Source organism: Gymnoscopelus braueri, assembly GCF_963280865.1.
Source record: "Gymnoscopelus braueri genome assembly, chromosome: 5".
In the NCBI taxonomy this organism is placed as follows: domain Eukaryota; kingdom Metazoa; phylum Chordata; class Actinopteri; order Myctophiformes; family Myctophidae; genus Gymnoscopelus; species Gymnoscopelus braueri.
In genome coordinates, this window is record NC_137606.1 from 1414685 (window position 1) to 1558863 (window position 144179).

At 41.3% G+C, this 144179-nt stretch overlaps 6 protein-coding genes across 8 annotated transcripts in view; 3 read left to right on the forward strand and 3 right to left on the reverse strand.

The window, feature by feature from the left end:
• ercc2 (excision repair cross-complementation group 2) overlaps positions 1-9224 on the forward strand; it is an 18076-nt gene extending 8852 nt beyond the window's left edge. The window contains exons 10-23 of the mRNA XM_080429032.1: positions 1-81; positions 619-787; positions 1058-1176; positions 1729-1798; positions 2016-2085; positions 2954-3055; positions 3754-3817; positions 4466-4587; positions 4698-4790; positions 5459-5531; positions 5674-5744; positions 5835-5978; positions 8481-8624; positions 8952-9224. The exon at positions 1-81 is cut by the window's left edge and continues 53 nt beyond it. Of these exons, the coding sequence (XP_080285158.1) occupies positions 1-81; positions 619-787; positions 1058-1176; positions 1729-1798; positions 2016-2085; positions 2954-3055; positions 3754-3817; positions 4466-4587; positions 4698-4790; positions 5459-5531; positions 5674-5744; positions 5835-5978; positions 8481-8624; positions 8952-9044 (1415 nt within the window). The 3' untranslated portion in view covers positions 9045-9224. The remainder of the gene's footprint in view (positions 82-618; positions 788-1057; positions 1177-1728; positions 1799-2015; positions 2086-2953; positions 3056-3753; positions 3818-4465; positions 4588-4697; positions 4791-5458; positions 5532-5673; positions 5745-5834; positions 5979-8480; positions 8625-8951) is intronic.
• Positions 9225-9508: 284 nt separating this feature from the next.
• Positions 9509-25378, reverse strand: klc3 (kinesin light chain 3). Its single transcript, XM_080429585.1, has 14 exons — positions 25108-25378; positions 21670-21909; positions 21152-21217; positions 19490-19654; positions 18539-18614; positions 17001-17146; positions 16557-16639; positions 15794-15881; positions 14668-14769; positions 14227-14400; positions 12687-12786; positions 12419-12581; positions 12236-12302; positions 9509-12112 (listed from the first exon to the last, which is right to left on the reverse strand). Exons 2-14 carry the CDS (start codon positions 21877-21879, stop codon positions 12029-12031), a joined length of 1524 nt encoding a protein of 507 aa, XP_080285711.1. The 5' UTR covers positions 21880-21909; positions 25108-25378; the 3' UTR covers positions 9509-12028.
• Positions 25379-44281: 18903 nt separating this feature from the next.
• Positions 44282-50004, forward strand: ckmb (creatine kinase, muscle b). The gene is made up of 9 exons (XM_080427851.1): positions 44282-44357; positions 46338-46450; positions 46942-47038; positions 47160-47314; positions 47440-47572; positions 47823-47994; positions 48114-48237; positions 48701-48890; positions 49417-50004. The coding sequence occupies exons 2-9, from the start codon at positions 46358-46360 to the stop codon at positions 49593-49595; spliced, it is 1143 nt and encodes a 380-aa protein (XP_080283977.1). The 5' UTR covers positions 44282-44357; positions 46338-46357; the 3' UTR covers positions 49596-50004.
• A 142-nt stretch (positions 50005-50146) lies between these two features.
• Positions 50147-116589, reverse strand: mark4b (MAP/microtubule affinity-regulating kinase 4b). Of its 3 annotated transcripts, none has more exons than XM_080429008.1 (17): positions 115504-116589; positions 94342-94539; positions 92817-92870; positions 75359-75407; positions 75050-75115; positions 73611-73681; positions 73257-73313; positions 71492-71728; positions 70603-70722; positions 70141-70240; positions 69593-69702; positions 68374-68566; positions 67768-67988; positions 66774-66877; positions 63109-63393; positions 56582-56626; positions 50147-54765 (listed from the first exon to the last, which is right to left on the reverse strand). In XM_080429008.1, exons 1-17 carry the CDS (start codon positions 115555-115557, stop codon positions 54429-54431), a joined length of 2301 nt encoding a protein of 766 aa, XP_080285134.1. In that variant the 5' UTR covers positions 115558-116589; the 3' UTR covers positions 50147-54428. The 3 variants fall into 3 exon arrangements, with proteins under 3 accessions (XP_080285134.1, XP_080285133.1, XP_080285135.1); XM_080429007.1 differs by having other exon boundaries at positions 67762-67988; XM_080429009.1 differs by having other exon boundaries at positions 54662-54765; positions 56582-56618; positions 67762-67988.
• A 6117-nt stretch (positions 116590-122706) lies between these two features.
• On the forward strand, positions 122707-125930 carry LOC308085057 (uncharacterized protein). The gene is made up of 3 exons (XM_080428084.1): positions 122707-122782; positions 123109-123333; positions 123617-125930. Exons 2-3 carry the CDS (start codon positions 123118-123120, stop codon positions 125510-125512), a joined length of 2112 nt encoding a protein of 703 aa, XP_080284210.1. The 5' UTR covers positions 122707-122782; positions 123109-123117; the 3' UTR covers positions 125513-125930.
• A 297-nt stretch (positions 125931-126227) lies between these two features.
• LOC308085021 (uncharacterized protein) lies at positions 126228-135726 on the reverse strand. The gene is made up of 8 exons (XM_080428037.1): positions 135451-135726; positions 133262-133360; positions 131609-131834; positions 131331-131398; positions 130635-130760; positions 130211-130463; positions 127643-128388; positions 126228-127357 (listed from the first exon to the last, which is right to left on the reverse strand). The coding sequence occupies exons 1-8, from the start codon at positions 135604-135606 to the stop codon at positions 127091-127093; spliced, it is 1941 nt and encodes a 646-aa protein (XP_080284163.1). The 5' UTR covers positions 135607-135726; the 3' UTR covers positions 126228-127090.
• Positions 135727-144179: the final 8453 nt, after the last annotated feature.

Sequence of the window (144179 nt, forward strand, 5' to 3'; positions counted from 1 at the left end):
AGGGCCTGCAGGAAGCCAACGTTGCCAGGGAAACGGACATCCACATGTCAAACCCAGTGCTGCCAGATGAAATCCTCCAAGGTAGGAAATAATCAGTTTTTTTTTTCTTGAGACTCAACTTAACATTAGATTTTTTTTAAATGTCTTAGGATAACATTTATTCTTAAAGCTACACTATAACTTCTTTAGTGAATAAATGTGCATTTTTCCAATCTGTATGGTAGAGTATATTATTACAATACACACATACAATTGCAGTGGTTGTATTTGTCTCCCTGCTCTTCTATTGAGACATTTACAGTATTATATCCTGGTTGACAATAAGGATGCCAAACTGATCAAAATCAAAACTGAATATTCTACTGCTCTGGTGAAGGTTTTTTGACTATTCACTAGCTGCCTGATGATCGAGTTATAACACATCGTCTTATTCTTAAAGCGCTCAAAGAAAGTTGATGAACACTGACAAAGGTTAGCGATTGGAGTTATGCTGTATATGATGGACTAGTTGATCAGACATCATAGTAGAAAGTGATTGCTGGGCTGGCTGATAGACTTGACACTACAGCATTCTAGTTTTCTCTCTCCATAATCTCTCATTATTCTCTCCTTTACCAGAGGCGATCCCTGGCAGTATCCGTACAGCAGAGCACTTCGTAGGTTTCCTGAAACGTTTTCTGGAGTACCTGAAATCCCGTCTGAGGGTCCACCATGTGGTCCAAGAGAGCACCCCCCAGTTCCTCAAAGACATCTTTGAAAAAGTCTGCATCGACCGCAAACCTCTCAGGTCAGTATGGGCGTTACCATGTCTCGGCTGGGGATAAAATACATTGTACGTTGTACTGCTATCAATCCACAGGTGCTTGTGTGTGTGTGTGTGTGTGTGTGTGCCTGCCAATTACCAAATGCATAGATAGCCTATTCTTAAAAGATAAAGTAAAATTGTGAAATTGATACCTGATCTGTAGAATAAGAAACACAACATTTACATGCTATATTATGTCAGGCATTTTACACACTACATTTTTGTATTTTTCTCATCTGTATGTGTCTTCAGGTTCTGTGCAGAGAGGTTACGGTCTTTATTGCGGACCCTGGAGATTGCTGATATCGCGGATTTCTCTCCTATTACTCTCATCTCTAACTTTGCTACCCTGGTCAGCACCTACAGCCAAGGTACTAAGACACAAGGCCTTTTTTCTTATGTGTCAGGACTGCGTGTAGTTCATTGCAAGCATAAGTTTAAAGTGATGAACTTTGGTAGAACCATGGGTTCTATAGCTACCTGGGCATGATATAAGTTCAGCTATTGTCTACCATCTGTATCTGTTGTTTCTGTGCTGTGTTTCTGTGCTACAGAAGTAGTGATTCAATTACTATCATTGTATGGCTGGTACTACCAGCCTGGTAGCTATACAGGCCAGGTAGCCATACAACCCAATGTCCTACCTGGTCAGGTAAAGTTTCTACCTGGTCAAGTAACTATACAATGTCGATCACAGTAACTATACAATGTCGATCACAGTACTAGTCACAATACTCTTACATTGGGTTTCACACTGATGATAATTACATTTCATATTGTAATAGCACTGTGAATCCACCATACTTACAATATAGATAATCTCATAACCTCAAAAACTATGTATGTCTTTAAATAAATACAAATCTTTATTTTATTTATATGACTACTGCTGACAAGCATTTCTCTATCCTTCCCACTTCAAGGGTTCACCATTATCATTGAGCCCTTTGAGGACAGAACTCCTACCATTGCTAACCCTGTGCTGCACCTCAGGTGAGTCTCAAACACATTGCCATCATCTCCGATTTGAGTGTATCTTTTAACTCTTGACTGTTTCCCCCCATTTATGCATGCAAACAAATCATAGATCTTAGAATTGTACTATGTTGGGTCAGGTGTTGTGCCCCCTTTGTGTGGCCTTTCTGTGTTTTTGTCACTTCCCTTCCCAATGAATGAAACTGTGTTTTCCCCTGTACCTTTAACGTCTCAGCTGTATGGACCCCTCCATCGCCATCAAGCCCGTCTTTGAAAGATTCCAGTCTGTTATCATCACTTCTGGAGTAAGAAACCATCTCCTCTTTGGTCAAATTCAGTTTGGTCAATAATAATATGAATCGCAAGTTCATCGTGAACATAATACCAATATAGGTGGATGTGCATGGCTGGGGATTTTCTTTGTCACCCGTAAACCTCTCTGTTCTTTCCACGACTGTTCTTTGGATATTTGCCATACTTAACAAGCTAGCTTGTTAGTTGCCCCCCCCAAACCCCCCTCTCCTCCAAATCCCAGCCGCCATCACTGTTATCTGTTATACGCCCCATATTCCCTCCTCCCATGTCCCCTCCTCCTTACATCCTTCTTAAATCACTAGTAATTATCTACTAATCAGTGATTACAAAGCAGACCACCTGGTGCTGGAAACACTAATGTCTGGGTGTCCTGTTGACTCAACCAGTTGGGGTGTGTTACTGTACCACATAGTATATGTAGAAACCTAATCATGATGCTGGTTTGAATCCGTGTCAAGGCCAGTGTTTTACGTCATCTTCTTGTCCTATACAACTCCTTTTTCCTGGCACTCTATATTGCATTAACCAACCACAGAAATTACCTTTGTATGTTATGTTATGTTTTATTTTATTTAGGCTACTATTTGCTTTCTTTTCAGACCTGAAGTTTATCATATTTGTTGTTCTATAATTAAAATGTAGACTCAATCAGAGACTAAACAAATCTTTAGACCATTGCCATTGATTAAAAAGAATATTACACACTTGCATGGAATTGCATTGGTTGATCAATACAAATTTTAGATTCATTGTCGCCCCATATACAATGTGCAGCTGCTAAATGACCATGATCACATATGAATGGGAATGTCTGAGCTGTTCTAATACCTTGTTATTTATTATGTAACCTCTCCTCAGACTCTCTCTCCTCTGGACATTTATCCCAAAATACTCGACTTCCGACCTGTCACCATCGCGTCTTTCACCATGACCCTAGCACGGACATGTCTCTGTCCTCTGGTGGGTAACGAGTAGTGGTGGAAAAAGTGCTAATTTTTTTTACTTAAGTAAAAGTATCAATACTGCAATGTAGAAACACTCTGTTACAAGTAAAAGTCCGGAATTCAAAATTGACTTTAGTAAAAGTACAAAAGTATTCGTATACAAATTTACTTAAAAGTACCAAAAGTAGAAGGTACTCATTATGCAGAATGTCCCATTTCACAAGTTTTCAAATGTATAAAATGTATAAAAATCTTTTGAAAATAGCAGATCTACAAGCTCACAATCCCGCATACGCGAAGCATTGTGAGTTTGTAGAGCTATTTTGCCATTTTCAAATGGCCAAAATTTATAGGGCTGAAGTGATGTTTTGTAATAATTATCAAAATCTAAGTAACTGGTAGTAGCTAAAGTTCTCAAATAATGTAGTATAGTATAATATAGTATGTAGAATCAAATAATGTACTGGAGTAAAAGTATAAAAAATTGGAAATACTCCAGTAAAGTAAAAAAAAATAGCTCAAAATCTTACTCAAGTACAGTACTTGAGTAAATGTACTTAGTCAAGTAACTATCACAAATTAACACACTTACACACTGGTGCACAGCCAAGAAGATTGTGAAAAAACTAAACCTTTCCAGATTATTCAAATGGTATTACTCATGCAATTCAAGTTGCTTTCTTTCTGTCTTACTCTTTTTCTCATCCTCTCTAGATTGTGGGCAGGGGAAATGACCAGGTGGCCTTGAGCTCTAAGTTTGAGACCAGAGAAGACTTTGGTTAGTACAGCTGGAAAATATTCCTTTCAAAAATGAGATCTCCTCCATTTGGAACAAATTATGTCGACTCACATGAAATGATTCCCAACTCAAGTTTTGAATAAAATGTCATTTTGTCCAATTTGTATGGTAGGGTATGTTAATACAATATAACTTGTGCAATTAGGGTGGTTGTATCTCCCTGCTCTTCTATTGAGACATTTAGATTGTGTCAAAGGTCATGTCTCACCTACACACAGGTCTGACATGAATTTTGAAGATTCAATTTATCCCCTGAGCAAAGCAGGCAGGCTCTTTTAGCTCAAAGGTAAAAAAAATTCAGCACTTGCGCCGGAAAACAGGTTCAAGCCGCGTAACAAAGTTGCATGGCTTTTTTTTCTTTTCTTTTTTTACTTTGTAGAAATAATAGTAGAATTCAAATTTCTATGGACTGAGTTGTTACTTTAAAAGTTCAAGACAAACAGTTTTTGTTTTTGTAGAAATCATAGTAGAAATGAAAGAAATGTAAAGTCATAATTTGTTTAATTAAACAAAAGTTATTATGTTTCACAAGTATATTTTTCACAATAACTGTTCCACATAAATTCTTTCTTCTGCTCTCTAATAGACCTTTTCACTTCCCTTTTATATTTATTTTTCTACTTCTAGCGGTGATCCGCAACTATGGATTGCTGCTCCTGGAGATGTCGGCCATCGTTCCCGATGGCATTGTGGCGTTTTTCACCAGCTACGTTTACATGGAGAATATAGTTGCATCGTGGTATGAACAGGTGTGTGCGTGAGAACCCTTTTGAAACTCATCGTGCATGTATGGAAAAATCTGTCTCTTTTTTTCTAATGCTGTGTGTTTTGTATTTGGATGTCCATGCATGTTTTGTAGGGTATCCTGGAGAATGTCCAGAGGAACAAGCTGATCTTCATTGAGACTCCAGATGCTGCAGAGACCAGCATGGCCCTGGAGTTATACCAGGAGGTCAGAACCACTACATCACACTTGCCCTGAATGTGGAACGAGCCATACAGTTAAACATCAGTTCATTTAAGTTTGAAGCCTTCGTTACGAGTTTGCTGTCACTGCACTAGCTACTCTTACAAGTTGGTCAGGGCACCTATTCAGCAGGTAGTGGAACTGGGAAGGATAGCGTGTTCCCTCCGCATGCGTTATGCCGTCCCAGGGAAACTCCTCACTGTCAGGTGGCTGTCTTCACCTTCCCCAGGACCTACAGTAGGGGTTAGCAGTGACTAAACTGGGGGAAGAGTTGTAAAAACAGCAACAAAAAAAAAGCTTTTTTATCTCACTGTCTCTCTTGCTTGCCATTAGGGATGGGACGATAATCGTTATCGTGATTAAAAAAACGCTTTATCGTGAAATTGCCCTCCATCATACACTAGGATGAATTAGTTTTTCTTGAGCTGCAAATTCAGTACCACTTAAACCCTCTACATGATAAAACGGACTATGGATACAGAATATGGATGCTGGGCGTTCAAGTGGTTAACAAAAGTGGCATTTTAAGTTTTAAGCATATTTTGATTATCGCGGCGACAATATCGTTAATCGCAATTATTCTTGCCACAATAATCGTGACATATAATTTTCATATCGTCCCATGTCTCTTCATCTCTTGCTCTTCTCTCCAGGCATGTAATAATGGTAGAGGAGCCATCCTTTTGTCTGTGGCGCGAGGAAAGGTGTCCGAAGGAATCGACTTTGGTAAATCATGTTTACTTATTCATATTGCTTCATCATACTTTGTTTTGATGAAGCAATAGTACAGGCTTAGTCACTCTAATAGAGAAATGAATGGTCCTTTTTTATTCAAGATGATGTGAAAACCTGATTTTGTTCCCCACAGTGCATCACTTTGGTCGAGCGGTGATAATGTTTGGAGTGCCATACGTTTACACACAGAGCCGTATTCTCAAGGTAGAGACTCTGTTCCCGCCGTCCTATGTTTATTCCCCTTGTTATCCATCACTGAGATCTGGGCAGTATTTGAACCTTTGTGTCCCTCAGGCTCGTCTGGAGTACCTCAGGGACCAGTTCCAGATCAGAGAGAACGACTTCCTGACCTTTGACGCCATGCGCCACGCCGCTCAGTGTGTGGGCCGAGTTATCAGGGGAAAGACTGATTACGGACTCATGATCTTCGCGGACAAGGTGTGTGTGTGTGTGTGTATGCTAATGTTTGTTTATGCTTACCTGTGTCCTTTGTGAGTCTTAAAGCTATGAATGTGTACGTGCGCCTGAGTGTGTTTGTACAGTTATTGAAACGAGGTAGCTACAACTGTACTTTTTAATAGGTTTGCAACTGTCAATCCTTTGTTAACACCTTTACCGCCGGGCCCGTAGTTCTACGGGCCGTTAAATCCAACGGTTAAGCGCCGAGCCCGTAGTCCTACGGGCTGCGGTCTTTTCGCGCATGCGCGGTCCGGGTGCACTTTCGGATTTTTTTTGATCCACTTCCGTTTCCGGTTTGATGACAGGAAATAGAATTATTTGGGATCCGGTTTCGACGATCACGCCCGCTCCCATTCTACAGACGAAACTGAAACTCAATTCTCTTCCTGTAGTTTTTTCTCCTCGCATTTCACTGTTTAACGTAATCCGCTCTAACTACAGTCATGGAAGTCCGTTTGACACGCGGTCTTCACTGGGAGATACAGGGAGATCTCGCGGATGTAAACAGACCGTTCACGGCTCAATCTTAAGGATTTTAACAAGATCTATGGCGACATGAAAAAAACAAAAAAACAACAAAAACACCTTGGCACTGGTGAGTACATTATGAGATTAACCTCTGGCGGTGGATGTGTTAATGATTATTCTATCGATTGTCTTTTCGATAGCTTTTCTGCATCAGTCTGTTTCACATTGATAAAGTTACACACACTAGACCATACCCGTAGGGGGATATGAGCACCCAAAGTGTGCAGTTTGGCTTATGCGCTGAGCACAGACAGTTTATCAGGGATCGAAAGTGAGTTTCTACTGTGTAGTGCAGTGGTTCTCAAACTTTTTCATGGCAAGGACCCCCAAATTGACACTTGTTAGCCCGCGGACCCCCATTTGAAAAGATATGCCAGGGACCCCCATAAGAGAAGATTTTTTTTACGGCTCTAGCAGTGAATGTCAACCATTTTAATTTCAAGGACCCCCAGTTTGACATGCATTAGGGCTACAGACCAGAGTCCTGCACGGTCCAATTTTGAGAACCCGCGCCCGCCCCGCCCGTCAATACTCAGATCCGTGGACCGACCCGTCACCCGTGATTATTTCAAAATACGAACCAGACCCGCCCCGCCCGTCAAATAAACGACCCGTTGTCCGCCCGTTTACCCGTGTAAAATGTAAATCCTATTGAAAAGTGTGTTGAAAAAGATAGCAGCCTTCAACAACAGCGCTACATTCAGTGGTCAGGTTTGTACAGAAATCAAGTGAAGACGGAGGAGCGAGCGACACGCGCGCGAACGCGCATCTACGCAGCACAAATGTGTCGTTGTTTACGTCATCTCAGATGGTTTTCATTTGAAGGTTTAACAGGATCCGTTAGAGTCCATTTGGTTCCATTTGTACACTCTCAGAGTTACAGACACATAAGGGTCCATTTGGTGCCTAATCTATCATTTAGCTGGGGACCCCCTGGAACTCCCTCAAGGACCCCTGGGAGTCCCCGGACCCCACTTTGAGAACCAATGGTGTAGTGTGTGTACACACACACGCACATCCCGTCGTGGAGGAACAGAACACACACAAACACCCGCGCATATAAAGATCTAACAGGCGGAGCCGTTCCCCGTCGGCCGTCGCCAACACACACACGCGCGCGCGAGCCGTCGCGAGCGCGCACAAACAAACACACACACACACACCACGGTACATCCTCATGCGGCCCGTGGCCCGTCGCGAACACACACACGGGCGTCGCGCAAACACAAATAATGTACATTGTGACACGTGCCTCCACAACGTGCATGCGCACGTGCGTGTCCACGCATACACGGCCGCGGACCCAAGTTGTGGTGCGATCATCTCCCCCCCACCGCGCGCACACACACGGCCGTCGCGCGAACACACAGGCGCGAGCCGTCGCGAGCGAGCGTGCGTGCGTGCACACAAACACACACACCACGGAGCTGCTACGCAGACGGCAACAGTGCGTGCACACACACACACCACGGAGCTGCTACGCAGACGGCAACAGTGCACACACACACAGAATGGGTGTTTGGATTGGATGCGACGCAGCACACACACGGCCGTCGCGCGAACACACAGGCGCGAGCCGTCGCGAGCGAGCGTGCGCAACAGTGCGCGCGAACACACACAAACACACAGAATGGGTGTTTGGATTGGATGCGACGCATGCGCAGTTTGATCTCCCAAGACACCAGAGGTTAGTCAAATTATAGGAGGATTCACACACCTGGCTCATATGATGAAAGTCTTATTATGGTGAGGTTTACTGCCTTGGTCATTTTACAGCACACCATAGTGAATGTTGACCATTTTAATCCAAATGTCACGCATCCCCATGCAGTCAGTGCTTAATTCTTTGTATGAATTTCATACCCAAATAACACATTCCTGGTTTTGGTTTGAATAAGTAGCTGTGAAGGGGCTGTTTCCCAGGTCAGTGATTCTTAATTCCTCTCTCCGTAGCGCTACGCCAGGGCTGACAAGCGTGGAAAGCTGCCCAGGTGGATCCAGGAGCACATCAGTGATGGCAGTCTGAACCTGACCGTGGACGAGACCGTCCAGCTCTCCAAACACTTCCTACGAGAGATGGCTCAGCCTTTCAGACAGGTGCCGTACAGCACTACATGTGAACATGCATGTAATACACACACATGCACAAATAACAAGATGTTGTTACATCACTCTGTATAACATATTCATATAGTGCAGTTTTGATATCTTTAACATATCATTGTCAACTGAAGAATTGTCCCATCCATTTCTGTGAAAGCTGACATTTTCCTTCTGAAGAGCCTAGAGCATGAGGCCAACTTTTGATTATTAATAAAGTACCCCACAGCACAACACGGGACGGACACAGATAATATGTATTACCCCCACACTAAACTATGTCTCTGTCTCTCTATTGTGCATATGTCCCTTTCCCCTGTCCAGGAGGACCAGCTGGGTCTGTCTCTGCTGACCCTAGAGCAGCTCCAGTCAGAGGAGATGCTGAAAAAGATCGCTCAGATCGCTCACCAGTCCTGAGGAAACTCAAACTATAATATCACCATAACAACGCCAGGCCTGATGATCTTCAGTATTGACTTAGTATGCTAAATTGACTTAAACTACTTTATAGGCACTGTGACTGTATATAGGACTACTGTTACTTTGTTTCTGATTGATCCTACTGTATCTGTACATCTTTTTTTGTATTGTCTTTTCCAAACAGGAATATAAACATTTTATATTTCATCATTTGACTTGTGGCTTTGATCAATTATAATTGATATAATTATTTAATTGAAGGGATAAAGTAGTTTTAAAAGGTCAGCACAGAAAACATGCTATGCACTGCAGTACATTACACAACTGTGTTCACATTCACAATTTACCATTTTACCACTTATCATTCAGTTATTGTTATAATTGAGTTAACGATAGAAGCTGACATTTGTAAATACAGACATAAATGGCATTGTGAATGTAAAAACGGAGCCGGCAAAGGCTTCAAGACTCAAAGTAACATACTTTATTTTACATATCCGTTTCCAGATACAAAATACAAAAAAAATAATAATAATCCCCATAAAACAGCACAGCATTGAGTTGAGTTGATGCACTCTCAACAGAGTACATAAATCAGGTATAAAGTGTACAGCATGTGCTCCTTTCTCAGTTTGCAACATTTCTTCTAGCAGATTTAGCTAGGCTGGTAACAGACTCTTTTACATAGATTAGTGCGGTTGTGCAAGTGCAGCCATCATAACAAACATTCTACCAAAGGAAATGTACAATCAGATTCAGTAGTTATTAATTGCATACAGAATTGTTGATCAGCTAGCAGGGTTACTGCTAGTGGGAGGACGGGTGGACTTTCAAGAGGCTACAAACCGGATGATGGGGCCTTCAGATCTGTTTATTCTTGGGTGTGATGAGAGCTGTTCTCTTATAGGAAGAGAGCTGTTCTCTTTATTATAGGAAGAGATCATTATGTAAATTCATACTGAAATCTGGCAGTTTAACCATATGAACCCTAGTGTCTATTCTGGGATGAACATTCTGCTATTTCGGTGAAGAGATTTGGTGTAGATAAAAAAAGAGCAGACCAAGTAAAGAGCCCTTGGGAACCCTGTCAACCTACGAACATATAGTGCATATTATAACCCTTACTTAACCAGTAAAAAGTACATTGAGACAGTCTCTTTAGTAAGTATGTACGAATCCTTTGGGTCTACTTTTAAATTCAGATCACATAATGGGCCACCAATAATTCTCCTTTCCCCATCAAAAGATACTGTGGGGGGGTAACCGGCATTAAACAAATATTTCATTGAAATAAAAGCTTGATAAAAAATAGTTGATCAAATACGGTGCCAAATTAACAACAAATGTCAACTATTCTGTTAAGAGCTTGGGTTACAGTCAAAAAAGGTTTGTATGCATATACAGCATTTTTAAACAACCCAGAAGTATTTGGTCAGCTAGGTCCTGTCAGTGTTTTAAAGTGACATGTATAGAAATGAATTGTTCACTCAGTCACACAACACTTAACTTTGAAGTATCAAGATAGCTCATAAAATGCTTACAAAATGATTGCATTGTCAAATACTGTATATTAAAACTTAACTAAACGTACCATATTCCATTTTTTTTTACAGCTCAAGATTGACATGGTAAATTCGGAATAAGCAAAAGGTGTTATTGTCCTGAAAACAATACACTTGTAATTTAAATACAGCAGTAAACATTTCTAGTAATTATACTTACAGAATTCATTCAATAATTAGAAAAGATTTAATTGAAATAAAAGCTGATGTTCTATAGTCTGAATCAACTTTGTTTTCGTTTGTTTATGTGCTGTTTTACCGTACAATGTAAGTCAATGAGGAGCATATTCCATTTGTTTTGACAGCTCAAGATTGCCATAGTAAATTCTGAATAAGCAAAAGGTGTTATTGTCCTGAAAACAATACACTCAAAATATAAATACAGCAGTAAACATTTCTAGTAATTATACTTTGAGAGATGTAAAACGTGTTTAACATTAGCTAGTAAACATGAAATGAGCTACAAATGGAATGTGCAACATTGTGGGAAATATATTTTCACATTCTTAAAATTAGCATGAAAAGTACAAATATACCAATATTTGTTATAATATTATAACAATATTCCTGCTGTAACACTGCATAGAATCATTCCAAGTGTATTCAGTGTTTCAATGTACATACCAATATACGGTATATATCAACTGCCACCTGAGAAAGTTAAGTCTACCTAAATATATCTTTGCTGTTGAGAGTGAATAAGGTTAGAAAAGTTGCCTTCAAAATATAATCTACTTGCATCAACTTGTTATTAGTAATGTGTTGGATTACATTAACAAAGTATCCTGAGAAGGTACTTTCAGTTTGTTCTGAATTACGGATTTGTATAAAGTATGAAGTTAAATGTATGATATAGTCCAGTTTAAAATCTGATTTGATCACTATTATCTAGTCATTATTTTAGAATATAAAATGTATCAAATAGAAACATTTCTCCTCAGAGAGGAATCCATTTCAAATTGTGAATCAGCAGTGCTAAGTTTTGTCAGCAATAGGTTCTGAATTCCTCCACTGCTCTGCCGCTCTGACTGGACAAAATTTGAGAATAAAGTACTTTATCATTCCAATATAGATGGACGAATTCTTTACAGTTCCTTTAAAAAAAAAGTGTCAATATTCTTAGAAAAGAAACGGCATTGTACTTCAATACCTCTTTTCTGATTAATTAAGCATTCACCTGCTCTTTGCATTGTCTAATCTGATCACTACAGGGCACCTTTTAGTATTTGTAATCAGATTATAGTACTCCCATAACTTGAAATCACCATTCTTTGCAAAGAATGATATTTTGTACGGTATGAAGATGGTGTGTATGTGTGTGTGTGTGTGTGTGTGTGTGTGTGTGTGTGTGTGTGTGTGTGTGTGTGTGTGTGTGTGTGTGTGTGTGTGTGTGTGTGTGTGTGTGTGTGTACGCCGTCGCTAGCTGGCCCCGCCAAGTGAGCCTCGTCTAGCCAGGCTCAGGGAGCTGTTACAGCTCTCCGAGTAGCTCAGGCCTATTGTCTGCTGAAGAAAAAAAAAGGATCATGATGGCACGAGACATATTTACGCTACATTAGCTTATGACTGGATGGATGGCAGGACAAATGTGTGGATAGAATTAACTAATGGATAGATCATTTTGCTCACCTGTGCACCCTCTTGACTCTCTCTGGTTCCAACATTCAACACATTCAGAGAGTTGGCCCTCTTCATTCTGGAGAGCAAATATAATCTGTATAAATAAATGTGAACAAAGCCAGAAGCAAAGCAACAGATGGTGCCATACAGCAATAACAGATCTGACCTTATACTCTCTAACTATATATTTACCCAGTATTCATTGGGCTTGTATCCTGTGTCCCAACTCCTTTGAGCTTGCGGACAAGCTTCTCGCTGCTGCGTCGTATGGATTCCCTGAGCTTAGTAAATGAGCCACTGCGCTTCAGGGTGCCCAGCCCATCCTCCGAACTGGACCAAGTAGGACGACCATCACCTACAGTAGGACAAATAGATGAAAGAGACAGACAGACACACAGAAATGCTACTCCAAATAGAAACCGATTAATGGGCAAAACAGAGAGATTGAAAGCATTTTTACCTTCAACAGATCCAAACTCCTTTTCATGTGCTCTTGTCAGAATTTCTTTGTAGAGAGCTTCAGCCTGCCTATACTTCCCTTGCTTTAGGTAGCATGATGCCTTGATGGAGAAAGATATATTTTTATTTAAATTCTTTGAGACACACATTTGGGGGAGTGGCCGAGTCTGCCGTTGTCTTGTAGGTGCAAACTACACGGGTATCAGCATAGTCTGTGAGACAGATCATATATATTGAGAGTTTTTTTCTGTCCAAGTGCAAAAATTATGGTTAAGTACTAGGGGTTCAACGGTACTAGGGGTACAACAACGGTTCACAAAATTCACGGTTCGGCTGGATATTTGGGTGCCACGGTAGATACTTTTCCAATAGGTTCTCAAAGTGGGGTCCGCAGACCCCCAGGCGTCCTTGAGGGGGTTCCAACTAAATTTGTTAATATAGCATAAAAATTTGTTTAACCACTTTAACCCTAAAAAAACAAACTCATTTCGGTTCATTCGGTACGGGCCGTTCGGTTCGGTACGGGGCCGTTGTTACGGGGTCGTAACAGTAGTGTAGGAACTTGCATCAACCACAATCTTATGAAAAATGATACAATAAGGAACAAAATCCATGGAAGAAGGACCTTTGTTTGCACCTCCAACACACTCATGTCGATTCCCTTCCCCTAGTTAGAGTGATGTCACCAGGGTGTGACATCACTGTAACTAAAATAATTAATCAAAACTGTAGAAGAGTTACTGGTTCATAACTCCAATTCCCATGAAACCATTTACACAACTTGCCATTTCACCAAACCTGATCATATTTAAATAGGCCGACTGACTCACTTTACCCTCACAGTGTGACTGCTACCTGTCCAAACTGTGTATTTCTTATTTGAGAGTGGATATTCAGCCATTGGCATTAATAAACTAAGGATACATTCTTGTGAGCAATCATTACAAATTTTTTTCAATGTCAGTTTGCTTACTTTTTTCCACTTGTCCTTACAATGTGGAAGGTGTATTGTTACAATACACTGGGTTATCCCTTGTAAATGTTAAGGAATGTCAAGTTCTTGAAATAAACAATAACCCTTAACATACATTTTTGAAAATACATATTTGACAACACCTGGGGCATATTTATATTTATCAATGGTTGTATCCTTTTTCTTTTAGCTGTTTTTCCGGGTGTGGCTGCATCTTAACTGGCTTTGAGCACTATTGAACATGATTTATAATTCATTACAATGACCTGTGCATTGTCCCATAGTGGTGAAGTCAACAGCTTAAAAGTCCTTTCCATACTAATTGTTTTCTTGGCAATGTATTTACTTGACCGCTTTCTTACTCTATAGTTGATTGTCAAAATGTCCACTACATTTCCACTCTGATCTGCTAAATGCCAAAATTGAACATTTACAAATACATCATATTGTATAGTGATTTTTATGTTTCAACTTTCCCTGTTAAATAATGGTTTATAACATGAATATGTGTACACAGTGAATTGTCCCTTTCAGTTTGCTTTAGTTCAGTCCGTTTGGTTCCACCCACCAGGTTGTTCTTGGTCTTGGCTACATTGGCGTCGTCGGGTCCCAGTCGGCTCTGGTAGATGTGTAGGGCCCGTTCATAGTACTGCTCCACCTCCTGGTACTTCCCTTGGTTCTGACACAGTAGGGCCAGGTTGTTTAGTTGCTTTGCAACATCTGGGTGGTCAGTGCCAAGGACCTAGGAACATTTCAGAGAGACCAAGTTAGTTGCGCTATGAACCATCGGGCAGAAACCTCTTATCTCCATATTTTAACTTTTTGCGTTTTTTTCCGTAAATTAATGTCCTACTTGATCATACTACAGCGTCACAAAAGCATCAAAAGTAGCAGATCCACAAGCTTGACGATCTGCTACTTTTGAATTTGAATACTGAAAAGTAACAGTTTTGGACATCTGAGGTTTCCACCCGACAGAGACGATATTTGTTTTGGATGGTTGTATCACCTTCTCTCGGATCTCCAGAGCTCTCTTGCAAAGTGGTTCTGCTTCCTTATATTTCCCCCTCTTCCCATAAAGCACTGCTAGGTTGTTCAGTGTTGCTGCCACCTGTAGACACATAAATGGATGCACACAATTATGAATGATCACTCTCGAATGACTGAGTATCACTCCGTTGATTTAAACCAGGGGTACTCAAAATCAATCTGAAAAGGTCCACAAAGAACATTTTCAATGAGACAAAGGTCCGTAAGACCAGTCATAAGGCACATAAGATCTACAAATGTATATACCGGTATGTAGAACTACAACTAACGTATTAGGGTCAGTGACAAAATGGGGTTGGCAAGATGACAAATAAAAAAAACTTTAAAAAGTCTTATTTTAAAGGCTTCATGTTGGTTTCATGTCATTTGAAAAGACATTTGAACCATGTTGTTTACTATGAAAATTACAGAATGTGCCTGAAAATGTCAACGTTTGGACCAAATCACAGTCACACATTGGGAGCACTGCGTGGAGTGGAGACGAGATCATTCTGACTCGTTGCATAACAATGGCATCTCGCAGATAATACAAATAATATATTAGGTGCTATAATTTGCCCATAGTCCGGAGATTGTTGCGGTTCGGTCCGGATCGGGGTCCACTATTTGAGGATCACTGATGTAAACGATTCGCCAAAAACCTTTACAGTTCATATAATACGTCTTTCTGAGCAGTATGTACTACAGTACAATATGTACAGTCGTCACTGCAGGGACAATATTTCTGCCAGTAAGTGAGCTACAGCAGTGGTTCTAAACCTGTGGGTCGGGACCCCCACATGATTTTGGGGGGGGGTCCCCCAGATGACAGTGAAGTGACAATTTAAGGACGTTTAAGATCTTTTTAATACCACAGAAAAAGACCTGTAGATCTGCTTTTTTCACAATATTTAACTGTGGAACCAAGTCAAACTAAATGTTATGCCTCAACTATGCCTATGCCTGAAAAGGTTGAGAACCACAGGTCAAAAAGAGCTTCCTGACAACAATGAGTTCCTATGTATTTAAAATGAACAATGCTAAGTCAACTCCTTAGTCATCATTGTCCATCCGAGTAGGTGTGAGTGTTGGGGTGGATGACCTACAGCTGGATGGTCCATTCCCAGAGTTTTCTCTCTGATCGCCAGAGCATCATTCAGTAGATTTGCTGCCTCTTTGTACTTGTTCTGGTCCCTGCAGAAAACAGAAACACCATGTAGTGCTTCAGTGCATGTTATCGTAATAAAACTGACACACACACAGTTTCAAAATACAATATAGTACTGAACTATTATGTTATTTTTAAATAGCACTCGAATTCTGATCAAAACGGATAAATAAGCTTGAGAGGTACAGTACAGTAGCAAGTTTACCGGCTACAGTAGCAGTTCCTCCCGACTTCATTCGGGCAGGTGTGTGTGTGTGTGTGTGTGTGTGTGTGTGTGCACGTGTGTGCGTGTGTACGTGTGTGTGTGTGTGTGTGTGTGTGTGTGTGTGTGTGTGTGTGTGTGTGTGTGTGTGTGTGTGTGTGTGTGTGTGTGTGTGTGTGTGCGTGTGTGTGTGTGTGTCAGCACAACGCTGATGATGGTTTCAAAATCAGTTTGTTTTTTCACATCACTGGTGGTGTAAACTCTTTGCATTACCACAAGGAAAATGGTGTTTCAACAGCCTGTGAGAGGGCCTTGTTTTTGTACTTCCTGTATAGTATAGGAAAAAAAAACATTCACATGCACGGGTGGAGCGTCCGTGCGCGGCCAGCGAGAACGGCTGCATTCATTAACATGGAGCAGAAGAAAACCAGCGTCCGTGCGCTTATGCGTGCATGCCTGGTGGGTTTCTAACGTTACTATTCTCACGTGCGAGCCTCACCTGTAAACCAGTGCTAGTATGTTTAGCATGGTGGCTACATCTGGGTGGCTGTGTCCTGAGGATTTTTCCAGGTCTTCCAGGGCCTGTTGAAGAGTGATGAAATGTTATCTTTAAAAGTAGGATATTTCTTTAATATATTGCCAAAATGTCTATCGTCTCTGTCGGGTGGAAACCTCATATGTCCAAAACTGTTACTTTTCAGGATTCAAAACACGTCCCTTCGCGCCACATTTTAAGCTTGCAGATCTGCAACTTTTTATACTTTTATATGACGCTGTTGTATGATCAAGTAGGGTGTTAATTTACAAAAAAAACGTTAGAAAATGGAGATAAGAGGTTTCTGCACGACAGCGACGATACGTTTCTATATATTGCCAAAATGTATATATTATTGAACTCAACTGACTTGAATCTGAACATACAGTATATAAACCCAGGACTCACCTGTTTGCAAAGTGGTACAGCGACCTCGTAGCGTCCCTGGGAAGCGTACTGGATGACCAGGTTGTGTAGGGTTCTGAGACGGGCCGGGATCTCATAACCGCCCTGCTGTGCTGCTGCCACGGCGCTGCTTTGGTGGGGCTGTGACACTGAACCAGGACAGAAGATGGAAGGTGACATAAACATGGACGCATACGACACTGTGCAAAGAAACCCCTGCACAAATGTGCAGGTATTTCCTACAAAACAGTTATTAAGCCAGGTGGCCGCTGCCTAGTCTGGCACAGGCCCAGTGCCAGACTGTAGGCTCACTGTGTGTGTGTGTGTGTGTGTGTGTGCGTGTGTGCGTGTGCGTGTGTGTGTGTGTGTGTCTGTCTATCCAAAAAGTAGACCAGGCAGGGAGACACATTAGCACAGGCCTGTTCTGTTCTAACACAGTGGTTCTCAACCGTTTCAGGTCGCGACCCCCCAAAATAATCACATTTGAACTGGGGACCCCCCCAACCTTAACAAGCACTTGGAATTGTAGGAGTTGAGGCATTACATTTTGTTTGACTCGTTCCCACAGATAACTATTGTGAAAATAGCAAATCTTCAAACTCACAGCGCCTCGCAACGCGAGACGTATCTTTGTGATCATGTAGATCGGCTATTTTGAAATTCGTTGCCTCTTATTATTGACAATAAGATGCATTTGGCATATGCATATGCATATGCCATATATAATATTTGACCAGTTTTTATATTACTTTTGATGCACTAATGGTATTTTACCCCCCGAGGTATTAAAAAGGTTTTAAAAGTCCTTCACTGTCATCTGGCGACGCCCCCAAAATCATGTTTCAACCCACAGGTTGAAAACCACTATTCTAACAGACACTATGCTGTTGGTTAAGCATTTAAGCTCAACTGAAAAGCAGGGCCTGCATAATGTGCAGTTTCACCCACAGAGTAAATGATTCCTCACCACATGAGTAACAGCAATGCTCAAAATGTGACATCATCACTACAGAAAGTGTCCCTAGGGTCTTGTGAAGAGCTGTTGCCTCAAATGTACCTTTCCATCATGAGAGCATTCATAAAGTATTGAGAGACTAAACGTTAAAAGTGTTCTACACACCAGATTTTACTGTGTAGAGCAGTGGTTCTCAAAGTGGGGTCCGGGGACCGCCAGGAGACCTTGAAGGGGTTCCAGGGGGTCCCCAACAATATGAGTTAATATAGCATCAAAATGTGTTTAACCACTTTAACCCAATATACATCGGATATGTGAAAATGATCGATTTTCAAGCTCACATGCCATTTTCAAAAATAAAATTTAAAATGTTTTAAGCATTTTAAGCATTTTGTGCTACGGGGTCCCTAGCACAAAATATTGTCAGATGGGGGTCCGTGGCCAATTAATTTGACATAAAAAAAAGTTTGAGAACCATTGGTGCAGAGAGTGGTAGTAGGATTACTGACCTACTGTACAGACACTGAGAAACACTGACAGACAGGACCAAACAACTTGAGACATCAAACAGCAATGTAGAACTCACTCTGTGACTGTTCCTCCTCCTCAGTAGGAAAGAGGTCATCTAGAGATTCCTTTGTGGATGAGGTGTCCTTATCATCCTGTTGGACAAGAAAAGAAACAAACTCCACTTCGTCATCAAAATTCAGTAACTGGTTATATAAACCAGCTGATTTTAGCATGCTTGTTTATGAAAGACTGGACGGACGTACGGACGGACAGACCGACAGATGATCTAGGCATATTTTTAGTATGGCTCATGTAGAGGTTGATGTTTGCATGTAATATTAGTAAACTCATGCTGGTGCAAACTAGGCTTGGGCCCATACTCGATAATATCCCATATGATATAGTGCAGGGGTGGGCAACTTGGATGATGGAGAGGGCCACTATCCCCGTATCTTAACGTTTTTCGTAAATTAATGCCGTACTTCGCCATTTTATGTCACACAAAAGTAGCAAAAGTAGCCGATATACAAGCTCAAAACGCGTCGCAGTGCGACGTGGTTTGAGCTTGTAGATCTGCTATTTTTTCTATTTTTTTATTGGAATCCTGATTTATAAATGTTTTGCTATTTTTGAATTGGAATCCTGAAAAGTAACATTTGTATTTAATTTCAAATGCAGTTAGTTATACTTATGTTAACTTTATGAACTTAAATACAAATACAAAGACAATAGACTTTCAATACTATAAGCTACTAATATAGACTGAAGTAATTAAAGCGGGTCATGTTTGCCTGTTTGGAATTGTAACAGCTGAAATCAATAATATATCAGTATTCTGATATTAACCTGTGGGCCGCATTAAGTGAAGGTGGGGGCCGCATGTGGCCCCCAGGCCGCCAGTTGCCCATGTATGATATAGTGTGTAGATAATCAAAACATTTTTAGATGTACATTTATTTCAAAGTACGTACTACATAATACTATAATTTAGGAAAAACTAATAATTTTGTAGTTTTGTCTTTCTCACCAGTGGTGGTTCGTCCTGGTCATATTTGCGAATGGAAGACATGAACTGGAGGTGTTTGTTGTTTTCCTCCAGAGTGACCAGCTCCTGTTCTCTGTCCTGTAGATGCTGCTGGGCTCCAGCCAGCTCGTCTCTCAGCCACTGGTTCTCCTGACAGAGCCGACGCACCTGAGGAGGAAGAGAATAAGAAAACTAGTTTTTAAAGCTTTACTTGCAGAGAATGCCCTGTTCTCGTGCACAGAGGAGCAGCAGGTGACAAAAATAGGCATTTTTATTAAAGGAGCTCATTAGTATTGCATGATATATTTACATATAGGAAATATATAGTCATTCACGCATGTGCATTTATTTATAAAACAATAAATCAAGTGTAACAGGTTTTCTTTCAAACAAACACAAAACTTTTTGACTGTGTGCTATTGTGTTGGAAATCAGTTAGTGTGGTTTTTGGTTAGAATGAAAACCTGCATTAACCACTTTCAACCTGGAGTCCCTATTTTGGGCATGGCAAATAAATAAAATAAATGTAATGGTGAAAATAGCAGATCTTTGCTATGTGTTATGTGCTTGTGGATCAGATATTTTCACTGCGTGACACCATCGTAGTAATTAGACGACAGGCCAAAACACAATCAATGGTTAATTTAGGAGCTGGAACATACAAAAAAACACCTCATAAGCAATAATAACTACATTGCTATAAAATAGTTAATAAACAAAGATGTGTGTAAAACTACTGACGTGCGTGTGTAATCAAATGTAACAGTGGCAGATAGAAATGCTTGAGTAATCATTTTGTGCATGCACCATCCTTGAATGTGATACTTTAGAGGATATTTAGTTAATCAAAAAGTTTAAAAAAACTAACATTTTATCTGGAGACAGACTCCTTTTCGAACAAGAGCTCTTTCAGGGTTCAAGGTCTCTTCTTAGAACAGAGAGAAGTGTATCGTTTAAGGCATGTGAAACATTGCCAAGTTTTGGTCTGTTTTTTAAACGTGAGAGAGGCTTTTCATCCAAAAGTCTAAAAGAGGAAAGTTGACAGTGAAAGGGCTACATTCAAAGAATGGAAAGAGAACTATGCGTTCATCTTAACAGATTTCATCAACGCAAAGCCATTGCCGTCGATATCCTACTTGCAGTTTACATACACTTGCCATGACAGAACTTTATGTCATGGCAGTCTTGACTTTCCAATAATTTCTACAACTCTTATTTTTCTGTGATAGAGTGATTGAAGCAAATACTTCTTTGTCACACAAAAAATCATGAGGTTAATTTTTTTTTAATGAATTTATTATGGATTTTCTAAAAATGTGACCAAATCTGCTGGGTCACAAATATACATACAGCAATGCTAATATTTGGTTACATGCACCGTGGCCATTTTCACCTCAATTTTGGTGATGTATAAAGTTGTGTCAATCAAATTAGCTTTGTGGCTAATGGCTTTCTTAAGCTCGTGTGAGTGTTCGTACTGTATGTAGGACTGCCAGCCAGATATTATTTATTTTCATAAATAATTTACAAAATAATTTACAAAATAATTTGGCAGGCCAGATATTATCGCTGGCGGGCCAGTTCCAGCGCTGGCGCCTGTTGCACTTGACTGGACACCACTGTATCAGCTTCTTCCATATCTATTTTTCTTCAGAGTCATCTCACCTGTGCACGTAGCTTCTGTTTCTCTGCCTCAAGAGAACTCAGGTGGGCTGACAGTGCCATCATGACCTGGAGGGAGGAGAGAATGCATGTAGTGAGGGCAAACAGCCTATAGAGAAATCTTTTTGTTTGGTCAAAAAGAAAAACCCCACCATGGATGGTGTGGACACTCAAAAGAGTTTAATCTGAAACTTGTTTGATATCAAGTCAACTTGTTTTTTAAAGGGCAATTATCTGAACCAGGTAGAGATTCTGTCTTCTGTTTAGTAACGTGTTATAGACTAGAGAGACTGGGCGGGAGGACAATAATATGGGAGCAGTGAAAGAGATGGGTACAGATCTATGACTATTCCATTTTCTTCTAAACTATTCATTCTAATCCATAACAAGAAAAGTATTCTACTGCAGTAAAGAGATCAATTCAGTTCAGTTCTGCTCTGCTCTGTCAGGCACTTGGCCTTTTTCCCGCTTTGTTGTAGTCTATTATTCAGCTGTGCTTTTCGATTCTGCTCCGTCTTTACCTGGGCCTCCCCCAGTCCCAGCTCTATCCTCTCCAGTGATTGGCTGATGATGCAGCTTTTCTCTTGTTCCACACTGCCGCTTTCTGCCGCTGATCTGCTCTCCATCGCATCCTGCAGTTTCTCCAGCAGAGTGCGGTTTTCTCCTCGCAGCGCCTCCAGCCCAGCAATCACCTGCTGTGTGCTGCAAAGGAGTTCCTCACCAGATAACATGGTTCAAACGTCTAGAGTTCCTCTTCTGACCTGGATATTGGTATGAAGTAGTAGCATTAGTACAAGTAGTACCAGTAGAAGCAGTTGTAATAACAGACTTTATCCCCCTTAAAATTAATAATGAATAATGGACCCTTTTCACAGCAGACATTTTGACAGCTGAAGGCAGGGATGCATTAAGACTCACGGAAGCCCCTGGGCCAATTAATTTTTAGGGGGCCCTCCACATGCCACCCAGAACGGTCCGTCGAATGGGCACCAAGCAGACTACTCGAGTTGTAAGGTGTGGGTCGAGAAAGCACATGTAGACCTTTTATCATACAGTATTTACAGACTATATCGTACAGTATTTACATGATATTTATTTGCATGTAAAAATTTATCCTAAAAAAACATTCGTCTTGTTAGTCAGATGGCCATATAGGAGGGGTCTTGTATGGTATAGGCTGAGGGGCCCAAATATTTGAGTGTTAACCTACATAATATGTATATGTACTAACTGTATATATATTTTAGTCAATTGTCGATCAGCCTCATAGTCAAGGGCTCATGGGCACTGGTCCTGTCCAAAATCTGTCCATGGCTGAAGGTAATAACTTTAATTGTGGGGTGTGCTTCATTTAGGCATTTCTGTATGTCAGCATAAAGTTAACACCACAGGAGTAGCCTAATACCTAAATTAAACACACCCATAAATTAAACTAAACTTCAGCTGTGTGTTTACCCATCCAAATGTCTGTCTGTCTGCTGTGAAAAGGGCCCAATGGCAAATGCAATGAACCCAAGTTTACATGCATCAACATCATGTTATATAATAATAACCCTGATACGACATAATGTAAAAATGATCATCTAAGCTGCATCAAAAAAAAAAATATGTAGAATTGTAAAGTGATGATGTGGGAAATAAAGGATGCCGATTTGGAGGAAGTGAGGAAGGGAAAAGGAGAAGCAAATTGTATCTGTCTACAAGCTCACAACACGTGTACAGTAGATTGACTAATTTGCTATTTTTTTAAAAGATTTTGAAGGTGAAAGTGAAACTGTGTCTGTGTGTGGGGTTTAAATATGACTGCACCAATGAAAAGTGTTAACGAGCGTGTGACTAAATAATAACTACATTTGGATCCATTGGAACATGGGTTCTTCTTTTCGGAAAAGTAACAGTTTTGGACATACAAGGTTTCCACCCGACAGCGACAAAATGTAAAAAAAAAAACACCCTGCCTGCAGTCAGTGCCGCAGGGTGTTCAACGTAAGGTTGATCTCATCCCCAGATAACAACATGGTTCCACTTCTCTGGTTTCTGTTCTCTAGTCTGACCTGAGGCGAGGACGGAGGATTGGACAGAGGAAGGAGAGATACTCTAGGAAGGGGCTAGGAAGGAAAAACACACACAGGCAGGACATACTCTTAAGCCCGATTTATACTTTGTCGACTCGTACGATGGCGTAGATCGCAGATCTACAAGCTCACAACACATTGTGATGTGTATGACCCATTGTGGGCTTGTAGATTTGGCTATTTTACTGTCATCTATTTTGTTTGCTCTCATATTGGGGTGTCAATTTACAGTACATAGGCCTACTTGCTGTTGCTGCTAAGACTGAAAAACAAAAAAAGGGAAGTGGACATAGAAGGGGAAGATGTTGCAGATAGATGGGGAAGTAAAACATAATACAGAACATAAGATTTACTCAGATTTAGACATACGTGAAAGCTTGGTGTCAGCCGTGCTGGGGACCAGGGGTTAATTACAAGCCTACTCATGTTACCTGTTAACATAATGCATGTAATAGGCCTACATTATTGACATCCCCAACTCTGGGAGCGATATCAATCATAAACCCTGAATAAGTCTTCAAAAAGACAGAAAATAAATAGGTCCAATGAAAGTGGCGATCACTTCATGAATCAAGACAAATAGCAGTCCTAGTGGGTTAGATTTGCATAATGGTTTTGTTGTTTGAAGCTGATATTCAATACTGTAGGTTAAGCCGCTGCCATAGTGCATATATAGGTGACCTCATCCTCATTCTTTCAATGTACAGCCCAACCCCATAGCCTCAGGTCAACTAACAGTGAACAAGTCTATAACTGTTGTCTTGAACATATCTGATGAATCATCATGAACTAAGGGACGTATTGGAGTGACACTCCTGAGTCCTGTCCACTGACAACGTGCTAACGACTCAGGGGTCATCAATGTGTCCGTACACAGACACATGCGTGGCAAGACATGGCCTTGTCTGTGGCAATTTTTTGTTTGTTAGTTGACATAACATTATATTGTTCTTATTTTCCCAAATACTGAATGTCAGTCTCCAGGTTTTCCTCAGAATATGTATTGATTTACTATGATACTATGGCACAGTAGGAGTCCACTAGGACAGTGATTGTCTAACTTTGCATTTTCAAGGACCCCCATAACTCTGAGACTGAGAGTGCACAAATGGGTCCATTTGGCTCTTTATGTGTTTTTGGCTCTTTATGTGTATTTGGCTCCTAAGGCTCTTTATGTATTTCAGGTAATATTATTATCCACTCATTTGTATGTCCATGGCAAAAATAGAATGTTGACAAAAATGTCCACCACAAGCCAGCATGGCGATGACCCCTGGTTAACGTCCATTGCCCTATAATCCCTAGTGGTGGTGGCCTGCTGCCACCCACAGTCACTTCCAAACGCTCAGTTTATCATCGTTCAAATCATAGAAGAGACAGAATTGAAGCTAGCAGTGAAACGGTCATGAAGAAGAGAAGTGCAGGACGAGGATGAGATGAGCATAAGATGAGAAGATGAGATCTCTATAACGGTCTCCCGATGGCGTTTAAAAGCCATCGATGTGAACAGAACAACAGAGTTGTTGTCATCTCGTCTCCATGCGTTTTGTTTACGATGGGCGGCGCAACAGGCCTGCGTGTTTCCATGTCTGTCCGACCGACGATGATGATGAATGATCACAGAGAATAATAAAGTGCAAAACAATGTGGCACGTAGGCTAAAAATACAATGACGAGCTAGTTCACATGATATGATGCGTTTTGTCCTGTAAACTGTAATGCATGTCGCCGTTAACAACAATGCAATAAGCTGCGCGTTATAGCATGATAATAAATATGTAATGATCACTGCAACAACGACGGGAAAAACGGTGTTATGATCACAGGATATATGTCAACACACACACACACAAACACACACACAAAAAGTTATTTATAGCTCACCTGTTATTAGTAGCATAAACTCCTGGCTTCGAGCCCTTGTTGTTGTATTCACTCCGCTTTGTTATATCTGAACACCATGGGGCCCACATTAAACATAGCGGCTCAGATCATCCGTTATTCCGTTGTGATGAGGTACTGTTGTGGTGTTAGAGGAGTGATGATGATGTGGGCCGGTGGTGAAGTAAGGATTGTAGATCATTCACCTGCTGCTTCTTCTTCCTCCAGAGGCTCAGACGGTTCTTCTGTCATTACAGCTTTACCTGATCCAAGCGTTTCCTTCCCACCATGCACCGCGCGGCATGTCATCCCGGGATAAGGCCATCTATCTGCCGCCCAGATGAACTGCTGCCACTTGGGCCCAGATCAACCACCAGGGATAAACGGAGTCCCGACTCCCAGGGGAAGTATTTGCCACCATCTAGCGTTCGCAAATTCGCATTTAATCAAAGGCTATCTATGTACAAGCTCACAACATGCCTGCCCTGAAATGATGCCTGACAGATTTTCTAGTAGGCTACAGCCCCCCTCAGTCAGCCCCTCCGGACTTAAGTGAGGAGAAGACGGTCTTTTCTGTGTTCGGATGCTCATAGAGTTATTATGCCCATAGAGTTAAAAAATAAGGTTATGCCGACTTGAGCTGAGCATCATCAAAACAATTACTATATTCCAAAAACGTCTAGTGCCAGCAGTTCACTTGTATCTATATACCACTAGAGGTGCCTAAAGTAAGCTAAAGAATCAGTAGTGAACCAGTCTTAATTACTTCTAGAACTAGACAGGGGCTGAACAGGTTCTTTGTACGACAGTCATGCTCTAGTCCAGAGGTCCTCAAACTTTTTCATGTCAAGGACCCCCAAATTAATGTTATTGGCCACGGAACCCCATTTGAAAATATTTTGTGCCAGGGACCCCCATACAAGATTCGTGTTGGTTGTTAAAGTCTCAAAAATATTCAAGAGTTATTTTTTTTGATTGAATAATTGATTGAATATTTTATTAGGCAAAAAAATGTAAAACAGCACAGTTACATTTAAAATACTTTGTCTAACAGGTCCGTTCATAAAAGTCCTTGCGGACTTGTTTCCAATGAGGGCCTTGGTATTCAATTCATAGACAAAATGATTGAAAATAGCCGATGTGGGGTTAAAGTGGTTAAACGTATTTCGATGCTATATAACACATTTGGCTGGGGACCCCCTGGAACCCCCTCAAGGACCCCTGGGGGTCCCCGGACCCCACTTTGAGAACCACTTCTGTTGTCTATAGCTGCAGCACCTCAACCATTGCAAACCGCTGAAGAACCACATTTCTTTCAGAATTCAGTGTATACTGTATGACATGGAGGAGGGAGGGAGGATGGAGGTGTGATGGGAAGAGGAAAATGAGAGAGGGAAAGAGTGCTGTTAGAGAAATAAGTGGCTGTGACAGGTTTGAGGTGTAAATGATGAAGAGTAGGCAGCATGACTGACATGTTTCCATGATGGAGAGGAGAAGGCAGCATGACTGACATGTTTGCATGATGGAGAAGCCAGGAACAGGTGCATCCTGCTGGCAAACAAAGAGCAACTGGACCTCAGTGTCAGTGTGAGTGGGTTTCACTCAGGATATATTCAAAGTAACATAGGTTTATGTCAAATTCTTATTAAATGAAAGGGAATTTGGGTAATCATATTAATTCTGTTGTAAAATGCAATATTGTCCTCATGCCCTATGTTTTTAAGCTCTAATGTTGCACACACGCCTAATAGATGCTGAGGATCAATTGTAAGTAATAGCCTTAGGAGCCAGCGGTTCTCGGGCCCATAGGGCAAGGAGCCTATCTCCTATTTCAAGTACATGACGCTATACTGTATGTCGCAAGGGGCCTTACCCCAATCCAACCCTTGATGCTGAGTGCAAAGCAGGGACGACTTTTATAGTCTTGTCTTTATGACCCAGATGGAACCCCAACCTCCCAATCTCTCTCACTCTACCACAAGGCCACTGGGCTGAGGATCGACTGAGTAATCATGAAACAGCCATGTACAAAAGTACACAAATACTGAGGTAAAAGGGAAATTATTCATCTTAAAAGTACAATTATAAATGCTAAAAGTATAAAAGTAGCCTATACATGCAATTGTAAATAAAAAGTATAGCCCTGTAAAAAAAGATTTTTTTTACAGGGCAGATTTGACTAAGCGTCAGACGTTTGATGTGACGGGAATCACGGGATGCCCTGTCGCTTTGCATGTTAGATGCAACGCAAGGGAAGAAGTGAAAGTGCTTTTGGAGGTGCACTCCATATGGGGGCCTTCAACACACAACAGATGTGGTTGATTCATTGGATGTTGTTTTAAAAAGAGGGACCGGAATAAGACTTTGCAGTACCCTGGGCTATGACCAGGCTTAAAGCCCACCTCACACCCCAGCAAGAAGGAAACCTGTAACAGTGTTTCAGCACCATAGACAGCGCCTTTATTTTACCCAGACAAGGAGCTATTTTATAAAAATCAACACCAGGATGCCACACAAAAATTGATCGTGTGATCATTTATAGTTAACTAATGTATGTAAACTTGCCACCATGGGAGCTTAACCGCTAACTGTATGTGTGCAGGCGTCATAGTTGTACAGGGTATGTTGTCACATTTATAAATGTATGATGTTGTTTATCAGACATGGGCTTTGCCTTGAACTGAATAGCCTCTCTCTCTCCCTCCACTCTCTGACTAATTGTAAAACAGATTATGGTGCTGTGATGTGGTGTCAGATATACGCAGACTGTGTGTCTCTGTCTCCTTCTCTCTCTATTGCTCTCTCTATCACTGTCTCCCTCCCTATCACTCCATCCCTCATCTCTTTAAATATTGCTCTCTCTCCCCCTCTAACTTTGCGTGTTGTGATTGGCATAATGTCATAATGTTCACCAATATGAACAACTATTTCACAAGAACAATGTTGGTGTGATTAGCTAAAATATATATATATTTTTTTTTGTTGGGGGGGGGGGGGGGGTAGAAGACATAATGATTTCCATTTTGTGGATCAGATTGTTCTCAACCTGTGATTCATTCTCAAAAGAGAACCCGTATACTCCTTACTGAAAGTGACTGTAGGAATCTTCATAGCTCTCAATCTCCATTTCCTGGCAGTGATTCTGAAATACTTGATAAATACAGACCTTGCACTTGTTCCTTAACATGACTCCTTGTTTCTGCACTATGATCCTAAGAAGAGAGTGGGAGAGGGAATAATTAGGAAGATGAAAAAGAGTATAGGCTTTTTTACTATCAGAAACAATGAGCGGAAAATTCAGAGAGAGGGAGACAGAGAGCAACTCAGCCAAGTGGGTCTGTTAAGGGATGGACAGAGACCCCTGTGTGTGTGTGTGTGTGTGTGTGTGTGTGTGTGTGTGTGTGTGTGTGTGTGTGTGTGTGTGTGTGTGTGTGTGTGTGTGTGTGTGTGTGTGTTGTGGGGTGTGTGTGTGTGTGTGTGTGTGTGTGTGTGTGTGTGTGTGTGTGTGTGTGTGTGTGTGTGTGTGTGTGTGTGTGCGCGCGTGCGTGTGTGTGTGTACTCGGCTCACACATATGGTTGTGCACACTTGTGCATGCACACTTGTGCATGCACAATTGCCAGTGCTCTTGCAGGCACATAGTGACAGTTATACGAGTAACTTGATAGATTGCCCAGCTGTCGGGAAGGTAGAGTAGCACCAGCAAATGACTGGGATCCACAGACTAGCGGGAACAAACCATATAAGGGAAGCTCTTTGAGATAGTACTAGTAGGCCTCAGTGGTCCATATCAGTGTCATATAGGGTCTACTGTTGTCCCCATATAGGGAGGAATTGGGGTCATGGGGTCAGATAGTAAGGTTCCTAGGACCATGTTTTGTATTGTGAGTGTGCAACTCTCAGAAGAACAGTGCAGTATTAGAGAAGGGGTGGGTTTTAGCATGCGTCAAAACTTGTATATTTCACATACATATAAGTGTACCAAGCGTTAGTTACTTACAACATATATGTACCTGTAGGATACATTTATCAGAGTGAGGGGTTGCCTGCAGTGCAGTGCACCTGGTGGTCAGTGACAAGCTCAATAGTCCTTTGGCAGAAACATTGTAAGTACTTAGCCTCCATAGTTGGCTCCAATGCAAACTATGAACTTGTACTTAGGATAACTGGTAACAATAAAGGAACTTTGAAGACAGACACAGAAATCTCCGTACACTGTTTATGGGCATAAAAGGGACACAGACAGACAGAGGGGTTCAACGGGTTCTATGGGTATTGCATAACCGGATGGGCCATGCATCTCCAACTCGCATTCATTTGACTTGCATCGTTTACGAGTAGGCCGGCACCGGTCTAGTGGTATTAACTTCACAAACCCAGCCTTTTTACTCAGCCTCGGTGAGGGGAGTACTATATATTCTCTAGGTATGATGCATTATTTGACTGGCTCATGATTCTTATGTTTCTTGTTAATTATTGTGTACTGCAGAAGAGCACACAGAAAATAGGGTCACTTCAATGTGTTATCCCCAGGACTATGTGTAACTATGTGTAAATATGTAGATAAAATGTTGTTTTATTGATCTCTTTCTCTTCCCCTTGCCCCCCCCCTTCTTCTTCCCTTTCTCTTTTTATGGAAATAACAAAAACGATGGAGCTTGTACAAAAATGAATTTTTACCCCTGTAAACGTGTAATGTGACAATAAAGTTGATTCTGTACATTGATTGTTTCTGTGAACCAGTCTCAATAAATGAATCAATAAATCAATGACATCGGAGTGACCAAATACCCGAATAGTTGGGGTGTGTGCCATGTGGGTTCTAGTGCCTGGCAGCAGGTCCCCGGTTTGACTCCTGGGCCGAGTGGACCATTTGCTGCATGTCACTCCTCTATGCTCTCTCCCAGTTTCCTGTTGCTCTGTCACTGACTATCAATAAAGGCAGAAAAAGACCCCCCCCCGCCTAAAAAAATCTAAATGAATTAATGACATGACTGACATGAAAATGTCCATATTTAAGTTATCCATCTGATGCACCCTTCCTTTCATCCATATGCAGAGATATGATCTGACATTCAAACCCTTACATATCAGTGACACCTTTATTACAACTGACCATGACCATGAAAACATGACACAGCAGTTTATTTACCTTCCACTTTGGTGCAAGAGTTATGACTGCAGCAGGCTCTAGTGACACTTTGAAGCCCCATTATACTGTACTTGGTTGTGCGCCGGTGTCGTGCACCAAAAATAACCAATCCAAGCTCACAACACGTCGCAGCACAATGCACTGTGAGCTTGTAGATCTGATATTTTCAGTGCTCGACAGACACTGGCACACAACCAAGTAAAAATCAAGCCTTACTCTCAACACAGTGTTGAAAATAACAGCATCATCGCAATATCTGTGTGTATAGTCACGCTCTTGTATTATCAGATTATCTATTGCACTGTATGTATACTGTACATAAGAGGCACATGACTGTCTGATTTAGAGTGTTTAGATTTTGTTTCCAGGTAACATGGACATTTTTCAATTTAGTTTGGTTTACTAGTTTAATTTCTGTTCAGTCAAATACTCATGAATAGACTGAAAACATTGTATTTATAAAATGTACTACAAGAGTGAATATTTGATCTCTGTGTTTATATTACTGTGTTTATAAGACAAACATTTAAGAGCAGGGAGATATATACATAAAACAAACAGAACCTTTAGGGAATGCAGAGCCCATGGTGCTGGGAGCAAACAAATGCATGCCCAATTGCCCATTGCCCACCCTCTGTGACGCCGATAGCAAGAAGAAGAACGATGAATGAGGTGAGCTTAAATAGACCGCCACATTGGTCAGCTGCTTGACGCGTCAGTGTTGCAGACACTACAATACCAGTAGACTGGTGGCCCAAAAATGTACACATCGGCCACATAGCTGGTGCGTGTGCGTGTAAATGTCTCGAGTGTATCTGACTGAACTACTAAGTGTAGCTCGCAAGTTACGCATAATTGTAATTTTAATTCGTTTTAGTGTTTGTTTTTAAGGGGAATTTGTCAGGGGCAAGATTCAAAAAGGTCAGAAAAAGTATTTTGTAAAAAAAAGACATACAGTCAAAAAAATCACTGTTAAAACTGGCACAGCAAAAAGAAAAAGAAAAAACAATCGGATGATAGATTTCATATGCGCCCAAAACATTAGTAGCCTATTAGATATTGATTAAAACTAAGGACAACTCTGGAACTCCCCCAAGGACCCTTAGGGATCCCAGGACCCCAGGTTGAGAACCAGTGGTCAATGGCCTATCAAAGGAAGGGGTGTGGCTTTTGGGGAGTGTGATGAGCAGGTGGTTAAAGCACAGGGAATGAGGGGAGGAGATCACACGGAATGAGATCAAAAAGCCTGTGACAGGAATGGTGGTAATGTTTTACACTGGCAACACCAGACTAATAATGACACCCAACATACAGCTGTCACTCGGAAGGAATGGGATGACGTGGGTGCACGCATGCGTGCCTGTATCCATTTGTCATGCTTTACCTGACAAATGGATGGGGGTGGGTTTAAAGAACACAGGAGTGCATAGTTGCCATTATCTCATGGGGCAGGAACATGCAGATACTGTACAGTACAGTATGCACACACGCACATGGTCAGAGGATTACGCAACAACATACAGAAGCTACACACAGACACACAGACACACACACACATGCCTACAGTATAATCTGTCAGGGTCACAGCCATGCATGTGTAGATTTAATTAGAATATGAAAGGAGTTGGCTAGTTGCTGGTATAACATTGAAAATGAATCGCAAAACAGTGATGATAAAAAAAAAAGAACCAGAATGAACCAGAGTGCTCATTGTCTATGGCTGAAAGGTCGTGGTTTGAACTTTTATGCAATAACACAACTGTATCCTACCCTGTCAATCTGCAGCCTGAGTAAAGACAAATATACGAGGATAACAGAGAGGCCATTCTCCCAAAACAAAACAAAAATAAAAACCTATCCACTTGTTACAGGTCACATGAAGGTGGATGAGCGGATGGTTGGAATGGAGGTAAGGAAGGAGGGTTGGACAGTCTGACAGCTGACTCCATGCAATTCAATCGGGCAAGCTGGCATTGGAGATTGGAGAACCTGGTGATGCTGAACTAAACATAGCAACCTGGGGTTCATACACCCCAACCCCTGGTCCCCCCATGTTACTCCAGTACTCCTTACTGCTGCAATATAAGCTCACCGGTTACTCTCAAATCCTATAAGTAAAATGTGTTAATGTGTGAACAGTTAGAAGTGTTAATTTATGCAGTTGTACCTCAGAGAGTGTATAAATGTAACCAGATAGCCGGGTTACATTTGTATACGCCCTCAGAGTTCAATTAACAATGAGGATTTAAGTGAAGTAAAATAACTCACATTTTGCAAAAGTATCAATACCCTGTTGTAGAAATAGTCTGTTAAAAGTAGAAGTAAAGTATTATATTTTTAATTGAGTAAAAGTACAAAAGTATTGGCATCAAAATCACTTAAAGTACCAACAGTAAAAGTACTTATCATTATGCAGAAGGTCCAATTTAAACGTTTTCAAATGTATCCTTTTGTAATCCTTTGTGAGCTCTTCCCATCCTGAAAGGTATAGTTACAAATAGGGGTTCCCACCCAAAATGGGTATAATCAAAATCTACAAAGTAACTAGTAACTAAAGTTTTCAAATAATTGTAGTGGAGTAAAAGTACAATATTTGCCTCTGAGGTAGTGGAGTAGAACTCTAACTCCAAAATTTCCATTTTTCAGGAAATGACAAAAACAAAACAAAAAGTGGAGTTAGGAGGTTTTGTTCATCATTGATAAGAACAGCTGAATGGACCTCGAAGCTCACAATGAGGTTGGAGGTCAAAGGGGGTGGAGCCTGGAGTCAGAAAAACCAGCTAACTCCACCCCCCTTTGGTGGAGTTAGCTGGTTTAGCAGAAAGTTTGAGGATCCAATGGAGTTAGATGCTTTTGTCAGAAGCACTTTAATACTTTTCATTGGTTCAAAATTTTTTTTACCAACACACAGACTGATTTATGGAAAAGAAAAAAATAGTTTGGTTTCTGCCGGACAGCAACAATGTATTTTTATTAGCAGAATAAAAGATCACTGTATCAACACATACAGGCCTGCATGACTTTTGCCTGTGTGAGTGTGCAACATATGTAACATGGCAGGGACACTGGTTGACAGAGTCATCTTACAGAATGCCCAGAGGGTCTATTTACGGGCTCTTCTCACTCCTAACATGTTTTTTTCCTGCTCTGGCTCTGGAGTTGTATGTCCGACAAAGCCAGACCAGGGTCCAGGTCATGTATGTGAGAACTCCAAAGAAGGTGTGAGAACCGCCTCCAACTTCCTGTGGTCATCTCCTGCTTGTCAGACATTTAAAGCACAGCTTTGGGATTTGAAAGTTGTGGAGCTTTATTAACAGGCCTTTAAAATGACTCAGACGAAGTTATCACTTCCGCCTTGCTAGGCTTTCCATGAATTACAAATGTGTTTTGACGGGGTGGTGTTTCACGTAACACCTCCATCCAGTTCCATTTAGAAGTATAACACAGTAGATGTGTTAAAAATGAACTCCTCATCTTGACACCTTTCATGGCTTTGTGTCAGTTCCTGCACAGACCACACTAGAGCTTGTGTTCTGTCTTCTCTAAATATGGGTTCTGAAAAAGGAAGCGTACCTATGTTCTCTCATCCCTACAGTAGGTTCCCTCAAAACTAACACTAACCCCAACCCCAAGCCTAATCCTAAACTGAGGGAACATAGGGTTGAGGGAAAATAGGCATGACCCACTGAAAACGACTGCAAAGAAAAGTTTCATTTAAGTGCTGCCGAGTGGGACTCAAGACATTGTGTTTGGAGCTATAGTACATATGAGGATGTAATGTTGCATGTCATTGTTGTTGGGCAGAAACCTTGTACTGTATGTCCAGAACTGTCACTTTTCAGGAAATGTAAAACAAAGAACCTGTGTTTCAATGGATCCAATGTTGTTGTAGTCACATGCTATTGTTAATATAATTCATTGGCTAAATATTTATAAAACCCAGACTGAACCACCTTCAAACCTAGTGTCCCTATTTTGGGCATGTTATTATAAGGGACATTTATGAAAAATTGTCAAGCATATGTATATAGCTAGATTGCCTATTTTTACTACTTTTTTCACTTTCATATGACAAAGTAGGGCATTAATTTATGTGAGGAAAAAACATTCAAAGTTGGAATATTGAGATGTCTGTCCGATAGCGATGATAAGTAGCAATGTGTGAATTTATGTACGTGCATGTACAGTACCTCACCCTCTCCTTGTACTTACTCTCCCAGCGAATGTGGTCAAACAAAAAATGTGGACACTTAAAAGACTTAAAATAATAAGACAAAATCCATAGTTTTTTGATGACTTGCCTTGTTTAATAATTATTAAAATAGGGGAATAATAAACTTTAAATGTGTAGATTAGATTGGATATGCATAAATACAGACAATTAATAGAAATAATAAGCAGCCATCTCAATAGCAGCAGCCAAAAACATCTACCACACGTACCTTGTGCACATAAACATTTGTGTACATAAATGTTTATGTATTTTTTTAGTGTAAATACAATTGCATCCAAGTCAATTTCCTCTACTTACTTACTTACTTACAACATCCTCTGTTAGGCTTTGTGACGCACACTTTTTGTGTTATCCTTTCAGCATCATTGTAAAATCGTACCACTGAACTATTTGAAAACTGTTAATAAAGTATTAAATCAATCAATCACAATAGTCTAGGACCTGGCTAAGATATGTATGCACTTCATTTAGGAGAGAATATCTCAACTGTTCTTGGCTAATATGACCCCAGGGAACAACTTAGGAACTGTGACTAATTCTCTATCCGAAACAAAATACCTGAAAATGACCACGCCCTTTTTAAAATGACCATAACCGGTGCATTACTTCCAACATGGCTCTATCTGCTAAACCGTTGGAGCTACAGATTTACTGAAGTGCTCAAAATGTTCAGAATACTTATGTTTAGGGAAACATAGTAAAGTGTAATATTTCTAATTTGATATTTTATGACAGAACAGCTAAAAAACGCAAAAGAAACAATTGACAATTGACAATTATCTTTATGACTGGGTGTGGCTGGACCTCCATTTAGCATATTTCAAAGAAAGAAATGGAGGATGGCGCAAGCTTTACTGGCATCTGCAAGATGGGTCCAGTACGGTTCCCAGGTTCTGACATGCTGAATCAGTGCAGCTTAGGTGGGAGGAAGGTTCTCAAGGGACCTGGTACCATTTGACCAACATCAGCCTTCCCTGACTATGGGAAAAGGAGTGCAGGTATCTCAAAGAAACTAGGGTGCCGTGACACCAGTCCAGGGGTGCCTCAGAATGTTTTGATAATATTTGGAATTGATCCATATCACTTTTGGACCTACACCAAATCTCTGTCAAAAATAGCAGATCTACAAGCTCACAACGCATCGCAACGCGATGCGTTGTGAGCTTGTAGATCTGCAATTTTCGACTGTTAAACGTAAAAGTATAGAATTATTTTCAACCTGCCCTAATGGAAATTGAAATTCTCTCAAGTTTTCCTCATGACATACTGTATCTTAGACGGAAATATTTACATTTTTAAGTACCGTAATATGACATAAATGGAGGGTCCTATAAGTAAGCAAGTAACAATGTAATTCAGGGGTGCCGTGGATGAAAAAGTTATTTACAGGGGTGACCTGAGCCAAAAAGGTTTGAGAACCACTGCTGTACGGCAAGAGCCGTGGTGGCCACAGCAGAGTAGATGAATCCTGACAGTGGCTTTTCTCAGTCCCTCAAGAACATTCCTCCACCCAAGCTGCACTGATTCAGCATGTAAAAACTGCTGCAGACCAGCTCCTATTGGAATCAGACAACCTCCGTCCAACAAAATATCCCAGATTTCAAATTGGGCTGGTACTGGGACTCCATGACTAGTGTGAACCTTACTGGACCTATCTTGCCAGTAAAGCTGTTGCTGTTGTAACACCAAGACCATAATGTGATATAAACATATTGTAAACAATTCTATACACCTTTGACTATAGTACTGTATGATATCATATTAGTCAATGGTGTATAGAATAGTAATACTATATAGTATTACATTTTATGCTGAGCATTGTTGAACATACTGTATTAGCTGTAGCTGTAGGCCTATCATCATAGGAATTAGTTCTACTGTTAAATCATTCTTGTTTCAATACAATTACATTGTAAGATAGATTGGTTGTTTCATAACATAGTGGCCATATTTGTGATAATCAAATTAGTGTCGTCTAGATGGATTAAATCATAAAGATAAACATTCAAACATGTTTCTAATTGTCAAAAAACATGATTTAGACACCAAGTTTGCATTCATAGCTCAAAATGTGGTTCAAACGTTATAGCCAAAAATGTTGTCAGGTGGCGGCCATATTGGATTTGGCCACTATGATGACCCTGAAGGTCGCTGGCTCGGGCGCCCTTGCTAAATCATTAGATGCCCTGGGTTAAATCTGTGACAAATGTGGTGCTCTTAGATTGATTTGCGCAAAAATATCCCTATGGCCCAGGACTGTAATACATTTTTAGCGGTTTCTTTTAGCTGTTCTGTCAAATATCAAATTAGAAATTTTACACTTTACTATGTTTCCCTAAACATAAGTATTCTGAACATTTTGAGCACCTCAGTAAATCTGTAGCTCCAACGGTTTAGCAGATAGAGCCATGTTGGAAGTAGTGCACCGGTTATGGTCATTTAAAAAAGGGCGTGGTCATTTTCGGGTATTTCGCCCCGGATAGAGAATTAGTCACAGTTCCTAAGTTGTTCCCTGGGGTCATATTAGCCAAGAACAGTTGAGATATTCTCTCCTAAATGAAGTGCATACATATCTTAGCCAGGTCCTACACTACAAACACACACACACCTTTTGAATAATGAAAGTAATTGCACTATGGACAAATGGATTGTCTTCATTTCTCCAGTTCAGCTCTGACTCTCACGAGGACAGGCATACTTTTACATGACAGTTGCTACAATCATATCTCCTTAGTCAGGCTAAAATTAGATTATCATTGTGCTTGTTAACACCCAATGAGTGTCACTGAACCCCACTGATCCCCTGATTTTGTCTGTCAGTAGGCGAAGGAGAATAAATAGTGAAGATGTAACTTGTTATAACTGAGTCAGACTTCGATTTAAGTCACTGCATAACAGGTGCATTTTAGCCACAAACACAAGCGCTGACTGCAGACATGCAATGCAAAATCGAATTGTCAAGATATCAAGGTATAATATTACATTAAAGGTTATCCCGCATGCGATCAAACTCACACACATGCAAACCTTACCAACTGCAGTCAAACCCTCAACAGCAACAGCTGCATCGGTGTGTACAGTAAAGTCTTCCTCCCCCCGAGACCCCTCTCATCCTTTCCCTGCCTCTCTTCTTCTGCCCCCACCATGGATCCCACCTTGGCATGGGGGAATCCCCTCATGGGAACCCCCTGCCTTCAAGACATAAAATAATGCACTGTGTATGTATACACACTTCCCACAGTGTGCATTATCTTAGAAATGAAGACGAGTTTGAGTTGATTAACTGCATGTTGTATTATTAATTGCTTGTAATGTTCACCATCTGCAGTAGGGATTAGACCAAATCTACAGTTGCACTTGTGGATAAGAATATCAGCATCTGTCAACAAAAGGAAAACGAATACCCACACACTGAATCTACCCTCAAGTAAATCTAACTAGTGCAATGTGAGCCTTTGCCTCGAAGCAAGTGTCACAGTGCAGGTATTCCCTTTTTTCGTTATTCATCCCTTGGGCATTTTGTAGATATCACCCTGACGGTGCATACTGCCAAAGTGCCCTTGAACACAGCCCTAAACCCTAAAACAGCTTCTGAGGTGCATTGGCAGGTGACTGTGTATGCTGACTCCCTTGGGGAAATGCATACTATATGTATGCATACTGTAAGTATGTAGTACATGTATGCATATCGCATGTATACAACATGTATGCATACTGTTTGTATGTAGTACATGTATGTGCTATAATATGTGTGCATATGCATAGGAAGCTATATAGTATGTGTGTGAATGATTCGTTTAGGTTTCATCATCACCCACTCTCCTCTCTTAGTTGACTTTTGAATCACTCATTTCCCTATTCTAATTTCCACTCACACACTCTTCTTACAACATTCTCACTCTCACCCTACCATCCGAGAGCAACGCATGGAGCCCTGGCTGTCACTGTAGTGACAGATAATAGAGATCAGAAGAATGTCGCACCTTGTCTCCCTTTCTATTGGTGCTGTGGATGTGACCACACCCTGTTCCTGTTTACATAAGTGTCCTTGCTGGGTGCTGCCTCTAGGGCAGCTATGGGAGTTCATGTGGCCCCATAGGGTGGATAGGGAGGGATAGAGTGACACTCTAAATCTGGGAGACTGGAGCTATGCCAGAGCATACGTACGATCGTATGACCCAGAGAGATAACTGGTTTGAATGGGCAGAGGAGACAAACACACACACACACACACACACACACACACACACACACACACACACACACACAGAACATGGTGCACAGAACATGGTGCACTTTAGTCAACAAGGTACAGCTAACGTACAATTATCAGTCATATATGACCCTCAATGGATGGATGAACTATAAAAAATCACCCCCTTCATGAATATATTAATTTGGTCGGGAGTTTGTGTGTGTGTGTGTGTGTGTGTGTGTGTGTGTGTGTGTGTGTGTGTGTGTGTGTGTGTGTGTGTGTGTGTGTGTGTGTGTGTGTGTGTGTGTGTGCGTGTGTGTCAGAGGTGTAGATAAAGGGGTGGAGGCATTTTAAAGAAGTCTTAGCCACTTGAACCCCAGCATGCCTATTCCAGGGGGAAACAGTCTCCAAAAATAGACGATCTACAAACTCACAACGCATCGCAATATTGTGTAGGCGGGAAAAAATTAAGATGAACCTGGGTCCGTTATAGTGGTTAAGACAATTAGAACATGGATTATGCAAAAGGGGTAGAATTAAGGGTAACACCTTTAACCCTTCCATTGTGTTAGGGTAATTTTTTACCCGTTTTGAAGTTTAAATAGGTCAAAAGTACCCTTTACATTTATTTATTGGAACAAGGCTTCATGATATCCTCAGAAACAGCTATTTTAACGCAACAAAATTAATTACCACCATTTTAGTTAATTCTTTTATTTAATTTAATTTTAATTTTATTTGTATTATTATTATTATTATTATTTTGTAACCCTTATTTTTCCCCCGGTGCCAATTTGCTAAGTGATCCTGGGCACTACACTCCCCTCACCAGCCTAGGGAGGCCAGGGCCGAGCTCATGCCTCCTTCAATGCATGAGAGCCAACTGACCTTCTTGTCACCTGACAGGGGGGAGTTTCCCTGGTTGGACGTAACGCGTGGAAGGAACACGTTATTCCAACCAGTTCCCTTCCCCTCCATCAGGCGCCCCGGCTGTCATGGGGGAGGCGTTATAGTGACCAGGATTACTACATGTTTTTGTGAGGGTATTAACTACCCGAGACACGGGGAGAACATGCAAACTCCACACAGAGTGGGCCCTTTCGCCAACCCCACCTAGAGTATGGGCGCTGATGACGCGGAGTCATCAGTCATGTTTACATGTTTGAGAGTGAGAGAAACTTGTCCTCAATTTGCATTTGCTATTAGGAGTAAAATAGAGTTGGGGTTTATTTGACCTTCTATGGTATATGGGTCAATTTTGACCCTTAACACCACAGATGTCACTATTTTTAATAATATTAACAATTTTAAAAAGTTAAAAAACAAAAACAAGTATTACATTTTTGGAAGTGTGTTCTAATATTAGTCTATTATAGCCAAATAACATCATTATCCATTGTCTTCATTGTAAGGAATGTATGAGTGATTTTTTTAATTTTTATAATTGAAAACGAGCTATATTGAAAGATGAAACCCTAACCCAAAATAATATTTTAAAAAGTGTTTACATGGATATGAATGTATAACAAGTCAGCTATGAGGTAGGGGGAAAAATAAATGAAAATGATTATTTAGTATTTTGGGCTGAGTTAAATCACGTGTCAAATTTGACCTGCTAACACCAAAAGTGTCAGCAGGTTTCTAACACAATGCAAGGGTTAAAGGTTGCGTCTATAATGCATTATAGTCACATTTATAATGCATTATAATGCGCTTATATGTTTATAATCATGTATGACAACTTATAACAACATTTATAACGTATTATGCTACATTGAAAATGAGGGCCTGCCCCTCAACTGCATTCCGAGTTGAAATAAAGGTTATGATGATGATTATAAGTGCTGGTCATAATGCATTACAAGCTCAGTGGAACAGAACATTATAACTACCATAACTTTATAAGTGCATTATAATGCATTATGATGCATTATAATGCATGTTAGACCCGACCTTTAAGTAAAGTGTTACCTAGTAGTTATAATGTGCTGTTCCGCTATTTTAGTTTATAATGCATTAAGACCAGTACTTATACATTATATTATTACAAGTTATAATACTTCATAAACCTTGTTATAAGTTGCATAATTCTAAACATTTATGTGTGTTATAATGCCTTATAATTAATTGCGTTATAATGCATTATAAAAGTGGTTATAACACATTATAGATCCGACCTTAATATAAAGTTCTTGTAGACACAAGAATTAACAGGGATCAAATTTGATCAAAGAAAATAAATGATCAAAGTGTGCGGTGCACCTGTCAGACTTAAATGTTCACACTCATATTAAGTTAATAATAAAATAATCCCTCCTGTTTTATATCATTATCACCTTACTGTTTATCTCATGCTCTTCACCTCTCCCCCCTCACATCCATAAAATCCCTTCCTCTTGTGCATGCATGCAAATGACAGTGTGTACTGTATGCATGTTTGTATACTGTGGGATGGGGACAAGTGGGGACATGGTCAGAGGCTAATTTGGTAAGTGAAGTTTGTGGACAGGCAGGTCACAGCTGTGAAACTGGACCCTGGGTATTGATTTAGAGTTACGGCACTAAGATAGAGTGTATGTTCTGACCACTCATTCCTCAACTCTTCTGCAGCTTTGTAGTTACCTAGGGCAGCTGATGAGAGTGGAGCCTGAATTGATCCTTGTATGTTTCGGCCTCCCCAAGCCATACAAAGATACCTACAGGGATTAGAGTATTGAATGGCATCAGTGGTTCTGATTCCTGTGTCACTCCCTGCTAATCGTAAAACAGACAGCAAAACACGAGAGAATCCCCTCCAAGGGTAGCTCAAACAAAGCACAAGCAACAGGTGGATGGGTGTGGGGCATAAACAATCTGCAATCACAGTAACAGCACCATCTGCAAGCTTAGCATTTCATTGGACAGCCCCGATCTGACAACACCTGACTCAGTAAGGAAGGGCTGCTTGAGTCTGCTTCAGGGTGCTCCTTGGCTTTATATATCCCTCCTTTGTGAAAACACTAATAATACAACTCTTGCCAGCTATACTTTAACAACCCAATAATTCTGGAAAATAATATATTTAAGTTGCTATCTTTTGAGAGATCGATACACAACAACTGACTCGCAGTCCATTACTAGCAACTACAACCACAACAACCCCACATTATAACTATTTTAATCTCCAGTGATCTTGGTATGTAGTGGGAAAGCCTGCTGTCTTATGCAATAGCAGCTTTGGTTTCTAGTTGCTGTCTGTGCCATCGTGTGTGTCTGCACCGCCCCCAAGGATCTCCATTCCATCACATGATGTGGTTGTGATTTAATTTCCAGATCTGCAGATCTGATGTCTATTGTGTTACAGATGGGGGTAACGGAGCTATAGAACAGTAACTTCAATGTATTGATTATTGTGAGCTAGCAGTAGTGGGCAGGCAACCTCATCTGAAAAACATTCACAACTGTTGATGATAATGTCCTATGATTAAATAACCTGTCATTGGACAATTGAAGAGTGTTTTCCTTTGTTCTTTCCTGCAGATAAAAACCAAATATTGCTGTTGTCGGGCAGAAACCTCTTATCTCATTTTTGAAAAAACTTTTTGTGTATTTTTGTAAATTAATGCCCTACTTGATCATACTACAGCGTCACACATAAGTATCAAAAGTAGCAGATCCGCAAACTCGAAACACGGCTCAAAGCGACGCGTTTTGAGCTTGTAGATCTGATACTTTTCCACCCGACAGAGACGATATGACAGTAAGGCTCAACAATTCAAGCACACAATTAAGTATCACAAATAATATGCTAAAATCCATTAACAAACAGAGCATTATGAGTGGTCATAGTTTGTGTGAAAAGGGCATGAAATAGACCACACACTGCTTGGATATATACGTAGCAGGCTGTATCTGGCTTGGCACGGCAGCTGTGTCTTAAAGAGTGTCTAGAAATAGATACAAAGGAATATTAACCTGAAAGACCTCAGCCAGGAGGTGGGTTTTAATGACAGACTGGCTGACATGGAGATCTGTATGCACTACAGCATTTTATTTAACACCAAAGCTGTGCTGGCATACAGCCTTGCTGAAGTACACATACAGTACAGTACGTACACAAATGCAGATGCAATTACACATCCACAAATGCCCTCATGAACTGGATGACCTGACACACTTTACTTGTGAAAATTGCAATTATCCCTACAGTACTTTACCTGTGAATTTACAATTTAGGTATTTGGCAGACGCTCTTATCCAGAGCGACTTATCTAATTGGCCCTTTTGAAATCAAGTAAAACATTAATTCGCAGCAGATTGTGCTTTTTGCTCATTTTTGAAGAATCTTGCCAAACAATCTAAGCAACAATTATAAGTAAACCTCAAATTAAATCAAATTTAATGACCAACACTATTTCTTATGACTCAGCTCTTCTCCATTACAAATATATGACATTTGTATTGTTGGTTTCTCACTGCCTCTCTCTTACTTTTTACACAGTAAAATCCTCAGAGTTGGTATGCATGCACAGGCCAAACAGGCAAGCAGCCACATAAGAGAGTAATGGCTCTAATGAGATCTGATGTGCTATTTGAAGTATTACTATAATGTAGCCCCATGCCAACAGGGCTTAAGATAAAGTGTTTATTAATTCATGGAAGGCTATTAGTAAACCAGTAGGTGTTATCATTCTCCAAAGCGTCACAGTGTCTGTGTTCATGCATCGATCTGTACATAAGGTGTAAAAAAGCTATGTGAGATACAGGAAGGGAGGGGACAAGTTGGTGATATCACCAAGTTATTTACTAATTGTGATTGTGGCGACCATTTACCCTATTGTTTTTTCACTAGGGTTCATGCCATTTACTCTGATCTTGCACTTCGCTCTTGATAAGAGCATCTTCCTAATGGCTAAATCGTCATTTGTAAATTGCAGTGGTATTGTGAGTGCACACCTGAGTGGCATGATGCATGCTAATAAGTCAGGGTTTGGTGCATTTGACTTCATGTACTGTACATGTACATTATTATCATTATTGTTATTTTATATCATATTGTTTAGACTGATGCTAGGTTCTTGGTTTACCTATAATCCTACATTAGAGGCACTACACTGTCTCTCTGCACTTGATGTAAGTGTTTACCTTACTGTAAGTCACTCTGGATAAAGAGCATCTGCTAAATGCCTGAATGTAAATTATATGTTGATCACATTACAGCTACTGTTTGTGTGGATGCAATGTGTCTTTTTTCACTCCCTAAATGTGTGTGTCTTGTAGCCTCACTCTACCTCTGCTCTTCGCTCTCAGTACAGGAGAATGCATGTGTTTTTCTTCGCACTCCTAAATGTCAGGGTGTTCAGGCCTCATTCTACCTTTTGCTTTTCGCAAACACATATGAAACTATCAATGGGAAAAAGGTGAAGGGTTGGGCCCTTGGTTCACCAGGGGGCCCACAGCTGTTGCCTTGTCTCGAGTGTTCTGATGCACACTCTTGCCTTTTAGAAAACTCACCCAGGCACAGAGGGCCTCCAGTGACCAATCACACTGAGGGATGTGAGGGCTGACCAGCCAATAGCGACAGAGTTCTCAGTATAAAACCTACAGTCAGTCACTGAGAAGCGTTGGGCAACTCCTACACTTGGTGAACAGGCTCTGATCCCGGGATCTGTTTATTCTCTTTTCTCCTGAGCAGGTAAAACAAAAAACAATTATTTCACCTCTACCCATAACTCAATGGGAATGAGCACGGGTGATTGTTGATTTTTATTTTTTACTGTAGAAATATGGAAAAACCCGAACTTTGAAAAGGAAAGCGCAGAAAGGGATGGAGAATTTCTTTCTTCTGTCAAATGTATTCCTCCATTGGTGTTTTCTACACTGGAGCGTTGAAATGGTTTTTTTTTTGTTTGCTGTTTTTTTCACTTGAGGACTTCTCTGCAGTTTTGCACCTTTTCTTCCTGATATGGGAACTACTCAAATCAACTTTTCTTTTTCTAACAGCCTAATACTGTGTTCACACTGGCAGATACAAAAGATACAAAGCTACACAGCATATCTGTCACTTTGTAGCTTTGTATCTGAAGCTGAAGCCTGCTCAACTTATTTGTAGCTTTGCAGCTGTTGTAGCTTTTGTAGCAGCTACAAATGTCAGATGTATTTTTGTATCTTCATGTCGCTGGCTTCCATTGAAAATGAATGGTAGACTTACGGCCCTATTCTGGGCGCCGTCTTACCCATTATCCCTAAACTTCTTTGCCATTTTTTACTATTTTGAAAAACATTTTCAAGTAGTTCAAATAGCCAATCTACATCGACACATTGTGAGCTTGTAGATTTGCTATTTCAACTATTTGAAAATGTTTTTCAAAATAGTAAAAAATGGCAAAGAAGTTTAGGGATAATGGGTAAGACGGCGCCCAGAATAGGGCCGTTAGTTAGACTATCTTTGCAGCTGCCAGTGTGAACACAGCATTAGACTTAAGAGTAACAAAATGCATGGTGTCCTTTGATTTGTTGGGACGTCTTGTCTGTCTGTTAAATTATGTCAGCACGGTGTCACAAAGGCAGTTGTGAACGCCTATCAGTTGTTGCTGACGGCAGCAGGTCAGGTTGGAGTGGCCCTTGGCATACTTAGGAGCGCTTGATTTAGTCTTGGAACTCATGGCACCATCGGAGACGCATGCACACACTGACCTTTTGGTGTGGCAGCGAGAGTCATGACAGTAAAGAGGGTGGGAGGGAGGGAGGGAGGGAGACAGCGAGAGAGAGAGAAATGGGAGGCGAGTCAGGCAGAGAGACATGTAAATTGATACAATTGGTATGCCTAGCATTTGTTGCGTTTATCGCCCTGTTCATAATGTGCACCTGTGTAATCTGACTGCTTCAGCATTTGCAGCTCTGTGCACTGACATTCAGCAGTACCAGAGAACTGATTTCCTTCTAGAATGCACTCTAGCTGATTTCTAGAGCAAAAGAGGTGATTCCTATCGGTATGGGGGAACACAGAATATCCCACAGCTATTGTATAATCTGTGGAATCAGATTATACGATAGCTATCAAGCATCTCTAGTAGAAACGGAAGAGAGTAGACCTGGCTGTTGAGGTAATCTTACCTCAAGAAATGAGTGCAGAGAGAAAAAAAATGGTGCTTCGGTTTGTCTGCTCAAGCCTGTAGCACACATGGTGGGAGGAACACCGTGATGTGGACACATGGAAAGCCAAGCTATAAATATCAGGACAGGTGGTCAGACAGGCGAGCAATGGAGACCACACGGCTGTCAGCAAGCCAGAGAGACAGGTCCGCAGAGGGGAGACACTGAGAGACTGCTCAACGGACAGCTGTTGCGTTGGTGAACTTTGAGGGAGGGGAGGGAGAGACAGAGAGAGAGAGAGAGAGGGGGAGGACAGAGTGAGCTTGAGAAGTGATGAGGGGTGGTGTGATAAGGTGTCTGGTTTTCACCAGGAGGCTCATAGACAAGGCACTTGGGGCTGTTGGAGAAACATTTGACATGAAATATGGTATTTACTGGATCTGGTCCCAGCTATTACTACTTATAACAACTTAGAAACACCTCTTATGTTCCTCTCTTATACTGTGGCTAGATAAGATTTCTGAATGTTTATTACACTTGGCAATTATAGTGATTCTGACAATTCCTCCCTCTCCTTCAGGTGGAGTGAAAAGCGCAACCATGGCGAAGAATTGTCACAACGACTACAAGATGAAGTTGGGCTCCGACGAGGAGTACCCAGATCTGTCCCTGCACAACAACCACATGGCCAAGGTATGGATCCACACCGTGCCCTTTAGCTATAGGCATCAGTTGTATCAGACAGCCACAAAGGATCAGTACCATAATTCCACAATGAATTGCACCTTTTAGCAAGGCATTAGCTCTTTCTGTACAATAACCCGCATTATGCGTTATGGCAAGGCATTATTACCCTTCCCCAGCACAGGAACTACATACTGTAGACATGGTAAAAATAAACCACTCGTAAAACTATTTTTCCAATCCTAGAATGCATGACACTACATTCTACTTCACAAGAGGATGTTGTTGCTAGTTGTCACTATGAAATAAAATGTAAATCCTTGTACTCCACATAGCTCTTAGCTCTTCTATTACTGGACAATGTGTCTGATCCATGTAATAGAGCCTGTTACAAAGATGAGCTAAGAAATGTAGCATTTTTGTTGCATTCATCATAAACCACTCAGGATCAGAGTGCTGTGTCATTACTGATAAGGTGTTCTATGTGATATGTGGTCCAGGTGCTGACCAAGGAGCTGTACGGCAAGCTGAGGGGCAAGTCTACCCCCAGCGGCTTCACCCTGGACGACGTCACCCAGACCGGTGTTGACAACCCCGGTGAGACACAAAGTGTACAGTAGTGTCACATATTACAGGACGGAAAGAAATATAAAATAAAGAGAACCCACCCCCCATCTGATGCTAACAGGTTTTTTTAAATATATTTTGTCCCCTCCAGGCCACCCCTTCATCATGACCGTTGGCTGTGTTGCTGGTGATGAGGAGTCCTACGAGGTCTTCAAGGATCTGTTCGACCCCATCATCTCAGACCGTCACGGTGGATACAAGCCCACCGACAAGCACACCACCGACCTCAACTTCGAGAACCTGAAGGTACGGAGGAGGCGGAATCAGATCCACACAACTCAATAAGCCGTATGGAGGCTTCATGGAGGTTTAAGCAGTAGTTGTAAGTGAATGAAGACACAACCTAATGTTCTCTCGCCCTTCACCACCAGGGTGGAGATGACCTGGACCCCGCCTACGTGCTGTCCAGCCGTGTGCGTACCGGACGCAGCATCAAGGGATACACCCTGCCCCCCCACAACAGCCGTGGCGAGCGTAGAGCTGTTGAGAGGCTGTCCATTGAGGGTGAGTACGAAACGACGACACTCCGTAAACAACACCTTAATCTATGAATTACGTCATCATGCTAACCATAGAGTTGTAAAATAACTCAACACAGTTACTGTTCTTACTCTAAATATGTTTAGTTTATTTTCGGGTGACACATTTGAAAGATGCCATCTGCATTTAGCAGTTTGACAAAAGTAACAGGTCTTGAGTAAATGGTCTCTGACTAATTCTTTTTTGTTTGTTTATTTCTTGTTTGGCTTCTCAGCCCTGGCTTCTCTGGAGGGTGAGTTCAAGGGAAAGTACTACCCCCTGAACGGTATGACCGACGCCGAGCAGGACCAGCTCATCAATGACCACTTCCTGTTTGACAAGCCTGTGTCTCCCCTGCTGACCTGCGCTGGAATGGCCCGTGACTGGCCCGACGGCAGAGGCATCTGGTGAGACAATCACATATTTTCATATTTTTTTATTTTAAATATTTTAAATGTCCTGCACATTGTTAATGTCCTGTAATTTTGCAACTGAAACTGAAGTAGAAACTCTCTCCCTGGATCAGGCACAACGACGAGAAGTCCTTCCTTGTCTGGGTGAACGAGGAGGATCACCTGCGCGTCATCGCTATGGAGAAGGGTGGCAACATGAAGGAGGTGTTCAGACGCTTCTGCACTGGCCTGCTGAAGGTATGTACATGTGCACAGTACCAATGTATTATTAGTTTTGCATTTTTAGTTTAGTTTTTGAATAGGTTTGTTTTAGTTTCTATTAGTTTTAGTGTGAGTTTTAGTTTTTTTTAATTTAATTGTAATCTGAACTAGTTGGGGGCAAGATTGAACAAGGTCAGACAAATATAAAATTTTTATTGCATTGCGAGGCATTGTAGATCTGCTATTTTTGCTGACGATTTTTGACAAAAACTAAAACTAAGGACATTGTATCTATGATTTTAAACCGTTTCAGATAGTTATCGTTATTTTGTAAAGCCTTTTTTTTTACTATATATTTTTTATTTAAATTTAGTTTTGTTAACTATAACCACCTTGCACAGTAGCCACACACACACACACACACACACTTTGGCAATTTTTTACTGTCTTTGATTTTAACCACAAAAACGTAATGTTCCTCATCCTGTTCTCTTGCCAGATTGAGGAGATCTTCAAGAAGCACAACCACGGCTTCATGTGGAACGAGCATCTGGGATACGTGCTCACCTGCCCCTCCAACCTGGGAACCGGCCTGCGTGGTGGTGTCCATGTCAAGCTGCCCAAGCTCAGCGTACACGCCAAGTTCGAGGAGATCCTCAAAAGGCTGCGTCTGCAGAAGCGCGGCACAGGTACGGGAAACAACAAAACCATGTTTTCTTTCGTTTTTTTTATCTGTTGGCTACTGTGCAAAATCACAGGCAGTGATGGAAGAAGCACTAATTTTTTTTTTACTTAAGTAAAAGCATCAATACCCTATTGTGGATGTAGTCTGTTACAAGTACAAGTACGGTATAAAGTAAAAGTAAAAGCACATAGCAATAATCAAAATCAACAAAATAGCCTTTTGAGGTATTTTTACTTTACTGGAGTAGTACTTCCAATTTTCAATAATTTTACTTCTACTCTACTACATCGCAAATTGCACTTAAGTACAGTACTTCAGTAAATATACTTACTGTAGTTACTTTCCACCACTGATCACAAGACAAAGAACGGCCTGTTATAGAGTGTAGAAAAGTATGGAACCAACCCATGTCACTGAAACATACACTCTATCCACCGTAATGACAACTTATGAGTGGTTCAACGACATACCACCACTGTTCTTGACGGCAAACTTCTGCTCACTCTCTCTCTCCCCCTCTCTCCCTCTAGGCGGTGTGGACACTGCCTCCGTGGGTGGTGTGTTCGACATCTCCAACGCTGATCGTCTGGGCTCCTCCGAGGTGGCACAGGTCCAGATGGTGGTTGATGGCGTCAAGCTCATGGTTGAGATGGAGAAGAAGCTGGAGAAGGGAGAGGCCATCGACGGCATGATCCCCGCCCAGAAGTAAAGCGGACAGACGGGACAGACTTCTACTCTGTGTTGACTGAATCACTGTCGCATATTCTGTGCTTTTTTATATATATTATAAAGGATCTAGCCTCGTTGTAAAGTTATTTTACCGGTATCTACCGACTGGCTACTACTTCGTCAAAACAGACACTCCACTTTTATCTCTGCTTCTTCCTTTCTTCTTCCTGACTTTTTACTTTCATGACTCTTAACCTAAAAGCTTATCTTTTCCTTTCCTATTTTATCTTTCCTCCTTTATCATTTCCTCCCACTCTATTCACCTGTGTAACATCCTGGGATCAACCTTATGCATAGTCTGGTCATGGCTATGTGTATGCACCTAAATGAACAACTGTTTTGGTTGTACAAATGAAATTGAACAATTAAAACATGCCCCATGAAACTCATTTACAGACTTTTCTTCTTTTGACTTGTTGGGGCCATACATGGCCACAGCCATATGCATACATAAACATAAACTACGGTATCAAAACATATCTACAGCCACAATATATCTACAGCCACGAAAAAACCCAGGTAAAAGAAAAATTGAAAGAATTTGAAAGTCTTTATTTTTGCTTCACACAATATATCCTCGGAGACATGCAGGATTGCAGGTCGTCATTTCTGTAGTTTCAGCCCACAAGTATGTTTCACTGATAATAGCAACTGCTTCAAAAACACTAACTCTCTAGTCTTTAAGCATGGCCCTAACAGTATCTATTGGAACAGTTCAGAAAGTTAGGCCCAGGTGAGACAAAATGTTCGCAAAATATTAGCCCTAAGTCACAGCTTTCACATTTTAAGACATTGGTGGCCAACTGTTGCGACTGAAATCTCCCATGAGGCAAACTAAAATCATTGTAGTTTTTACTGCTGTATATCGTACAAGTCTGCTAACACGTGTCGTATTTCCATTCCAAATTCAATGTTTTCTTAGAGATTGCATACTTAAAAAAGTAGAATTGTTTCACCTTCGAGTTGTGAAAATACCAGTTGATGGTATGCAACAAAATTAGGAGTTTGGAGTACATACAAGTAATTCTTGGTGCACGACAGTATGTGGATGTGGTTTTTCTGTCTAGTAGCCATGTCCTATAACTGAGCAGCGGAGGGCCTCGGTCAATTATAGAAAGTTCTCCAAAGACTGTATTTTGGCCAGGTCATTCAAAGTCACATTCTTAACATAACGCTGTGTCTTAGAGCAGTTCGATATAGCTCCCTCTCACCCTGGGAACATACTTCAAATGGCTTGACATTATTCACTGGCATGATTGGTTAACAGTCATATACCATTCAGCACTAGTGGAATCTGATTGGTCAACAGTCATATTCTCTGCAGAACTAAAGCCCGAGTAGAAATCATCTGGGTGGGGTGGTGGCTACAGTGTTTTTATACAGCCTGATTGACGCTTCCTTTAATCAAACATTTTGTACAACACTGCAAAGAATAAATCAGGCTTGAGGCTGACTAATGTCTGAGTGTTGCAAAGCGAAGGTTTAAAACATAGGGCAAATGTTATGGAACTCAATAATTAAAGATCTTTGAGTGTGTGACATGATCATTTGGTTTAGATAGTTGACCAGAAAATACATATATGTAACAATCAATGCAACCTAAGGGTCAGTGAATAACAAACAAGTGCTCGGAAATGGGTTTGACTGCTGCAACTGAAAGTTCAATATCAAATTAATCAAGTTTGATTCTTGGCCCCATCAATTTATTGGGAAACTAAAAGAAACAGCGGGCATCCTGGCAATTTTGATGGCAAGATGCCATTGGTGTAAGTCAGACTTAACTGAACTTTAGCTTACCGTTTGATACAAAAAACAACTGTTATGTTACCATATCGGCAAAGACAATGTTCTTTCGAAAACGGATTTGAACTGTAGTGTTACAAAAAAAAAAGTTTGGAAGGGATCTTCTTGACAAGACAAAACACCTTTATTTGGCTGCAAGAACAATTAAAATAGACAGCATGTTTCATGCCACTATAGCCTTCAAACCTACAGGTAGAGAACTGGTATGTACGGTGTTGTATACAATTACAGCATATCTACTGTGAACTGAAGCCAAATGCCTTCCAACTTGTATTTCCCAAGAATAGTAACCAAGGTTTTTATTTGTATTTTTTACTCTGTCTTAGTATGATGGCCTTGTAACGTCAGACATTCAACTCTGGTGTATGCTCTGCTGTCCAAAGACAGGATCCTAAAAAAAAACACACAGTACCTCATTATGGTCCATTTCCATCAAGTCAAATAGTGGTTCTATAAGGAGACTAGTGGAGTTCACATGAACAAGCCATCCGACCAGTAATCAAACACTATGTTTACATAGGAACAGCAACATTAGAAACCCGTCAGTGGCACTGATGTGATCTTCTCAGATCAGGCTGTCTAAACACGCAGGAAACATCACATGGTTTCTCTACCCTGTTTAGCAAGGCACCCAGTTGCAGATGGGCATTGAATGAAAACATTACATCGGTGTAAAAAAAATAAAAAATAAAAAAAGAATATAGACGTGCCTATCAATTCCGATTTGCGTGCCTAACAACACTGATCTGCGCAGATGTCTTTGCAGTTTGACCATAAGTGTCCTGAATTTGGCATTGTATGCCCACGGCTTGCTGGCCGGCCGGCACAGTGACAAAAAAAATAAATAAAAAAGAGATAAGAACAAAATCGAGAATGCCAATCTGTTCTTCAGACATCCAGGTGGCAAAGAGGTAAAGTACCTGTTAACCACAGACTGGGGTTCAATTCTTCCACGGTGCCTCCGGCTTGGCCGGGCGGGTGGAACGCCAGCAGGACTGCATTCTCTGTCGCTGCACTAGTGACTCCTACAGGGTGGTCAGAGCGCCTGTTCAGCACAAGAGTGGAACTGGGAGGGATATCGTGTTCCTCCGTCCGCACGCGTTAAACGTGATCGCGGGGAAACTCGGGTGAAAAGAATCAGGCGTTGACTCCATTATCGGAGGAGACACAAGGTCGTCTACTCCCTTCCCAGACCAGAAATAGTAGGAGTTGGCGGTGACAGGGATATACAAACATGGTGGGAATTGGGAACCACTAAATTAGGGAAAAATAAAAAATGACTTTATAAATCGTTTCCTGGTACGCTCCATAGTAAGACATAAAACACTTCCCATAAAAAAGGTGCATCCCTCTTTGTAGCACTGTTAACCCCATTCTACAGATCTAATGATCATGCCTGAATCAAATAGTCAAATGCTTAAGCCTGATTTATACTTAGTTGCTTGCCAGTGTCACGCACCGAAAATAGCAGATCTACAAGCTCACAACACGTCACAGCCAAGGCGCAAGGAATTATAAATCAAGCCTTAGAGTTTGGTTTAAACTACTTGAGTACCAAGGTGGTGGGGTTTACACCGTCAAGACAGTTAACATAAATCAAGTATCACTTAATAGTATATTTAATAGTCTTTTAAAATGCTGTGATTATTGTTTTACTCTTTCTGTCACTCTGTTGTTCCATGTTTTGAACCCCACTCCTCTACTCTGCTACATAAGTAGGATAAAATAAACCCTAAAACAAAATACTGTTTGGTTCAGTGTCTGCATGCACACAAGATGTAAAACATAAACCTGCTGTGCCAGATCTGTGAAAGATCAAATATCTCAAAGAAGAATACAATAATCTCTACTTGTGAGGCCTCTGGGCTTTTAAGGGTCAATAACATTATCAATGATTACTGTATTCCAGAGGAAGAGAATAAGGTAACGTGACATTGGACGGGAGAGCACAGGATCAGAGAGCAAAACATTCTAACCTCAACACATGGCTCAGAGTAGCAGTACTCCTCACAATCATCTCAGCTCAGGACTCAGACATTAGGCAGCTTTGATAGTCGGTGACCAACGCAGAAGCCAGGTCGGTACAACCGACAGATTTCAGTTAGTATGGTGGCCAAACACAAGTCAAACTTATACCAGAAATGGCATGAACGTGCAAGTACGGTAACTGTCCAACTTAACAAGAGAAATGGGCATTGTCAGCTGATGGGCAAAACTGTAGCACTCCGTCTACAGCTTCTTTCAGTCCGTCAAGTTTCTGCATTTCTGCATGTCTCCCCCCTGGAGCCTGGAGGTCAGACTGCGGCCTCACTTCTTAAATATTTGTGGCAAAATCTGTTTGACGCAAACCAAAGGAAATTGAAATGGGGGTCAATCAACCGCCCATTTTAAAAGCATACAAGAAAGAAAAAATAAAATAAAACCTATTAGGAAAAAAAAAAATCAAAAATCAAAAATCAAAATCTGAAATAATTAAATAGCAGCTCTTTAAAAAGGAATGATGACAAATATGATACAATAGGAATAACCATGTTGACACAACAAGTTATCAGTCTTCATCGTCACCAGCATCTCCATAATCATCATCATCATCAAATATGAAATCATTAAAAAATAACAGTTTGACTGGTTCTGGTTCACAGATTATGGAGGAGGTGGCGTACTCTAAGCAGGGGTTCAAAGGTCACTAACAGTTCATCCATAAGTGTGTGCCGCGGTGGCAGTCTATGCATGTCTGGCTGTGCATCCATCTGTCTGTGTGTGTGTCCATCAATGGTGGCATCAACAGCTAACGAACGGTCTTTAATGGAGGCGAGGCGTAGCCAGCTAAGTCACAGAAGGGGTGAGGAAGGGGGGGGGGGTGAGGAAGGAGAAGTGATGGTTTCTCCTCTCGTGATCCCAACATCCTTATCCTTCCTCACTCCCATCGTCCTCATTCCCCCGTTTCCCGAATCATCGATCCAACTCCCCTCCGCAGAGCATGGCTCGGCCTCGCCCCCCACCCCCAACCTCAGAGCTCCAGCTCCTTGGATACTTTGGTGGCGATGTCTCTGAAGGCCAGCGGAGCCCCCCACAGGCGCTTGAATCGCACGCCGCTGCTCTGGCCCGGCGGCCCACTGGGCAGCTGGCAGACCTCGGCCTCGAAGGCCACGCGGGCGCCGGCCGCACCGTGGGTGCAGGACAGGAGGAAGGGCCCCGCCAGGTGGACCTGGCATCCGCAGCCCTGGGCCGCCTCGCGCAGTGCCAGCACCACCTCGGCAGGGTCCCGTTGGCTCCGTACCCTCACATCCCAGCCGCATCTGGGGGTCCGGGGCTCGGCCGTTTTCTGATGCCCAGATAGATGGCGACTGGAGAAGTCGGGAAAGGGGTGTATGGAGAGGAAGAGAGTGGGGAGAATTGTGGGGAAGACGAAAAGAAAGGGGAAGAGGAGAAAAGAGGAGGTGTAAAGATGAGGGATTGAAGGGTTTGAGAGTCATGGCGAGAGAGTGTGTGGGGAATGAGAGTTTGTGGTTTGTATAGATGGATAAATGAGTGAAGTAGATCACATTAGGGAGAGGGGAGAAGAAGAAAACAAGTTAATATAATATATTAGTGTTTGATTATTTTATTTACTAGTAACTTGTTATTTGGTATTTTCAAATGTGTGAATGCACTGTATGTATCAATGTGGGATACAATCCAGCATAATTGAGAATTTGAGAGAATAAGGTCAATAAATATATGAAGTCAGGGATTCATCACTGTGATATTGAAATAAAGTCATGTCAGTTCATATTTTACCAGTTTTCTATGAATAAAAGAGTTATGCAAAGTGTCAGCTTTAGTGTTCAACTGTAGGTAAGGCTACTCATTACTCAATCAGCTATATTACAGTTTGGGGGATTTTTTACTTATGTTCACACAAAATATATTTTCACTATCAGCATACACAAGATTAACTTTGTCAACTCACCTTTCTATTCTATACGTGAACAACCCATGAGGAGTAGTGCACAAATGAAGGTGAACAGGGGCAAACATATATCAAGGGATGAAGTTGTGATTAAACACAAGTTAATTTCTGGACACATTGAACTCACAGGCATCATCTACCACAAGGCACCATGTCTACACAGTCAAATGTATGGGTCCATTTTTACTGTCTACTAACTACACTGTAGATTCTACAGTATAACCACATCACACTCATTAACTAAGCTTAGCATGGTGGTGCTAGTCCATGCCGCTGTTTTTACCTGTTGGTTTTAACCTGAGACTGAGGTGAAGCTATAGCCTGGGTTACAGCCGTGGCTGGGCGGAGGGCAGACACAGCAAAATCCTGAGAATTAACTTAACAAATGGAACCAAATGGACCCATATTGTTGATGCCTCATCCATACAGGTTGATGCCTTCATATGCAGTGAAAATATTACCTCGTTCTGAATAAGAATTGTGTTGCTTTATCACCATGTGATATTTGAGTTCTTAGTGGATGGATGTATTCATGACACAACCAATAGTTCGGAAAATATAAATATTTTTGGGCGAATTAATCACACAAAAGAAGCCCTCTGGTGTATAAGGTCAACACATTCTCACTCCCAAGACGGCAAACGGGTGACGGCTTGGACCAAACGGCAAACGTCTGACGTCTCTGGGATACCCGAGACGGCACATATTGACTAGGGGGTATATGAGTTATGATTCTGATTCATAACTCGAACAGCGTTGAGTCGGCTGAAGCGGACTTCGCAACATTTGGCACTGCGACTCGCTCGCCAGTGCCTCTTGTGACTCAAGTCCGCTTTAGACGGCGTGCCTTTGCAAAAGCTTGAGTGTTAATTTAACTCTCAGAGTGTACAAATGTAACGTATATCCTCTGAATTACAGATGGATAAATTAACACTAGGGATTTTACAGAGTAACCATTTCATCTGTCAACATGTGACGTTACACAAATGACATCGCTTTGGTTAAGTGTGTATAAGGTGGTGAAATGTAAATATATTCAGAGAAAGCACTTCAACGGACGCGTTTTCAATTAGGTTAAAACGTGTCCGTTGCTATGTCTGGGTGAGGCAAAAATAAGTCCATGTGAAAAGGACATTCATTGGGTCCTGGATGTTTTCTCATTCTCATGAAATGTAAATGTATAAACTCATAGTGTAAAAACATGAACTCACCTTGTGACCGGAGATCTGCTGAGTCTCTCAGGTTCGTCTGTGACCCTCAAGAGGAAAACAAAAGGTGCATGTTAGAAATACATTAGCCAATCACAACATGCTACAGACCACTTCCTGTATCAATGCTCCAATCAGCAGCAAGGCCACATCAGTCAAACACTCAATCACAACACAGGACACCACAATATAAATGCAAACTTCAAACCACAGATGGATCATCACCAACCTACGCTTACTATACCGAATGGGACACGAAAACAGGACACCGGAATCACCAACAAAACAGAACAGAATGAAAGGAAAAGGTTAAACAAAAGGACGGGGTGTGAATGAAGAAAGTATGTGATGCTAGAATAGGCAGGGGTGGAGCCTAGAGGCTGTCTGAAAGCCTAGAAGCTTCCTTGCTCCAATGACAACATTCCGTAAATGAATGAACTATACAGCAACTGGAATGACATTTCTTTATTTTGTGTTTGTCACTCAAATCCTTCCATCACAACAAATATGAAGGCGTTCAAACAGTCAGCCTTGTCCTGTTTAAGACATGGGCTTTAATTTCCAATGTAGTAAAACATTAGGCAAGTACCTGCCAACCACAGTGGAGTCTAGGTGTTCTAATGTCGATTAGAATCTAACCGAACCGCGGTGCATCCGGTTTAGCCAAGCGTCTTCACGAACAGGCTCTATGCACAGCAGCCATATTGGAATGAAATTGGGCCTCTTCCTTACTACCGGTGTTACCATTGATACTAATGAAGGCTCTGTTCCATTTCGTGTAGCACAGTAGTTCTCAAAACGTTTTTATTTCAAGGACCCGCATAACTCTGAGTGTACAAATGGAACCAAATGGACCCTGACCAGAATGGAACAGAGCCTTCATTAGTGTCATTGGTAACACCTGTGAAGGAAGTAAGAAGAGGCCCAGTTCATTTCCAATATGGCTATCTTTGTCTCTGCATGTACTCCTACTGGCTGGGGCAGCGCCTGTCTGCAGGGGGTGTTGAATGCTAGGAGGACGGAGGCCACATGCTCTTGGTGGAGGCTCCTCAATGGCAGCAGAGCCAGTAGGGTACAACAGCAGTGGCAACACTACAATGTGTGAGGACGAATTCATTGGCATAAAAACTAAATTGGGAGAAACAAACAGGCAAAAAATTATTGGCTACTCTAAATTGCTAGGAAAAATAACTAATAAAATGTGATATTCTCATGGTACTGTAAAGCACTTTATTAGACCAAAGGGTCCACATATATGTTACAACTAGTAGACTACCTTTGCCAACCCACCCATGTTCTTGTCTTAGACACAATATAATGCATTACCCACAAACTACCACCAGGGGTCATTGTTACTGTGACATGTCTTTGAACCACTTTCAACCTGGTATCCCTATTTTAGGCATTTCATTATACTTTTATTTTTTTATTATAGCAGACCTACAAGCTCACAATGCATTGTATGCGACAAAGGATACAATAATGAAGAACAGTGGTTAATAAAGGCTGCTTTCCAGCCAATCTAATCTAGCAACCAATCATCCTTCTGACCTGAGGGAGATGTAAACGTTCCATTGACAGATTGTGACACATGGGGAAATGTTATTCTGGAAGCAATAAGGGATTGGCCATAGCTGAGTGAGGACGGAAGGTATACAACCAGGTCCGCCAAGTATACTGTATGTGTTGAAGTGTCCTGAAGTAAGACACTCAGCGTCTAACTGTTCCCCCCCTGAGCGGACCATCTGAACAGCCATCACATGGGTAAAGCTGAAACTGAATTAGCCTACTCCGATGGGATCAATAAAGGACAAAGGCCAATAGAGAGATATTTTAGGTGGCACACAGACAAAACTGATCAGATTTGACTCAATGGTTAAGCTACAAATCCACAAGCTCCTGTCTTTGAAAATTGAAGATCTCTTTTTATAGTTATGGTATGGGTCTTTAGTGAGGTTATGCCTTTCATCAAGGGGGGGAAATAAACTATACATATCGTTGCTGTTGGGTGTAAACCTTGTATGTCCAAAACAGTTCCTTTTTTTATTATTATTTTAAAAACATTTTAAAATAGTGAGAATAGCAGATCTACAAGTGAACTTGTAGAACGGCTATTTTCACTCCTTTTGTGTGACACGATTGTACAACGAAGTAGGGCATTAGTCTGCGAGAAAAAAACCCCATAAAATGTTGAAATACAGAGATAAGAGGTTTCTGCCCGACAGCAACGATATAGTTCCAGCTACTGATTGTACTGTCCGTGCAGTAGCCTCCATTGATCTATTAGTTTCATGAATGAATGGAGGTGTCTTTCATGTACAGTGGCCAGTAATCATTTTTGTGTTGTGACAAGTAAACTATGCATCAACAGTATGCCAGACCTTTGACCATAGCATTAGTGCATACAGTATACGCACAAATACATTACAGTCAGTAAGTATACAGTATGGACCCTTTTTGTGCTTGAGAGTACACTGACTTTATTCTGCCCCCGAGGTTTTGCTTCTTGAGAGAGCATAAAAGGACGTAAGCTTTGCGGAGAGAGAGAGCGAGAGCGAGAGAGAGAGGGAGAGGGAGCAAGAGACAGAGAGAAAGAGACTTAGAGTAAGATTGCTCTATAAGAAGCAGAGAAATCCTTGGGTTACATAACTAATCCTGATTTAACATGTCAATGATGCTTAGCGTGTCAAGTCAGGATAACTTCAGCAGACTGTGGCTCTTCCCATCAACAGACTACAGAGCTTGTGGTGAACTCTGATGGCTCGCTTGTGTGACCAGAAGGATGTGGGTCAGCCCTACTTTATGCCAAAGGTGATCTTAGGGCAATCTTAATGGAAATGCTTGGAAGCACTTTGCTCTCAGTGTCTGATATTTAAAAGGACATTAGGCGTGGAGGTATTACATTACATTAGGCGTGGAGGTATGCAGCTGAATAAGAGTAGCAAGTCATTACTTTACTTAGTCAAACAAAGCATATACACTCAGTGAATATTCCAAGTACTGTATAGAACAGTGGTACACAAATGGGGTCCAGGGACCGCCAGGGGTCCTTGAAGGGGTTTCAGTGGGTCCCCGGGAAAACAAGTTTAATATAGCAAAATCAGTTTAACCAATTCAACCCTATTACATACTTTGGTACTCACTTATTCAAAATTTGCTGACATACTTGCTCACAGCACGTCACGATGCAACGCGTTGTGAGCTTCTAGATCTGCTATTTTAGAACATTTTCTAAAAACTGAAAAATGTGGAATAATCTATACATTTTTATGCATGTGCTTATGGAGGTCCCTGGCACAGTATATTTTCAGATGGTAAATATCAATTTGGGGGTTGTTGACATGAAAATGTTTGAGAACCATTGGTATATAGAGGTTTAAACAGAGATACATTCTCTACTTCCTGATCCTCACCCCACCACCAACCCACCTATACCCCCACGCCCGTTTATGCTCTACAACTTCCCTCCCTCCATTTCCTGTCCATCCCAGGTCCTCTAGTCCTCGCACAGAGACACAGACATGCCTTGGCGAGTAGCGTTTGTTAACGGCATTGGAAAACATATGGTGTTGATTACATTGCAGTTGTGGACAGTAACTAAGTACATGTACTTAAAAAAATCTTTTTTGGATAATTTGTTTTCTGCAAGCTGATGACTTTCACTACGCTATATTTAAAAAAGAAATAGTGTACTTTTGACTACATTTCTAGGAACTACATTTTGGGACAAAACTTACAAAAAGATATTATGAATTAACCACTTAAGCCCTATTTCAAGTATAGTGAAAATTCTAAATCGACATCTGCTATTTTCACAATTTTTTAACAATTCTGAAAATGTACTTCGTAATTTGTACTTTTTAAATACTTGAGTATTTATTTTAGTATTTACTTTGTCAACCACTGATTACATGACTCATAGTGGTACAGTTGCAGTGAAGCCTCGGACTCCAGGAGGCGAGCGACACTCGACTCAGGACTGTCTCTGTATGAGGGCTGCATGAATGCCTACATGAACTTCCGTTCAATACAACCTAATGCACATGAATCCATTTAAAATCACATATTTGTACACTGTGGTCTATTGCACTCTGTTATTCAGAGTTTTAACCTTGTGCTGTTGTTCTTCACGCTAAATATATATATATATATATATATATATATATATATAGTGTGTGTGTGTGTGTGTGTGTGTGTGTGTGTGTGTGTGTGTGTGTGTGTGTGTGTGTGTGTGTGTGTGTGTGTGTGTGTGTGTGTGTGTGTCAAAGAGGCCCATTAACGTCTACATTAGCTAATGTACATTCATTCAATAAAATGTAATGCACATAAATCAATTAAAATCACATATTTTGCTTAGGCTGATGATTGTGTTCTACATTGTCCTACATCTCAGAATTACAGTCAGAGGTCTAACATCGTCCTAAATAACAAATAAAAGCAAATCCAATATCAGACAATGAACCATGCCCGCCCTTTGTTGTTCCAGAAAACCCCCCATCTGTTATTTTTCTTTTGACCAGGTAATGCTGCTGTTCCACCTACAGCCTCTAGGAGGAGATACAGCACGGAGCCTAGTCAGTCGGCTGAGACAGACAACCAATGGGAGAGACATACGGTCACGGCAGGAAGCCAATGTGGGAGGAGGGATGACGGGGCACTGGCAGTCAGTCAGGCAGACAGACAGACAGACAGACAGGCAGGCAGGCACAGACAGACAGACAAACAGACAAACAGACAGACAGAGAACAACTGACAGAGTTGACGGACAGAGTGACAGACAGAAGCAGCCAGAAAACACCGGAAAGGAAGACTTACTAACTGTTTTTGTCCCCTGAGGGAGGGTGCAGCCCGAGATGGACTTGTTTGAGCTCTGACGCTTAGAGGGGTCAAGAGTGACCCTAGGAAGAGAGAGAGGAAGAAGAGAAGGAGATGAAGATGAGAAGAATGGAAAACATACAACGATTAGCGACAACAGAGGAACGAGAGAGAGAGAGAGAGAGAGAGAGAGAGAGAGAGAGAGAGAGAGAGAGAGAGAGAGAGAGAGAGAGAGAGAGAGAGAGGTGAAAGACAGTAAGGATAGAGGAAGAAATGAACAGAATAAAGAAATGATAGAATATAGATTGAAACAAACAGATGGAAACAAGAAAAGGAAGGACAAAAGATTGGCAGGTGATCAGCAAGGAAAAGCAAAAGTGTTAAAGAAAGAAAGAAAGAAACAAACAAACATGTAAAGCGCCAATAAACAGCCCTGTTTAAGATCGTGAGAGAGATCAATGGACAGCATGCCTGAGTCCAACAGTATTTGCAAATTATTGTCGGGTGTTTGTTATAATCTGCTTGGAGTATCAGAGGGGTGGGGCAAACTGCACCAGGACGATGCAGATTGCGTCGTGTACACTGTACATTTATGAGTGCTCATTGTCTCCGCCAGGCCGAAGGCGTGACCGAGACTCTTGATATTACTCCTACAGATTTTGTCCAAACATCGCGCAAATCGGTATACATTATCTCTATAGTCATGTGATCAAGACGGATCTGTCAGCTTTTTTATATTCCATCCTGATTGGCTAAGATTGGCTTCCTAAGTTTCCAGAAGTGGCCTGTTTTGAACCAAAAAATCTCAAAATCGTGAACGCAGCGTCTGATTGCAGTGAAACCGCTCATCATATTGGTCTATGATGGTAGACCCCATCCATCTAGTACTTCAAGCAGACTAATGCGATCAACGTTAAATATTTGTACATACTATTTGACCCAGGTCTTCTAAATAAGACAGTTAGGAAGGAAAGGTGTAGTGAAGGAGGGGGTTGAAGCCTGTAAAGGTTAATAATTAGAGAAGGAAGCCTGATAGGTTAGTACAATGTTAAGGAGAGAAAGTGGTGAAGAGGCTGCAAGAATAGCTATAGGCTTTCCCTTCAACACCTTAATAATAGACCATATATCCACATACCTGTATTCTCTTACTTTGTCATTAATTTGTAAGTATGAGCAAAATGACCACTGTGTGAATATGGTCAATTGAGAAATAGAGTAGGGGTCAGCCTCCAGTTATGAGGCTGTGAATATGCTGTAGTCACTAGGCTAACCAACACCTCTCAAAAAGCTTCATTTGTTTTCATTTTACAACATCAATCTTTGACCTAACTACAACTACTAACAGTAAATTGTGTGAAATAAATTATAGGAATCATAATACGTCGGGTGGAAACACTCATATCATCTCCCTCTTTCTTTTCCCCATTCATCAATCTCTCTAGCCATCACAACCATTGCATGGGTCTCCTTTCATTGGAAATAATCTTTTAAACACAAACAATAAAGTTTAGATATGTGTGGCTGAGAAACTACATTTTTTTATACTCCCCCCACTCTCCACTCTATTTTATCTGCCTCACTATCTCCACCACGACCAAAACCACCAAATCAGAAAATGACACGTGACCAGCTAAATAAGGCAGTAGAAAACGAGGTGTCAAAACATCAGCAGCTCTGCCATCTCCTCCCTCTTCCCACCCGGCTTCTCCCCTTACCTGCGAGTCAGCTTGGAGGTGAGCTTGCTGAAGAGGTTGGTGGTGGCGCGGGTCCTGGCGTGAGGCAGCGGAACGGCGTCGTGGGACAGGGTGGGAGAGGTGGGCGGAGCGTGGGAGGAGGCGGTGGAGCGCCGGTCGCGGATCTGTCCGCCGTGGAAGGTACTCCTTACGGTGGTGCCGCGTGTGAGGCGGGAGGAAGGCGTGGAGGCGGAGGAGGACACGCCCGAGGCCCCGGCGATGCTCTGCGTAGAGGGGGAGGCTGGCGGGAGGCGGTGGGACATGGAGCTATAGGGGACGGGTGGACAGGGACAGACACACATGCATAAAGATTAAGACATAAATTCACGCAGAAAGGCAATTCAAAGTGACATATTCACATAAGGCATACAAAGGCACTTAAAGGCATAAGCATTTTTAAGACAAATAAAGGAATGAAGGATTTAAAAAGTAAAATAAATATAGGTCAAAATGCGTTCAGCAATAAACTTTTATTCATCAAAGGTTTCGTATTGTATAATAGCATTAATCCTTCTGTTTATTCACCAACATGTGGAGGAGTCTCAACTCCTGAATTATATAGAGCTCATGTGTCCAAGACACTTAACATGACAACGCAGGGGACTCCAACCCTACTCCCCAACACCGGTCAAGGGCTTGCATGTCAACGTGTCTAGACAATGCCACACAGGTATGAACCTCTTTCATTCGGTATAGGAACACACACCGCTGTGCGCACGCACACGCACACGCACACACACGCCAGTTTCCCATGTATGCAGTAGGACATAGTACTGACACATATAGGACAAGCCAAGGACAAAGGGACCTTGACATACAGTGCATTATGTGACTGTCCATGACAGTGTACATATCACTCCACATATTGACATTCAACACCCAATATTCTGCGGCTGGTAAAGCCAGGCCTGTTTGATGTGATGGATGGTTAGTGACCGACCCGCGCTGTGTCCAGAGTGCCATGGTAGAAATAAATGACTTGAAATAAACGACAAGGGCAGAGAAGGGAAGGCAAGTACAAGGGAACAAAGGAATTAGAGACGGGACAAAAGGGGAAAGAGACATTTTCCCCTTGAAAAACACAATTTAATTAAACCAGTCTGACTGTCTGAGAGGGGTCAAGAGAAAGGACATGTGTCTTTATGAACACTGACTGGAAGGAAAGAAGCAAGGAAAATATGCAGAGGGGGCATGGAGTGTGTGTGTGTGCGTGTGCGTGTGCGTGTGTGTGAGTGAGTGAGTGAGTGAGTGAGTGAGTGAGAGAGAGAGAGAGAGAGAGGAGGGAGAGATGTAATGAAAAGCAACAGCTAGTAGTGAGACAGAGGACAGCCCTCCAGACGTGACTAGCGGCTCATTTCCATTGTCGACCGAATGACCCAGAAATTGCCAGAATGTTGTCATTGTCAGAGCTCTCTGAAGCCTAAACCGTTCCTTCATACTGTGAGATTTTACCATTTACATTATCCTCCTCTCACCCAGTGATTATTGTCCTCTCACCACACACGCAGGCGCGCGCACACACACACTTTTTTGACTATATTCCAATCAAATTAAAGTTCTCATTTATCTCCTAACCTTTATGCTCACCGCTTTCTTTCCAATCAACTTCTACATCGTTTTCCACGCTTGTGAGGATTTTTGATCCAAAATACAAAACCACACACATTTGTATTACTATACAGTTACTTGTGAGGACAGCTACATTTTACAACAGTAATTTTGTAAATACCCCTTTCCCACATTTTGGTGGTGTGACAGCGCCGCACAACCAAGTGTAAATCAAGCCTAAATCTATTTTGTTTCACCATAAAACAATGTCCAGTTCTCATACTGTACTGGACTTCTGGGGTCATTTGGCCCCTCACAAGTATAGTAATACAAGTACAAACAAACACACACACACACACACACACACACACACACACACACACACACACACACACACACACACACACACAAAAGCCTCGCACCCTGCCTCCCTGGGTATCAGGCTGTCTGCGGGGGCCGGAGGCTGCTTTCCATAACGCTCTAGATAACAACACCCACACAGAGTTCAAGAGGGCCAGAGCCATTAGGTGGGTTAAGTTGGTGTGCAGCCGCTGCAGAGCAAAATCATTTAACTTCAGACGGGAACGAGCTGACTGCTGCAGAACACAGGCTCAGCACGCTGAGGAGAGGAGAGGAGATGAGGAGAGGAGATGAGGAGAGTGTGCCTTATGCTTATGATGGAATTCAGTATGTCTGTGACTGCATGAGGTCACTTACTGCAGAGATCCTCAAACTTTTTCCATGTCAAGGACCCCCTCAAAATGATATGCATTTGGCTGCGGATCAGGGCCCAGTTGAAAAGCTCAAAAAGCGTTCACGGCCCACCCATCTGATCACTGGACAAGTGGTCAGATGGGTGGGCTGTGTGCATTTTCAGAGCATGTTTATTTTAATGATCAATCAAATGGGTTCCATCAGGGATCAATACAACTAACGAAGTAAGATTAAAAAAAAAGAAATGGTAAGAGTTCCTATTTATTGGTCTCACTTTTTATTAATATATTACACTTTTTTAATATTATAATATCAATAAAATCTTGTGTTTTGCCAATTATTTGGGGGCCCCTCTTTCAATACTCTCAAATCACAATCACTGCTCTACCCCCACCTGTCACTGCTGTAGCTCTCGCCCAAGCCGGATTTATACTTGGTTGGTTTTCACAACAAAGTATATCGAGCTCTGCACTTTTATTCCTTACACCTCCCTTGCTCGCTCTCCCTGGATCTTCCCTCTACCTCGCTTGACCTTTTTCCTTTTTCTTTTTTTCAGCTCCCTATTCATCTTCTCCTGCACCCCCCTCATCCGTTTCCTGCAGTGCAGTGTGCACCCCCCCCCCCATCTCTGCAGGGACGCAAGACTGACATTCTGGCTCAACCTCCAACAGACAGAATGAATCCATTAAGACCAGGAAAGCATCCGTGTCATTTTAAGATTTCTTTGGCTATTCAAAAATAGCAGATCTACAAGCTCATAGCGCGGCACAGCTTGCAGCGTATAGTGCTGCTATTTTTTGAAAAATCTAGATTTTTTAAAAGCGAACATTTGTAACTCAAATCTTTGTTTCTGGCGGGTCCCTGGAACAAAACATTTTGAGATGGGGGTCCGCGGCCAAATATCTAAGAATGTTTTCTAAATCCTAACAGTATGTTGCTATATCAGTGGTGCGCCAACCTTTCCATGTCAAGGACCCCCAAAATGATGTGTATTTGGCCACAGACCCCCACCTCAAAATATGTTGTTCCAGGGACCCCCAGAAGCACAAATCGGAGTTAAAAATGTTCGCTTTAAATATCTCAAAGATGTGCACACATTTTCAACAGCAGATAGCAGATATACAAGCTCATGCTATGAGCTTGTAGATCTGCTATTTTTTATCTAAAAAAGGCACTGATGCGTTCCCGGATTGAATGGGTTAAAAGAGAGAGAACACAGACCAGCTGCAATGAACAACGACAGAGGCAGACAGAAGTAAACATACAGAGAGGATGAGAGATAAAGAGATGGAGATAGAGACTGAGACAAGCAGACAACAATCTGTCACAACAGTTCACACTGCCTCTCTCTCTCTCCCACCCACCCACACACACAGCCCTCTCACCTATTCTCTTTGCCGTTCTGTAGTAGTGAGTGTCGGTCTGTACTGGATCGGTCCGTGCACACATAGGTGTTCCGTCGAGTCATGGCACTGGCTGGGACGTTGTTCTGGAAGAACAAATGGAAATTGTCAGCAATTGTCAGCAATCACTTTGTTAACAGAACAACTCTTTGACTTAATTCAGTCGAACACAGATGGACAAAACCTAGCCCAAATGCAAGCTGGCCTTAATCTGGAGCAGAGTATCCATGTTTTTGCGAGGTTAACCGACAGTTTCACATAGGAGATGATATAACAAGAGGCAGTGTTTACAGTCTGTGTGTTTACCAACCTCACTAATGACACAAAGTTGTTCTGACGAAGTAAGCCCGCTCCGAGCAGGATGAAAACAAACACCACAATGATATGAAAATACCATCTGACCCCATGCGGTGTAATGTTTGCTCACATCTGCTCACCATGCGTCACATTAAAGGGGGGTAATCTGGGGTTAATCTGCCGGATGTCTTGTCTGACTCCATTTGTTGTGTAACTGCCATGTCAAAATGTTAATCTGGGGTGAGCCGTGAGCTCCATATTCACTGTCTCTTTATTCATCTGTGTATTATTAAGGCAGTGTGTGTGTGTGTGTGTGTGTGTGTGTGTGTGTGTGTGTGTGTGTGTGTGTGTGTGTGTGTGTGTGTGTGTGTGTGTGTGTGTGTGTGTGTGTGAGTACGAGGACAGAGTGAAAGTATTGTATGTGTGTGTCAGTGAGATTTTGTGTGAATGAGTTCAGTGAGTGACAGAGAGCGAGTCATTGAGAAGCATCTGATTCATTCTGTACCAATGTGAGCAGAATGTTTACTTTATGCTCTAGTCTATCCGAGTTAATTCAACCTACATGAGTTGTGCTGTGTGAAAAGGGGATGTTGAAAATGAGGATGTCTGTGGTGAGGACAGTGTTTTCAATAAGGATTGGATTTGGATACAAAAATGGAATATATCTACTTACACTTACCGCCGTCGAGTTAATTTCTTTTCGACGGTCAGGGATCTCTGATTTATTTGGATTGTGGGCGGAGCTAACCATGGGACTGGAGGGGGGCGGGATGCTACGGGAGCCAACCGCGTTGGTGCTCGCCTTTCGGATGGACATGCGTTCCTCTTTCAGCCCCGCCGCCTCACCAACTCCACTGGGACTACGCTTTGGGTGGGTCGTCCCTGGCAGCGAAGGACCACCTGAGAGGGACAGACAGAAAGAGGGAGAGCAAGAGATGTGGGGACACAGATAGAAAAGAGGGACAATAAAAAAGAGATGGTGAAAATGACAAGAAGGAAACAGAAAGAGAGATAAAAAGAAAGAGACAGCAAAAGTACAGTACTTAGCAAGTAATCTCTCAAGATTGTTTGCCGATGGGTTCCCAGATTGCGTAGTAAGAAACCTGACCTAATCAAAGTCAGTTTAAAGTTCAGCATTCACCACAAACAGACAACAGTAAGAGGCAAACTGATCTCAGAGCAGTCGACGGCATTGAATAGATAAGAGTATTTCATCGCAACGTGGGGTGTTGTGAGCTTGCAGATCTGCTATTTTCAGAGTATAATTCAGGCTTGATGCTCTTACAGAAGTCAGAGTGTCGTCTCTGGCGGTGATACGTAGAGCTGCTACGCTGCGTCTTGTGGGCGGTGGAGGAGGAGGAAGGGCCAGAGGAGGAGGAGGAAGTGGAGTGTTTGCTGGTTCCGTTGGTGATGGTGCCGGGTCGGACCCTGGCCAAACTCAGAGTGCTGCCTGACCGAGACTCTGTGCCAGTATCCGACTGAGAGAGAGAAACAGACAGAGACATTTAATACAACACTAGTCTAGTAGTCTCTCTAGTCAGACCCATCTCTTACAGAATCTTCAAATGCTACAGAGTCTAAAATTCTGCCCCGTAAAAGTTGAGAACAGAAAGGGTCATCAGCTCTTCAAAATAGAAGGGTATTCAACCAATCACAACGCGGTGTTAACAAACAAATTAACATTTCTGCTAAGCATCTAGCTAGCTAGGCTTCAACTAATTGGGTTTCCAGTCGGACTTTTACAGAGATAGGCGAAACAGGAGTGGGGGAGGTGGGACATCCGCTTAATTTTCTACTTATTTTTTTTTTAAATGCTGATGGTGTATATAATATACCAAGATCATATGCATGTTTATGCACCTGTACACAAGATGTAACAATAAAGCCCAACCTTGAACCTTGAAGTACAGATTGTTTGAAAATTTGAAAATTGCTGGACCCAACATGTCTGTCTTGAAATACTAATACAACACATACCAAGGACATTATGCTCACATACGTGTTCCAATGAAAGACTGATAGTGTTTCTAAGCTATTTCCACATCTTTCAGTAATGTCTTTCTTTTTGCTTTATGTCACCATGTTCCATTTTATTTGAAAAATCTGATGTGGCAAGTTTACAGTGTACACACAACAAAAGGTTCTCATCTAAAAGATACCTTTGTTCTCAGTGGGATTGTTTGCAAGGTTAAAGGTATTGAATCAAATCCAAATACTGTATCATTACACCAAAATAATGATTTGGCCTAATTTCATAAACGACCAATGACATAAATATATTTATTAGACACTGAGAGCAACTCATCAAACTCATTGTATTTTCAAACTTCTTTCCACACACAACTGCTAATTTATCCACACACTCTCAGAGTATAAACCGTTAGGTCCATTTGTACACTCTCAAAAGTTAATTTAACAAACGATTTTACAGTGGACAGACCAAACCAAAAAGACACACAGTGGTGAAACCTTGAGGACCAAGCCAATAAGACTGAATATCTGACCTCATTCTTGCGCCCAAGCAGCAGGTATGTGGCGGTGACCTCGTTGTATTTCTGAGTAGTCAGGGCGTCTTTGATGTCATCTCTGGTGTAGCCCATGCCAACCATGATATCTGGAGAGTGTGGAGAGACACAACAAACTTGATTAAAGATTAAAGTTTCAACATTTTACTCGTTACATCTACAAGTAGGCCTACACGAGAGTATGATTCTTTGGTTTTGTTAGAAAGTAGTAGGGTAAAGAATTATTAAATAGAAAAGTGTGCGCAGTAATCACAGCTCACTTTGAGGTTCTTTTGAAAGTGCTGTGCTTCTTTATGTATAGGTATATAATTACATATATATGTGAATGTACATTTATATGTACTTAGGTTTATCTGTACAATATAGTTTAGTAATGGAAAGAAAAGAAACAGACCATGCGCTGGAATGCTGCTATTCCAAAAGTCTGTATTTTAGTTGTAAATGATTTATAATACTGTGGGCTTTAACATGAGCTACTGAGACAACATGGGAACCTATTGCATTCTGGGAATTGCAGTGTTCCTCACCAATGCGGCTGGCATCGTCGTGGTCTTCCACAGGCTCTAAATGAGGCTTAAGGTCATCTCCGTCATGGCCTACATTTATCCACTTGTCCGTCATAATTTGCTGAAGAGAAGACACAGGATGAAGGACAGTAAGGTTTAATCAACACGTGTCCCATTAAATCCAGGCATGAAGGGGAGACGTGAGGAGACAGGTTATAGAAACATCTTTGAAAGTGTATACAGTGTATTCACAAATTCACAAATAACATATCCACTATTTTACCACTGATGCTCTTATTCATTGCCAATGACAAGCAAAGTATAAATAAAATCATCCATCCAAAATGTTTTGTATTTAAATGAATCAGTATTTAAAATTACAGATGAATTTCACATTATAGTCACTTTTCCAAAAGTGTATTTACATTCTTTACAATGAAGCCTCTCATATTTATGTACTGTATATGTAGTAAGTCCTCTTACATCCAGGGTGCAGCGTTTGGAGGGGTTGAGCACCAGGAAGCGTCGTAGGATCCCCTCACAATCTGTGGACATGTAGAAGGGCACGCGGTATTTACCTCGCAGAACACGCTCCCGCAGTTCCTAAAAAAAAAGACACATTAATAAGAAAAGGTTTTGAAAGCAGAATGACCATTCAAATTGAACCAGCTGAATCACCGAGGGGGCAGTGGATAACTTCATCTCACAATCTATCCCGCCAGTCTTCTTTACTATACATCCTCTATACCAGTGGCCTTTTCTAGATCAGGGCCCACTTGAAAATATTTAAAGCATTCGGCCCACCCACCTGACCACTTAACGCGGCAGCCTGCCGCGTTAAGTGGTCAGATGGGTGGGCCGCATGCATTTTCAGAGCACGTTTATTTTAATGATCGATCAAACGATTGTGTTCCACCGTGCATCAATGGAACTAACATAGTATATTTTAAGTAGCCTATCACTTTTTAACATTAAAAGGAATAGTTCACCCAAAAAACAACTTGTTTCCTATCAATTACACACCCATGAAGCCTTGAATTCATGGAGATTGTTTTGTTTTGGTCGCATTCCTAAGCCAATAATTAGATGACCGGCGGAAAGATGCTAAGGTCTGCGGTAGGACACAAGTCTCCTACCGGCCATCAAATGATTGGCTTAGGAATGCGACTAAAACAAAACAATCTCCATGAATTCAAGGCTTCATGGGGTGTGTAATTGATAGAAAATAAGTAATGTTTTGGGTGAACTACTCCTTTAATGTTATATTATCTTCAAAATCACAGAGTGTTGTGCCCAGTTCGCAATACCCTTGCGGTCCAACACCGGCCCACAGATTGAGAACCACCTCCTCCACCCATAACCTCGCACCCACCTTAAGGTTCTGTCCATCGAAAGGCAGCGACCCGCTGACCAGCGTGTACAGTATGACCCCCAGGCTCCAGATATCCACCTCAGGACCGTCGTACTTCTTCCCCTGGAAGAGCTCCGGGGCGGCGTAGGGAGGGGAGCCACAGAAGGTGTCCAGCTTGTTTCCCATGGTGAACTCGTTACTGAAGCCAAAGTCGGCTATCTTGATGTTGGCTTCGGCGTCAAGCAGCAAGTTCTCCGCCTGCAGAAGAAGACGCATGTCAGGCAGTTGTTGAATAATTGAGGCTGATTCTACAAATGCCTTCTAAATCAGCCCTCACAATACTAGAGGGAGCGTAAACAATGATCTGGTACCACCCAAACATAAAACAAACATGGGTACATTCTCCTTCAACAACACTGCAACCCAGGTGTGGAATGCCCCGACCCCATCCCTCAAAATGTAGATCACTGGATTTCCTTTAAAACAGCCCTGGAAATTCACCTTTCAGGAGGCCAAAGGTAGTTATCACTTCTCCTTTGGACAGGCGACCACCCCCGCCCTTTCTTTACCCCCATTCCCTCACCCCCCCCCCCATCTTTTCCTACTCTGTACATAATATAGTGTTTTATATTTGTGATGATATTGAATGTTTGGTGCTATTTTATATGTCGATACATTGAATACCTAGGACCCCAATGGAAACAAGACCGCAAGGACTTTTTGGGTGTTAAACTTTTAGACAAAGTGTTTGACTGTTGACAGTGCGGTTTTACATTTCTGTCTAATAAAATATTCAATCAATCAAAGTTCTCACACATTATAAAAATGTCAAAAAATAGCAGATGTACAAGTTTACAGTGCGGCACGAAGTGACGCGCTGCAAGCTTGTATATCTGCTATTTTTGAATAGCCAACGCTAAAATCTGAAATGACACGGATGCTTTCACGGTTTTAACGGGTTAAGAACGTGAGGTTGAAAAATAGGCACCATAGTATCAGTCACGATAACTTTGGCCACGATGCTATTCAAAACCTCCCATCCGACTTCCATTGTTAAAGGATGGGAGTGACATGTCCAAAACAAATTACAGCAGACCTATAGCAAATTCCTTTATTTCTGAGAGGTAAGCGTGGTCCATTAACACATTGAATGCCAGTCGCGTAGATCTACGCGAACCTATTTAAAGCCGCAGCGTGCCAGTCGCGTAGATCTACGCGAACCGCCGATTCCCATTGAAATTGCTCCAGGTGCACTTTCCGAATTTTTTTGATCCATTTCCGTTTCCGGTTTCCGGTCGGAAACGGAATTATTCGGGTTCCGGTTTTTTCGATCGTATCCGCTTCCTGTCTGGGATCCTGTTTAAAACTCGATTTTCTCGGTTGTTGTTTTTCTCCTCGCTGATCACTGTTTAGCGTTGATCGGCTGTATCTTCAAGATGGCGGCTCGCATTTGGAAACTGTTTTCGCAGGCCGTTTCTCACAGATCCGCTGTGTGTTTAGAACCAAATGAACGCGCACTTTTAACTTATTTAGCAAGGTCTGTGGCGACATGAAAAAAACAACAATAAAACGCTGGCACTGGTGAGTACATTATGAGATTAAACTCTGGCATGGAATGTGTTAATGTCTGCTGTCATCAATAAATGTGTTGATATTACAGCATTTGAAAGTCAAACGTAGCTGTGACTGACAGTTTAACTTCTCCATTACAATGAGTATAAAGCAAACACCAACAATTACTGACAAATGCTATTTGACCCAAGTGTGATCAGAATCCCACATTTACCTTCAAGTCTCTATGAACAATGTTCTTCTCATGACAGTAGTGGACTGCCGATACAATCTAGAAAGAATGAACCAAACAAAAACAAAATGAATGAATGATACAATCCAGTTAATTGTGTAATTATTAATGTAAATAATGAATCATTACAATAAAATAATTGATTACAGAAATTTCATTTGCAGCCAGAGTTTACGGTAAGATATCACTGCAACATAACCACACAGTCAAATATTAGTAGACACGAGCGATGATGCAGTATTGCCATTACACACTACACATCCACAGTGTTTGGTACATTGTATGTCCACAGGGGGCGCCACACTATTGCCACAGCTTCAGAGCTTTAGAACTGACCTGTCTGAACTTGGCTCTGGCCTCCTTTTCCTTCATTCTACCATGAGACACGAGGTAGTCGAACACTTCCCCTGCAAGACAGATCAAACTGGTGAGACACAAGCTCCTGCCGGGTGAAGTTGTCATATCAGCATGCTCTGGTATGAAAGCGTATGAGAGCTTGCCTTAGCCCATTCAATCCGGGAACGCTTGTCAGTGTCAATTTAGATCTCTTTGGCTATTCAAAAATAGCAGATCTACAAGCTCGTACGAGCTTGTAGATCTGCTATTTTTGAAAAAACAATCGTGAAAATGTGTGCAAATCTTTGAATATATATATATATATATATATATATATATATATATATATATATATATATATATATATATATATATATATATATATACACATTTTTAACTCAAATATTTGCTTCTGGGGGGTCCCTGGAACAACAAAAAGTTTGAGAACCACTGATTATAGCAACATACGTTTTTTCAAAAAAACTGTTACGATTTAGAAGACATTTGTAGAATCCCCAGGAGCAAAGATTTGAGTTACAAATGTTCGCTTGAAAAATATATATATTCAAAGATTTGCACAAATTTTCATGATTTTTCAAAAAAGCGAATTTTTCAAAAAAGCACGTAGCTTGTAGATATGCAATTTTTTAATAGCCAAAGAAATAAAAAAAATACAGATTATTTCTCGGTCTAAATGGGTTAAAAAAAAGGATCTGCCTGAATAAAAGCTTACGTGTGTATGCACACGTGCAGTGTGTGTGTGTGTGTGTGTCTTGATGAAAAGCCCAAATAGTGGAAAGAGAGGCTGAGGTTAAGTCTAGCAGAGGACCATGTTACCGGCTAGCTCCTCCTTATTAGGACAGGAGCAGAGACGGAGACGAGAGCTCATAGACCACAGAGCGAGACGGAATGGGGAGGGGGATTAGGGGTGAAGGGCAGACAAGAAAAATAAAGACGTAGAACGGTAAAAATAGAGGAGGTGAGGAGCATGGGAAAAGGTTAAATAATACTGAAGGGAGAGAGGGATGGAACAGCAGAGACAAGTAGAGGATCTAAGTATGGATGCCCACTTAAAATTCCTTCTGAAGACAATTTACACACTATATACCAGTGGTTCTCAAAAAGCCCCAAAATGATATGTATTTGGCTGCGGACCCCCATCTCAAAAAGTGTGTGAGTTAGAAATATATATATATATTCAAAGATTTGAGAACCACCGCTATACAGTAGTACCCAGAAAGACATTGAAGGGGGAAATTCCATGGTAAATACAAGCTCACAGATTAGCTTGTAGATCTGCTCTTTTCGTCACGCGACACCATCGTACAACGAAGTATAAATTCGTCTCATTGCAAATCTTTGGTCTGAACCATTAGACGAAAAGAGCAAGCGATGAGGATGATGATGATGATGATGATGAGGGTGGTGGTATCACTCACCTCCACTGGCGTACTCCATGACCAGGTAGAGAGTCTTTTCTGTTTCAATCACCTCAAACAGCTGGACTGTAACACAGACACAAAAGAGGATATAGTATATAGAATATAGAGGTATAGTGATGTACAGTCACACACACATACACTAACTTATATATACAGACAGCCAACAAACATGTATGCATGCACATCCCTCTACTGTAGGACTACATGTGACTACATATGCCCTACACATACAGTATACAACTTGCCTCTATGTACACACACACACACACACACACACACACACACACACACACTAGTGTAGCTCACCTATGTTGGGATGGTTTAGGCCCTTCATGATGCGTACCTCTCGAAAGAGCTGAAACCACACAAAATGAGATAGTGAATGCTAGCACTGCAACATTGTAGTAAACCACACACTCACATTGCATCTCAGAGTATATTGTTTACATCACATTGATATGTATCTATTTTTAAGGGAAGAAAAAATACAATGAATGACCAAATGCAATTTCAAAGTACATGAATTGAACCACGAATATGCCGTTTTCTAAAAGGAACACAGTCGCTACAACATCCATGCTAGACCTGGTAAGACCAAATCTCATTGAGCTCATATGAAACCAAAGGCTGTGCAAAGCGTTATGGAACAACATACATTTATGGTGCTGTGGCTGTGTGTGTGTGTGTGTGTGTGTGTGTGTGTGTGTGTGTGTGTGTGTGTGTGTGTGTGTGTGTGTGTGTGTGTGTGTGTGTGTGTGTGTGTGTGTGAGAGAGAGAACTCAATTTGTTATGAGTAATCACAGCATTTGCTCATCCATCACATCATAATGAGGATCAGCTGGCACATAGGGCTAGGCTCAATTCACCCTCTAGTCACTCAAATAAAAGAAGTAAAATATACAGTATATATAAATCTTACAATATCCTGTTTTCAAAGACCAATGTATGAGTGCAATTTCACATCTTGAACTCCGTGACCGAAATTGATTGTAACAATAACTGACCCCAGAAAACCACCAAACCCCTTGTTCCTTTCCCCTGCTGCCTTCATCCACTCCGCTCACTTCCTTCTTCCTTGTCTCCTCCCCCACCAACCGGCCCCACTGACATTTAGGGCGCATCCAATACGTTTTCATTTTAAAATGGCATTTTAAAATAAAAAGACCTCTGTTCAGCCACCCAAACAAGCGTTTTAGCACCATTTCAGAAATGATCTCTGTCCATACCAACACGGCTGAAAACTCTTATCACCTGACCATTCATGTACATTGGGCGTGTGCTTAGTTGGAGGAAATAAGAACATAAAAAAATATATTATCCATTATATAATGCAGAATTTAACCACACAACAGCTGCTAGCATAGACAACATGGTCAGCAACACGTTCAGTATCAATGTTGAATTAACCACTGTAATACAACGCTGAGGTGGCTTGTTTTCTTACGGAAAACGGTCACGTGATAGTGATGTGACCAATCAGTGAAGGCCACTCGTGAGTTGTGAAAAGACCCAATCAGGTCAATCAAGTCTCTGTTTCTGTCTGTCCAGACAACACTGCAATCCTGGAGTCAAAAACACCTGAATAATTGTAAAAGGAGAACTTTTTAGTGTGGATGTAGTCTTGCAGTATCATGTCCCCACTACCTCCAGACCCACAGCCCTGACTAGACCGAGCCTGACTGTGGGGCGTTCTCCCCCAGCCTCCCACCCCATCCATCCCATCCATCACAGAGCTCCAGACAGCTGCTCTGATAGCTTCACTCGTTAATTAGTTAATGTACTTTTATAAACTAGTAAAAAAAACAAAAAAACACAGGGAAGCCAGAGGCTAAGAGCCTCTTTAAAGGCGAATGTAATCAAAATTGACTTTGGCTGAGTTCGGAGTTAGGCCTAGTGTATGGGCTGCCAAAGTTAAGGAAAATGCAATACTGTGACAATGCTCAATTGTGTGTGTACGTTCATAGAGTGTTCAGGGAAGAAACTGTGTGTGTGGTACACAGGGAACAAGCAGTCTAGCCTGTGTGTCGCAAGGATGCAAGGAACAAGGAAGGAGTGTTTATTTACAGGAAATGAAGATAGAAATAGAAAACGAGACCGACAAGGAGAGAGACAGTGTGTGTGTGTGTGTGTGTGTGTGTGTGTGTGTGTGTGTGTGTGTGTGTGTGTGTGTGTGTGTGTGTGTGTGTGTGTGTGTGTGTGTGTGTGTGTGTATTAACTAGGGCTGTCCCCGACTAAGGATTTCTATAGTTGAATTTGACTGGCCAATAGTTGCCTATAGTCGACTAATAGTCTAGTCTTTTTTTTTCTTTTCATGTTAAAAAACTACTAGAAGGGTGAAAACATGGCAGTCTGCTCATAAGACTGGCATTATAGTACACCATGATGTAAGCAACATAGCTGCAGCCAATCAATAAATGGGTGTGTTAGTTTCAGGTGTACCAATGTGCACTGACAATACGGTTGACTACTGTCTATGCTTGCACATTGGCACACCTGAATCTAACAACAGACCCATTATTCATTTTATTCTATAAAAACTAGCTTGCCATGTTTTTAATCTGCTGTAGTTTTTAATGTGAACAGGGGGAAAATGTTCAGCCAAGGGTTTCATGCCTCTTTATAAAATAAATGAATGAATGGGAATATCAAATAAATAGAAAATGGAGAGAAGAGAGAATACAAAATAAAGTGAAAGATAGACAAGAGGAGAAAGAACACGTTGCTGTCGGGCAGAAACTCCATAATTCAGCCTTTTATGTTTTATTCATCCTACTTACAAGAGAGTGTCACACAAAAGTAGTGAAAATAGCTGATCTACAAGCTCATAACGCATCACATCTGCTATTTTCAAAACAATTAAAAAAAATGAAGGTTTTTTTGACATACAAGGTTTCCACCCGACAGCAACCAACAGAGAAGCAGGAACGTGCTGAGGTTCATTCTCCAACAACAGACCCCTGTTACCATGGGAGACACTCGCCTCCCCTCCTACCTTCACTGTCGTCTGTCACAGCATCCCACCTCTCTCCTCTCTCATCCTCCCTCTACCTCCCTCTGTGGCTCTTCTTGTTTACCCCTCACATTCAAATGTTATACTGTAGGTTCTAGAGCAGTGGTTTTCAACCCTTTTGATATCAAGGTCCATTATGTATTCGGCATTTGAGCCACGGACCACCATGTGATGAGTTTTAGCCTCTCAGACCCAAGATAACAAAATAAATATTTTGTTATCGTTGGATACGATTTTGTCCACAATTCCATGCTGTAGGTTGGTACCATAGAGAAGAGATAAACAGGCAAACGTTGATCAAAATAACAATCCTTCTACATTCTCTAATTGTGTAGATTCTTGTAAATTGAGTAATGAACAATAATTTAACTCTTGAGAGCGTAAAATGAAACCAAATGGACCCGTAATGGAACCCCCTCAAGGACCACTGGTGGTCCCTGGACCACTGGTTGAAAACCACTGTTCTAGTTGATACTTTTATCGGGTTGAATGCCCCAGGCCATCATCATCTAATTAGTTGAAATTGGTCCGGACCTGACAATGTAACTATGCATTATTTTTATATTTGACAAGAAGTAGTTAAGACTAGACTTTATATAAAAATACAACTTTTTTTATATACATTAATGGATATGGATATGCACTAAAAAGTATGTAAAACATGTTTTTCATTTTAGCTGGTCTTTATGTTCACTAAGAATTTACTTCATTACAATACAGAGTGAGAATCAAATGAATTGTCACATCACTCGACTACAGGTGTTAAAGTGGGTGAAATTATTTTTTTGAAGTTCAATTCAACATTTGCAGCTGCAGGAAGAGTTATAATATTATAACTAATAATAGTTATAATAGGGAATGACAGAATAGTTACTTCATTACTCTGTGAGCGTGTCTTTAAATGCCCTGCTCAGTGCTCACACGAGACTATGTTTACCAAGAATTTACTTCCTCATGCTGAAGTAACAGCAATGTAATGGTGACATAACTTTCACAGTATCCTGAGGCACTGCGTTTCTGTGTGTTATTATATGTTTATGCGTTTTCGCATGTGTGGGTGTGTGTGTTTGTGTGTCTTTTCATAGACGTCACAGGACAGATTCCAGGTTTTCACTAGGCTGTGCGGCAAAGACCAGTTTAGCCGCGCTGCACAAAAGCACATGTTAACGCACGCACACGCACACACACACACACACACACACACGCCGGAATGTAGCATGACTGAGTGACTTGCAGTTGGGACTTTTTTTAATTATACAACACACTGGTATTCAAACAGGTTTTCCACACTCACATATCAAAACAGATGAAGCCAGATATATCACATAATATACTGTATGTTTCTGTTTGTTTGATGTATCATTTTATCGACCTTAGTTAATCACTGTAGCTAGGATCTACCGTGGCGTGATTTAGGACTATAAAGAAACACAAGATCGTGGAGTCTTGGTCAAATTGTTACTTCAAGAGAAACACTTAAAAGTGTAAATCTTTCAGTATCTCACAATTAGATTTTTGGGGTCACAATTAAATTCTCATAACTCGGTTCAAAACGATTCCTGTTTCAAAATCTATTCTTGACTCAGGATTTAGGTGGATTCTGGATCTACTCCTGTCCACTGTGCACTAAGAAAGGCAGTCTGGCAAATGAGGACATGAAAGCAGAATAAAGTGTGTGTGAGATTATGTAGTTTTAATATTTGAAAAAGTTGTATCTACTGATTGCAATAATGTAAACACACAAAGGCAAACCTAAGATAAATATAAAGTCTATTCATGCGAAACTTGCACAAATAAACGTTTTTGTATTGCTCAATACTCAGTGACTGAGAGAATAGCAAGTTAAACAAAAAGAAACAATGGGAATTCTCAGGCTAGTTGCGAGAAAGTTTTACTATATATATATATTTTTTTTAACTGATTTCTGGAAGGTGTGAGTCGATAGAGAATCATAGAAGATAAGAATTGTGATTCTTACTGTACATAAATCGATTTCCCCTCACCCCTACACCGGATATTCTGCTGCCACTGAAGAAAGCTATTCTTAGACCCCTTTTCAATCCCCTCTCTGCTTTGTATGATCCAATTCCCAGTGGGAATGGTCATATAATGTGCTGACACACACATACTGTACACAAACACACACGCATCATTGGTAAACATTTATGAACATACACAAATGTAAAACATGCAAACGTGCACTCATGGACACATATGTAACACTCTGCACACATGAACAACATGCACACACACACACGTCCCAGGGGAGTGTGTAATTGAATTGAAAGCAGGGTGCATCAGCTGTTCACCTGAGCTTTAAAGAGAATAATCACATAAGCCTCTCCTCCCCCTCTCTCCTTTACACTCTTTCACCCCATCTTTCTCCGCTACACACTCATTTCCTCTCTTTCTCTTCTCTGCCACCTCTTCTCTACCTTCCCCACCTCTCTGCTTTCTCTATTAGATTAGATTCATTCATTTCATCTCACTCGCATTTCACGTTTTCTTCCACACTCTTGGTCTATGTACAGTACTGAATCATACTGTACATGTAGTCAAATTCAGTTCATGACTATTGAAATGGTTATCAGTATTTGCTGTGCTGTATATTTTGATTTGTGCATGTACCAAAAACACATTTAGTTTGTTATGTATATCTATTGACTATCTCTCCACTTCTACCCACCTAGCATCTTCTAATCTTTCATCACACTTTCTCCCTAAATCCTGTTAAGTAATTTTTTATAAGGGATTTCTTCTTGTTTTCATATATTGGAGAGGATGGTGTGCAACAAACAGTCTGAATATAAGCCTGGGGTCACCCAAACTCCACCCAGTATTAAGGAACAGCAAAATGGCCGCTGAATATGGTAAACGTCTGGTGCGTCGTTTGCCATTTCTCTTCATTCGTTTGTACACAGCAAAATAAGAGAAATAAAGATGTGCCCTTTTAAAACACTCATATTGTTCTGTTCACTCTCCTTCTAAATCACTTTCCAGTTGTCTCCCGTGGTGATAGCCTCGTGTCACAGTTGCCATGCCAACCAGGGGACTAATCCCTGTAACAGGCTCTGCTGCACCCCAGGTGGTTGTGGCAAGTTATATAACCGATGTTGCCAGATTTTGCGAGAGAAATAAGCAACCAGGTCTATGAAAACAAGCCCAAGAGAAGCGACTACGCTATCTACAAGCTCAGAAATATTAAGAGCATCTGCGAAATGCCTACATTGTGAATTGTAATCGTATAGTATTTCTCAGTACTCAGTCACCTATAGTCATCCTCTCTCCCCTCTCCCTCCCACTTCCCTCTTCCTTACATCCCCTCCCTCTCTCCTCTCGTCCTCTCTCTTCTCCTCCTCCCTTTGGTTGTGTGGGTTTGTGTCCCACTGGTGCAATTGTAATTAACACTGTACGGACTCACGCTCCAGTAAGGCCTGCCACTAATTCCACATCCGGGGACCCGCTCCTCTGAGTTTCTTTTATCTCCCACTTCGCAGTTCCATGGACTGTTATTACGGACCCCCAGTTGCAGACCAAGAGTGTGACTGCAGACCGGGCCTCTCCATGGAGCACGACCGTGGATTTCTACTACATTACACAATACCACTACACTGCATATTATATTAACATTCTTATATCATACCATTATATACTGTATAAACATTATTGTTGTACTATATTATATTATCATATACTATCTTACACTAATATATTTGATATTATTGTTATTTCTACTACTTGTATCTCTCTCTGTCTCTCCTCCCTCTCTCTCTCTTCTTTCCCCCCGACACGGTCGAGGCAGAAGGCCCCCACCCTAGAGCCTAGGGTCTGCCTGACGTTTCTTCCAGTTAAGGGGGAGTTTTTCGTGGCCACTGTCGCAAAGATTGCTTGCTCAGGGTGGGACTGTCGGGTCTCTGCTCTACATGTAAAGTGTCTTGAGACAACTTGTTGTGATTTGACACTTTAATAAAATGTAATTGAAATTGAATTGAATAGAACGTGTTGTGATGCGTTCATTGCGTTGTGAGCTTGTAGATCTGCTATTTTCAAAAAAGAGAAAAATAAATCTTAAAAAAAAAAAAAGTATTTGTAATATTTTACAAATCTTGTATGGGGGAGGGTCCCTGGCACAAAATATTTATGGGGGGTCTGTGGACAAATACATATTAATCTGGGGGTCCTTGCCATGAAAATGTTTAGGAAGCACTGGTTTAAACAACATTAGGAAACAAGCCCAAATAAGCAACTACACTTTAGAAACTAGCCCAAAAAACCTCAACCCTACTAATATTTCCAAGAAACTTTACAGAAAAACAAGCCCAATAAGCGTACAAAAAATAGTAAGACCTCACACGCCTCATATGCACATACAAAATTACACAGAAATAATCTTTTGTTTTCCTTGTCTGCTTACTCAATATTTCTCCTCTCATCTCAACATTACACTTCACCCCTCCTTTCTCCACTTAAATTCTCTCCTCTTGCCTTCTCATCTCTCATTGGCTCATTCAATTCCTTTCTCAACAACACAGAGGGCCCAATAAATAGTTGGAAAGATAAAAGGGGGAAAAAATATAACTTTAACTTCTTGTTCTGCTCATACTGAGGAAACCAGCCATAGATGTGTGGGTCACCTCATACAATGAAGTCCTACTATAGTCAAAACCCCAAATGTACTCTTAAGGGCTGTTCACACTGAGCACTATAACTATAACGTTATAATCGTTCTAAGTCAAGTGGATGGCAGTTCTCACCAGCTATAAAAAAAATTATACAATGGTGAACGATATAGTTATAGCTATCGTTATAGTGTCTAGTGTGAAAGGCCCTTTCCACAGGGAAACTAGATGTGTTTGACAGGACATGAAAATAAATAGTTTAAACAATATCAATACACAAACTATGCAAATTCCACAGAGATGGAAAAGTAAGTAAGTAAGTAGGTCAGTGAGGCTTATTGTCATCAGTCAGAGTGCGGGAGTCTATCCCCGTTTCGCAGTGCGCTAGATCCCCGGGAGATGGATTGCTGAGGTGGAGCGCAACACCTACCATCAGCTCCCAGTACTTACCGCACGACTTGCCACACCCAAGCCGTGCTACTCATTCGCTGAGTTGGAGGTACGTGGGATCTAACCCATGACCTTGTGGTCAAGAGGCGAGTTCTCTACTGACTGAGCTAAATATTTGAAAAATATCAAACAAGTTTAGATGTTTTTTTCCCGTCCAAATATATATCAATTTGGGGGTCCTTGGCACGAAAAGATTTTAGAACCACTGGTTTAGAAGACCCTGGCTGTGTGAATGATGCAACCATCACCTATCTTCTGGCTGTCTATTCCATCCAGTCATTATTCATCAACTTAGTGTGAGGCTGAGCATTTCTTATCTCTTCCATCCAGGTAATTCAATCAACTTATGAGCGTTCTCCTCCTCTACCTTTCTCCAATCAACTCAGTCTTCTCCCCCAGACAATACTAATCAATTTCTGTGTATTTTCCGACGTCTGCTGTTAACTCTCTGCGTCTCAGGCAGTGTTAATAGACCACAGAGCGTGAACTCCTGTTGCTCGTCTATTGTGGGCTCCGACCTGCTGAGTTATGAATGAGTATTAACACAAAGCAGCTTACAATTATCTCTCTCACTGTATGATACGTGAGTCAGTGAATGAGAGAGTGTGTGTGAGTTTGTGTGTGTGTGTGCTGCTGCACTGGACTGTGTTGGCTAAATGTGTTTGGCTGTCCAGTCTCCCGAGTCGTCCCGACATCTGACCTGTTAATCGCAGCCTTGTGTCCAAGCTCTCTCTCACCCACACACACATGCAGTATAAACAAATGCAGAGAGAGAGAGAGAGAAAGAGAGGACAGAGAAAGAGGAGAACGTAACAGAGAGGGAGAGAGAGAAATGTACATTGGATAAATACTTATCTAACCCACAGATTCAAATATCCAGACTCCTACTCAGTTAGTACACACACACACACACACACACAAGCCCAGTGTGCTGCACACTGTAAAACACACTTTAAGAAGAGGGGGAGAGATGCAGAGAGACAAAGAACGACAAAGTGGAAGAAAAAGAAAAAAAAGAGTTCCAGATGAAAAGACAGGCTGCTCTACCTTCGCCCACGTTTGAGTAACCCCAGTGAATAAGCCAGTGTGTGTGTGTGTGTGTGTGTGTGTGTGTGTGTGTGTGTGTGTGTGTGTGTGTGTGTGTATAGTCCATGTGTGTGAATGAGTCTGTGTGTGCTGTGAAATGAGCCCCAGCGAGACCAATGAGCGACTCCGATGTATGACCTGATTCAACTACAGCCATATTACTCTGCTACCGTGCATGTCTCCATTCTGTCACTGTCCCCGATCTTTAAAGTGTTGTATAACTGAAAACGACAGCCGCCCCCCAAGGCACATCTAGTGTACCACGTTGTCGCATTTTCTTGACGGTACACGTTCTTTTTAGAACTAACAGTTCTAAAAAAAATAGACAAACCGGCTCAATGTGACAATTCTGAAGGACACAGCCTCCTAGAAGTTACTTCAGAATTATCACTTTAATATCAAAGTACATTTTGAATATGAGTGATTGAGTGTATAATACAACGTGTACACATGACCTCACATAAATCCTGTGTTAATTTAAATTTACCCATTTGTAACAGTGTATAAATGTAACCAAATGAACCCTTACAGGTCTTCCAAACTATCTTTAAAGGTTTCTACATTTGTAAGTAACAGCAATACTTCTCATCCCAATTCCCACTGTTATACACAATATGGATCTATTTAGATTTTTATTTATGTTCAAGCATAGGGCAGGTAAAATACGATTTTCGTCTTCCTGCTCTTTCTCATTCATGGCATGTGTAAAATACATTTTATTGATTTATTACTATATGTAAGAAATCATGTTGGGCACAACCATGTGTGAAACAAATAAAAAATAAAATAAATATTAACTCAGGATTTACTGCGCAGGGTAGAGTGGCTTACTGGGTGCCTATCTGCATTTACAAGTGTATCTCTGCCCCCTCAGTATAGCAGTAATGGGAGCCGCTATAGGGCCTTGTCAACGAAAGAAGATGAATCATTGATGAACAGTAGCTGGAGTCTATCTCATGTCTATGTTTGACCTAGATAAGTAAATTAAATAAATAAAAAGTCTGACTCCGCTTTATTGAATTAGTGAAATTAAATACGGGCTTAGGTGACTGTTGCACAAGAAGGGCTAGCAGAGAGAGGAGTTAAGAGGGGGAAAGGGGGAGAGGAAAGACATTAGAAAGAGAAAAGCAGAGAGAGGGCAGGAGAGAGGGAGAGATAGGGAAACAGGGCAATAGAGAGGGAGAGGGGGTGCATAATAAAATCCTTTAGTGTTGATTTAACACTTTGGGTCCATTATTACTCTCACACTGATGATTTTACAGTAAGTGAGGATGCAGGGAGTGAGGGGAGGGAGAGAGAGATGTACTTCTGTCCTCTTGTTCTCTGGCTCTTCCTTTGAAGACCCAACGTGTGGGAAAAACCTTGTGGCCTCGCGCTGTGCATCCTGCTGCTCCTTTATTGACTAATTATACACTTTACACAATGACAACAATGCACTCGGTGACAACAATGTAATTACACACACACACACACACACAATATGTAATACCCAACAGCAACACACATAGTGGAACCACTCACACACACAGAATAACAATTCAACAGACAGGGTCTGTCTGAGTTTATCCACTTGTTCCATGTGAGAGAACACACACACACACACACACACACACACACACACACACACACACACACACACACACACACACACCCCCCCCCCTTTTGGTTCTGTTCAGTGTCACACACCCCCCACCCCCCTTTGGTTCTGTTCAGTGTCTTGTCTTTCTCAGGGTCCTGTTCCAGTGCCAAGGCCCTCTAAAGGCCCCACAGAGCCCCCCCACCCCCCCACCCCCCCACCCCCCCACTCGGCTGTCCCTTTTGTTTGCCTGTCTGGAATCCACCTAGTGGCTGAGGGGCCTGGATGAGGTAGGTACAACACACACACACACACACACACACACACACACACACACACACACACACACACACACACACACACAATTGGAGGGCTGCCTACAAAATCCTCCTATTCTTAAAGTAGCACTAGTCTTTGGATGAGGCCCTACACACTACATAGTCAAACAGATTAGCATAGCACACACACCACTGTGAAGAGCAATATGTTGGTTGCTTTGGCTACAGGAAGGAATACTAAATCTATACTAATCTTCAGAATACTTAAAGACAGCATTCCCAATTCAAACTATACATATTATTATAATTATAAAATGACTCTAGGTTACAAATTACCCACAACAACTGAATTTCCGCATGGGGATTAATAAGGTTCTATCTATAATTAGTTCTCACAGCTCCAATTGAGGCTTTTAGTAAATGTGTCATTGAAGATTAAAGCTTATCACAACACTTACATTATCTGTAGTTACATATCGTCTCTGTCAGGTGGAAACCTCATATGTCCAAAAATGTTACTTTTCAGGATTCAAATTCAAAAACAGTAAAAGTAGCAGATCCACAAGCTCAAAACGTGTCGCTTTGCGCCGTGTTTCAAGCTTGTGGATCTGCTACTTTTGATACTTTTGTGTGACACTGTAGTATGATTAAGTAAGGCATTCATTTACGAAAAAGAAAAAAAAAAGGTTTTTGTATGACGATTAATTTTCATACAATTAAGCTTGTATGAAAATTTTTCAACATGGAAACGATTATGACAATTATGCAAAATAATAGCGATTATCTCAAATAATCGCGACTAGACGACTTTGTAATAATTGTGACAGGCCTAGGAACACACGCAAGACAGTGGGGCAACAGTAAGCTACAGTAAAGAAAATGATAGAAGAGCTGAGAGGACAGAAAACTATCAATGAGAGAGAGAGAGATGGAGTGGAGAGTGTTACCAGCATGTATATGTCCTGTGCTCTCAGGATAATGCTGAATGGACAGGACCGCTACAGACGTAACTGAGCTATGCAGCACCATCCCACTACACACTGCTGACTGTATACTCACTCACACACACACACAGCACCAACATACATACCCACCACCCGTCTGTCATCCCAGCTAATCAGGTCTGGATTTTCATCATTCCAGGGCCACTTGGCCTTGGTGTCATCAATTCTTTGAAGGCACAAAGGCCAAATGCCAGGGCAGCAAGGCCATCAAATAAATCTACGATTTTTTATTCCACGGAAATAATGAATTGAACTTAAGGGTTAAGGATGATTTTAGTATAACTACTAGTGAAACTAGTGAAAAATAATGTATTGGTATTAAAACATTACCAATATTTGTAAGAACTCCTGAGTCAAACATTCATACAGTACACACTCAACCATAGACTAATCAGAGTCACTGGACTCATTTGAAGATGGCATCGGACAGACAGTTAAAAGTTCAGAATTTCAACAAAAGACACTGGTGACTAAAAACCATATTGACAAGAAAGAGGCAGAGGCGATAAATCAGATGGGTCCACTGTGGCCTCAGGGCAAACATACTGTATAATTTTGAGGATCATAAGGCCAAACTGAGGGGGCACTGTGGCCATGGCCTTCACGACCTCCATGAAATGTCTGCTAATACAAAGGTTTGTTTATCAGACCCAGAAAGAATAATATTTAGTGTGCTGTCAAGACACACTAAAAGAGGAATTTCAATCAACTCACACCTACTCTGACAAAATGACTTATGACTCAGAGGTTGCCAGTTCAAATCCCCAGGCTGAATGTGTGCCGTTCTCTTGGCCACAGTGCGGCACTGGCCTGCATTGCAGTACCCAGTACAAGTCATCTTCAACAGATTGAGTCTAATAAATAAATGAAAAAGAAAACTAACTATTGACACAGACAGTGTCAATAACCCTGCTATGTGATATCCACAGAACGATAACCCAATCTGGACTGGTTAGCTAGCTGTTACTATCAATAACCTTACTCTCTGTAAGTAAATACTTCCCAACCACAGTGCCAAAACAATGCTCTTGCACACCTAAAAGTGATCATGTATCAGTGAGACTAAAGTAACATTATGCTATAAATGTGTGTGTGTGTGTGTGTGTGTGTGTGTGTGTGTGTGTGTGTGTGTGTGAGAGCGCACGAGAGAGAGAATATCTGCACATGTGCAATAATCATTTGTAAGTTTTTGTGTGTTTGTCTATGGGTGTACTGTATGTGTGCATGTTTGCATGGAACTACTGTACTGTATATCTTATGTGTATGTTTGTGTTAGTATCTATGTGTATGTACTGTATGAGGCTGTATTGATCTAACTGCTGCGTGTGTGTGTGTCATGGCTACTGATAAAGCAGACATGTCCCCAGGCAAGGCCAAAGTTTGGTCAACAGTGTCCACCCCAAAGAAAGAGCAATTCTACAACTACTGTATCTACAAGAACAGGGTATGACACACACACAGGAAATATCTTAGCAACCAAGAGCGAAAAGATGAAGTGTGTGAATGTGAATAAAAGGCGTGTATATTTGACCATGGTTTACTGTAGACACATGCGCAGACACTCGCACACACACACACACACACAGATCATCCAAACCCCTTTGTGAATACAGGATATCTATACCTTACACCAGAATACAAACGCATAAAGAAAGCAGCACACATATAATCATACTAACACGTTTTGTTATGTACTGTACACTTGTACGAGTAAAATAATTTCACTCAATCTAATCTAATCATTTCAAATCTTTCACTGCATGACTAATGCTTAATGCCTTGAATGCACTAAGCATTTAACTGCATTGGATGAAAGTCAGTTCTGTGTGCTGCCAGGTGATAAGATCCTACTTATGCACCGATAATGTATGCATGAATTAAGCTGAATACCGTTTGATACGGTTTTCAGCTGTCTCTTTGTTGACATTTTTCATGATGTAAAGGTCATCTCAGCGAATCACAGTGATAATTCTTTGCTCCGACAGTGAATGAGAACCATGGCAGATCAATGTCACCTCCATACGTTTGAACCACGGGATCCTTGAGCCTATTGTCTGCAACCATTTCAATGCTTTTCAGATTGAGCATCACTGAAGATAAGGTACAATTACCACAAAAAATGATTTTGACAGCAAATAGCTGTAGTATGATTTTATTTTAAGAATCTTGAAGTTCTTTGCCTAAAATGACGAGCCCAAAATGGATGCCAGGTTGAAAGTGGTTATAGGACATCTATACAAAATATTTAACCAAAACACAAGAGAAAGAATCGGGTGCACAGACTGGTGACCACACAGACACGACACAGAGAGACTGAGGCATGGCCAGTCTAGGACAGGAGTGCCCGTGGGACTAATCTCATTAAAGCCACGAGTGCACTGCAGTCTGTGTACATGTGTGTGTATATATAGTGCACATCTCCCTGATTACACCAGACAAGCATACAGTGCCCCTGTCAGTTCCAGTAGGACACATAATAACCAACAACCCAATGCTTGCAAACATATAGACATTCCATACAGTATGCCATTACATTGAAACCAACTTGACAACTAACTACATTTACCACTTCCCCAGGAATTGCACTTTTTACAGGTTGAAAATGGGGATAATGGAGTGTTTTCCTTCTTCCACAGTGAAGCTAATATGATGCTTGATAATCTGATACATACGTCTTCCATGGACCTTTTTGCATCCCACTTTATGTACGCCTGCTCTACCTGTATGTAGGCCTACTCGACTACCTTTATGTTTCATGATCCCCCTCTGACAAATAAATCCACCTTGATTCTTGAGTTCCTGATATTTTCCACACTCTCTGTCTGTCAGCCTGTCGCTATTTAACATTAAAAACTAGTTATTCATTCCCTTCATTCACAGAACGTGCAGTGAGTGCAACTGCAGAATAAGCCTAAATGTCAAATGGCCAACAGGCCTAGAGAGTGCTGCCAAAGGTCAAAGCCATAGCACCCAGACAATATCGCTGTGCACTTTTAAATCCAGGCTGGCCATTACATCATTCATTACAGTATGACTTCCAAAGGCTTTTAAATATAAAAACTGTTTTAAGTGCATACAATAAGGTCCCTTCTTTGTTAAGACAACAGGAAGGCTTGGCGAGAGTGAGAGGAAGGGAGTTTTAGTGGGATTCATCCACAGGCCAACAGGGTGGTTCCAGTGGTCAGGGTTTACCCCTCCACCCTCTCTTTAGAGACACCACGTTACCAACATTTACTGCTTGTTTACACCAGCCCTGGAACCAATAACAGCTTCCCCGATGCTGAACCTTGTCCACAGTAAAATCCTGGGTCTTAATTTAACCCATTCAATCCGGGAATGGATCAGTGTAATTTTTCTTGTCTTTGGCAATTCAAAAATAGCAGCTCTGTAGATCAGGTATTTTTTTTTTAAATCATGGAGATTTGTGCAAATATTTGAATTATATTTATATTCTTTAAAGCGTTTAAACATTTGTAACTCAAATCTTTGCTTCGGGGAGGGGGGGGGGCTACCGACATAGCAACAACAAAAAAAGTTAGGATTTATAGATTTATAGAAGATATATTCAAAGATTTACACGATTTTTCAAAAATAGCAGATCTACAAGCTCATAGCGCACTCTGTGCTGCGCTATGAGCTTGTAGATCTGACATTTTTGAATACCCAAAGAAATCTAAAATGACAGAGATGCGTCTTAATGGGTGAACTCGGTGTACAAATGTTTGCACACTCGTGGACAAATTAACAATGAGGATCTGTCTGCGTACGGAAAACAATATCATTTTGCATAGTTTATTGCACTTGACGTATCCAGTAGACTTGTTGTTGCTGGTTTCTCTGGCCCAGCATGCCAAAAACAGCTTCCTGAGAACTAAAGCTCACATGACGACAGAAAGGTCAAAGTTTGCTGCACACACCAGAGGCCTTCGGACAGTTCACATTTTAAAAGGGAAACAACAGGTGGAGAGGTTACTGTTACTGCAGCGCGCCTGATGAGGACTCCTGATCCTATGTACAGTAAATGCACTCATACAGCTACACCAGTGGTACTCAACCTGTGGGCCAGGGCCCACTGGTGGGCCGTGATGATATTACAAGTGGGCCCCCAAATTATTGGTAAAACAACACCATGGGCCCCATTTTGTGCGACCTGGAGGCGTGGCCAATGCTGTTTGGCCACTCAAAATAGCAAAACAGCATTGGCCACGCCGCCGGGTCTTAAGCTTAGTCATAAGACCTGAGACGCGCAAAATAGGGCCCTAAGAATGCAGCGATAATTTAACATTAACATTTTATTTTAAATATATTTTTCTTTAAAACCTTGAAAGTGTGTATTATACTGCAAAATAGAAACTTAAAAGTATACTACGTTAGTTTCAACTGATCCAAGCCAGGACACAATCATTTGATCGATCATTAAAATAAACATGCTCTGAAAATGTCCATCGGCTGTCGTGTTAAGTGGTCAGATGGGTGGGCCGCCAACGCTTTTGAGGTTTTTCAAGTGGGCCCTGATCCAGAGAGAAGGTTGAGAACCACCGAGTTACACCATGGATGGACAGTGTGTTTGGTACATGACTTGTCATGCTTATGAAAGACATGCTATGATTCCAGTCTACGTGCATAACAAAACGTGTTATGTCATCACTTTTAATAGCCGCTAGGCTAAAAGCTTCAGCTGACTATGCCGTAGAGCATTTTATATAGAGTGACTCATGAAACTCGCGGCGATGACACCTACAAAACGACTAAGTGTGGCCACCTACACTGTCACCGCCTCGCTGTCGGAAGTGTTGCTCAAGCCACACTGTGCAAATGAAAAGGGTAGGTTTACAGAGCACAGGGAACCGGTTAACAGCAAGAATGACTTTTTCTTCCATTTATGGAAAGGAGCAGGAATTGTGGGGAGAGAGACTGGGAGTGGAAATGGTGCAACAAAGCATGTGATTGTGGACGATTCACTGCGTCATTGGAGTGCGGAAAAAAGTTGAAGCCAGCTCAACTTTCTTTCGCAGCGCGTCATGCAGCGATAAGTGCCGGCCGTCACTTTGTAGTTTCATGTCACTGGCTTCCTTTTAACCACTTAAACCCTATATGGTTGAGCACAGTCCCTCAGGGCTCAATGCTAGTAGTGTCTTTACTGTTTTGTGGGGAAAGCTGTGGCTGAAAATAGCCGATCGACAAGCTTACAACGTGTCGCAGCGTTGCAACTTGCAAGCTTGTCGATCTGATATTTTCCCCGCAACACGGATGCTGGGGTTTAAGTGGTTAAAATGACTTGTAGCCTGTTGCTTTGACACTAGTGAGAACGCAACATTACAATACATGCAGCAACACAATAAGCTTCAACTCTAAAATCATAAATATGTTTTTTTTTAAAGTAAATACTTCCCAACCACAGTGCCAAAACAATGCTCTTGCACGCCTAAAAGTAATCATGTATCAGTGAGACTAAAGTAACATTCTGCTATAAGTGTGTGTGTGTGTGTGTGTGTGTGTGTGTGTGTGTGTGTGTGTGTGTGTGTGTGTGTGTGTGTGTGTGTGTGTGTGTGTGTGTGTGTGTGTGTGTGTGTGTGTGTGCGTGTGTGTGCGTGTGTGTGAGAGAGAGAATTCTGTGGTTGTTAATGCCTTATTCTTGTTTTCAGAGATCTTTTAATAGTGTACCTTTAAACTGTATCATTTGATCACACGCTCTCTCACACAGACATGTACAATGTGCACAAATACAGACACACACTTACCTTCTGTAGGCTGGTTGGGTTAAGTTGGGTTTTATCGATGATCTTAATTGCAACCTGGGGACAGAAAAGGAAAGAACATTACAATGACAATCAAAAATAAATATTTTGAAATCCATACTACATATGGCTGTGATAACAGGAATTGCAATGCAATGTATTACGTGCATTACACTTCCATTTCAGATATTGAAAACTATTCTCAGTCTACGTTTTTAACTTTTGTTTTATCTCCATTGAGCACCTGGTTGATCTCTGTTTTTCTCTGCAAATATTGTCAACTTGATGACAAATTGTAGACAACCCATATAAAATGTTTGAACGCATACGTGTTCACATCAGTGGGACCAGTGGAATGAACCCCTGCAGTATAGTAAACGTTGGCAGTACTACATTTTTCGTAAATTAATGCCCTACTTGATCATACTACAGCCAGGCATGCAAACAGCCCAGAGGTGAAAAAGATGACAACATGTTGTTTTCTTTCGGGTCAGGTGTCACACAATTGCCCTATTTGGGTTCAAAAAGGTGACTGTAGCTGAAAAGTGACACTTTTGCATGTCTGTACAGCGTCACACAAAAGTATCAAAATAAATAGCAGATCTACAAGCTTGAAAAGCAGCACGTTTCAAGCTTGTAGATCTGCCTTTTTTTTTTTTGAATTCCAAAAAGTAACAGTTTTGGACATAATGAGGTTTCCACCCAACAGAGACGATTTTAAATAGAACAATACTCGGTCATAGAGTACACGAGGTGACCTAAAATAAGGGCTGGGCATCTATGAAAAGACAATAGACACAAATACGATATTATCCTCACAATATTGATAGAGGTATTTAGTAAAAAAACATATTGTGATATTTGATTTTGTCCACACATGCTGGGATCCACTGAACAAACCACACAGGCAGTATATAATAGACTTAACAATTTGCTGTGACCGGGTCAAAGTTAGCATTGTAAACCAACAATATATCATTTTTTTTCCTTTATAATGACAGACAGCAGAGCTCACATGATCTAGCAAAGAGGCAGAGGGATGAAGTCTACTGAGCCTCAAGGACTTATCAACTTAGTCAATGTAGGTCAAGACTTTATGAGCCTGACAGGCGACAATGTGTTTGAACAGAAAATTTCAGACACGCACAGACGTTAATAGGTAGGCACACACACGCACGTACTGTACATTACTACAGTACATAACACAATGCAATACAATCCAAATGCACACACAGACACACACACCCTCACCCATGCATCTCAAAACTCAGCATGCAGCCTCACTGGAAATGATTTCAAACTCATTTTGAAATAATTTCTGTACTTTCAGAGCCAATCATACAGATGCGCAAAGCACTTATAAGTAGTCAATCTCAGACAAAACATATTTTTTCATGTAATTATAGCATGAATTTACACAATTAAGGGATGAATTGTGATTAATGCTGGAAGATTTAAGGTTAATCTCAATATTACGAAAAATGTATGACAGGCCAAAGTTACACCAAGTTGATAAGACCAGACTCACTTCTTTGCCAGTCAGTATGTGGCGTGCCAGTTTGACCTTGGCGAAGTTGCCCTTGCCAATGGTTTTGAGCAGCCGGTAGTTCCCTATGTGAGGCTGTTCGTCGGAACACAAGGCGATGGAGTTCCGACATCGTGCACCTAGCGACCGGCTCGACCAACCGGTACCTTTCTCTGAACGGCTGGCCGACAGGGAGGTATGCTGAGGAGACAAAAAGAAGATAGATAGAAAGAGAGATCATGAGTATAGCAAAACAACTGTTTGTTTTGATTGAGCGGCAAATTAAAGGATTTGTCATCACAATTGTGAAATTCGGTCGCAGAATGGCATCAACGCTATACATATTTAATAATAAAAAGGGGGAAACAAAACAACTACAGAACTATAACAAATTACAAAAAGTATGCAGAAAACTACTGTATGACCAAGGAAGGGGCATAGGACAGTTGAGCAAGGCATAATCCCTCAAGGTACTTCTCTGAAAACTAGGATGAGTTCTATTATAGAAGGTTGTATTTTTGTTAAAATAAGTGTTAAATATCTCTATATATTCCAATAGTAATCATTGCTATAGTGCCTGTTCAGTAACAGGGGTCTCCCCATCTCTCCAGCTTTTTAGTCAACAGAAAATACATATTCAGGATATGATACCAATTTGATCCCATCAGGAGAGAGAGAGCATTCATACAGGATGCAAGATAAACAATTGAAATTGGAAGTGAAGAAGAAACAAATAAACTCAAAAAGAGCAGACAAAATTGGAACACTATAAAATTGTTTATGAATGGGTTCTCTCTACTGACTGGGTGAAATTGGCAGCCACCCTGAATATTTATTTTTAGTTTCCTAAAGAACTGGAGAGACAGAAGACCCCCCTGTTACTGAAGAAATACTCCATATAGCACCGATTATAGATATATAGCGCTTTAACCTTTTTACAAAACACATCACTTGAGTTTACAATAATCTTTGGCATCAACTATTCTAGGCATGTCAAAATAGGCAAACATTCAGTTCACCTCGAAAAGCACATCTACAAGCTCACAACAAGTATTGAAGATAAAAGGGAGGGGTTTAAGTGGTTAGGACACAAACTTTAAAACAGACAATTTCTTTACACAACTGCACACTGCAATGTTCTACAGACAGAGATAGAGTATGCGTCACACAGACAAAAACAAAGAAAAGATATACACAAAGCAACAACTGAGAGAAAAGAAGACAGAGGAGAAGTGAAAAAGCGAGTGTACATGTAAAAGTGCAAGGCTTCCTAAATGTCACCCATGATGACCCCCACAAAGCCAGCATTCCTCACATGTGTGAGGTCATTAGTGGGAGACACGTGACATGGGACAGGAGAGGCAAGTTGGCATAGCCTCATTGATCTGCCTCTTCACCAATAAATGGCAGATATATTTCATTAAAATCTTTAGCATCAGCAATGAGAGATTTTAATATGGATATTTGAGACTAGACTCCAATTAATGAATATATGCAAAGCAGGGCTAAAACCATGGGCTATGGGTTTATGACTGGAACCCAACAAAAGACACATTTGTTTTTTGTTGTTGTTTTTCCTCATGATTTTCTATTATCTAAGGCTTCAAACTGTTCAAAGACCACTGTGACTATAAAATATTCAATAATACATTTGAGACATCTGTAGTGGGTTTGGAATCCAGCACACAAACACATAAGGAAGTCGAGGAAACAACAGAGATATATAACAAGTTCACTTCGGAGGATCATGGACTCCAAGTGCCTGATAGACACAAACGTATGCCAAATGTATGCTGCACACTGAACATAGTAGCTCTACAACCCAAGGATGCGACATGTTGTGGGCTGGTAGATCAGCTATGTTCGACACGCGACACATCATACCACGTATAAACCGGGCTTTACTGACACAACCTGCCAAGAAGGATACTGATATAGAGAGACTACTGTATATCAAACCATGTTATTATGATAAACTACTGTATATAGACTACTGATATTATCTGATGCTGACAGCTAATCATTGATCCAGAAGGTTGTTGCTGCCTCTCAGTAAACAGTCACTTTCACAAGCTCCAAACAGGGAAGTGACAGAGCTCAGTGGCAGTCGGTGGTATTTAGGGCAGACTGATAGCGCTGCTCTGTCAGTAATCACCTTGCAACATGGTGTTAACAAACCAGTGGGTTTTCAACTCCAATGCTGGGGATACAGACTATTCCTTGTTTTCTATTCTACATTCGACAGATGGTTAACTAAATTCACTTGTTGTCTCGGGTCTAAACCAGTCCCTGAATAAGGAAACTGCTAGGGAAACCAGCAGTACTTTGGGTTTGCAGAACTGGCTCTGAGAACTACAGTGCTGGAGTAGGGATAACATTTTATCTTACAATGGCATTAAACTTCCTATCACGCCAGATTGATTGCTTGTCATCAATGTAATCAGCTGATTACTCTGCCTCCTGAAGACTGGCCTACTTGAGGATATAAAAGTAGCTCAGACAATAAATTTAGACTTCCCTCGGTCCAATAAATCACTACGTCATTAAGCCATCGGTGGAGCACTACTGTTTTAACAGGGGCCCCACAAGGGAAATACAGATTAGACATTTAAAAGTAGAGGGAGACATTTTAAACAGATTCGAAGATGTAAATCCCTACAGTAAAAGATGCAATAATTGTATGGTGAGGGGGAGACTTTCATCTGAGATAAATAGACCAGGAATCTCATGATTAGTCTTTAGCACAAGCTATTCTCTATTCCCACATGGTTCCCACAGACTGATGACCACACACACACACACACACACTCAGATCTGAGTTTTGATAAGACCACATCACCTTGACATAGCCCTGCTGTGTCCTGTGGAGAACTATCTATCCATGAATAGTACACAGTAGCAGTGAGCTCAGATCACAAGGTCTAGTGACTTTCCCACACACACAGATATTCACACGCTCACACACTTTCACTCTGCTGCATGCATGTGCTGCATCCACGCAACCACACAGCACACACACCATACAGACACAACAACACATCAGCGGACAAAAGACACAAGCTATCGTGCACAGCAAAATCCTCAGTGTTACTTCAACTCTGGGAGCGTACAAATGTAACCAAGTGGACGCGTCCATTGATTGTGGGTAGATTAGGAGTTCATGATTGCCATAAGGGGAAAAAAACTAAAGTTAATACTAGTAAGCAATGTTATTCACTTTAAAAGATGATATAATGTATGAAGTATGCTAATTATTGACATGATAAAGAGTTAAATAAGACTAGACCATACCCGTCGGGGGATATGAGCACCCAACGCGCGCGTCATGGTCCGCTTGTTTCACGGATGTGGCAACACCGATGCTTGAGGATGTTTAGTTTACTTTGACCTTCAAAACATCACTGACAATCAGATGAAAGAGAGCCTTGATGGTAGATCTTCAGATACCTCTTACCATCCTTGCCCTTCTCCTGCACCCCCCCCCCCCCCTTCTCACCTTGTAGTCCATCACTCCCTGCTTCCCCCTGTCTGTCGCTGCATTGCACTCTGACCTCTGCCGTTTTCACAGCTATCCAGGAAGTAGAGTAGAGGATGATGACTGACGGTTGGAAGTGTACCTTAGGATAACTAGCCTCTCTCCCCGCTTCCCTCAGGTCTGATGAGACCTGAGTCACACCTCTTCTAGTCCCCCACCTTCCTTTAATTCTGCCTACTTTCTGCTTTTTGCTCCCCTTCTCATTCCATTCCTATTTGCACCTTTCCCACACCACCATGCAGTCCTAAAGGTTTTATTTTAATTGATAATTTGTTCCCCCCTTTTTACATCTTAATTTTAATAGGATTGCATAGCTGGAATTAAAGATCTTGTTCGGGCAGAACCTGTCTTCTCTTCATATTCAATGTGTTTTTTTTCGTAAATTGATCATACTAAAAACATATCATAAGTAGCAGATCTACAAGCTCGAAACGCGGCGCAAAGCGACACGTTTTGAGCTTGTAGATCTGCTATTTTTGCTATCTTTGAATTTGAATCGTGAAAAGTAACACCCGTTTTCACCCGACAGAGACGATATGTTACATCTCCACAACCATAAATTATACTTTTGACTGTAAAAACAAAAAAAATGACAGATTTTCAAGCGATAAAACGCGACCAAAAATCGGTTATATTTTCTATGAGCTACACTCTATTCAGATTCACATAGTACCGTAAGGCACTTTGGATAAAAGCTGTCCCGAAAAATTCTATGACTCCGTGCCATGGCATTCTGTTGTGCTGCCAACCTCCTCTGCCCCTCCGTCCATAGATACGCCTCCCCTTCTCCACTGTTCTCCTCTCCAACCCTTTTGTCTACCCCTGACAGTATCTTCATCTTCAGTGACCTCGCATCAATTTAGGTCTCACGACCCCCCCGAACCTCCTTCCAGCATCGTCGTCCTCCCCTCCCCCACCTCACATACTTGTATCAAGAACAGCCTATGGATTTACTCTCCCCTCTTTGGCTGCCATGTGGTATTATTCATACATAAGAGGGCCGGGGTGTGTTGTGTGTCATGCAATCCAGGAATTTCGGCTTATCCTGTTGTACTCATCACATGTGTGCGCATGCAGTGTTGGAAAGTAACTAAGTACATTTACTTAAGTCCTGCACTTAAGTACAATTTTGAGGTATTTGTACTTTACTAGAGTATTTCCAATTTCCAATACTTTTACTTCTACTCCACTACATCTATATTGTACATTTACTCCACTACAATTATTTGAAAACTTACTTTGTAGATTTTGATTATTATTACAAAACATACATTAACTCTTTGACTGCGGACGACGCGATAACGCGTCAAGTGCTACTTTGTCCAGTTGGCCGTCGACGCGCTCGACGCGCTGGACGCGCGTTCATTGTTTAATCTCTGATTGCGCTATGCTGCTTAATATTCAATGTTATTCTCGAGTTCCACTTACTTCACGGACATCTGCATCCGGTTTCATGACCTGGATTCCGTTTCCGGTTTTTGATTCTTTTCCCCAGTCATTTTCGTCCAAAATAGGTAAATAAACGGTCTTTCACACGGTATGACGGACAAACGGACAGTTTCTCTTCTATAATCTATGGTCTGGGTGACGATCAGTCATCGCCGTCGTATATCACAACGTAATTTTCGCCGATCAAAACAATGGGGGGGACGTCACATCCGTTTTCATGTTTTTCCTTGTCTAATCTATGAAGAAGGGTGAGAGAGACCCAACGACATGATCAAAGCTGTCATGTGCTGCGCTCTAGTGGCGGATTTGTGCTGGGTCTTTACATTATGTGTCCTTAAATTATTTTCATGAGAAAAATTCAAAATATAAAAATAAAAAAACACGAAAATTGCTGGCACTGGGGGAGTACTTTATGAAAATACTCTGGCAGTCAAAGAGTTAACCACTTCAGCCCTAAATACATTTCAGCCATTTGAAAATAGCCGATCTACAAGCTCACGATGCGTCGCATCGACGCATTGTGAGCTTGTAGATCTGCTATTTTCAAATGATTTGCCTACATTTGAAAACTTAAAATGGGACATTCTGCATAATGAGTACTTGATGCCAATACATTTGTGCTTTCACTCAAGTACTTTTTGAATTCCGGACTTTTACTTGTAACAAAGTATTTCTATATTGCAGTATTGATACTTTTACTTGAGTAAAAATGTACTTGCGCGTGCGTGTGTATAAGGCAGAAGAACGGGAGGGTTGGAGAGAGTGGTGAAGTCCCCTACGACTACGTGATAATAAATATAGGGTGGGTGACATTAAAGACAGAGGACAGATAGAGGGAGAGAGTGAGATTGGGGGCGGTGCTTACCGAATAATTTGCACATTCAGCACACAAGCCGTACCTTGCCCTTGAATATTGAAAAGAACGCTATTCTCCGTGACAATCCCCTTAGTTTCAGGGCTCACTCTGCCTCCTCTATCCAAAACAATCATTGTTCTAAATCAGTATGATAGCAGTGCATCTAATAGTGTTGGCACTATGTCTTTGTCAAATATGTCATTAGGCGTGACACTGCGTCAAAGTTCCCACAGTTGTGCTCAGAAAAGGGTTATTTTTTTCATATTTGGTAGTTCTTTTTATATATTTTTATATTGGTTGCTGCTAGTGATGTTCACTAAATCATAGTCATAGTTTACCCTCCTCCTTACTCATCAACGCTGCCAGTTAAGACTAAAATGCTTTCTGCATATTATATTTGCATCCTGACCAGGGCTGGGGCGGTATGGATTTTTTGTTACGGGGGTAATAAATCACTGTTTACAGACGGTGTAATGGTGTGGCGGTACCCCTGGTTTGAATAGATGAGCCATAACTTGTCATGGGAGGATGACAGTCAGATGAGATGTTCCTGATGTGAAATGGAAAACATCCACATCGTCATCATCGTTATCATCTGTTGCATCTCCTCACATGGAAGATATGTTTGTGGAGTGTCTGGCCTATTGTCCACAATATGTCTTGTACTGTCCCTTTGCCCTACCTTTAAGACCAGGAAAGCATCTGTGTGTCGTTTTAAGATTTCTTTGGGCTATTCAAAAATAGCAGATCTACAAGCTTGTAGATCTGCTATTTTTGAAAAATCAAGAAAGTTTGTGCAAATCTTTGAATTTATATTTTTGAAAGCAAATATTTGTAACTCAAATCTTTGCTTCTGGGGGATTCTACATGTCTTCTAAATCACAGGGTTTTTTTTTAAAACCGCGCTATGAGCTTGTATATCTGCTATTTTTTAATAGCCAAAGAAATCAAAAATATTACACAGATGCTTCCCCAGTCTTAAAGGGTTAAGGCCATCTTGCCTAGCGTAGAACAATAACTTAACATGCCCTCATGGCAACTATTTTTAAATAGGGCATAAGTAGCTAATTCACAATGTATTTTGTACGTTCGAGTCCCGGGGAGACACCAAATGTATCTTTTGGGTCTAGAGCAAAGAAAGTTTGGGAACCTGAATAATTCCCGACTAAGCTCTTCCTGTACTCACTGAAAATACGAACATTAAAAAAATATTAAATGACCCAATAATTAATAAATAAATATTAAATGACCCAATAATAAATAAACCAAAGGGTGCAGAAAGATTTAAGTATATTAGCGTGTCCACTAACATATATGGCATTCCAACAGTTGCTATGCACATTAACCATCTTCCATTTGTATCTGTGCGTGTGGGCGTATGCCTCAATAGAAATGCACTGCTACTGTGTTATGAATGGACACATTCATCAATCTTGTTGTTATGGGATTGTTTCGCCCCTCGCTCATAAATGATTTGGTCCATTAGGAATGTTTCCTCTCATCCTCTCCGTTTCAAAAACATATAAACAAGTGGAAGCTAGGGCCTTGATTCATTACCTTTCTGAAATTCTGAAAACAAGAAAGGCTTCTCTTATGCAGCATTTCCTGGAATATAAGTACATTGCTGCACAAAAATAAATACAAATAATGTATTATCAAATAACATAATGATTTGTGCAGCAATATGTAGTGATTTAGTTGAAAATAATTCATATTCAGCAAGCGACACTGCTGTAAAACAACATATTAACCCATTAAGACCTGAGGCCGATACAAAAAATGTCTTCTAAATCCTAAGTTTTATGAAAAACGTAAGTTGCTACAGTATATCATTAGTGCTAAAAAAATCATATCAAGGACCCTCAAAATTATGTTTTTGGCCGCCGACCCCCATGTCAAAATATTTTAACATCGGGGTCAAAATATTTATATATCACTGTCTCCTCTACATCTCTCAGAGTGGAGGAGATCTGATAACCGTTACGTCAGGACATGCAGTATGACCAACAAAAAAGAATTTCAAAACAATGGACTCCACCCAAAGGGAGGAGTCCTGCGGCGGCCAGGATACAGTCCTCTCTCACTGTGTGTGTGTGTGCAGCACGTGTGAGTGCGTGATGTTCGGGGATGGCTCAAGGTTACACACACACACACACACACACACACACACTGCAAGGTGCCAGCGTCACACATCCTGTCCTTACACAATACCCCCTGCAGACAACGACACTAACATGGACACGCAGGTACACACACGTCCAAACACACACAGACTCAATCATTCATGAACGATAAATTTGTATACACACACACGCAGTCAACACATTTTATTTTCCATTTCACTTTCTTACTGATTATGTCCTTTAACAATTGTATTATCTTTTCTGTAATCTATTTAATGTAAAGCACTTTCAACTGTATTTTTTTTAATGAAAGGTGCTATACAGATAAAGTTTATTGTCATCATTGATTCATTACACCCTCAAAGGGCTAAGCCCTGGGAGAGACACACACACACACACACACACACACACACACACACACACACACACACACACACACACACACACACACACACACACACACACACACACACACACACACACACACACACACACACACACACACACACACACACACACACACACACACACACACACAATGTGGACAAATAGAACACCAGTCCATTTCCTCTTCCTCTGTCCAGTTGTGCTGACTCTTGACCTCCTAGCCCCAGGCTAGCGGCACTGGCCCTCTCTACACTGCACAACAAACACACCGTCACCCTAACAACACCACTGAACACACGGTCACAACACAACACCACTTAACACACTGTCACTCCACAAAACCACTAGACTTAACACTGTCATCACACAACACCACTTAACTTAACACCCTGTCATCATAACGCAACACCACTAAACACACTGTCATCACACAACACCACTTAACTTAACACACTGTTATCACACAACACAACACCACTTAACACACTGTCAACACAACTTAACACAGTCACCACCACTTAACGATGTCACTCACCTTAACACAACCACTTAAAACAATATCACCACAACACAACTCAGAAACAACACTGTATACAGTACCTACACCATGACTGTCTACCACAAGTAAGACGTGCGAACGGGGGAAGCGAACGCAGCTCGAAAATAACATAGCAAGAAGAAATCAAAAACTGTCCTCAAACTAAGGCGTTTTCAACTTGCCTGAAATATGCACAAATGACATGAAATTCTTAGATATCCCAATAGATGACCTCGTCTAGATGCTTTTAGATGTGTTGTTTTTGACTGTAGCTGCTATTTTTCTCTCAGGAGTGTAATTAGTCACCCAGGGACAGGCGGATTTCAGCCACACTGTAGTGCACTCTGCGATCTGTCCACATGGGGGCGTGGCTGCACACAGGCAGTGCACACAATACTGCACACAGACAGACGGACACACAACCCGAGCACGGTTTCATAGTAAGCTCCACTTGCGCGGAGGCGCGCCTCCTTCCGCTGCGTTCACAATAATAGAGTACCGAAGTCCTGACTTCAAAATCCCATAATATAAGAACAAAAATAAATAGAAAATCAGTGCGTGTTGCTTTAAATAAGATGTTTTGTGAAAACTATGTTTTCCAAAAAGTACCAAATAAAACCTACAGTAGCTACTGTGTTTTCCAAACAGGAGAGGCACACACAGTGTGTATCTGTGTTTTACTCAAGGTTCAGCTGCTGGCAACTTGTGAATGTGATGTTGGATTTGTGTAGTGCAGTGCAAATTATGCAGCATAAAGTTTTTATATCTCTTACAAAAAACCCAATTAGTCACATCCCTAGTACTGGCTATCCCATAAAACATTAAAAACCTATTAAATAAATCATATAAAGAAAGAGCGAGCACTTTTATGCCATTGGGTGATTATTTCTAACACAATCTGCAGTCATAGGGTCACATCCCTCACATCCTCTCCTGTGATTTCACCCTTCCCAACTACACTGTCTCAGTAAAGAAGAAATATAAAGTTTAGAGTAGTGCCCAGTCTCATTATTTATTTGGGGTGGTTTCATTCAAATCCGACTAGAAATAAGCCATATTGTTTTGCTTTGATCTGTGCTCACTAGCTTTTAGGCTAGAGTCAAATCAGCAGGAAAATGTACAAACTTTACTTGCTTCATTTCCTGCACTGACGTTAGAGATGGTCATGTGCTCTCCTAACAAAACACCACAGGCGTTTCCTGGTAGGCGAGACCAGGAAGTTAACATTGACAGAAAAATGACAACGATGGTGTGTTTGTATGGCTTCAGGACTGATGTGTTCAAAACAGGAGTAAATCTGCCATCAGAATCAGTAAGATACTACCATGATCGCAATTCCAGTATTCCACGACGTGTGCAAGTATGTGTCCTCAACAATACTGACATGTATATATGTACAAGGAAACACAGAGACTTCCCCCCCCGCCAACCTTAGCCAATCAGGATGGAATATGGAAAATCAGACAGATCCGTGTTGACCACAAGTACTGTGTACTGATTTACGTGATGTTTGGATAAAATCTGTAGGCGTAATATCAAAAAATGTGTTTTGCACAAATCGGCCTCCTGGTGGCGTTATAACAGGCCGATGTAAGAAATTGGGGGCAGAAGTTCTGAATTGGCATCCAGGGAGTGTGTGTGCACAGTTTCGCAGCGACAGGGCCAACGGTGCCGGAGATTAGCTGCTCACAGACAGATGGACACACGGACGGACACACGGACACACAGACACATGGACACACAGACGGACGGACGGACAGGGGGTAAAACATACTCTCTCGCCATGCCTTAATAATTATTATTATATACACCCTAGTCACAAGTCTGAATACTTCAGTAGGTCTTCCATCGCAGTTAGTCTCCCCAGCTGGATGTGCCACTAGGTTCACAGCAGGGGCAGCAGAGTTTACAGTGTAGCATTAATGACGTCTGTACCCATAATCCCACGATGGTTAGTCAACCAAAGGCACAGGGTAGCCCAAGATATGCCAGGGGGAAAAGGAACGTTCAACAACTTGCAAAAACGTTTTCAGGCATCTCTTGGCAACCCCACAACATGGAACATTGTACCCTCATCAACTTGGCATCATGTCATGTTGGTGTTAATTTGACTACATGTATGTTATTTGGTTGGGGTCCAGTAAATCCTGTTTAAAAGAATCAGGCAGGTTTTGGGTTCCTTGGACATATTTTTCAAGTTATGAAGAATCCTATTCCATTCTCCCTTTGTGAGTGATAAATGAAGTTCTGTCTTCCAAGTTAGTAGATTGGATGGGCCCTTGTCTGAGACTTTCAGAGGAGTTCTACGCCGCATGTCCTTTACCAAAGCCATCCATTAATTGTGTCAGTAGTCAGTACATGCCTATACTAGGTAGGGCGAGGTGTTTAGACAGACACAGATTTAGAGTAGACTAAGTGTCTAAGCTGTAAACTTCAACAAACGATGCTGAGATAGGTCATAATGGCACCTCAGATCATTAAAAGATTTAAGTTACTGCTTTTATATTGTTCCCCAAGCACCAAGACGATGAGGAAAAAAACTAAGGCAGCCTTGGCATATTCCCCTATGCAGCTCAAAACTCGGCTGTGAAATAACACCATTTGTTATTGGAGGCCCTAGGATTGGTATAAGAGCTTAATCCAGCTAATGAACTTTGAGGTGAAATCAAACGACTCCAGGGTATAAGAAGGCTTTTGCTACTCCACCCCGTTTAGGCCTTCTCTGCATCCAAAGAAAGGTCTGCTGAAGGGGCTGACTCATTCCGAGAATGCCACAGGATATTAATCAGTCGTCTAATATTATCGGCATAGCTACAGTACTAGGGCTGCATCTAACAAGTATTTGGATAGTCCACCGATTATTGAAATGATTAAATAGACTAATCACATTATGAATGCCACAATTACTCAGTGGCTCTTATTTAGCAAGGCAATAGATGAATAATTCATAAAAAAATATGTCTTAAGAAACATTGCTGCTGATTAGGCGACCAATACAAAAGATAATTACAAATTACAATATCATGTTTTTCTCATTTAAAACCAAGGCATTTTACTATTGCATCCAATCAAGCTAATAGGTCATAATTATTGCATTCCGGCGCATCCTTGCCAGTCTTTTAACATCACAGAAATATACACAGACAGACAGTGATGATGGCTAGGCTTCCCTCTTCTAAAGCATCATACTGTAACACACCTGTAAAACTAAGTAAAGAGGCAAGCCCCTTATACCTTATAAAACTCTCTGACTGAAGCCGTCTGCGCCGGGGGCTTACCAAAAGGGAGACATTTAATAACCTCTATGAACTACTCAGTAATCGGCATGTCCAGCAACTCCACCTCCTGGACCTCTGACAATGCGGGGAGATTTGGAGGGGTCAAGAGTGTCTGTATTTCTGGCTTATTATTATAGCTAAATCAAATGTGCTATGGCCAACATGGGGATTCAGGACAACCACCTGACATCATAGGGTCAAAAGACAACCTTCCTTCCCTGGGCTGGCCTGGCATGGTCCGACTCCGGTATGCAAAGTGCAACAGGATCGTCCTAGCAGAGAGCCGAGGTGCACACAGACTACTAAACTGTCCAGATTGAACAGCGATAGATGAAGACAGATAGAGAGATGTACTGTACACAGAGAAACAGAGAGCTCAACTGTAGACTGTAAATGGAGAGACTGAGCTAAAATGCAGGCACACAGACAGAGTGCTACTTTCACTGTTTCTCTGGAGTTCTGCCACGTTATTCAGCATCTCCCATCACCCCAGGGCTTCGGTCATTAGACCAGACAAACAGATTTATTTTGTTGAAATCAGCTGCAATGGATTAAAGTGATGAGTCACTCCTTGAGTCTCTCTCTCTCTCTCTCTCTCCCCATCGGCCTGTCTGTCACTCCCTCTCCCCGTGTCTGTCTTTCTCTTCACCTCTCTCTGTGAGACAAACTGATTGTGTCATCTCACTCCCTCTCACTCTTCTACCACGCCTGTCTGTCTCACGCACCATGACTAGGCAAGGTTTGCATAATGTTCCACAACCTTCCTCAATGGTTCCTCTTCCTCGTTCCAAAAGCAATATACGCGAAAAGGCCAACAACAATACAGATCTAGGGGTGCTTTCTCTGTAAAAAAATAAATAAGGGGGGGGGGCAAGGCATTGACCATATCCACACTAGGGATGTGAAGAATATGTCGACTCAACAACTGACTTCCGATTTCTTGCCAATTCAAAATGTAAAAGAATTCAAAACTAGCTACTGTATTCCAAATGGAAGAGCCAACAATGTGTGCGAGTGCACACCTGGCTGTGTGTGCGTGCAGCAGGAGTTTCATTTCCTCAAGTTGCGTGCTGGCAATTTCACAAAGAGTGTGGTGTGGGACAAATAAACAGTGCAGTACAAAATATGTAGTGTAATGTTTGTAGGCTATATCACACATCTACTTCCATGTTTATGGTTATGAGCTTGTTGTGTGTCTGCACGTGTATGTCAAAATGGCTGTTGTGTGAATATGGTCACATATTGCCAATGGTTATGGCTTCTACTCTTTAGCATCTGCTTTAATCAGGAAGGTTTTTGTTCTCTACTCAAGGATTAGCACTGACCTAGTCTCACGTGGTCACTGGTCACACCCACTGTCTTACGTATTCAATTCCAACAAGTCAGTATGTCTGTCCTCAGATCAGCTCGGCTTTAACGGAATTCTGAGGCTGTCACACTTTTTTTCTTTTTTTTACAGTTGTGACCCAGACGTTAGATGTCTAATATTTAATCCTCTGGCTACTGTGAGACTAGCACTGGCAATGTGATTAATTAGTTGAAACAAGGGGTTTCTATACTAGACATATTCAGAAACAGAGCTTAAAGAGACTATGTTTATCTTTGATGTTACAAAACATTTCCATGCCTATTGGTGGTTGGCTGGTTAGGAGCCCCATTCTTGAACCAACATATACTGTTAAGCCTTTTCACGTACTAGAATCCAACTCTGTTACAGTCTCGTCTCCCATGCTTCCCTTGTATCGTCTTACTTTTTCTACCGTCTGTCCTAATAAAGAAAACAGCAGAACTGAATGGCCACTTCCCTTTTAAATAAATAAAGGTTACTGTCGGTCTTATGCTGTGTCCTCAGTGAGCTCTGAGCTGAAGTGTATACTATCAAGTCCTGTGCTATGTTGGACATCATGGCTTGTGACCTTTGTTGTGCAAGAACTCTCTCTTTTTCTTCTTCCAAGTCGTTTATTTACTTCCTAATGATAAATAAATAATACATATGGCTATGGCATCATAAACATCTCAAAAGGTCAGAGTCATAACGCTTTTCTAGAGCATTCTCTAGACTAGAGATGCAAATTATCACCTCTAAACTGTGATCTAAACAGTGGCTCCTGCTACTAATACATTTTGCATCGTTAACAGACACATAGATCAGAGGTCATGTTCTCTTAACACTCTGAGGCCTTTACTTGGATGGTGAACTGGCACAATCTGGCCAATAACTACCCAGCGCAGTGAGTTCCACACCGGGACAATCCAAATTCCCAAGTATTGTGAGCCTAAGCCGTCACCGTGGATGTCGCATTCCTGATGTGGATGTGTCTGTCAACAATATTCCACTCACAATGTGCATTTGTTTTTCAGACAAAGAGCTAAAATTACGTCCCTCTTCCCCTTTATTAGGACAACTGCGTGACTGGATGCGCCACACAGAGTTTGCAAAATATAATACATTATTAAGGAACCAACGTTCTTGTGGTGGGTAGTTTCAATATAATTATTTCACATATAAATATAGACTCAAATGGACCCTGTGTACACATACTGTACATGGACACACAACATACTGTATTTACGCTGTCAGAGTTACATCAACACTGTTGTCTCTACAGAGTAAAATCCTCAACACACAAACAATGAAAATAACTCAGTCAGCAGACCTTTTGCATATCTATTCATACATGGGAGCTTCAGCATACATGCAACACAAATGCACACAAACACAGATATTGTGTCATGATTACGTTTGTAACTTATGCCTGTGAAGACACAACAGAGTAAGGTGACACCTGGGAGCCTAAGGAATGGAAGATCCCCGTTATGCAAAGCACACAACTACGTTTGTGTGTAACAGTGTATGTGTATGAGTCTGTTTGATCCTGTATGTCAGTCTCACTGTATATTTGTGGCGTTTGTGTCATTTGCTTTTTCCTGTATTTGTATTTGCCTGTATGTGCATGTCCACATGTTATGCGACAATGAGTGCGTTTGTACATTTTTAGATGACAACAGAAGCATGAACTGACAGCAAGTCTTCACACAAAATCACCCAGAAACATCACCTGTGCCAAACTAGTCTCTATAATTAGTACATAATTGTTGCCAGGAAAGCAGCCCGTTATGACAAAAAGCACAACATCTGAATGTCATCCAAATCACAGCAGCTATAAGTGTCACTGTTAATGACAATCATTAAAAAACTGAACGAGTCTGTGCATGCATCCACTGCTAATCTGTGCAGGGAAAGCGCATGGATTTGGTTGCTCTTTTTCAGCAACACACACACAATTACACAGATTCACACCTGTGATGTGCCCAACTGATTTTAGAACGGGCTACAGAGTAGCTCCACTAGAGAACATGAGGGTTTGCGTGCCTTGCTCCAACAGTAAACAGTAGTAAACAAGTAGCTGCCGAAGGCAGGGCACCGCCATCGCCCCCCTTCATTTCCCCTGCAATCCAGGAATGCAAAAGAGTGACCTTCTATTCATAATCTCCTTTTCCAACCTTTAGGCAACCGTTACACCCATAACTCACTCTCACTTCAGTTGAACTAGCTCGCTTGAAAACAATGCACCGAAGCTTGGGCTTTGTGTGCCAGCAAATGTCACCTACCCTCATTTAATGCAGATCATACGAGGTTAAACTCAGCTCACTGAACCATTTGATTAAATGCTCCAAGTTGTTTATAACTGTACCAACTAACTACTACCTGCCGTGTTCTATCAGAAACGGCTGCCAAGTTTTGGCTAACAAGTCAGGGCAGTGCGCTAATGAACCTGTCACTGTTGTTGGGGAACACAAAAGTCCTGTTCTACCAGGAAAGACCTGTTGGTTTATTGATAACTCCATGCAGTAGTACATGTGTGTACATGCACACACTTCATTTTCTTTTCTCTTCTCTCACACACACACACACACACACAAGCAGTTGCACAAATCATCTAGTTGTCATTCCTGCAGCAGACCAACAACACTCAAACACAGTCTCACTAACACACACAAACATCAAACTGGGGACACCAATTGTATCCACAATTGGACATGCCTTCTCCAATCAACTGGTCTGATGTACATTTGTCTCAAAATGTGGCTTGTGAGACACACACACACACACACACACACACACACACGCACACACGCACACACAGTTTATCTGGTAAGGAAAAGGAACACACTAATCGAAAAACTATCCAAGTGACAGTCCAGTAACTTGATTCATGGGGTTGTTATGACACATGACTATTTTAAGCAAGCACCATGCAATCATATCAGGACCTGAAGCTGTTAGGGGTCAAAGGTTATGGCAAAGCAGAAGGGAGACGCAGGAGAGTAGAGATGGAGGAGCAGCTATAAGAAGTCATTGCCCAGTGCCCCTTACGTATTTGATGTCTATCTTTTTTAACAACTTAAACCCTTGGGGCTAGGTCTGTTCCTTTTTTCCCTTTACACCAAATATGTTTGGTGAAAATAGGTTAAGTGGTTGAACTTGTCAATCGTATATTTTCGCCGAATGTTTGCCCCAGAATAGGGACACTATTGAAGTAGTTAACCGCATTAACTCTGGCATCCCCAGTTTGGGCATATGGAAAATGCATCAACACTAATTACACTTTATATAATAGATACTGCAGCAGATCTACAAGATGAGCTTGTAGATCGTCTATTTTCACAATAGTTCACAATCAGTATATAGGGCTTAAGTGGTTAAAGGTGCAGTCTCGTTAGTAACCTGCACATTATAAAAAATGGAGGCACAATTGCAATTGCAACAGCTGCAATGGGGTGGTATACAAGGATATAGCATCTTACATCTCTTCACTAGATGAGTTCTATTTGGTTTTCTAGCTCATTTATGCTTAGTCACTGACCACTGAATGAGAAAGGGTAGAATACATAGACAAATACTAGAGTTTGTTTTTGGAATAGAACTGGTCTCTGGTCTGACTCTGATCTCAGCTCTTCAGGCCATGCCGGAGGCACAGGTGTGGCGTAATGAGGAGAGGAGAAGAGAGTTGAGGAGAGGAGTTTATGCAATGGAATGCTACGAAACAGAATGTTTACATGCTGTCTGTGTTACATGGAGACACACACACACGCACATGCACACACTAATGTGCTACAGCAAATTTGTAACCTTTCTCGCCCAAGTCCACTGAAGATGTGATGGAAGTGCCATCAAGAGAGGACTACTTCCGTATTAGCTCCAGTGCTTCGTTCATACGCACAACAGTCTATCTGTTGCAATACTATTGCTGCACCTCATGACCCCTTACTGTATCTGGTATTATAACTGCCTCATTCCATTGCCATTTCTTCTAAGCATGCACCGTATGTATATACAGTATTTTTTACTCGACTCATATCAGGAATATCCAATTTGTTTTCCTTGTTCTTTCTTTCTTTCTTTCTTTCTTTCTTTCTTTCTATCTCTATTGTTCTTATTCCCTTCCTTATTCCCTTCCTTGAAAACTGCAAATGATGGTAGCTTGTACAAAAAATGAATTGCACCCACTTTTGCGACAATAAAGCAGTTGAAGTTCAGAATAGAATAGAACATTCTCTTGTATGTTCCGCTTGAACCATACATTCAGCTTTCCTAGTTCATGATTTCCCATCCATTCATCCACCACGTCTTTCCCATGGAGACAAGACATGAGGAACACGATACAATCTAGCATCATTTAATTACACACATGTCAATGAGGCCTTCTGGGAGGCCTATGCGCAGCAATGCGATAGGCTGACCCAGGCAGGAGAGGAGTGTCAGTTTCCTCCTGTTCAGACCCCCTTCTTTTCACTGTGTGTGTGTGTGTGTGTGTGTGTGTGTGTGTGTGTGTGTGTGTGTGTGTGTGTGTGTGTGTGTGTGTGTGTGTGTGTGTGTGTGTGTGTGTGTGTGTGTGTGTGTGTGTGTGTGTGTGTGTGTGTGTGTGTGTGTGTGTGTGTGTGTGTGTGTGTGTGTGTGTGTGTCTTCCTGGAGAGAGAGACAGTGCAAGAGAGAAGGAAGAAAGGGAACAATTTTGTGTGTGTGTGTTGGAGGGAGCAAGTGGGTGTGTTGAAGACCCCCCTCTGTTGCCATGGTGAGGTTGCCAACAAGAGTGGCTTGTGACTGAGAGAGCAAAGCAATCATTTTGCTGTCTGACTTAAAGCTTAATGTTGCTTTTTTTCCCCTACTGGCTTGGCTTTATAAAGAATTCCCATGTTACTGACTCGGACAACTACTGTGCATATAATTTCTCTTACAATGCACCACACTGTAAGACCAGCTCTGCTCTTCGAAAACTGATTTGGCCTCATTTGAATCAACTTCTAGACTCACAAAGACCACCTCAATAGTGGCGAGTGTTGTTAGGGCATACATTTTGCATGCTGTATCTTTCTGGGTGGATGGATACTGATACAGACTGTCCAAACAGACCGCCCCCCAGATTCACATCAGATGATCAAATATCTTCTGGATGTTGCCACATCTAAAAGTGCTATGGCTCTGGGTTTATGCCAGGATCATAGGAAATAAACATCTGACTGTGATAGCTCACATTCAGTCTGACACTGGAGTATGGAGGCAGAAGGGTGCAAGATCAGGAAGGGAAGCCAGCTAGCTACTTCCAAGTCAGACAGCTTAGCATTGTAACATGGATGGGTAACCTGGTAGCATGGGCAACCGGTTGGTTTGGGGCTTAAACTCTAAACTCAAAGATTTGATCACCTGTAAAAAAAATAATAATAATAAATAAATAAAAACCTGCTATGCAATTAATCCAGAGCAATGCCCCCCTTACAAATTGTGCAATGCATGGGGCAGAAGTTGTAGCATTGTGGTTGTATCCGTATTCCTAACAGATGATTGGGTTAGCGGTATGGCGGAAACATTGTAAAATACAATATACTGTAAACTCCTGGCTGGTGAAAAGGGGAGCTTCAGCACTACTTCTGACGCTTGCCTATTCTACTAATTGAGCTTTAAATATACCATGTTTACTGACTACCAACACAGCCTATTACTGAACAACACTGATGTTAGTGTCATTCAACAAAGAAATTAGATAACAAATCCCAAACATCTATTCTCAGACTACAAAGATCAGTCAGCATCAATATCCTAGTCCTACCAATGCACACAGCAGTAACACATTTTCATGTGTTAGTGTTATAAGGGTCAACGGTCCTGATATGGTTTTGTTTTCAAGTCAATGAAATGAAAGTGTTAATACTACAAAATAACATTTTTGGCAGGATAGAAGATATGGGCTGCTGTGAGATGCAGATAATATTTCACTATGCTCTTTGGCTTGCAGGATAGAGTAGCATAGTAGTAGTCAAGAGGATGGGTTGACTACCACTATGCTACATCATGGGTGTACTTTTGATTCAGAGATGAGAGTATTCAAGAAAGTAGGTACATCTGTACCATCTGTACCATCACTATGCTATGCTACAAGTCTGCCAGTGGTATATGCATATAACAGGCATCCACAGCTGTGTGAGGTTCAGCTCTGGGTTTGACAACAACATCCACAGTGATAAAACACAGCATAATTCCCCCCCCCCCCCCCCCAGATAAATTCTTCAACCAAAAGTCCTATTTCTGTTGCATATTATAGAGAGAGATGTTCTTGAGACAAACTGGCATAACCTGACACAGTACATTGTGCAGTGTTGTGTTTCCCACTGAGGTGCACCATGAATTTGTGGAATCGTCAACACATTAGAGAAGAATTGAAGAATGTCAATGCATAAGTGGGGCAAATGGAAGGACAGACCGATAATGAAAAGGGGGAGGGAGAATGGTGAGGGTGACAAGGATAGGTGAAAAGATGGAGGCCAGGCGGAAGGAACCGGAACAGATTGGTGGATATAGGGAGAGGGATAGATGACAGGTCTGTATCAAGAGGTGATATGTGGATAAATTGATGTACCAACGGAAGAGAGATGAGGCGAATGTCGATAGGAGACATGGTGTGTGGATGGATGGGTGGTATGGAGAGGTGATGAGTGGGGAAAGAGATGGGTGCAGGCACCTAGAGAGAGGGAGGAAGGTCGAGGGAAGGGAAGGGTGGGGGTACAGGGTATCGATGAGGAGAAGAAGGATGGGTGGATGTATTGACAGAAAGCTTGTGGAGGGGGAGGAATGGATGAGTGGATAGAGATGGGTATTTCTTACATCAAAAGCATTCATTATTGATCGCCTGGTGGCAGTTACTGTGTTTCGTTTAGTGAAGACAGGCATGCGCATTGGGGACACCGGTAGACTGAGGTGGTCTGGGTGTTCATGAACAAGATGTACTCTATGCGTGTGTTAGTTTTCTGGTGGATAAAAATGCCCAGGAAAACTGACGTTCTGTACAGCGTGAACCACCATAGAGGCAGGCATCAATGCACATTCACTGAAGGGTAGCCTATGGCCTTTCAGCCCATCTGAAATGGTAACAGGGTAGATGGACACTAGGGACATCTGGGCACCTCGATGTAAAATTGGCTATTTATTTGTCCCAAATGTTACAAAATAAAATATTTGGAAAATGTTTTTAAGTAAAGTAAAGTATACATGATTCGAAAATGCTTAAACATTCGACAATTAAGGTCTAATATTTCTACAATTGCTGAAACCTGTGTATCCAGTCATTTTGGGGCATAAACAAGAAGTTGAACAGACGGATAAAAGTCCGATGATGATGTACTGTGCATGATCACATCATGTATACTTCACAATACTTACTTTTTGGACAAAATAGCCAATTTTACATCGAGGTGCCCAGATGTCCCTAGTGCCCACCTATCCTGTATCCGGGCCATCAATGCACATTCACTAAAAGGGTAGCCTATGGTCTTTCTACCCATTTGCAATCGTCCCAAATGAGGAGATTAACGGGGTCTATACTACAGCTGCTCTCTGTACACATGGTGAGCTCCGGCCCCGCAGAGATTTTAAAGGGACAATAAATCGTAATGTTACTGGATGTGTTGTGCTGGTGAGCTGAAACGCCCAGTTTTATACTTACATGGTCCGAATTCCGCTCGTTCCCACCAGGCAGTGCTGCTGCGCGTGAAGACATCGTCCCTGAGTTGATCTTCACTGTCCAGCCACAATAATACAGTCAGTACAAATGGGATTACACTGTCCTTATTCACGGGTTTATAATAAATTCTACCGCCCTGTAAGTAACAAACAGTCAGCGGTGGCCGCAAAGCAGCACCAACAGACAGTCACACACACCAAGTCTTTCACTGCTCCTCCTGGGCAAATCGATGCCTCTTCTTCCAGGGGTTGCAGTTATAGGGAATTGTGTCTTATTATACAATCCACATGGTCACACAGTCTGAAGGCAGTGCCGATCTCTGTGCAAGTGATCATACAGCAAAATTAGACGTGTGAAACTGGCTGAAGAACAAGCACCCTGGTGGTTACATCCACTTCATGTCTGTCTGATGATGATGTAGGGAGAGGCTTTCTAGAGGAAGACCAACCAAGCCTCATCTTGGGAACATCAAAAAAACAACTCCCAAATCGGCTTCCCTTTCATAGACTCTATAATCGTACCATCTCAGTTTTTTTGTTTTAGTATATCCTCCTGAAAACAGTCCTTCATGTCCTTCGACCCGTGATGATCATGGGTGTATCTTCACTCAAGTGGCCAGAAGGAACGGGGGCTACATCGTCATCAGAGAGAGGAACCGATTAAAACAATCGATGGAAACAAAAAACAGCACAGCAATATTATAAGCACTTTTTTTTTTCGTTGAAAAATTCCAAAATATTTTCAAGATGACATTATAAGGACGTCGATCAGTCTCGCAGAAACACCAAGACACCCGTTAAAACCAACATCTCAGTGCAGAGTTAAAGTGCAGGCCTTGAGAAATCAATGGCAAATTGCGGATAAAGGAACGACGGATCGGATGTACGGGTGGGTTTTTGACCCTCTTCTAGTCGGCTGTATCAATCCCATCGCCGTCTGCTTTCATTGGCTTGTGATTAAAACTTACTTGCGACAAAAAGTAAGCATTGGGTGAGGAGAGAGAAACAAATGTATCCCTTGTTGTTTCGGAAACATTGTTGCGATCACTGGAACCGTCAGAAAGCGGCAGGCAGCCCCCCAAACTGTCGTCTTTGACAAGAGAGAGGGGAAGGACCAGTGTTGCCAGGTTTTGGGAGAGAAACAAGCAACCAGGTCTATGAAAACAAACCCAAAGGCCACATGAGCACTTTATTTCTACAAGCAAACAGATCGACAAGCTCACAACTGCTAATATAATATAAATATAATCTGTAGGGGGGGTTGAATATTTTAACAACATAACTGATACACAGGTCCCTGGCACAAAATATTCTCAGTTCGCTCTGTACCAGACACATGCATACAATTTGGGGGTCCTTGACATGAAAACGTTTCAGAGCCACTAGTTTAAACAACATTAGGTAACGAGCCCAAATAAGCAACTACAAAAACAAGCACAAAAAACCGCAACCCGCAACTACCAATATTTACATGCAACTTTACAGAAAAACTAGCCCAAAGTCGCTTATAATAAGCGGACATGGCAACACTAGAGAGAGAGGGGAAGGACGTCAGAATGGGGATAATAGGCAGGGCTGCTGCGTCGGTAGCTCAGCTCTCTCTCTCCCCCCCTCTCTCTCTCTCTACACGCGGGCGCGCATAGCCGCACACACATATGCGTGCGCGCCCTTCCCCCATGTTCTTAAAGGCACAATCACACCATTGATTCAGACCGCCGCCAGCAGGCTCGCTCTCTCGCTCGCTGTAGTGTGTGTGTGTGTGTGTGTGTGTGTGTGTGTGTGTGTGTGTGTGTGTGTGTGTGTGTGTGTGTGTGTGTGTGTGTGTGTGCGTGTGTGCGTGTGTGTGTGTGTGTGTGTGTGTGTGCGCGCGCGTGCGCGCGCGTTCGTGCGTGGTGCGTGCAGCGTGTAATTATTAATATTGCTAAAAGCTTGGTCCACTGTCCACTGATACAAAGAAAACCTACTGACCGTGCCCTTTATACCTAATTTTGTGCCTGCTATGTTCAGGATTAGGGTTAACCATATTATTGGTCAATTTCTGCATGCTATTTCACACGATAGGCTACAATAGTAATTAAAAAGTAGGCTATATTTACTCCAGTTGGTCCATGTGACAATATATAAATGTTTTTGATCGCCCTGAAAGAGAAAATCAGCTTAGGGCAAAACATGTCTCAAGTCAATTAATTAGGCTACTTTATGTGGTATTATCAAATCGGATGAAATATAGAAAAGAAATGGCACACTGCATAGCCCATTGAATAAAAGGAATGTCAGATTGAGGTTTAAGGATGCACGGTCCATTATGATGCACAAAACAAGTGCCATCAAAAACTTTTGGAGCCATATTTATAGAGGCAGGGACCATGGGGTTACCAATCACCAGATACATAAGGTATACAGAGACAAGAAAAATACAATGTAAGCAAATCAGAAATGTCATCTAATTAAAAGGCACAACAAAAACAGATTTGTCTAGAGAGAATATAGGCTAATCCAATGCCAATGTAAATGTATAAAGAATACAGCAGTGGGATGTATATGTTACAGGGTGAATGGAGAACCAGGTAGATTGAAGAAGGCTCGTTCGTTTTTACCACCCACCCAGCAATTCTGTAGAAGCAACACTAGAGGGAGCCACAAGCCAGGCTTGTGCACAAACATATATGGCTGCGACCACACACACACACACACACACACACACACACACACACACACACACACACACAAGTGCACACACACACGCGCACACACACACACACACACACACACACACACACACACACACACACACACACACACAGTGATCCATGAAAAGAACTATTCTGTCCCTATCGGTTTACAACTCAAACGGCGCTGAGTCGACTAGTAGAGCATCGGCCGGTCAGCGCGGGCACTCGCGCCTGGAGGCGCGAGGGCGCGCTTCCTCGGCCTCAAGCTCCACTAAGTCGGCGCTAAGTCGGCGCGCCGACTTAGTGGAGAAGGAGGACGCCTCGGAGGAGAAGGAGGACGGCTTATTTCGCGAGGAGGAGCTCCTCCTCGCGAAATAAACCGTCCTCCTTCCCCGAGGAGAAGGAGGACGGTTTATTTCGCGAGGAGCTCCTCCTCGCGAGCCTCACGTAATAAACCCCCGCCTTCGCAGCGCCGCGTCCTCCTTCTCCTCCTCCTCCTCGCGAGCCTCGCTAATAAACCCTATCTCGAAAAGCCCCGCCTCGCCCCGAAGCCCCGTGCCTAAAAACAAGCGCTCTGTCTTCAATCTACCTGGTTCTCCATTCACCCTGTGACATATACATACATAGAATATAAAATAATATATATCAATATACTTCAAAAGAAGCAGACTAAGGTTAGGTGACCAGCTGAAGAAGTCAAAATAGTTTACATAAACATATACACATGTATTAGCAAATGAGAAATGAAAGGAATATATATATATATATATATATATATATATATATATATATATATATATATATATATATATATATATATATATTGTGTTATTTATATATATATGCTATATATATAACATATATATATATATAGCCTATAATTGTCATTTGCGCGAAATGGCAATACATAGATAGAGTGTAGTCCTAGTGCAATGACAAAGACAATAAAGACATGATCCCTTGCCAGCTTCGCACTCTCTGTGTCCTTTGGAGCATCCAGCCAAGCCTCACTGCTGCTAGGATTCGAACCCTGGTCTCTGATTCATTGCTGGGTCAGTGTTGTACCTCCAGCTTCCCGACAGGAAACACTGCCAATTGTGCCAGTTTTTACCCAATATTTCTTGCAGAAGCCATTACTTGGATGATAACCAACTCTACATACAGTACATCCTGCTATTCAAAGGAATACAATTGTAACTTCATGTGTATTTTTTAACAAGCATGGGTATGGCTTACATTTGACATACAGTATTTTAGTCTGTAAATATAAAAGTATAAAATACTATCCACTTCTGTTGTGACATTTAACAGCATGGGGAAAAAAACATGGATATATTTTCTCTGTTAAGGTACTCATATAATTCCTGATTGCAGTCATGGCAACATTGGTAAAAAAATAAAAATAAATAATAATAACAGATTGATACAGTGCCACCCACTGTCAGGGCTTTATCAACAACACAACTGCACTGTAGTCTACTCTGGACTGGAGATCAGTGCTACAAGCATAAGTATTTAAGTTCCATTTCATTCTATATGACCTTTATTTCCCCAGCAAGTCACACTGAGATTAACAATAATATATTAAAGCAGCAAAGACAATGAGTCAATAGCTCAATTTTGCATCAGTGAAAACAACAAAGTTGTTCTGATGAAGACAGACAGAGGCAGTGAGACAAGGGAGAAAATGTCCAAAGGAAGAGTGCATAAGAAGAAATAGAATCGTACAGTATGACTCAGCTTTTCATACCTAGCAATTATGTTACTTGCGTTGTTGATGATGCACCGGCCGTTTCCCAGGGACACAGGATTGTTTTTGTATACTTTACTGTATTCTACTCTGTTGTTTTATCCATTTTAGCTTTTTATAATTGGTTGTTGGAAGGATGGTGATACACACATCTAAACGTACCGTATTTTCCTGCTGCAGTTATTTTAAGTTTGGGTAAAAACATGTATACCATTCCTACAATACGAATGCAAACATGAGAGAAAATGACACAGAAGAAACAGTGGTCTTACCTGGGCTGTCTTGGTTATGGTGGAACAGAACCACGGCTTCATCCTACCTTCACGTCCCTGCTATCTGGTCATACAGAGTCCTGGCTGTGGACCTCACTGATCCGAATGGCAGAAAATGTTATAGAAAGGGTTATTCGTTAACAAGCAAGTCAGCACCACACCAACTGACTTAATGTTTGCCCCCTGGTGAGATCAGACAATCTTCCCAAACATCACAGAGCAAGAGAGATGTGCTCATAAGCAATAAGCAAGAGCAACCTGAGTGGCGTGTGGTCCACAGAGCCTAGGATCACAGTTCCTGAACATCAGACCTGTTACATCATCAGCATTAGCATCAGTGTCCGGTCATCTGTGGATAAACCAATTAAAGCAACAACAATACAAAAAAAAAAATTGCTGTGTAGTTGTCAATACATTTAGCCGAATGGGTTATGGAAAGGACTGGAGAGGAACGGGTGTGCTTGGTGCTTAATGCAGTTTTCCACATTTGGCAGCTGTGTGTGTGTGTGTGTGTGTGTGTGTGTGTGTGTGTGTGTGTGTGCGTGTGTGCGTGTGTGTGTGTGTGTACACATAGTAGTGATTTGTGCTCTTAGCAGGACAGGAGTGATTGATTGAGCCTATGTGATGGTACATGCTAACCCTGAGGACATTAAAACACACACATATACACGCACACACACCCACGCACAAACACACGCACACATACACACACACACACACACACACACACACACCCACGCACACACACACACACACACACACACACACACACACACACACACACACACACACACACACACACACACACACACACACACACACACACGTGCACGCACACACACACACACACACACACACACACACACACACACACGTGCACACACACACACGCACACACACACACACACACACACACGCACAGGCGGGCAGACAGACAGACAGACAGACAGACAGACAGACAGACAGACAGACAGACAGCTGTCTAGTCACCCAGCCAGTCATCAGGCCTGACACCTAACCAGCTGCCAAAGAAGTATAATATTATGTTAATGGCTGTAAAAAACTAAAAACAGTGAGATAGCAGCCTAATCTTTTATTAGAAATTATAGGAGGGCATCAATACTGAAAAATTCCATCTCTGTATAGAGTAACGTCTTTTAAAGTCACACAAGGTAAACTAATGATGCCACAGGACTACCTAAAAGTATATTGTAATTGAAGTCCTTGGTTGAGAAAATAGATTTAAGAATACATAATCCTCTGCATTGTATATTATGGATGATGACAACTTTTCCCATAATAAAATTGCGTCCACAATGACCCTTTGCTTCTTCAATTTGTTTGTAATGTTGATGCGCTTATTGGTATGGCCTAATGTTGTACTGATTGTTGTGGATAAAAACTGTGCGTTTTCACTTGAAATTCATTCAATTATTTTGGCAAGCGACAGGGTCAAATGATGAAAAATAAATTAGGCTTAATTATGTAAAACAATAATATGCTGTTTCCCAGCTGTGTTCCTGTTGTAATGTTAGAGTTCCATCTACTGGTGGTGTAGTAGTATGTATGTTATATAACATAAACTGGAATTTCCTGGTGATTTTAGCTTGAGCCATATCAACAGATAATAACAGATAATACAGTATATTACCGTAGATAATAACAACAAATTCCAGAACAATTCTTCATTAATATATAAAGCTTTGAATTGTTTTTAACTGTCTTTATATCACATGTTTCTTACAAACAAATCCAGCACCATCTCCACGTCTATACAACAGGAGTGTTAACTGTAACTTCTAGATGGCAGACATAAACAAGACTAGTCTGTATTAAAACCAGTGAAATTTGGATGTCTTCTCAGATAAATTAGCTTAAGAAGTAGTCCTAAACTTAAATAATAAAGTGCTGGCACTTACTTTGGCTCTTGGCATCCAAATGGATAATCTGCCATATGCCATATTATTGTAGCATGCATACTGTATCTCTCAAGCATGAGATGATTTGTAACTCATTCAACAGCCTTTTTTTTAACAACTACATTTTGACTTCAAACTAAAGTGATCATACTTTCTTGACAACAGTGCTAGTTACCGAACAAAGGTGCAAACAAGTAAGTAAGAAAGAAAAGGAAACAAAACACAAGAAAAAACAAATAAAAAAAATGCTCACACAGCACTTTTTTTTTAACCTCATGGTCTTTATCTAGAACAAGTATTTGTAGATTGGCTATTTAAAAAAAGGTTTGAATATGGCTTGGTGGGTAACAAACACATTTTAAGTCATTATTTCCCTGTGGCTTAGGGAGTCTAGAAATGTTTCAGTACATACAGTACAGTACAGTGTAGTGATAATAGATGTGAGAGTGCTGATGTGACATACGTTATGTATGTCACATACCATCGGAAGTCACCATCTTCTGTTGCTGCTCTGCATGCATACACACAAATGCATGTTATGCAAGCATACACCACATCCTCAAATATAAGAAGGGTTGTCATTGCATACTTTTTGCTGCTTCGCAGTTTGCGGCAACGTACATTCTAAACCATAGCCTCCTCATCAATGGTAAGTGTTGATTGGAAGAAATTATTACCAATCTAAGATGGAAAATGATCATTTCTAACTTTCATTAGATGAATGTGCACAGACATTTTACTATTGTCTCTTTCTATGAAATACGCTGATCATGTGAATTTAACCGTACGAAGGACATTGTATCTTAATATTTTCTATGCTCTGTTTGGAAACACATTTTTTTAATTATATAATTATATTACGGGATACTATTAGTTATTTGTGGGCTTGAATATTCATATTTTCTCAAATGGCCATATCCCTCTGGACGGGAACTCTTCAATTTACTTGATTTCTATTCCATGTGTCAAACTCAGCTGTGAGCCATGCTAAAGCTTCTAAGCCTGACCTTCCTGGCCCTGTTGGTGTCAGTGTCAGCCCTCTGCCCTCCACCATGCCAGTGTCTGGACAACCTGACCATCATCCTCTGTCCAGGAAAACAACTCGACAAGATACCAGAGCTGCCAAAAGGCACAGAGAAGCTGTATGCCTCCTACAATGAGATACAGGACCTAGCCTGGACTGGGCTGGAAAATCTGCAGGTGTGAAACATACATTAACCCCTTGTTTTCAACTTGATGTCCCTATTTCGGACATGTCATTGTAGGCTAATATTATTAGACGTTTTAGCTGATCTACAACCTTTTGGCAACGCGTTGTGAGCTTGTAGATTGGCTATTTTTGCTATTTGATGTACAAGTATACAAGACGTATATAGGGTTTAAGTGGTAAAGGTATATTATTACAATATGCATTCATATTATATATTGAAGTACACATTTCACAAGCCCTGGTGCTCTGCTCTTGTTTTTTTCTTATCTCTAGGTACTAGACCTCACCAGAAATCATATAAACTTGTCCCTCTTCTTAAATCCAATTTGGCCCAATATGACCCTACTGTCCGAACTCTTCCTATCTGGGAACAATGTGGGGCCTGTACAACAAGGTGTGTTCCAGAACCTCCCTGTCCTAACCATGTTGGACCTGAGTTCCAACCACATTGAAGATCTACCAGTCGGATTCCTCCACGGACTGGGTAATTTAAAGACACTCACTCTGACTTGGAACCAGATTCGAAAGCTGCAAGTTGGTGCATTTGACGGAGCCCCTGCTCTCATCGACCTGCACCTCAACGGCAACAGTATATCACAAATAGAAGAGGGTGTGTTTGAGAACTTGATTGCATTAGAGAAACTAATTCTGTCCCGGAATAGGCTTGAACAAGTTAGGAGGGGCGGTTTCAGTGGACTGGCTCGTCTCCAACACCTGGATCTGAGTAACAACTTTTTGATGTCTGTCCCAGTTGAGGCGCTTAAAGAAGTCACCAACCTCAGCAGTCTGTGCCTGCAGACTAACAGCATCACAGTACTTGAAAAAGATTCTTTCTCCTCTCTAGCCCAGCTTGTTGATCTAGATATTAGCAACAATAAGCTGACCACAATTACTGAGGACTCATTAAGAGGCCTGGCTTCACTGCAAAAAATAGACTTCAGTTCCAACCTCATACAGTTGGTCTCTTCTGTGGCCTTCAACAACCTGAAGAATCTCAAACTCCTTGATATGTACCACAATGCACTGACGTCACTGCCAGTGGGTGTGTTCCTGAACCTATCCAACCTAACTGAACTGCACCTGGACAGCAACAACATCTCTGTTATTGCAGTTGAGGTTTTTGACTCATTGACCAAGCTCAGGGAGCTCCAACTGTCCAGCAACCACATCCGAGAGCTTCGTCCTGGAATCTTCTCCAAACTAAGATCCCTTCGGACACTCTACCTGGACAATAATGCTGTAATCCAGCTTCCCAAAGGACTCTTCCACAAATTGACACACCTTAGAGAGCTCCTGCTAGCCAATAACTACATCAGGTCGATGCATCATTCCGTCTTCCACAATTTGAGGACTCTGCGTTCTTTGAAGCTATCTCACAACTGTCTCTCCTCTCTTCACTCGGACCAGTTTGACAGTCTCATCAGTTTAAAGGAGCTACACTTGGATGACAACCACATATCAGGGCTCCCATCGAGGCCGTTTGCTCAGCTTCGGAGTCTGAAAACACTGCATCTAAATAATAATGCTCTCTCTGAACTGTCTCCTGAAGACTTTGTGGATTTGGCCCAACTGAGAGAGGTCCATCTAGGCTTCAACCAGCTCAGTCACCTCCCTGCCAACATCTTTCGCTTCCTCTCTCACCTCCGCAGGCTCCAGCTACAGAACAATCACTTGGCTGTTTTACAACCCCAGCTCCTCTCACCACTAACAGAGCTAACAGAACTTAAATTAGAGAGCAATCGGTTGAATAACTTACACCCCAGTGTGTTTCAGGGCCTTAGAAGTCTCCAGGTGTTGTGGCTACAATCCAACCAGCTAAGAGAAGTGGAGAATGGGACTTTAGGTCCATTGGAGAACCTTACTGCCATCTATCTGTCTGAGAATCTCTGGGATTGTAGCTGTGTGTCTATTCTCTATATTAGTTCATGGGTCAGGAAGCACGGAGAAAAGTTAGGGGACCAACCCACCTGCTTCATCTCTTCTTCTGCAGCATCCTCCACTCTTCCATCATCTCTCACCAAGGCCATACCCCTCGCACAGCCATCTCTCTCTCCGCAGTCATTGTCAGAACATTGCATTAGGAGCCTCGCTTTTGTCCTCTCACTGGAATTTCCACTCAAAATGTTGAACTTGCTAACCAGCTTGGCAATAGCTTCCAGGATACTGTGACAGCTAGAACATTTGTTATTTCTTTGCCTTTTGTTTTTCCGTCCTACTTTTTTTTGCATGTATTCTTCCCTTCTGTATCTCTCTAATTTCTGCAGCTATTGGGGTGCCCAAATACTTGTAAATCTCAAATGTATTGACATTAGGGAGTGTCTAGGCTCTAAATGTTAATTACATCAGGTTTGTACTGCAGCTTATGGAGTTATTCTTGTTCACACAGGAACTGATTATCTTCTATGGCCAATTCTAGCTAATAAACCAATATGCATATTTAACTGTTGCTACTTCTGGGCAAATATTATTTGTTAGACATCTAATGGTATGGTGGAACGGTTAATACATTCTTTTAAGCAATTAATCTATGTATTCACTTTTGTTTTTAACCATACTGTATTAGGTTTCTACAATAAAATCGTGACTGTAGCCCTAATGTTTGTACTTGTAGTTATATTTGAGAAGTACCAAGAAACATTCCCAGTTATGTGTTGGCATGGCAATAAATACCTTGAACCTTGATGAGAGTCTGTAATTAAGAAGCCTATATGGGCAAACCATTATTAGCCTCTATTGCAGTAAAGTAGAAATGTATTTTCAGCATATGACCACTAAGTGTTGCTGTTCTCACAGATGGCGGTGTGTATTTAACAACCTGACATGTTCTCAATCTCATGCATCAATGAATTCCAGGAAAGAAAAGAACAAAAGATCAGCAAAACAATTTCAATGGTTATATTCAATGTTTGGCTCAGTCACAATATTGAAATACATCACCAAAAAACATCATTTGATGAAAGGCAGAAATAATATTCTTTTAAAAGTATCATCAAAAGCAGTCAATTTCAGCACAAGGCAACTTGTAAATCAACAGATCTCAACAGTAACTCACAGTTATAGCCACAGTGGTTGTGAAACCACACAAAAAAATGAAGAATTACTTCAAGTTAGATCAGTCACATAAGTAAAAAGGGGTTTCCTTAAGGCTTACAGAAACAGTCCAAACATTCACTCAAAGCTCCAAATGTAGTTAGTCAGTCAGTTAGTGTTAAAGGAAATTAACACCAGCTACTAACCAAATTCTAGTAAACTTTGACTGGTCATTGCAGACTCTACCAGCCACTTGGTGAGGATACCACACTTGATCAGTGATGCTATTTCATGGTAAAAAAAACACATTTTATTAGTAAAATACTGAAAATTGGATGGTGAACATGGTGGACACAAAAAAAGATGTAATTCCAGCCTGCTTACAATTACGCTCCATGAATTTAAACTGAAGGTAGGCCATGGAAGACACTCAAAAAAAAAATTTGAAATCCGCCTCATGGTGGCGCTATACCTATTCCTAAGATCTACCTGCACCTAGTAATCATCAATTCATTATTTCATGTATCCCACCAGTGAAAATCCACACAGCATACAGTCACGTCTTCTATTATAGTTAAGTCTAGACTGCCAGTCTCACTTAACATGAAAACAACACTCGGCAACCACTGGCACTACTTTTACAACAAACCTGTCAATTAACCTTATCAAACATCCACTGATTGGATAGAGCAATGTAAATCAATTTAACCCACACAGTCATGAATAAATACACTTGTGATCCTTCAGGTTTCTTAGGTAGGAGAAACACTTGCCGCATTTATCGCATATGAACTGTTTCTCCCCGGTGTGTATTTGCTGGTGGGCCTTGAGACTGTTGCCCTGGTTGAAGCTGCGTCCACACTGGTCACAGCTGAAGGGTTTTTCTCCTGTGTGAATACGCTGGTGTCGGTTCAAGTTGCCTGTATTGCTGAAACGTTTCCCGCATGTGCCGCAAATGAAGGGTTTCTCTCCTGTGTGGACCACCTTGGAAATGAAAATAAAAAGGTACATCAGACATCAGATCGCAAAGCAAGAGGCTGATGTAATTGGTTTTCTTATAAACCGTAATCCTATGTTCTTTATTTATAAATATCCTAAAGCATAGGACAGATTTGTTTTAGTTACTGTAGGTCCGTTTAGTTAAGTTAGGCTAGGTTAGATTAAGATATTTTAGTTAGTTATATTAGGTAAGAGAAATTAACTGAAATCAAACAATAATAGACAAATAAAGTATCATGTCATCTAATGAAAATAATGAAATCTAAGCACCTGATGTGATTTCAGGCTGCTGTGCTGTGTGAACATGCGACCACAGATGTCACAGGAGAACGGCTTCTCGCCACTGTGGGTTTTCAGGTGGATCTTCAGGTAGCTGGAGGACTTGAAACTCTTTCCACAGAGTCCACAGCTGTGGGGCCGCTCTACTGTGTGGTGCTGCTGGTGCGAGCGCAGGTCGGTGATGGAATTGAGCTGGCGGCCACACAGGATGCAGGTGCAGGGGATGGTCGCCGTGTGTTTTACGAGGTGAGCGCGGAGCGAGTCGACGCAGGCCACGCTCGTGCCGCACACCACACAGGCTCGCGCATTGTCGCCCAGGTGCGATGTCTTCTGGTGCATCTTCAGGGCACTCTTCTGGATGAAACACTTCCCGCAAGTCTCGCACCTGAAGGGACGCTCGCCCGTGTGGATCCTCTGATGACCTTTCAGCGTGTCGGCCTGGTTGAAACTCTTGCCGCACGTTTCACAGCTGAATGGTTTCTCGCCAGTATGTATGCGGAGGTGCCGTTGTAAGTTGCCTTGGATGGTGAAGCTTTTTTCGCAGTACTGGCAGTTGTAGGCCCGCTCGCCTGTGTGTACCTTCTGGTGCATCTTCAGACCGTGGGCGCGGTAGAAGCTCTTGCCACACTGCTCGCAGCGAAATGGCCTGACCTCAGCATGAAGGCGTTGATGGTTCCTAAGCAGCTGTTTCAGTGTAAAGCCCTTCCCGCAAACATCGCAGGTATGGGGCCTCTCACCTAGGCAATAGAAAAATGTAATATCTGTGTGTTAATATATCATGTGCGATTGTGCACACACACACACACACACACACACACACACACACACACACACACACACACACACACACACACACACACACACACACACACACACACACACACACACACACACACACACACACACACACACACACACACACACACACACACACACACACACACACACACACACGTTGGGGGGCAAGAATCATAAGTGCATTATAATGCTCATAGTTGTAATATGTTATAATAATTTGTAATGTATTACAATCACTGTTATAATGCATTATAGTCACTGTTATAATTATTAATTAGCAGTAAATCTTTGACCAACACAAACGCAATTTTCACTTTAAGGTGTTGATATTCATTTATGAAAAGTATTCAATTGTCTAGTCTGTGTTTAGTGACGTACATTACAATTCTCAGGTGGACAAGTGCTTCACAGCCTTGTACAAGAGTGTTAGAACAATGAACTTACATGCCAGCAAAAGGCTAAATGGATGTTGCATTCTGAACCCCAACCAGCGGATACACTGATATTCAGAGTGCATTGACGTCATTGGGGGCAGTGGTGGAAAGAAACTAAGTACATGTACTCAAGTACTGTATTTAAGTAAAACATTTTGGTATTTGTACTTTACTTGAGTATTTCCAATTTCCAATACTTTGACTCCACTACATCTCAGAGGCAAATATTGTACTTTTACTCCACTACAATAATTTGAAAACTTTAGTTACTAGTCCAGATATAAATTATTACATTATAAAACATACATTAACCACTTAAGCCCTATTTTATACCTAGGCTATTTGAAAATAGCTGATCTACAAGCTCACAACGCGTCGCGTCACGACGCGTTGTAAGCTTGTGGATCTGCTATTTTCAAACATTTCAGTACTTTTACTTTTGGTACTTTAAGTACATTTTGATACCAATACCTTTGTACTTTTACGCAATTAAATGTTTAACACCAGACTTTTACTTGTAACAGAGTACTACATTGCAGAATTGATACTTTTACTTAACCCATTAAGACCTGGAACGCATCTGTGTTACTTTAGCTTTCTTTGGCTATTCAAAAATAGCAGATATACAAGCTCATAGCGCGGCACCGAGTGCCGCGCTACGAGCTTGTAGATCTGCTATTTTTGAAAAACCGAGGAAAAATAATTTGGGTTTTTCTTTCAAAAAATTGTTAGGATTTAGAGGACATTTCTAGAATCTTCTCAGGTCTTAATGGGTTAAGTAAAACATTTAACACATTGGGTGCCAAAACCGTATATATACGGTTTTGCGCATACTAACATTGAGTGCCAAAACCGTATATATACGGTTTTTGAAAAAAAAAAAAAAAGAAATTACTTTTTTTTTTTTTTTTTTCCTTCACAGCAACAGGAAATATCACTCCTACAAGATTTAGACTCCAATCCACCTCCTGGTTAACTTATGACTTCAAAAACCTGTATCTCGGCTCCTGTGCACTTTTTTTTTTTACAATGTTAATTTAACTATTTTCAACTGGCTGCAACTATGGAATGGATTTCCGAATGTTTTAATTTTTTTCCCCCCGATTGTACGAGACCTGTATGTGTGTAATGAGGGGATCACCGTGAGGACGGTGATCACTGAAAATATTTTGTGACTACTTGAAAAAGGTTCAAAATGTTTAAAAAGTCCTGGCACTCAAAGTATAATATTTTAATAAACCTCTGGCACCCAATGTGTTAAGTACTTTTTCCACCACTGATTGGGGGTAAACAATTCAACTGAGCTATACACACTTTCCCCTCTCACCTGTATGCAGCAACATGTGTGCATTCAGACTGCGCTGGAAGGTGAAGCCCCTTCCACACTGCGAACAGTGGAAAGGCTTCTCGGCGTTCGCTCCGTGCACGGCCTGATGGGCTTTGAGCTGGATGAGCTTGGTAAAGGTTTTTCTGCAGTGCTTACAGCTCAGAGACTGCTGGCCACGACGGGCCTTGGGCTTTACTATCCGTCTGGGTGGTCGGGCTGGGTATCCAGGGTCACGGTCATCCTCGGGATCCAGCTGAATGAAGGTTACGTGCCGTTATCATAAGGCTATATGCTAAGCATTATACTGTTATCATGTCTTATTAATGTCATCAGGGTTCATACAGGACATTTTGCAGTGTTGTGGGTGTGTCTGATTAGATTATGAAGGATTGTTCAAAAAAAAGAAGCAATAAATAAAGTCAACCTGGTAGTCTGGATCATTGTCATCGTCTTGTCCCAGGTCATCAGCGTACTGGCCAGACTCTGGAGAAGCCTGGTCAGGGAAGGCCTCTAACCCTTCTTCTTTTATTATCATTGTCCGGATACTGTCCTGAGAGACAGCAAATTATAGGGTTACACTTAAAAGATCCAAGAGAAAGAATTAAAAAACATGTTGTCTTTTGGGGAACAACTGTTAACATAATTTGTTGGAGGAAGCTGACATATTTGTCCATCTCTTTGAACAAGACAGCTTTCTAGTCTGTTGAGTGTGCCCTTCAGCAAAGCTCTTACTTCAACAGCCCAGTTGCATTCTTACCATATTCTTACCGTATTGTCTCGCTTTCTCAACAGCTACAAGCTAACAGTAAACAGTAGGACCAATTATAAAATTAGCTTAAAATAGGTCATTAGTAATGATCATCACCTGGCTGGGACTGATATTTTACTGGAACTATTTCCCCTCACCTTGTATAAACAAGATATGAAATGTTATTGTCACATCACAGGTTTACAGGTGTAAAGAAGTAGGTGAAACAATTTGTTGCGCAAGGCGCAAGCTCCATCATTTTTTACGTTTTCAGAAAGGGAGAAGAAGCCAGTATTGAGGCTACTTTAATATATGTATATATTTATATGCATATAAACGTAGCCTGAAAAACCTGAAGAATTTTCGATTTACCTCATAAGCTCTGCCCTTCCAGAGATGAACTATGGGGGACCTCTTCACTGCTTCACTGCTTGCTAGGACTGAAAAAAAGGATCCAAAATAGTCAAAATTTGTGTAAGTGTGTTATGAGCAGAATTCAAACCTGTGACCTGGTCCCCAGAAGACCTGACCAAATAACAGTTAGCAAGAACAACCTCAACACATTGTAGACAATGCTAAATTACCTCAACAGCCAAATACTTCAAATTACAAGTCTCAAAGAAGGAATGTAAGAATAAGACAATCTTCACCTCTCCTCTTCCTCCCAGAGCGTTGAGTGGTCTGGAGGACAGCCTCTCCCTGCACTCCCTCACAGGTGCTCCCATTGGCTGGGACCCTGTGGCTCTGCTTGTGGCCCACACCTCCCTCTATCTCCTCCGGTGCTTCACTACTGCGCTCCAGCAGCAGTCCGAGCTCCATCTCGGCCGCTTCCAGTCTCAACTTCAGGTCATCGTTCTCCGAGACTCCCTGAGTCACCTACGCATAAAGATTCGGAGTGTTAACCACACGGACCAGAGCGTCCCTATTCTGGGATGAACATTCGCAGAAAATAGCAGATCTACAAGCTCACAACGCAAGGCTATTTTCGGCAAAGAGACTTGGTGTAGAGGGAAAGCAGTGGGGGTCGAGTATAGCCCCCCTGGGGACTCTGGTCAACGAATATAGGGTTTAAAACATTTAAACTTTAAGTGGTTCATTTAACTCTGAAGGGTATACAAGTGTTACGGGTCCATTTGGTTACATTCGTATAATCTCAAGGGTTAAATTAACAATCAGGATGTATACAATGACAACAAAATAAACAATTATGCTACATATACATACGTAAAATTTACTCTTTACTTTTACAAGAACACATTTTGTTTTAATTCACTTTATTTGCACAAATTAAAGTAATTAAATAGTTTTTAACTCACAAATAATTTATATCAGAAAGAATAGTAATCACTGGCAATGAGATGGAAAAAACTAAACAAAACATTTCGTCATTCCTTTTGCTTTAGATGGACTACTAAGTCTTTCTGGTGAGTTTCTGAACATGTCTTTTAGATCACTGTTTCCCAAACAGTGGGTTGGGACTTGGGAACCATTTGTGGGTCGGGGAGTCGCGGACCGATTTTTGTGGGTCGCGAGTTAATATCCCCTTTTTTCGTTTCCTATATTAAAAAAATATATATCTTATTTCGAAAGATTTGTAAAGGTTTAAAGGTAGGGTAAGTGATTTACTTTTGTTAAAATAAGTGTTAAATAGCTCTATATTCTGATAGTACTCATTGTTATAGAGTTTGTTCAGTAAAATGAGTCTCCCATGTCTCTCCAGCTCTTTATTAAACAGATAATGCATTTTCAGTGCTCTCTCCTGATTGGCTTAAATGTTGTCACCTACCTGAAAATGTACTATATTCTGTTTACTAAAGAGCTGGAGAGACCCCTGTGACAGAGCAAACGCTCTGTAGCAATGATTACTATCAGGATATAGTACTTTAACCGTTAAAAAAAAAAATATATATATATATATATATATATATATATATATATATATATATATATATATATATATATATATCACTTACCCTACCTTTAAACAAAAAACTTCACAACTTTTCAATTAAAAACAATTCCAATATTTTCCAAAAGTATTTCATAAATAAAATCTGAAAATCTAATAATTTCCATAAAAACATTTTAAAAAAACGTTTAAGAAGTAGTGAAAATAGCAGATCTACAAGCTCACAAGCAAAGATTTTGATCTGCTATTTTCACTAGTTTGGGTCCCGGGCAAATGTCTAATTTCTCTATTGGGTCTCGAGTTAAAAAGTTTGGGAACCACTGTTTTAGACCTTTTTATGTTAATATATTGTATTAAAATGTTTTCTCAAAATAGTAAGTGCTGGTGAACATACTTCTAGTCTGAGGAGAGAAGAGCTGTTGTGGAACAGTTCACAGATCTTCTCAACAGCATCTCTTACCAGAGATGTCATGTAGACACCTAGCTGAATCACCTGTTGGGAATAACAAGACGTTTACACTCAGAGTTAGAACTACACAATATGATAACACAATAAGTTAAATAACTGGATAATAAAAGACAATTTAAGACAATTTAACTTTGCATTTTTGAGTTGGAACTGCAAAGTTTGGGAACTTTGACTAATTAAATTCATTATTTGGAGTAAATATGAGCCTATTTTGGATTCAGATAAAACAAAATTCTGTATTTGAGTAAGAAATGCAGTCAAAACACTGTGTTGAACATGACATCTGTTGGACTGAATGATGATGCATGCATGGGCTGAACGATGATATACATACAGTGAGCGTGATGATTTATTACCTATGCTATGAACAAAGACAACTTGTGCATAAGCACAACCGCCTGTGTCTTAGCAAAAAGTAAAAGCTGCATGGCCATCACCATATAATTAAATTTTTCCAGTGGTGGAAAGTAACTAAGTACATTTACTCAAGTACTGTACTTAAGTACAATTTTGAGGTATTTTTTACTTTACTGGAGTATTTCCAATTTTGAGTCGTTTTACTTCTACTCCACTATGTCTCAGAGGATAATATTGTACTTTTACTCCACTACAATTATATGAAAACTATAGTTACTTTGTAGATTTTGATTATTACAAAACATACATTAACCACTTCAGACCTATATACACATTCGATTTCGGCCATTTGAAAATAGCAAATCTACAACTATTTTCAAAAGATTTTATACATTTGAAAACCTGTGAAATGGGCCAGTCTGCCTAATGAGTACTTTCTACTTTTGGTAATTTAAGTACATTTTGAAACCAATACTTTTGTACTTTTACTCAAATACATTTTAAATTCTGGACTTTTACTTGTAACAGAGTATTTCTATATTGCAGTATTGATACTTTTACTTAAGTACTTTTTCCACCACTGCATTTTTATGTGTATTATGTGAACAATCAATAAACCACAATCAATGTGTATTATGTGAACAAAACAATCAATCAATCAATCAAATGTCACGGTAACGTGAAAGCGTGTAGGCTATAGATGTCCATAGACATACAACAAATAGAAAGGCCTAGGCCTATTGCGCGTTTCAAAATGGCGTAGGCTACAAAAATGGTCTGGTCTTGATCAACGTTGGTTGGACCTTGATCAACCAAAGTAGCAGCTAATGTTTTATCCAGCATAAACGCCGGGTTGCTGTCACAACGGTTGTTTAGCTGCGATAGTAGTCATACTATAATATTGATAGCTTGCTAGCTATTCTAGTTCTATGATCAGCTAGTAGTCTAGACGCCAAACAAGGGAGGGAGGGAGCCCGGTAGCCAGAAAACTCGCCCCAAAACACAGTCACCCCCATTTTTGTTCGCGGACCGCTCGCCATCAGCGGTTCTTGTACTCTTGTATTCGTTTTACTGAGGTTAAAGTTAGGAATACATTTGTGGTTAGGCATAGTTTTACTAAGGTTAAGGTTAGGAATAAGGCTAGGTTTTAGGCATAGTTTTCCTGAGGTTACGTTTATAGGAATACCTGCGGTGGCGACCGTTCCGAGGATTTGGCCCCAGGGTGAGCTAGCTGCAACTCTTAGATCCTATTTTTAATATCTGGAATCTAGAGTTGCAATACCAACCCTTGACAGCCCACACATCCAAACAGAAAAGTCCTATCTGATTGTATTAAACGACACTAAACTCAACAACATTGCAGCTGTACAGAAAGCTTGAATTATCCTCTTTCTGTCTGCAAATGTTTTGTTTAATAAAATATAATTATAATAATAATACAATCAGATAATAATAATCAGATAGGACTTTCCTGTTGGGATGCATGGGCTGTGCCAGGCTGTCAAGGGTTGGTATTGCACCTCTAGATTCCAGATGAAAAAAAAATAGGATCTAAGAGTTGCTTGTGGCTGGGGGCGAGCGCGTTTTGGGACGAGCGTTCTTGTATTCGGGAGCCCCTGTACCACCACACACTCACAACATGGGGCACGAGTCGCAGCAGTAGAGGATCGAGTGTGCAAGCCCAGAGCTACAATAAGTCAAAATGACAACAAAGGGAGGGACAAACACATTAATGGATAATAGCCACTTCAACAGACCTTGTCGTTGGGGGCTTCGCATGTGTTTTCAGTCGTAGATGATCGATCATCAGGACATGTTGCATCGGAGCCACCGATAACTTTCGTCATTTCTGTCACAGTGACACTGACCATCATGTCCAATATGGAGCCTACTTGTTCTTCCAATGCCGACATCCTGCAAACCCTACTATTCAGCTGAACATGGAATATTCATTAGATCAACTATCAACGATTTATTTTATTACTAGAATAACGACGATCAGACCAGGCAAAACAACTCCTCCAACCCCTTTACGTGACTTTACGTCACAGATTTATTTTAATTGTATTTCCGGTTCACAAAATACACCTTTCAAAATAAAGGCTTTCATGGCAATTGGCCAATCTTCGGTCCCCCGAGTGCCAACTTTGGTGGAAAAGTAATTTTTTTTTTTTTTTTTACATTTGTTTTACTTAAGTAAAAGTACAAATACTGCAATGTAGAAAGCACAGAAAGTACAGTTTGATACAAATACAATGCTAAGAGGATTGAACCCAAGAAAGCACTATGGCTTGGGAATGTTTTGTAAAATCTGTAAAAAACTAACTAACTTAAGTTTTCAAATAATTGTTGTGGAGTAAAAGTGTAGTATTTGCCTCTGAGATGTAGTGGAGTGGAAGTAAAAGTACTGACAATTTAAAATACTCATGTAAACGTAAAAGAAATCCTCAATTGTACTTAAGTAAATGTACTTAGTTACTTTCCACCACTGCCACTGGTGCCAATCAATCTATTTTTGGACAATTCATTTGATCCAACATGCTTGTAGATGGGGCCATGGTCAATATGACCAGAAACACAAAAACATAGGCCTAGATGTAAATGTATAGGCCTATTAGTGGACTCCTAATGTACCACAGTGTCTATGCCTACGTGCTACACATTTTTAAATGATAGTCTTTCAGCATTAATTAATCAAAGTTTTTCCACAGCCATGTCTTGCCACGGGCACCTTTGTATTGAGACATTTGGTGACCTCTGAATACCATGTCTAATGCATTATAAGCATACTCATAATGCATATAATCTGCTTATGACACTGTATAATTATAATAACTCATAAATACTCAAATGCTTTATAACAATAATCATATTTGACTAGCAATCAATCACACCAACATGATTTACTTTTTATTAATTGATTGCCTAGTAGGGTAGGTAAAAGCCCATGCACCAAATGTTATTTCAACATAATTTCCTAGCTTCCACACTACAATTCATGACCTCATCTCATCAAGGTATTTTATTCCACCAAAGCAATATTGAGGTAATCGTTATCCTGCAAATGTTGTAAACAAAACAATGTAATGTCATTAATAGACGTCTTCACTTATTTTGGTATATCATTAGGAAGGGCTTAATACAAAAAAGAGTGTTTTTGATGTGATAGTGATTCAGGCATTTTGGCCATTTTGTTTTATTTAGTTAATTAATTGTTTATAGCAGTAACTGAGTATATAAATTAAGACATACTGGTAGAACTGGGTGGCTAGATAGTGGGCATTTCACTTCTTGGGGCATTTTAACATCTACTCTGGCTTTTCTGTACCCCAGGCAGTTTTTTAGTTGCTTGATTTTATATTAACAGCATCTATTTACATGTTATAATAATGTATCATATTAAAAACATGACTTTTTGCCTCCTGATCTGGACTTCAGAGGTTTTAAATATTCAGACATTAAATAGTATAATCCTTTTTCTGAGTGTGTGTGTGTGAGTGTCCCAAGTTAAGTATCTTGAGAACCGCCCGACAGATCGACTTAAAACTTAATTCAAAGCCTTCCCACACACACTGCAGATGTGAGACTTCTCCTGAGTATGAACATTCTTGTGAGTGACCAGAGTGGACTTCTGGGTGAAGGCCCTTAAAAGGTTTTTCGCCTGTGTGGATCCTCTTGTGTTCGTTAAGACTGTGTCTGGTTGTGAGTCCCAATTCCACAAGTCAGGCAGGTGAATGGCTTAACATTGGCATGAACAAACTTGTGGGTCATGAGTGCCCTGTTGTTGCTGAAAGTCTTCCCACAGACTTCACAGCTGAATGTCCTAGCTTCTGAATGTGCAAGGAGGCCTTCATTGCGTCTTTTGGGGAATGGTTTGTCTTCTGCATTAAAGCATTGGTGCCGTTTCAGTGCACCACTAAGTCGAAATGTCAAGCCGCACTTTTCACATTTGAAATTCCTATGTCTGTGAATGGTTTTTCTGGAGCCTTTTCAGTGTCTGCCTTGATCCCTTCCTCATCAGCTTTTAGTGTATCTCAGTCAACTGTTATGTTGTCTCTCTCAGCGTCCTCCCATCTAGGCATACCACTGCTATCGTGTGCTGTTTCAGAGAGGTCCTTGCTGATGTTAAAAGTGTTGCCGTTATCTATTGATGAGAGGTCGGTATTTGCCCCCTCTACCTTTTCAATCTCTACCGAGTCTACTGGCAGAGTTTCCACCCCATCCTCCCATTCTCCATCGAAGCTCTCCCCAGGTTCACTTTTTTCACCTGTAAAATAAAATATATGGAAGGTAAAATAAAAGGTATAGAAGGGAACCATTTTATTTAGAATTAAACATCCGACATGTTTATTAATCTCTTGACCTATAATTTAACATGCTGGTGACTGGCAAATGCCTCTAACAAGGCAGGAGGTTGTGTTAAAGGCTCCGAAAGCATTTTTTTTAACACAACCCAGTGCAATGAGTGCTGTCCGAGTTGGCGAGCCATGGAGGACGTAATAGGTTAGTAGCCAAAACGAGTGCTCCCTCTGCATGTCATACCAATCACAGCAATGAGGGCAGGGGTTTGAGCTCAACTAGCTTGGAAACCACCTACACGTAGGGGTAATGATGATGTTACATCATTACCCCTACGTTTCTGACCATAACTGTGGTGTATATGTTACAGGGAAATTGGCATTCCAGGGAAATTGAAAAAGGAGCGCTCGTTTTCATCCCCCCCAGGCAATTCTGTAGAACCAACACTAGAAGGCAATGCAAGCCACACTAGACTAGAGCCCCCCTTTTAACTCTATGCCCCCACCACACACACACACGCGCATGCACACACACGCGCCATGCTTTCAATTTGGTTTATTGAAAGAATGACTGTTAAGATAATTTTATTGTGTTCAGGCTTTTAACATTTGTTTTAGTTTATCCACGACAGACGACACACACGCACGCGTGGATAGTAACCCATGAAAATATCTATTCTCCCCCTATCGGTTTACAACTCGGACGGCGCTGATTCGACTAGCAGACCATCGGCCGGTCGGCGCGGGCACTCGCGCCTGGAGGCGCTCAGGCGCGCCTTCTCGGCCTCAAGCTCTGCTGAGTCGGCGCGCCTCCGTCATGGACAATAACTATTATCACGTGTGAACACATGTTCAGCATTCCCCTAGCGTAGCTTCCTCCTCCTTCTCCTCCTCGCGAGGAGGAGTGCCTCACGTAAAAAACCCTGTCTCGTAAAGCCCTGCCTCGCGCCGAAGCCTCGCGCCTAAAACGAGCGTTCCTTTTTCAATTTCCCTGGAATGCCAATTTCCCTGTGACATAAACACTGCTAGACAAACACATAGCTGAGGCAGGATTTGACACAACATGGGCCCAAAAAGCTTGAATACCATGGCTACAAAACCGGTGTTGTGTCACATTTTGTATCCCCATCAGAGTCATCTGTGTGCAAGTATATAAAATATCAGGTTACTTGAATTAATTGACTCTACTGCTTCTTCCTCCAAGTTGTCTTTCAGCTCTGCTATGATGGCATGTGGTGGTATCAACCTAAGAGAGTTTAAATGAATTACATAACTTTTAATTGCGTGGTAAATCAAAAGGAGCAACATAGCATGTAATTGAGTACTGCATCTTCAACAATCGGCACACACTTGTGTGGACAGTGGACAGTGTAAGCTAAACATAACATATTCTCAACATAAAGCCTGTGGAGCAAGCCCTGTGCTCCTCCAGGTCCTCTATAGGATGCCACTTGGATCAAAACACTGTTGTTGTGTTTTACTAAGTTCTGTCCCCATGAGTTACTGATGCTATGATAGACAAGCAGCCCTGGTTTTGATAGTGCACGTGTGGTTTTACAATGGTGAAAGCAGGTAAAATCAAGGAATTGCCATTTAAAGTACTCAACCAAATCTCACCAGCAAGGCTGGGAATATATGCACATACTGTATATAATTTATTTTACACTATCTGTACCTGTACATACAGTACATTTTACAATATGCAACACCAACACATGTGCACTTTGGGATGAGGTGACAGACAGATGCAGACAGAGTATTATGCATACATAGTGACTTACACAATACTGCATCTCAGAAACACATGTACTGTACATATACACTATACAGTAGTAATGCAAATGGCCACAAGGAGGCGGAGCCATACAGGAAAATGTTCACACATCCAGAATTCATTTCCAGATTGATTAACTCCTGTCAATTTAATAGAAAATGTCTCAGAAAATCTCAACAGTCCCAAACTATCGCAAAAGCAAATTGATTCAAATTTTCTTCAAGATCTTTTTTGAAAATAGCCAATCAATGTTTAAAGGGCGAAGGGCTCGCTTCTTTTGGACATCATAGACCCGGTTGCTTGTTTCTCTCGCAAAACCTGGCAACACTGGTTACTTAGCCTACTTAAATAACGTCTAAAAGCCTAGTTTTTAAATACTCACCGCCTGGTTTGCAAGCTTTCGTTTTTCCTCCAGGTTTTCCTTCAAGGTATCGCATTCGCGTTATAAAGTTGAACAACACTCCACAAACAGACAGTACTACAGTTTTTCTCTCACCACCAGTGTCTGCACAACTCAGCCAAGATCTTTACAAGATGTCTCACTGCACGCCGTCTGAGTGAGCAGAGCGCTCAAACAACCTGCACATCTCATCAGCGAATACAGACCGCATGGACGCTGTCTGGGATTTAAATATCTCTTTTAGAGCAGACATGGTATTTTCTTTTGACCCAAATAAACAACACCACTATTTCATACCTTATGGTCAGTGTTGCCATATTCTGTGAGAGGAATAAGCAACCAGGTCTAGGAAAACAAGCCCAAAAGAAGCAACGTACTATAGGCCACATGAGCACTTTAAACCTATATGCATCGGCTATTTGAAGATAGACAATCTACAAGCTCACACAAAAACTCTTGAAATAAAATGTGGAATATTTCCAAACATTCTAACAACACAAATGCTCACTGGGCACAAAACATGTATGAAAATATTTGAGAACCATGGTTTAAATAATGATGAAAACATTTGGAAGCAAGCCTAAATAAGCAGGTAGTGGTACACGTTAGAAACAACTTCAAGCCCCAAAAACCGCAACCACAAATTTTTACAAGTAACTTTACAGAGAAATAAGCCCAAAGTCGCTTATAATAAGCCGACATGGCAACACTGCTTATGACGGCAAAAGTAGGCATCCATGAGTCTTTTATTTTTCCTCTTCAAATGAAGTGCTCCCAAACGATGCAACGATTTTCAAAACAATGAAAATGTATTTCTTCAAATAAATACGTCTACGAGAGCTGTATTCTACAGCTAGTCCTTGACATGAAAATGTTTGAGAACCACTGGTTTAAACATTAGGAAATAAGCATCTACATTTTAGAAACAAGCCCAAACAAGCAACCACCAATAATTTCAAGCAATTTTACAGAAAAAGAAGCCCAAAGTGGCTTATAATAAACAGACATGGCAACACTGCTGCCAACAATAACAGTTCAAATCATAGAGTGGGGTTCAAATGCATTCATCATTCGTTGCATAATTCGTTCCTTACTACAACTACAACAGAACGTAACACGGGGTATGTGATTGCCATCTGCTGGTGAAATAGATGTGTTGCAGTCAAATGAGGGGGGAGCGTACTCAAGTTCCCTCAACCCTATGTTCCCTCAGCCCCATGTTCCCTCAGCCCTATGTTCCCTCAGCCCTATGTTCCCTCAGCCCTATGTTCCCTCATCCCAAAACAGACCCTATGTTCCCTCAGCCCTATATTCCCTCATCCCAAAATAGACCCTATGTTCCCTCAGCCCTATGTTCCCTCAACCCTATGTTCCTTCAGCCTTATGTTCCATCAGCCCTATGTAATATTCTAATGTTTTGTCTTGTCTGTCTGTCTGTCTGTCTGTCTGTCTGTTTGTTATAAGATATTTCTAGCAAGATATATTTAAAAATCCATGTATTTTTGCCAAGAGGGGGCATGGCAATGGGCATGGCATGTCACAAAAATTACATTTATGATAAGGATGGATTTATGCATAACTTTGTGTGAGTTTGTCATAGGCTAAGGAAGAACGGATTCCTTAGCCTATGACAAACTCACACAAAGTTATGCATAAATCCATCCTCCTCTTTTTGAGATGTCATAAATGTACTTTTTGTGACATGCCATGCCCATTGCCTATATACACGTCAGCATCACGATCAGTATCACGGTCAGCATCACGGTTAGTATCATGGTCATGGTCAGTATCATGTCAGTATCATGTCAGCATCATGGTCAGCATTATGGTCAGAATTATGGTCAGAATCATGGTCAGTATCATGTCAGTATCATGACAGTATCATGGTCAGTATCATGTCAGTATCATGTCAGCATCATGGTCAGTATCATGTCAGTATCATGTCAGCATCACGATCAGTATCACGGTCAGCATCATGGTCATGGTCAGTATCATGTCAGCATCATGGTCAGAATCAAGGTCAGTATCATGGTCAGTATCATGGTCAGCATGATGGTCAGCATCATGGTCAGCATCATGGTCAGCATGATGGTCAGCATCATGGTCAGAATCATGGTCAGTATCATGGTCAGCATGATGGTCAGCATCATGGTCAGTATCATGGTCAGTATCACGGTCAGTATCATGTCAGCATCATGGTCAGTATCATGGTCAGCATCATGGTCAGTATCATGGTCAGTATCATGTCAGCATCATGGTCAGTATCATGTCAGCATCATGGTCAGTATCATGGTCAGTATCATGTCAGCATCATGGTCAGTATCATGGTCAGTATCATGTCAGCATCATGGTCAGTATCATGTCAGCATCATGGTCAGTATCATGGTCAGTATCATGGTCAGTATCATGTCAGCATCATGGTCAGTATCATGTCAGCATCATGGTCAGTATCATGGTCAGTATCATGTCAGCATCATGGTCAGCATCATGGTCAGTATCATGGTCAGTATCATGTCAGCATCATGGTCAGTATCATGTCAGTATCATGGTCAGCATCATGGTCAGTATCATGGTCAGCATCATGGTCAGCATCATGGTCAGCATCATGGTCAGTATCATGTCAGCATCATGGTCAGTATCATGTCAGTATCATGGTCAGCATCATGGTCAGTATCATGGTCAGTATCATGGTCAGCATCATGGTCAGCATCATGGTCAGTATCATGGTCAGTATCATGTCAGCATCATGGTCAGTATCATGGTCAGTATCATGTCAGCATCATGGTCAGCATCATGGTCAGTATCATGGTCAGTATCATGTCAGCATCATGGTCAGTATCATGGTCAGTATCATGTCAGCATCATGGTCAGCATCATGGTCAGTATCATGGTCAGTATCATGTCAGCATCATGGTCAGCATCATGGTCAGTATCATGTCAGTATCATGGTCAGTATCATGTCAGCATCATGGTCAGCATCATGGTCAGTATCATGTCAGCATCATGGTCAGCATCATGGTCAGTATCATGTCAGTATCATGGTCAGTATCATGTCAGCATCATGGTCAGTATCATGTCAGCATCATGGTCAGTATCATGTCAGCATCATGGTCAGTATCATGGTCAGTATCATGGTCAGTATCATGTCAGCATCATGGTCAGCATCATGGTCAGTCATCATGTCAGTATTATGTCAATATCAGGAGTGGTTATTTGCTTCAGTCATCAAAACGATTTCTATAAGTTTGTAGTTGGATAAAATAAAATAATTTACCCATAATTTTCCTATGACCTATCTACTGTGTTAAAAAGTTTCTGGGGGAGGACCCCCCGCCGGCAATCGGACACTGCATTCATGATTTGAGGCATTTTGTTCAAAAAATTTGGTTTGCTAAATTAGACCTGCTGGTCAGGAAGAGCGAGATCCCAAACCGACCCCGACGCTGCCATGACGCCGTCGCGGCTCAACCGACGCCGTCGCGACTCAACCGACGCCGTCGCGACCCAACCGACGCCGTCACGGCTCACCCGACGCCGTCGCGACCCAACCGACGCCGTCGCGGCCTGCACCGACGCAACCGACACCGTCGCGGCCTGAACCGACACCGTCGCGGCCTGCACCGACGCAACCGACGCTGCCATGATGCAGTCGGTACCCGCCGAACCCCCATACCGACTATTATGTTACGTCCATAAATTAAGCTTGGGTCATTGGTCAATAAACCTGGTGGGTCGGGCTGAAAATAACTGATCTATAAACTCACAACTCATCGCATCCTCATTCATTTCATTGGTCAAATGCAACAGACAGACAGACAGACAGACAGACAGACAGACAGACAGACAGACAGACAGACAGACAGACAGACAGACATACCCAGGCCGTGGGAGCGTAACGATGCACTTTCTTAATTATAATGTAATAATACAATTTATAATAATCCTACACTTCGCAGATATAAATTATTATATTATGAACCATACACTAACCACTTCAGACCTATTATATACATA

What these genes read in the sequence shown, in the direction of transcription:
- klc3 (XM_080429585.1), bottom strand. Translation starts at nt 21,879, where the DNA reads ATGTTATCTGGTGAGGAACTCCTTTGCAGCACACAGCAGGTGATTGCT. An exon ending in TGGGAATGGACCATCCAGCT is followed by an intron (nt 14,770 to 15,793) that starts GTAGGTCATCCA and finishes ATGTGTCTACAG; the next exon opens with GTGGCAGCAACACTGAACAA. An exon ending in GGAGTTTGGATCTGTTGAAG is followed by an intron (nt 12,582 to 12,686) that starts GTAAAAATGCTT and finishes GTCCTACTGTAG; the next exon opens with GTGATGGTCGTCCTACTTGG.
- ckmb (XM_080427851.1), top strand. Translation starts at nt 46,358, where the DNA reads ATGGCGAAGAATTGTCACAACGACTACAAGATGAAGTTGGGCTCCGAC. An exon ending in TGAGAGGCTGTCCATTGAGG is followed by an intron (nt 47,573 to 47,822) that starts GTGAGTACGAAA and finishes TTGGCTTCTCAG; the next exon opens with CCCTGGCTTCTCTGGAGGGT. An exon ending in CCCGACGGCAGAGGCATCTG is followed by an intron (nt 47,995 to 48,113) that starts GTGAGACAATCA and finishes TCCCTGGATCAG; the next exon opens with GCACAACGACGAGAAGTCCT.
- mark4b (XM_080429007.1), bottom strand. Translation starts at nt 115,557, where the DNA reads ATGTCTTCACGCGCAGCAGCACTGCCTGGTGGGAACGAGCGGAATTCG. An exon ending in ACATACTGACTGGCAAAGAA is followed by an intron (nt 92,871 to 94,341) that starts GTGAGTCTGGTC and finishes TTCTGTCCCCAG; the next exon opens with GTTGCAATTAAGATCATCGA. An exon ending in TTAACTCGACGGCGGTAAGT is followed by an intron (nt 66,878 to 67,761) that starts GTAAGTAGATAT and finishes TTGTTCTTCCAG; the next exon opens with AACAACGTCCCAGCCAGTGC.
- LOC308085057 (XM_080428084.1), top strand. Translation starts at nt 123,118, where the DNA reads ATGCTAAAGCTTCTAAGCCTGACCTTCCTGGCCCTGTTGGTGTCAGTG. An exon ending in CTGGGCTGGAAAATCTGCAG is followed by an intron (nt 123,334 to 123,616) that starts GTGTGAAACATA and finishes TCTTATCTCTAG; the next exon opens with GTACTAGACCTCACCAGAAA.
- LOC308085021 (XM_080428037.1), bottom strand. Translation starts at nt 135,606, where the DNA reads ATGTCGGCATTGGAAGAACAAGTAGGCTCCATATTGGACATGATGGTC. An exon ending in CTCTGGGAGGAAGAGGAGAG is followed by an intron (nt 131,399 to 131,608) that starts GTGAAGATTGTC and finishes CCTTTTTTTCAG; the next exon opens with TCCTAGCAAGCAGTGAAGCA. An exon ending in GCAGCCTGAAATCACATCAG is followed by an intron (nt 127,358 to 127,642) that starts GTGCTTAGATTT and finishes TTCATTTCCAAG; the next exon opens with GTGGTCCACACAGGAGAGAA.